This window comes from Acinonyx jubatus, chromosome C1 (genome assembly GCF_027475565.1).
Source record: "Acinonyx jubatus isolate Ajub_Pintada_27869175 chromosome C1, VMU_Ajub_asm_v1.0, whole genome shotgun sequence".
Lineage (NCBI taxonomy): Eukaryota > Metazoa > Chordata > Mammalia > Carnivora > Felidae > Acinonyx > Acinonyx jubatus.
This window is the reverse complement of record NC_069381.1, coordinates 99,046,475-99,175,167: the sequence shown is the minus strand read 5'-3', so window position 1 is coordinate 99,175,167 and position 128,693 is coordinate 99,046,475. Positions and strand designations below refer to the sequence as shown.

Sequence of the window (128,693 nt, the reverse complement as noted above, 5' to 3'; positions counted from 1 at the left end):
GGCCTTAGGGATAAAATTACTTGCCTACGAGAAATATATTACAGCTAACGTTTATTATGTATTTACTATGCTAAGCACTATATATATATTACCTTATTTTACCCTCACAACAATCCTATGGGGGGACTATTATTTGTATTACTGGTTCACAGATGAGGAAACTGAGAAGATTAATCACACATGTGATTCATGCCCAAAGTCATGCCCAAAGTCACACAGCTAGTAAGAAGCAAAGCAGGGTTTCCAACTGAGGTTGTTTGACTCAAGAACCATTTCTTTTAACTACCAAGCCCTGCTGCCTAATACTACAAGGCTGCTTATTTCTGCATTGGTTTAAAATATATATCATTTCCATTGCTGATTGCTCTTAATTTGGCAATAGCTAAAGAATACTGGCTACATGGTTCATGGGCTTAAGGGTTCATAAACAAACTCTTGCAGACTATCTGTTTTAAATGTCAAGAATTTTTACATAACTCAAATTATCTGTACTGTGAGCATGGGTTTTCTTATATTGACGTTCTTAGAATGAGACCCACCTGTTTTGGAAATAAGCGGTCCAGAAGATAGGAAAAATCATTTGTAACTAAGTGGAAAATTTCCCCATGGCTAAGAAGCTAAATTAAAAAAGGACTGATTAAGGAAAGTAAAGAGAGTACGATTAGTCCTTTTAGTGCAAACTCCTTGTTTGCCCAAGCCAAACAGTTGCCATTTCTGAACAGAAGTTAAACACCTGTTGCTTCAGAAAGGAAACTTTCAGACCTGGCTTTTCAGAGCTGTTGCTGATAAAGGTTGACCATGAAAATCTTCCAGAAATTGACATCTGGGCCCAAACATTTATCTTCCCTTCTGCTTATTTTCTTTATCTGTATGTGTGCTTTAGCTGGAAACATAGATTGTGACTCCAGCCCAGGACTCACTCCTCTCTTCATTTCTGGAAGAAGTGTTGGTTTGGGTGTGTCTGCTGTAGACAGTGAGGCCCCACCTTGGCCTGGTGAGCCTTCGTCTCTAGGGGGAGGAGGGACAAGGGCCGCTTCTCTGGTCCCTCTAGTCAAGGCTCCCAGTCACTTGGATTCTGTGGACCCTCTTTGAATCCCTGTTAGGTGGTGATTATTTAGAGAAAAACCATTTGCATAAGCCTGTTAATGTCCAGCCTCAGGTCAAGTGCTGCTGCTGGGCTGGATCTATCCTCTCAAAGGGCCATGTTGACCATGTTTTCATGTCATCTAGGGTTGGAGTGTTGGCTACATATACCTGCCTTGAGAGCAAACCATCTGACACAGAAATCTGACCATTCTCTTGCCTAAAGATGGTATCCCATCACCTGTAGCCCCAACAACCTCAGTAGATTTTGTTTTGAGTCTGGAGTGGCATCAGGATTCTGTATATTTTACACAACCTTCCTAAGTAGGGTGGCCAACTATCCTAGTTTACCTGGGACCAAGAGGCTTCCCAGGATGTGAGATTTTCAGTGATAAAATGTGTAAGTCCTGGGAAAATTGGGATGAGTTGGTCAGCCTATTTCTGGGCAATTATGATTTATAGCAGGGGTTGGCACAAATTGGCCCACTGCTTGTTTTGTAAATAAATGTTTATTGGAACACAGCCATGCCCACTTATTTACATATTATCTGTGTCTGCTTTTTATGCTATGGTAGCAGAACTGAATAGTTATGACAAAGACTACATGACCCACAAAAAGTAAAATATGTACTATTTGTCCCTTCTAGAGAAAGCATTTGCTGATTCCTGATTTATAGGATAAAATCCAATAACCCAATCCCCTCAACTGACTTTCTCCCCAGCCTCATCTTGACTCTTTCCTCCCTTACTGTGATGGCTCAAATTATACTATCTATAGCTCCAGAAAAGTACCACATGCTTTTTTATTTATTTCTATTCATTCACATACTACTTTCTATACTCTGAATGCCCTTCTTAATTAGCCAAGCCGTCTGATTTAGTCAAGCTAATTCCTTTTGGTTTGATAGGACACAGCTCGGGCAGAGCCTTCTCCAGGAAGTCTATCTTGACTCTCTCCCACCACCCCCAGGTTCACAGGCAGGTGGAGTCTCCTGTACATACTTCAACCATTGCTGATTTGCTTGTTGGTTGCTCCCATTGGGCTCTGAGATTCTTCAGGGAGAACACTATAGCACATTCAATTTATATTTCTATCCCTTCGTTTGACTCCTAACATGGAAGAAACCCAGTAAATGTTTGTTGAATTAGGAATCTATAAAACAGGGATAAGAATTTCCTAGAAAACTCATCTGTACATATGTCTTAGCTAGAAACTTAGATTGTGACTCCTGTCCAAGACTCAACCCTCTTCATTTCTAGAAGACACATTGGTTTTGGTGTGGTTGCCCTAGTCAGTGAGGTCCCACTTGGCCTGATGAGCCCTGGTTTGGGGAAGGTGGAGAAGGCACCTGGATAAAAGAATATTCCCTCCACTGTGGAAATACGTGGTAGGTATTAACCAGGAGAGACGGCTTTTGTGAGTGTATTTTTCTGTATCATAGTCAGAGTTGTGTCACAATAAAATCTGAGGGGAAATTTTTTGTTCTGGGAACAACTGTTGGGGGTTTTTTTAGAAAACTTAAGGAGAAATATGGGCATCCCCTTTTCTGTCCTGTATATTTTTTATTTTCCCCCAGGACTGCTTGTCACTAAATATACCAGATGTGATCATTTTTGGAATAAGCTAAGCTATAATATGTTTTATGGTTCTAAATTAATAAAATGGCTTTGGATTAGCAATGACATCCAAAAAGTACTTGAAGGCATGGTCATTTTTCCAAAAAAAAAATTATTTTTTTTTTCTTTTAAGAAGATATGGTGGTCTTTCTTTCTTTCTTTCTTTTATTCTTTCTTCATTTTCTTTATCTTTCTTTCTTCTTTCTTTCCTCCTTTTCTTTCTTTCTTCTTTCTTTTTTCTCTCTCTTTTTCTTTTTTTCTGTTGCTTTTATATTTCTGAAACTTTACTTTTTCAGATAAATGATTCTACTTCCAGAATTAGGAAAAGAATCCCAGTGCAGCTCAACTCGGAGTGCTAGGTCTTCATATGCCATGACCTTCCAGGAGAAACCAAGGAGACTCCTTGAGGTGCTGCTCTGTCAGTGAGCAGAGAGAAGCCTGGAAAGCTATAGGACCAGCCCTGAAGCAAGGGCCACTGGGAGTTATCACACAGATCAGCTGGTAGCACCAAAGGGAGAGATTCTAGCATGAGATGGGTTGGTAGACCTTGACCTCACTCTCTTCTGAGAAGTGGGTTTGGCAAGAGTTGGCAGTTAGTTAATGTTCAGGCTGCTGACTTTGCCCTCCGGACCTTTTGTTACCATAGATTTTGTGGGACAGACCTGCTCTCCCTCTCCATATGGCACAAACCTGTGATGAAGAAGAGGCCAGAATGTGGAAAGATCATAGCACTAGAGTTCTGGTCTGAGTGTGTCCCAAATGTCATATCCAGGGTGAGATTTTTACTGTCTCAACCCCTGATCCTTCTTCTGTAAAATAGATGTAATAATTTATACCTCAGAATGTTTAAGTGATATCACATTTAAAAGTTTTTAAAGTTCCTGGCACATGTCAGATGCCTTAAGGAGGCATCTGTCCTGGGTGAAGGATGCACAATTCTGGGCAGATGGACAGAGGTCACGTGTAGGTCCACCAAAGAGGTGGACCTCAGCCTCACACTTCCTTATTCCCAGAAACTCTCCAAAACCTAGGACTCAACTTCTTGTCCAGTGGCCCTTGTGGCCCAGCTGGAAGCCAGGAGTTAAGCAGACTTTGGAGACCACTGGATAGCTCTGGTTCTAGGCTAACCTGAAGGGTTGTTCTTCAGGGCTGTCTCCTCAGTCATCAGATCTCTTATACATGTCATACTCCCTGGAGGATCTCATTAGCTTCCAAAACTTCCAGTGTGCTTTATTATCTAAGCCTCTCTAAATCAGATCTCCAACTTGTCCTCTCTTCTAAGCCAGAGACAGATAGACCCACTATTTTCTGGAAAGCTTCACCGTACCATGGATATATGGGTACCCCAAACTCACATCCAAAACCTAAATCATGTTCTTCCTCCCTGACATTGACTCCTCCTCATATGTTCCCAGTCTGATGGTATCAGTGATGGTAAAGTTTCTGGAAATATAAAAGCAACAGAAAAAAAGAAAGAGAGAGAAAAAAAAGAAGAAAGAAAGAAAAGAAAGAAGAAAGAAAGAAAGAAAGAAAGAAAGAAAGAAAGAAAGACCACCATATCTGGGAACAGAAATGGTATCATCCTCCATTCTTTTCGTGAAGCAAGAAAATGTGGAGTCATCTGAAGCCTCCTCCCTCTCTGGTCCCCCTACATATCTAGTTAACCACTGAGTCATTTATTTAATCATTAATTCAACAAATAATTACTGGATGCTTGCTATTGTAAAGCACTACACTGTGTGCAGGACAAAAAGTAGTAAACAAAATAAGCATAACTTCCATCATTTCTGGGGAGACAGACATTAAATAAACATACAAATGAATTCACACGTATAAATTCTGCAGTTATGAAGGAAAAACATAAGGAAAACAATAGGTGGACCAAATTTAGATTGGGAGGTCAAGGAATGTGTACTAGTCAGAAATCTTTCAACTAGAAACCCAATTTGAGCTAGTTTAAGCAAAGAGAAGGAATTGATTGAAAAGATATTGAGGTAGTTCATCGAAGCACAGAAGAATGGACAATTCAGGTTTGGAGAAGTTGCCAAGGGTGGATAACGAGATCCAGAGACTGGCACACCATCTGAACTCTGCCTTTGTTCCTCTTCTCCATGTGTCTCTGAGTTTGGCCTCATTCTCTCCTACTCCAGAAAAGCTTTCTCCACGCATCAGAAAACATGATTCATAGCCAAGTATCTCTTTGACCCAAGGGCAACAGAGCCTTCCAGATAGGAAAATCTGAGGAGGGGACTTATATTGACCCAAGGAATGGAATACAATGAAGCTGGTCCAGCCAGGGTCAGTGCCTACCCCTGTCACGAGTGACAGCTGTTGCCAATAGATGAAGGGTAAGGTGAGGGGTGGTCATCAGAAGTCTTCTCTGAATAAATGTGATGTTGAAAGTGATATGAGACCTAACAGATAAATAATATTTAATTAGGTAATAAGTGAGGGAAGAACATTCTAAACAAAAGAAACATCACTCATTTATGTAGCAAATATATATCAACTATTTACACATTCCTGGACATGGGTATAAAACTGAGAACAAGAAAGCTACAGCCCCTGCCCTCCTGGAGTTTATAAGTGCTAAAGATCTTAGGGAGGAGAAACTGGCCTCTCGGAGGAGTACAAGAGTCCAGGTGACTAGAGGACGGGGAGTAAGGAGATGTCAATGAAGGGACACAAATGAGTAACATTATCTGAGTTATATTTTTAAAATATCCCTTTAACAGCTTTGTCCAAGGGGTTATAAAGAAACAAGAGTTCAAGGACCCCAGTTAGAAGACTACAGCTGTAAGTCAAGCAAGACCGCACATTAGCTTAGACTGAAAAGAGATGGAGAACAAAAGGAATGTGATGTCTGTGAGTTGGAATAAATGGTACCTGCGAATAGATGGGATGTGATGGGGGATGAAAGAAAGGGAGCATATAAGATGACTCCCAGATTTCTGTTTTTCTGTTCTGGGTGACTGATTGGCTAAAGGCACCATTTACTGAGATGGGGAGACTGCAGGTGGGTTACATTAGAGTAGGGAAAATGACACGTCTAGTTTTGAACAAAATAAGTTGAGATGCCTGTGTGACATCTAAGCATAATGTCAAGTCGTCGTGTGTGTGTGTGTGTGTGTGTGTGTGTGTGTGTGTCAAACAGATGGCATATGAAATGGATGACCTCAATTAAGAAGAGTGTAGAGTGAAAGAAAAGACCCAATATGAACCATGGGAGCTTCGACATGTAGAGGAAAAATAGATGTGAAGAAAAGAAAACCTGGGAAGAAGCAGTCAGAGACTCTAGGAGAGTGTGGTACCAAGGAGCCCAAAGAAGAGAAAGTTTCAAGTATAGAGGTGATCAGGGCACCTGGGTGGCTTAGTTGGTTGAGCATCTGACTCTTGATTTTGACTCAGGTCATGATCCCAGGGTTGTGGGATCAAACCCCATGTTGAGCTCAGTGCTGAGTGTGGAGCCTGCTTAAGATTCTCTCTCTCCCTCTGCCCCCCACTCTAAAAAATATAAAAAAATAGAATAAAAACACTTTTTAAAAAAGAACAGAGGTGATCAATGATGTCAATGCAACTGAGGTCAGATAAACTATCCTTTAAAAATGTCTTTTAAATATGGCAATATAGATGTCATTGGTGGCCTTAGCAAGAGCAGTTTCAGGAAGTAAAGTGTGGAGGTCGGAGGGAATGAATGGGACACTTTAAAATCAGGAATAAGACAAAGATGCCTGCTCACACTATATCAGTCCACTATTGTCTTGTAGTTCATAATCAGTGAAATAATACAAGAAAAATATATCGAAGGTATAAGAATTTTAAAGGAAGAAACAAATTAGCCCTCATTTGCAGGTGACATGATTGCCTATATGGACAACTGAAAATAATTTACTAATTACTGAGATGAAAATTTAGCAAGGTAGCTGGATATAAAATCAACATACAAAAGTCTATTTTTGCTACTCGATACACATAGGAATAATTTTTTTGAAATTAATATCTATAATGGCAACAAGAACAACAATCCATGTGATCACAATCATCTTCATTTTTACAAGCTGTTTCCACTATCTAGGATCCTCTTCTACCTTATATATTTGACAAATGTCTACTTATCCTTCAAAACCCTAGGCAGACCTGATCACCCCTCCTTTTCTCAGAATCATTCAGTATCTCTTATCGGCTGCTTCTGAATCTTCTGGTTGCTTCAATTCTTGTTTGGGACACAGTGCATTCTAATTATGTGTTTAAATGTCTACCTGAAGCTAGACTTCCAACAGCATAATTCATGTCTCGGGGAATGAGCAGTAGGAAGGTCAGCTGTGGAGTTTCTGAAAGGCATGAATAAGTTCTCAATAAACACTTTTGGATAATAGAGTACTCAGCGTTAGCCCAAGCCCACAATGGGGATCCTGAGCACATCATTTATTCTCTCCCTGTCCTTCTTCCATTATCCTGAGCCTGAGAATCTGAGGGTCTGGATGTCAGGAAGCCAGGCGTGAAAGTATTCCCAGGGTTAGAAGTCACAGGATATCTTGCTCCAAAGTGCCTCACTGCCTCTTTCATGCCAAAGAGACCGTGCAGAGAATGACCATCTTCTTCCCCAAAGGCTCTCTGGCCCTCACAGAGGACTCCTTCTTGAACGGACTGACCGAGGCAATGTTCCCAGATTAACTCTGTAAAGGAGAGGTTAGGGCTGGGAGGGAACTTAGAGCCAGAATCCCAGGCACTGCTGTCGGGTTAGCATAAATCAGAAATGCAGGGAAAGAAATCTCCAAGGCAGCAGCATTAAGCAGATGATGGGATATGATTTACTCGACAAAGAAATTTAATTTCCAGGTAAGTTTTCAGCAAACCCATGTATTTCATCAAGGCAGAGACACCTGTATACCTTCTAGTGTTTTTGCAGTATAAATTCTGAATTTATACAATGGCCTTGACTTTCACATTTGAGGACAGTTTATAATCTCTGTGAGGACAAGATGTGATTTATAAAATTATGCATTTATGCAGAGCTGTGCATATAATAGAGCCCGCTGAGGACAAATTGATGGATGAAATGAGGGAAGCAGAAGATGCATATAAGGTTTAAAAAGTTTATGCTTAAGCAAATGGAGAGAAGCTTCTTCCAGACATTTTTTATAGCATTTTCTGAATGTTTACTGAAAATCTAAATATATAAGGGGAATTTTGCTTAAAATGATCCTAATGAGGATCTCTCCACACTGGTTTTCTAGGGTTGGGACACGTTTGATAATGAGATGCTGAGCAGAACTGCTTTCCAGAGGGGTAACAAGATCTGTGTTTATAAAGCGAATATTCACTGAACATCAGCGTGTGCCAGGTTATTGTTCCAGGCATTGGAAATGAGCCATAGATAAGTCTTCAAGGGAACTATAATCTGATTGTGGAAATAAACATGCACAAAGATAAAACCAGAAATGGAATTAAAAAGAAACCAGAAGGGGCACCTGGGTGGCTCAGTTGGTTAAGCGCCTGACTTCAGCTCAGGTCATGATCTCATGGCTCATGAGTTCTAGCCCTGCATTGGGCTCTGTGCTGACCACTCAGAGCCTGGAGCCTGTTTCAGATTCTGTGTCTCCCTCTCTCTCTCTGCCCCTACCCCACTCGTGCTCTGTCTCTCTCTCTCTCAAAAATAAATAAAAACATTTAAAACCAATTAAAAAAAAAAAGAAAAGAAACTAGGAATGCTGAGTGAGAGCTGAGCTTGTCATGGGTTTCCAAAATGGTCCCATGTTTGGAAATATTGAAGAAGGGTCTAACTGGAGGGAAAGGAAAAGAACAGATGGAGAAGCCACCACTTTGTTGACTTTGTTGGTAGTTTTTGTTAAATTTTTATCAAATACATGGGTGTGGCTAAAAATAGTAAGGAGACATTCACCATGAGATGAAAAGCAGCACGCTTTCCACTTCTATTGACTCTCCCTAGGAATAACCAGTTTTAACTCTTCTAGCTGCTTGTTCTGGCTCTGGAATCTGCTTCTACCACTATTTCTTAATTTATAAATTCAGAATAGCATCCATTGACTTTTTGCTTTCCTAGGTAGGATTGAAGTCTCTAGTTCCACCTCGGCCTATCTACACACTGAAAATTTTAAGTGGCTCAAATCTTAAGTTCCTTCAATAAATATGCATGCCTTCATTTCTTTTCCATTGACCGCAGATAGTATTTTTCAATTCCCCACTGTTATGGACCCACAGTGTGTTCCTCCCAAATTAATATATTGAAGCCTTAACCCTCAGTGTGACTGTATTTGGAGACAGGGCCTTTAAGGAGATAATTGAGTTTAAGTGAGGTTATATAACAGTAGGCCCTAATCCAATATGACTGATATCCTTATAAGAAGAGGAAGAGATACCAGGAGTGCATGTGACCGGAGAGAAAAGCCAGTGTGAACATGGCAAGAAGATGGCCATCTGCATGCCCAGGAGAGGACTCACCAGAAACCACGGCTTCTAACACCTTGGTTTTGGACTTCCAGTCTCCAGAATTGTGAGAAATAAATTTCTGTTGCTTAAGCCATCCATTTTGTGGTACTTTGTTATGGCAGCCCATGCAGATGAATATACATACTTTACAAGATTAGGACCCTCTATCTGCCTTACAATAATCATATTTTTATTTTCCACGATGTCTTTCTTGTGTCCTGATTGTCCTTTTCTCATTTGGTCTTGATCTTGTCTGCAATATGTTTTTAAATGAGGATAATTATTCTAATACCAATTAGACCTTCTTTAATGATTGTTTTTCTCTCCAGCTATTTTCTCTGAAAAGCCTGTTTTTATTTGTTTATTTTTCACATCTCTCTAGCCTATTAGATGATTTCCACAAATGTCCGGAGACCTTTAACCCTATCCGGGAGAGACTACTGTATTGTGTCTAAAAAAGAATGTACAACTTTAATTAAAAAGTACTTTATTGCTAAAAAAAAAAAAAGCTAACCATCATCTGCGCTTTTAGTTTGAGTCGCAATCACTGATCACAGATTACAATAACAAATATAATAATAATGAAAATCTTGAAATAGCGCAAGAATTACCAAAATGTGACACGGGCACAAAGTGAGAAAATGTTATTGGAAAAATGGCTCCAATTGACTCACCACATAGGGTTGCGACAGACCTTCACTTTGTATAAACAATCTCTGCAAAGCGCACTGAAGCAAAGCACAGTAACATGAGGTAAGCCTGTATAGAAGGGTCTCCAAAACTCTACTGAGAAAGCAGCAATTTAGTTTTTTTTTCAATGGGCAAAAGGTTTGAACAGACACTTCATTAAAGAAAAATATATGGATGGTAAATGAGCACGTGGAAATATACTCAATAGCCCTAGTCATGAAGGAAAAGCCAATTAAAACCACAGTGAGGTACACAGAGTGTCTACAATGAAAAGTCTGAACACAGCATGTGCTGGCAAGGACACAGGGGGTTGGGACTCTCATATACTGTTGGTGAGGATGGGGAGTGGTACAACCACTTTGGAAGTTTATTAAAGAGGTAACTGTAACCTACCGTATGATCGGCCATTCCACTCCTACGCATTTGCCCTAGAGAAGGTCCATACAAACACTTGTACTTGGATGTTCACAGCAACTTTCTTTGTAATAACCTGAAGTAACCCCAAAGTGGGAACAACCTTGGCATATTCCAAAGATATAATACTCTTCAACAATAAAAGTGAATAAACTACTGAGCTACTCAACAATATGGATAAATGTTTAAATAATTATGGTGAGTGAAAGAAGCCAGATAGAAAAGGGTACATACTATGCGATTACATTTATAGAAAATTCTAGAAATGCAGAATAATCTCCACTGACATAAAGTAGATCAGTGTTTTGGGGGCTGGGAGAGGTAGGGTGGAAGGAGGGAGGGATTGCCAAGGGGCACAAGGACATTTGTGGGGGCGGGGGTAGATCTGTTCATTGTCTTTACCATGGTGATAGTTTCATGGCTGTGCACATGTGCTAGAACTTATCAAATATGTGTATCTTAGGTTATTATACCGTAAAAAACCATTAAAATAGTGTATATAAAATATATACCATACATATGATGATACATATTGTAAATATTGTAATATATAAATTACATACCATTTATGTCTTGAAATACAGGAAATAGAACAAAACAGCCTTGACAAACCCCCAGCATCTGTGGACACTGACTTTTAGAAAGAAGAGTAATATAAATGTTAAGTTAGATCACTTAAACCGTACAACATGAAAAGTGGAAGTGGAACACAGGTGCTCACAGTTTCCCCCTCCAACTCGCCATCTCTCTCCCCAGAGGCACTCGCTATGAACCAAGTCTAATGTTGGTCTATGGTATGACTTTTAATGCCTCTACTTACTGCTGAAAGTTTTTATCAAGTGGAAACAAGTCAAACACCCTTGGATAGCTTTTTAAGGAGACCATGCTACCCAAATCTTATCCAAACACAAATGTTCTAAATCATCCAATAAAATTATTGTTTATTAGACACGGAAGTAAAGGTTATTATAGCTCCTATATTAACTTTAAGTTGAATTTGTGCAGAATATACTACATCTTTAAATGTCATATATAAATAAATTTTATGAGATGTCAAGCATTCTACCCTCTACCCGCACAGAAATTTGTGCCCATTTTATAGATCTGAAAGCAGGGTTTCATTATATCATATAAATAAAGAAATATGGAATTATGGAGCTCAAAGATACTGTAATCACGCAGGTTTAGGCTGAAGGCAGGATGGGACACGGGAGAAGGACGCGGAGCCAGGGTGAGGTAGCTACAGGGTACCTTAGGCACAGGGATCATCCTCAAAGATGGAGGTGGGGAAGTCCAGAGAGGGTCCAATGAGAGCCCATGCCCTGTGCTCGCTCCAGCAGTGGTTCACTGAAGGGGAAAGGTGTGGGACTCAGGCATCCTGGTGGCAGTAGATCCCCAGGGTGAAGGAAAAGAAGCACTCTACATTATGGGTTGTCCTTTGTGTGCTAGCCGTCTTGCAGGCACTTCAGAGCGAGCCTGGGGGCAGCCATTATGGCCTCTGCTTTTATTGATGAGGAGACAGAGGCTCAAAGGCAAGAAATTACTTTTGAACAAGTCCAGCTCACGTGATTCCAACACCAGGCACTTGCTCTAGAGGTAGCAGATGGGAGGTGGCTGGCTGCCACAAGGAAGAGGCAGAGAGATAAAGGGGTACAGTGCTCATGTCAGGTGCTGCTGGGTCTGCTGGCCCAGTGGAGGTAGGTATGGGAGACATAATGGTGACGAACAGAAACCATGGTAATGAACCCAGATGCTGTTAAGTCTGGCCCACGGCGTTTATTCTGGGGAAGCTGGATAAGGAACGAGGGCAAGCAGGGTGAGACAAGCAGAGATGAAGCTTGTCCATCACATGATGGAACTGGGACCCTGGGTCCAACTTTCCTCTCCTCCACCTGGCACACACAACCTAAAAGGACACGCTGAATGAACAGAAGACAGCAACATATAGAGAAGCCTGTCAATGGAGATCTGCTGATGTAATGAATGGCTAGAGTCAACAATAATTTTTTTATTGCCCTTCTCAATGATCTGTTTGTTGGCCTATTTTTGGCAAGCCCATTTTTTTCTTGTGGCAAACCTGAGTGACTTTGCCATATCCATGGCTTCCAAGAACACTTTGGGCACAAAGACAAGGCCTGCCTTTACCTGTCCCCTGGGCCCTCTGTCCATGGCTTGGTTTCTGCAACATCCTTATGCCTCAGCATTAAGCTGAGCTCTTTCTCCTCCTAGAGAATAGAATATTCTTCCCAGTTCAAGGCCATGGGGAAGTGGCACAATCTTATTTCTCACTTCAGACCATGCCAGACTTTACAGATGGTCCCTTAGCTTGATGCTTCTTCTCCTCTTCTGCACCCTCTCTCCCTGCCCCCAGTTACCTTTCTGTCCTTGGCCCTTGAATTCAAGGCCTGTCAGGAATGGTTGGCACCTTCCAAAGAGACTGATGAGAGTTTAATGAAGGGACTAATTACAGAGGTCTGGCCAGCGTCACAGGCAATACCCAGGGACTAGAAGAAGCAAGGGCTGTTACCACCCTTTGGCCTGAAGGGGCAAGAAAAGGGAAGGGTATTTTGTCTGAGCCTGAGAATGCTGGAGACATGGACATGGGATGGGCTCACAGGACCTGTGACTATAGAGAAGAACATAGCATTGCCAGAATCACAGCAGAGCCAGTGGGGAACCCTAGCATCTGTAGCATTGAAAGCTCTGTCCTCATTTTTATCTTTTAATCTTCTGAAAGAACCAGGTTTCAGTCTTACTAATCTTTGTTGCTGTTGTTTTCACTCCTTATTTCGCCGACTTCTGCTCTGGCTTTTATTATTTCCTGCTATTTTATTTCTTCTTGGTTGGCTCTCTTGCTTCTTTGCAGATCTTTTTTTTTTTTATTTAAAAAAATTTTTTAATGTTTATTTATTTTTGAGAGAGACAGAGACAGAGTGTGAGCGGGGGAGGGGCAGAGAGAGAGGGAGACGCAGAATCCGAAGCAGGTTCCAGGCTCTGATTGTTTGCAGATCTTTTGAGTTGGTGGCCTAGCTCACTTCTTTTCAACCTTTCCTATATCCTGGATAAATGTATTTATAAAGTTCACACTCACCTTTATAATCCACCATGTCTTTATGTTTATTTTGTTCTAGTTACATTTTGATTTCTCTTATGCTTTAGTTTTTAACCTAACTGATGCTATTTAGTTTCAGACATACAGGTTTTTAAAAATGAAATCCTTTCATTATTAATTTCTAATTTTCTTTCATATGTTAGCCAACGTTGCATGATGTTGATTCTTGTGGCTAACTGAAGCTTCTTTAATGATTTAGTGCGGGGACAGTTTTGTGAATGCTCCATACTCGAAAAAAAAATGTACAAACTAAAAAAATGAATATATGTATATAAGTCTTTATTTATTATATCCCAGATGTTCTATATCCTGTGCATTTTACAATATTTATCTGTACTATCAGTTTCTCAGAAGGATGGGTTAAAAGTCTCCAACTACAATTTTTGGTTTATCCATTTCTCCCTGAAATTCTGGTAGTTTTTGTATCTTCAGGGTAAATTTTTAGGTGATTCTCACACACCACATACTTGATACTTGTCCTGCTGGTCTGCTCTTGCCCAGGAGATCCACAGGGTGTATTCACATATCCCTCCCTTCTTCAGGCTACCAAGCCTCCTTACCACAGTCTTCCAGGGCTGTGCCATCCGGTTTCTGCCTTTGTCTCTGGCCCCTTGTCCTGACACTCACCTCCTCACCTCCTCGACTCTAGCCACACAGACATTTTGACAGCTCCTGGAAATTCTAAGGTCCCTCCCACCCCAGCCGCAGCACTTGAATTTTCTGTGCCTGGCAAGCTCCTGTCCAGGCTCGTGGTTTAGCTGGGTCCTCTTGTCCTCCAGAATTCAGCTTAAATGTCACCTGTTCAGAGATGCCTTCCAGGATCAACCACTCTCTATTATAGCACCCACTCTTTCTTCGTTATATTAATCACACGCCACAGTTCTTGATTTTATGTTTTATTTTTGATCATCTATTTCTACCCCAGAAGGGAAGCTCCTTAAGGGCACATATTTTCATCTCTTTTGTCCACTGTTGTATCCCCAGTGCTGAGAACAATGCTGGCACATACCAGGCACTCAACAAAAATTGCCAAATAATTGGGGTGAATGACCATTTAGTGAATGAAAGGTTAAGGATCACTAAAACTTACCATGCTAGGAATATAGCTAGGTGCGATCTGTACATTTCACCCTTTATACCCTTCACAGTAACTCTAGAAGAATTAAGGAAACTTCTACAGCACACGGTGAGCCAAGAAGCAGAACCTGTTGGAGCCTGATGGCGTGGGGCCTCTTGATGCATCACTGCAGTAAAAGGGAGTGTGGCCATGACAACAGGAAGAGGAAAGAGCTGGTGCACTTGGCCCAGAAAGCCTCAGAAGGGAGAGCTGTGCCGTGCTGATGGCCATGGTTGCACCAGCAGGGAAAGCAGGTGGAGTGGAAGATGAGAGCTTTATTTTTGCCTTCATAGTTCTCCAACCTTCCAGCGGGTGGGGATGGGGACTCACATCTTCAGTGGAGGTTAGAGGTCAAAGACCAGAGTTCAAGAGTACAGAAGACCCAGGTTTGAAATCGGGGCTCCCGGCTGTTCTCAGGAGGGTCCCTACTCACTTACAGCCTCCGGCAAGTTCTTTATCTCTCTAAGCCTGAGCTCTTCACTGTAAAACAGGGATAACTATATCTACCCAACCGAAATCCCAGGGTCGTTGTGGGTCCCTAAGAAGGGGATGCGTGTGAAAGAACCAGAATTGGTGGCAGATTGCAGTGGATTCTCAATATGTATTCGCTTCAGGCATTCAAGTTTAAGAGGTGCTGCACAGATTTTGGACACTGTTTGGTGAAAATATCAGCTTGATTATGGAACTTTGGGGATTTTTATGAATTCAGGGCCATCTGTTTCCTTCTTACTGGTGTGGATTTGGTCCTTCTCCACTACACTGAGTAAGGATCTCTATGAATGATTATCACGTTTGAAGGATTTTTTATTTAATGAAGTGTAAGCTGACCTGGGACTTAGCTGTTAATGTTTCCAATTTTTTTTCCGATTGCTGTAAGAATTTTATAAGCAGTTTTACACTTATAATAATATTCCCTCTCTCTTTCTATAAGAACAGCCCAATACGTGATTCAAGCCTTGTGTTCATCTAAGCCTCGGTAAGGAGAAAAGGAGGGAGGGAGAGAGACAGAGGGAGAGAGAGGGAATATGATTGAGTCTCTGTGGAACTCCTGTAAGTAAGTGAAATTCCATTCATATCAGGTTGATTCCAAGCAAATTCTTAGGTTGTGCAGAAGACAAAGGACACACAATAGCTGTTTGTGCTGAGTCTCTGAGGGAATGCATTGACAGTCAGTTTGCTTTCAGGTTTGGGAGCATGTTAAGGCTACTATTAATACGGGTGGTCCCTGAAGCGTGAACGCTTGGTTTATAAACAACTCTTACATAAGAACAGACATAGCAACATCAAGATGTACTCTCATTGCCCTAGATGCTTCTGAACTACTGTCCCAGCTCCACTGGTTAGTCAGGTAGCCATTCAATACACATGCATCAAGAGCACCTCGTCCAGCTCCAGAGGCAGTGTGGGGCCGTGTCGGAGAAGGCGGGTTAAGGGGGGGCCGGTGGTTGGGGTTTAAATTTTGGCTGAGCAGCTGCGAGACCTTGGATAAGTGGCTCTCCAACAACCAACTGGAGATAACTCCCTTTTATCATAGTTCCACAAATAGTTGTGCTTCTTCCCCTGATACTTGAACTTTATACCTTCTGGAAATTAGGGATCTTGAAAATGATTGTAATTTCTTTCTTCCGGTTGGTTACAAAAAAGCTCAGAGCTAACTGTGCCTGTGGCTTCTCTCTGGTAAACAGAACTTCAAGGCAAGCATTTGGTTACCAATTTTGCTCTCTCTTGTTTTCTCCCTGCCTTGCCTGAATTTTCTTACAGCTCTTTCATTTTTGGCCTCCCTCTGATCTGTTTGCCCTGCCTCGCTGCAGTGAATTTTTCTGTCTAGCAGGACAACAGGTGGTTAAGAGAGAAAAGGCAAGTCCACCGTTACTGTGTTACCTTGGTGAGTTGCTCTGTTTCCTCATCCGAAAGAGCTTCTATAAGGATCAAAAGGTCCCAAGCAAGTATGTAGTGTTTAGATTAGTACCTGGCATTTAGTAAATGTTCACTAATTCTATTACCGGAACAATGTCACAATAGGGCAAGGGGCTTATGTTCTAGAACATTCTTTCCTTGAACGTAAGGTTGCGCTGGGGCATGCACCTGAGGAAGGAACAGGGGCCTGAAACTCCACTCTCCAAAACTAGGATAGAACTGCACCCACTCAGAGAAAGGGATTCCTTTAAAAAATAGGCCCTAGGCGACTCCCCTCTCCTGCTTCCTTATGAACTGAACATTCATGAGAGATTAGAACTGAAAAAATTGAGCAATATCTTCCATTTGGAAGAAGTTTAATCTAGCGTCAAAAGAAGTTTAATCAAAAGAAGTTCAATCTGGTGTCAACCGGTATCCAAACGGAACAGTTTCTTTCCAAAGTGTATTTCCCAGTGGTCTTGATCTCACTAACCCATGACTACACTGTAAGGTCCCATTTCCTTTAAAAACCAAGTTATAATAACTCAGAGCCCCCACCTGCCAAATTGGAGAAGTTTGGTTACTTGCCGAAGTTGCGCATGCGCGCGCGCGCACACACACGCACACACACACACACCTGTGCCCTAAACCCAACCTGGATCCTTCTGTTTGCTCACCTGCTGCCACCTACTGGAAGAGAAGGAACTCAGACATCACTGATAAGTCTGACCTCAGGACCACTGAGCTCTGAACCACCCTGTCCCCGCTCCGCTGCCTTTAACCTGCAGGTGCGTCTGAGAATGTGCCTAGATCTTGGCCAGTCTGCAGAGCTCTGGGCTGATTGAATTCCCAGTTCAGCTGTCCTCAGAACTCCGCTTATCTCTGCAGCTGCCCGTATAGGTTATGCCGCTTAGCCCAGTCTTGGTGTTCCTCAACTAGTGAGAGTAGACAGCTACAATGAGCATATGTAGCAGAAAAACTGCTTGAGCCCCCACAGTACAACCCTTAATGGCACATCCTTTAGTTCACCTACATAACCTTTCCCTCCCCTTCCAAGACGCTCTAGTTGGGCCAGGCTCAAAATACTAAAAGCTGTAATCATCAAGACAGTATGGTGCTGGCACAAGAACAGACACTCAGATCAATGGAACTGAATACAGAACCCAGAAATGGACCCAGAAACGTATGGCCAACTAATCTTTGACAAAGCAGGAAAGAATATCCAATGGAGTAAAGACAGTCTCTTCAAGTGGTGCTGGGAAAACTGGACAGCGACATGCACAAGAATGAACCTGGACCACTCTCTTACACCATATACAAAAATGAACTCAAAATGGATGAAAGACCTAAATGTAAGACAGGAAGCCATCAAAATCCTCGAGGAGAAAGCAGGCAAAAACCTCTTTGATCGTGGCCACAGCAACTTCTTACTCAACACGTCTCCAGAGGCAAGGGAAACAAAAACAAAAATGAACTACTGGGACCTCATCAAAATAAGAAGCTTCTGCACAGCGAAGGAAACAATCAGCAAAACTAAAAGGCAACCGATGGAATGGGAGAAGATATTTGCAAACGGCATATCAGGTAAAGGGTTAGTATTCAAAATCTATAAAGAACTTATCCAACTCAATACCCAAAAAACAAAGAAATGGGCAAAAGACATGAATAGACACTTCTCCAAAGAAGACATCCAGATGGTCAACCAACACATGAAAACATGCTCAACATCACTCACCATCATGGAAATACAAATCAAAACCACAATGAGATACCACCTCACACCTGTCAGAATGGCTAACATTAACAACTCAGGCAACGACAGATGTTAGCAAGGATGCGGAGAAAGAGGATCTCTTTTGCATTGTTGGTGGGAATGCAAACTGGTGCAGGCACTCGGGAAAACAGCATGGAGGTTCCTCAAAAAACTAAAAATAGAACTACTCTATGACCCAGCAATTGCACTACTGTTTATCCAAGGGATACAGGTATGCTGTTTTGAAGGGCACATGCACCCCCGTGTTTATAGCAGCACTATCGACAATAGCCAAAGTATGGAAAGAGCCTGAATGTCCATCGATGGATGAATGGATAAAGAAGATGTGGTATATATATATATATATATATATATATATATATATACACAAAGGAGTATTACTCGGCAATCAAAAAGAATGAAATCTTGCCATTTGCAACTATGTGGATAGAACTGGAGGGTATTATGCTAAGCGAAATTAGTCAGAGAAAGACAAATATCATATGACTTCACTCACGTGAGGACTTTAAGAGACAAAACAGATGAACACAAGGGAAGGGAAAAATAATATAAAAACAGGGAGGGGGACAAAACAGAAAAGACTCTTAAATATGGAGAACAAACAGAGGGTTGCTGGAGGGGTTGTGGGAGGGGGGATGGGCTAAATGGGGAAGGGGCATTAAGGAATCTACTCCTGAAATCATTGTTGCACTATATGCGAACTAATTTGGATGTAAATTTAAAAAAATTAAATTAAAAAAAAAGTGTTCCCATATCCCCTCCACACTGTGCCTAGACTTACTGTCCTTCCTTAGCCCTGTTTCTTCCCACCTCCTTCCTTTGTAGAGTGTTTCCTTGTGGGGTACCCTGCCCCCACCCGCCCAGCCCATTGCTTTTCCTGCGATCTGGCTTCAGCTACTAGCTACCCAGTTCATTACACAAGTCTTAATTATTTCTGAAAGTCGGAAAACAGGCTGTAACCCCAAGACCTTTTCTCCCAGGGCCCTGGCAAATTCCTGGATACAAATAGATACGTTGAGTCTCCAGTCGGTGCAGTAGCCAAAACCGCAGAGGCAAAGGACAGGTGCACCTCCCATCTCCCCGCATCTCAGCAGCAGACTGCCACCCAGCCAAGGGCCCTTTCACACCAATTTCCTGGGAAGACTCGCTCAACCCAACCACCATCATCCTTTCCGTGTCTACAAAAGCTCTCCGTGGGATCTTGCAAGATTCCCCAGTCTGGTCACCTTTCAGGTCTTCGGGCAGCAACCTTATCCGCTCATTAGGGACAGAACTCCAAGCAGGTTCCTTCTGAAGCTTCCCCACCCCCACCCCATACTGCCTGGGAATCTGTTGATCCACCCAGCAGGGGACAGGAACCAAAGACTGGACCCAGGAATCCCCGGCAGGAAATTAAGGCCATGGGCCTGTCCCACTCAGGAAGTAAAAAAAACGGACTCAGAAATGGGCTACCAAGGTGCAGTTATCGGATTTAGTGGATAAAAATGCAGGATGCCCAGTCGAATTTGAATTTCAGATAAACAACAACTATTTTTTAGCGCAAGCAGGACCTGGGCAATGCTGGAGCAGCCCCGTGTTTTGTCTGGCAAGCCCATCACGGGCTACTGTCAAGCCCACTTAGCCCTCACAGAAGCCACAGAACCACAGAATTGCCCCAGCCTGTTCAGGATTTATTTCACCGCCTGGGTGTCTGAGAGGTGGTCACGGGTCACACGTGGCCTCCGCGTTGGCTTTGTGGATGTAAACCACCCAGCTGGGAGGTAAACCAGAGTCAACAGCCCCAGGCTGCCGGAGAGAAGGAGGGTTTCCAGGAAGAGATTAGAGGGGAGGATGCGGGCTCCTCCTTTTAAGAGGAGGGCCCCGCCCAGTGTGTCTGCCTCTAGGCTCTGGGGCCTCCCCGCTGTTTTACTTGGAGGGAGGAGCAGGGAACCTGGGCCCGGAGGCATGTATGCTCCCTGGAAGGAATGGGATGCTTTTCTCCCTCAGACCAGCACTTTATAGTTTCAATCTGAATGTGTTTGTTCCCCCAGTGAAAGGAAAAGGAGGTGCAAGCTGGAGAGGAGGCGGCCAGACCAGGAGTCCAGGAGGCGGCTGTCCAAACAGGCCTTGGCTGGGGCTGCCTGGCGGGCGGCTCACTCGAAGCAGAGAGTGACCCAGAGCAGCCTCCCTGAGTCCTCGATAGGGCTCTGCGGGATTTCAGTGCTTCCAGACCTGAATGATCCAGAAAGGAATGATGATAAAAATTCCTTATGTTCCACAGCTTACAAAGCATTTTTCTAGGCATTCTCCCATTAGGCCCTTGCATCAGCTGCTTGAGGCAGGGAGGCCTGAGAAAGAAAGGGAGGCCGGAGACACAACTGCCCCGGAATTTACAAGACTGCTGAGGAACTCGAGCCGGACTCACTCGAGCCCAGGTGTCCAGAGATCATTCCAAGACTCGAGCCCAGGTGTCCAAGAGATCATTCCAACAGATGCCCTGTTGCTCCTTCCAGGTGGCTGGGGTGGCCACAAACCAACCCTGAGGGTGGTGACCGGATGTCTGGTTTGTTGCGGGACCAGCTGTTTCCCAGGATGTGAGACTTTCTGTGCTAACACCAGGACAGGCCTGGGCAAACTGGGACTGTGGTCACCCTACTGGGGAGCCTGCAGTGGCTCTCTCCCTGTGTCCCCTCCCACCTTGTCCGGAGGGAGGCCCCTTAAGCAAGCCTTAGCCCAGGAAAAGCAGGAGTTGGACAAAAGGTGGCAAGAGAGCGGGAGAAGGAGGGATTCGAGGGCCATGCAGTCTTACTTCTGTGTCTTCGCCCAGGCTGATCATTACACCTTGAGGCCAAGACTCTCCCCGCGGTGTCTCTTCTGTCCCTCACTCAGCTGTCCTGACGGGGTCTGTGATGCTACCTCCTTCATGAGCACCACTGATCTTCCAGAGATTGTGTTAGGTGCTCTGTGTGCTCCCAGTTCCCACAGAATTTCCTGGTGAGTTTGCTTGTGTGCTTGTCTGCTTCCTCCCTAGAAAGCAATTCTGTGGAGCCAGGGCCATATTCTAGGGATACAGTGATGCCCAGGACCTGCCCACATGCAGCATACAGTCTGGTGGGTGAGACAGATGTGAATCAAATCATCATACAAGTAAAAAGAAAGCAAAATCACAACTATGTTGGTAAACATTTGTTCTGAGTCCCATATAATAAGTACAGGAACAGTACCCGATGTTAGGAGAGCTTCTAATAGGGGGGTCAGAGAAGCAGGTGTGTTGGAGAAGCTTCCTTTGAGAAGGTGATTGTGGAATGGAGATTCTGACACCAAGAAGGCGTAGGGACAGGGACAAGACCCAGAAGGAGCTCCAAGAAGCAGCAGCAGCCTGTTCCTCATTGTAGGAGGGAAGACAACAGAGACGGGTGATTTTGTCCCCCAGGGGACATTTGGCCGCCAAGTCTTAGAATACTTTTCTTTCGTCACAAGTTAGGTTGAAGGTTGCTACAGGCATCTAGTAGGTAGAAATCAGAGACGTTGTTAACATTGTACAATGCACAGGACAGTCCCCCGCAACAGAGTCATCTGGCTCAAATGGCCAATGGTGCCCCTGTTGGTAGAGCAGAGGGGAAAGGCAGGTCTGGTGTGTGTGGAGGCTGGACCCTGTAGCTCTTGTAGGCATGGTGGCATGATCGGACCAACGTTTGGGAAAGATTAATTTAGCTGTAGTGTGGAGAACAGAACAGACGAGAGGGGGAGTGGAAAGACCGGATGTGGACAATTGTAGCAGTCCATTTGACAGATGACAGTGGCTTGGACCAGGACTTTGGTGATAAAGAGGGAGAGCATGGAATGGATTCCTCAACCACTGAGCAGATAATGTAACCGGCAGTGGGGGTGCAGGTTGGAGGAGAAGCGGACATCCAACCTGACTCCTGGTTTTCTGGCTTGAATACATGCACAGGGAGTAAAAATAGCTATTCTACATATTCTACGTGCTTCCGTTCATTCAATCCCCACAACTCTGAGGAAACTGAGGCACGGAGAATAGAATGGCGCACTCGGCTAAGGGGCTTGGCGAGCGCTCCCTCTGAGGTGGTTCACTCCGCGCTCAGTCACTCCTCTGTGCTGCCTCTCTGAACAATGGTGCTGTCCATCCACTGGGGAATGCGGTCAGAACGAGGCTTGGCCAGGGCACAAGAGCTCACATTGGGGCATGTTGAGTTTGAAGTCAAGTAAAGAGCTGCATGCAGTCTCCTCACAGTTGTGCCCCCGCAGCCTCGTCCTGCCTGTGTGACGTCGTAGAGGGGGGGACACAGGAACAGCCACTGAATGAGCCAGTGGCTTAATCAATTGGTTAAAAAGTAACATTTACTGAGCCTGCAATTTTCAAGGCAAGGCGGTTGGTGAGAGGTATATTGGGAAAGCTGAAACACAGACCTGGCCCCTGGGGGCTTCCGAGTCCCTGGAAAAACACTAGAATTCCAAGGAACTGGAATTCAGCCCTGCCCCAGACTTAAGCTCAGTCTTCTCTCTCCCCCGCCCTCACCTGTGGGTCTTAGGGGGCAAAATCAAGTGTCTGAACAAACCCTTTGGGCTCCCAGCGTCTGAGAAACCAGAATTCAGTTGTCCGGATGACTCTGGCCAATTAGCAACAAAGCAACAAATGAAAACAAAAGCAAGGCCAAGGTGGGTACGGGTGTGTGCGTGCAGGGCCACTCCCAGTCTGTGCTGTACCCGCCCAGACCTCCGGGGATGGCTCGCTATCCCAGACAGAAATCCTGCCGCTGCCTGCTTTCTGCTCAGGGAGAAATGAAATGAAGAACTCAGCCTGAGATACAGAAACGCCGCTCTTAAAAACCTCTGCCTAATTCTGTGTGGCCACCTGAGGGCATGAAGTTGGGTAATGGGCCCCCCTTTGCTACTCAGGCAGGCCCAGGCCTTAGCTGTTCTCTGCAATAATGAGAAATCTTAGCCTCTGGGTGGGGTTCAACTTGGGCAGGCTGTTTTCTTGTTTTATGGAAATACTACCCTCAGTCCCAGCTGCTTGATTTGCAGGGCCCGATGCAAAATGAAAACGCAGGGCTCTTGTTCAAAAATTATTAACAGTTTCAGAACGCAACGGCAGGGCGTAAAACCAATGAAGAGGCTCTTCGGAATATGCGTGGGGCCCCATGTACACGCTGAAAAGCCTTCAGAGCCTTGGGTGGTGGTGTGGGCGATACCAGAGAAGCAGGCCGAGAAGTGCCGTCCCCCACACCTTCCCTCTGTTGCCACCCTGCACTGGGGGGGGGGGGGGGGTTGGCGGGGGGGGGCGGGGGACACGAACGATGTTGCTGCTCGAGATTCCAGGAGGAGCAGACCAACCCAACGGCAAAGTCAACAGCAGGTGCAGCAGACGACCAGAGGAGCGACTTCTAGCAGATGACACAGGGGCAGAGTCCTTTTCTCTGCAGTAGATGAGAAGACGTGGCCACCAGAGAGAGGGAGACTGGTCCTACTCCGGTTTCCCAGCTGCCACCATCTCAACCCAATCAGGAACACCTGTCCACTCTCCTCTCCCATGCCGCAAGCTAACTGTTGGGACTTCCCTTCCCCAAAGTGTCGCCCTGTCCATTTTTCCTTCCTTATTTGATTAAACAAATACCTCTTGAAAGCCTACTCCCTGCCTGGCCCAGCACTCAGCCCTAGAGGTACAGTGGTATAGACCGATGTAGTCACACTGGTTAAAATACTGAAAGACATCTCTACCCGCTGGCCAATAGCTGCTACCCTAGGGGTCTTCTGTGGCTCCCCTCCCCCATCCTGGCCACACCAGGCCCTACCCCAGGCCCCCAGGACCTCCCATAGACCCAGCAACAAGACCTGCCTTTAAGCTATTTAGCAAACACTGGCTCTGATTGGTTGGAAAGGAAAGGCAGGTAAAGGGTAAGATAGCTCTGTGGGGGTTCAGGAAAGGCCTCTGGCAAAATGTGGGGTCAGAGCAGAGACCTGAGTGAAATCAGGGAATGATCTGTAAAGATCCAGGGAAAGCAGAAGGAACGGCCTGGAGGTGGGGTGACGTGCCAAGTTCAAGGACATGGAGGGGCTGGTTTGACCAGAGCCCGTTAGGAAGAGGTGAGGTGGAAGGGAAGCCAGGCAGCAAGTCCTGAGAGCCTGACACACCTCATAACCTGGAATTTGTGTTTCCTTCTGAGTGTGACGGGGAATGAGGGGAGGGTTTTGAGCAGAAGAGTGGCAAGCTGATTTACGTTTTGAAAAAGGCTCTATTTTTTAGAGCAGTTTGAGATTGACAACAACACCAGGAGGAAGATACAGAAGTTTCCCTTATTCCCTTACCCCTACACATCCACAGTCTCCCCCGCTCTCGCTCTCAATATCACTCATCAGAGGGGTCCTTTTGTTACCAAGGATAAATGTGTACTGACAATCACCGAAAGTCCATGGTTTCCCTTAGGGCTCACCCTGGCTATCGTAGATTCTATGGGTTTGAGCAAACGCATAAGGACATGTACCCATCAATATAGTATCATACAGAGTATTTTCACCGCCCTAAAAGTCGTCTGTGCTCTGCCTGTGCATCACCCTCCCCCCACCCCGCCCACTAATCTTTGTATTGTCTCCATAGTTTTGCCTTCTAGAATGTAATATAGTTGGAATCATTCAGCCTTGGAAGTAGTTTGGATTCTTTCGCTTAATAATATGCATTTAAGATTTCTCCACATCTTTTCGTGGCTTGATAATCCATTTCCATTTGGGGTTGAATGTGTCATTGTCTATACGCGCCACAGCTTACTTATCCGTCCACCTACTGAAGGACATCATTGTTGCTTCCAGGCATTGGCGGTCATGAATAAAGCTGCTACAAACATCCGTGTGCAAGTTTCTGTCTGTTATTTGCTTTCAACTCCTTTGGGCAAAAGCCAAAGAGTGCTGCTGCTAGATCATATGGTGAGGGTGTGTTTAGTTTTATAAGACACCACCAAACTGTCTTCCCAAGTAGCTGTACCAATTTGCATTCCCATCAGCAATGAATGAATTCCGACAGCAACGAGCGTTCTTGTTCCACATCCTTGCCAGCATGTGGTGTTGGCCGTCTTCCAGATTTCGGCCCTCCCAATATACGTGTGGTAGGTAGTATCTCATTATTGCTTTAATTTGTCATCTGCTTGTCTTCTTTCGTGACTGTCTGCTAAGGTCTTTGGCCCATTTTTAATCAGATTGTTTTCTTAGTGTTCAATTTGGAGAGTTTTTTTGTACGTTTCGGAGAGCAGTCTTTTATAAGATACATCCTTTGCGACTATTGTCTCCCAGTCTGTGGCATGTCTTCTAATTCTTTTGATATTCTTTTTCGTGGAGGGGTTTTTAACTTTAGCGTAGCAATTATTTGTCTCGTGGATGATGTCCTTTGTATTGTATCTAACAAGGCATCGTGATACCCGAGCTCAGCGAGGCTTCCTCCTAGCTTATCTTCTGGGAGTCTTTTAGTTTTTCATTTTGCATTTATGTCTATGACCCATTTTGAGCTAATTTTTGTGAAGGGTATAAGGCCTGCGTCTGGATTCACTTTCCACATGTGGATGTCCATTTGCTGGGGAGACTACCTTTGCTCCGTTGTATCGCCTTTCCTCCTTTGTCCTCACTTGCATTTTAACGGATCACTCTGGCTGTCAGGAGTGGAAGGACAAGAAACACTGAGGAGGACTGTACCTTGTCCAGTGACAAGTTCCTGACCCCGCGGGAGAAGTACTTTGGGGTTTCAGAAGGAGGGACGGTGTGCAATGATTTGGCTCTTGGCCCCAGGTCTCCCAGGCTGAGTCAGCTGTACCAAGTAGTTACTGCACGAACACTAAACTCCATCTAAGGAGGTGGTGGCAAAGTGGAAAGCGTATGGGCTTAGAAGCTTGCAACGTCAGATGCGCCTCACTTTTGATCCGTGCAACTCAGCTGGGTGACTTGGGCAACGTTACTAAGCTTCTCCGAGTCTCTGTTTCCCTTCCTGTGAAAACTGCCTAATGGTAATACCTGCTGTGCATTCATTATGTGCCGGGCACCGTTCTCGGTAACAGGTAACTCACTCGGGCCTCCCCATAACCTACAAGAGGTGCAATTATCACTTCTATTTTATAGAGAAGGAAACTGAGGCACCAGGTAAGTGATTTTCTCAAAGGCTTGCCCTTGAGTGGCAGGAGCTGGCATCTGAAGCCAGGTACTTGGCACGACACTCCTCATTCTACCCTGCCTCCCGCTTTGCAGAATCACTGGGAGGATTGGATAAGACAAGGCATCTAAGTTACCTGGCATAATCGTCCACACGTTAAGACCAAAGACACTTGTCTGATGCTTCACAGAGTAAAACAGGCAGACGATAGTTGGAAGCTGCGGGATCAGAGCCCTTCAGAGGGGGGTGTGCCCACAAAGATGGTTGAAATAGCACGTGTGTGACAGCAGAAACTGGAAACAATCGAACCGTCCATCCTTCAGGGAGCGGACTAACGCATTCTGGTTTATGTATCCAATGGTGTACAATACACAGTAAAAATGAATGAACTGGAACATAGATCTCAGAAACAAAGTTGGGTGGGGGAAGCACAAGGGGTAGGGTGGGAGGGGAGAAGCCAAGTCATACACGAATAATTTTTTTTAATGTTTATTTTTGAAAGAGAGAGAGAGAGAGACAGAGAGAGAAAGACAGAGCCTGAGAGGAGGAGGGACAGAGAGAGAAGGAGACGGAATCCAAAGCAGGCTCCAGGTTCTGAGCTGTCAGCGCAGGGCTCGAGTTCACGGACCGCAAGATCATGACCTGAGCCAAAGTTGGATGCGTAACTGACTGAGCCACCCAGGCGCCCCAAGTTATACATGAATATAGACAGTATGATACTATTTATAAAAATGTTAAAACATAAAAATGCCTATACTTTGTTTACAGATATATCTAATTTATATATATAAGAAGTACTACATGGGCAGGAAAGAGACACATCATGAGTGGACAGCCTATAGATGGACAGAAGGGGATGAGGAGAAGAAATGGAAAAACTTCTACTTTAGTTGTAACATTTTATTTAATTAAAAAAAATACCTGAGGCAAGTATGGCAAATGTTGGCACCTGTTAACACTGAGTGAGGGCACAGGGTTTCTACTTTGTAATAACAGCTAATGTTTGTTGGCCGCTTATATGTGCCAGACCTGTTGTCAGAGCTTTCCCGGTGTTGACTCAGTCCTTGAAGACAATCCTGCGAGGTCTATAATCTATATTCCTACAGATAAGGGCATGGAAACACAGAAAGGTTAAATAACTTGCTCAAGATGATACTGTCACCGGGCGTTAGAGCTGGATGGGACGCACGGGCAGGTGACCCGAATACAAAATCCACACTATCGTGGCCAATACAGACCGTGAACGCTAACACAGAAGACGACTGCGCCGGGCTCTGCTCCGGGACATTAGGAGTGCTAATGCATTTCGCCTTCACTGCTGCCTCACCAGGGGGTGTGACCGTCCCTGTGTCCCAGGAGGAAGCTGAGCTGCAGGGGGGGCAGCCTGCCGGACCTCACACAGACTGACCCCGAGCCCTCTCTCAACTGTCACTCAAAACCACCACTTGAACTTCTGTTCTATTATTCCTAGTATTTTGAAGCATGGGTGAAATACTTCATAATTTGAATGTTTTGGTTAGAATTAAAAATAAGGAGCATATAGAAGGGAGTTCATCACTAGTGTTGAATACTATGGAGAGAACGGAGACTTGGTGTGAACTGGAGGAACTTAGTGTGAACTTGGGGGGCTCTTTCCATTTGCCATTGGAGGTCAGCTGCCCCTCATCCCTGCTGCCATCATTCCTGGGCCTGTCTCCCCACTGGGTTGTAATCCACTGTTTCTGTCTGCCTGTCCCCTGTCATAGACTGCGCACAAATCTTTGAAGGTGAGTCGCTTTTGGATTCTCCTCTCTGCCCCCGAGAGCAATGCCTATTAAATAGCTGAGGTCAAATAATGACACTGGATGAATAGTGAGACCCAAGAAAAAAGCCAATTGCTTTCCGCCACTGCCTGCCCTACCCCGACCCACACAGGAGCTGGCAGCTGGGAGTCCTCACTGAGGAGAGATGAGACACCACAGCTCCAGTCTGACTGTAGCGTAGATGCAGGAGTCAAGACCCAGGACCATGGAGGAAGGGGACACAAACCAATAGGAGAAGGGTCCAGAGACGCAGGTGTTGGGGGGCCAGGTGCTGATCTGACAGGATCAGAGCTCCCAGGAGGGTGGATGTGAGGTACAGAGAGGTGGAACTTGCCTTACGAGGCAGTTGTCATACTGAATGAGCTTCCTGACCCCGCACAGGACAACAAGGACAGCACAGCATCGGTTAAAGACCAAGACACGAAGCGTGTGGACTTGGCTTTACGGAGCCTCCAAGAGCGCGTTCCCCCATCAGAAATGGACATCTGCCTTCTTTTGCGTGGGCAGATTTTTAAAAAACACATAGATACGAAGTGTTTTCTTTCAGCTTCCCAACTCAAATCTTTCGGCGATAAATCAGCTCTCAAAAAGGTACACCCACTTGGTTTGTGGAAGCAACGTCCGATGCGAAAATAGTCACCAGAATGAGAAACTGATTCGATTTCTCAGGAATGCAGACTATTTGGCTCTTTGCGCCTGAAACTCTTCATTCACTAGCTTGTGTCTGCTCATGGTTGGTTCGACCATTGCCTTTAACTCGGATTTTGCTTTACTGTCAGAGTTTAACACTTCCCAACTACTTACATGTGTCCTGTGATACAAGGAGATTGAAGAGGCCTAGAGGGAAAGGCGAAGGAGGAGGAAGCCAGACAGACCAGAAGGGCTCACTTTTCATGGACTGGACTCTGAGAAGCGTGCTGAGTGAGTGTATATGGAGCCCGTCTTGTTATGGATGCATAGACAGCTTACTCACTGGTTCCCGAGATTCCCGAGATTCCTCAAGGTGTTGTCAAAGTTTGGATGAGTTTACAGATTACAAAGCTATCTGACAAGTTAAAACAAAAGTCAGCCAGAGTCACACCCCAGGGCTTCAGGAACATGGCTCCTGGTGTTCTCAGCCATGAAAACTGCCCGCTGAGGCATGAATTCTGGACTTCCTGGGAGCAGAGGTAGAGGCCCATAATCCTAACCCTCCACCGTGGCATTCACCCCCAGAGAAACACAGTATGCTACAGGCAGGCCTCTCGTAAAGGGATAGTCCTCAGAAAAGGGAGGTCTTTTTAGTTCACGGCAGAGCTTCACATTCACTGTATTAATTAAGAAAAAAAGGAGCGCCTGGGTGGCTCAGTCGGTTGGGCATCCGACTTCGGCTCAGGTCATGATCGCCTGGTTCATGGGTTCGAGTCCCATGTCGGGCTCTGTGCTGCCGGCTTGGAGCCTGGAGCCTGCTTTGGATTCTGTGTCTCCCTCTCTCTCTACCCCTCCCCCACTCACTCTCTCTCTCTCTCTCTCTCTCTCTCAAAAATAAATAAAGTTTAAAAAATGAAGAAAAAAAAAAAGGTCAGGGTATCTTTAAGAAATTTTCTTCCCTTCAAGCTTCTAGACAAAAACAAAGCTCCAGGTTATCTTAGGTTCCTCTCTCTCCCTCACCTCCCACACCCAGTGGGCTGCCGGCCCCGTCTGCCCCGCCATCCAGCCCTTCCTCTCCTGCTGCTTTTCCTACTTAGCCTCCTCGCTGGCCTCCAGGCTTCCAGTCCGTCCTCCTCCATGGAGCAGCCGTGTTCCTGATGCACTCATCTGTGCCCAGTGCCTGGGGCCCTGGCGTGGTTCAGTAAATGTTCAGCCTCCGAATCTCTGATTTGTCTGCCATTTGGTTCAGAATTATTATACAGGTGCCCCTGAATTCTACACTTGAAGTCTGGACTTTTTTTTTTTTATTATTATTCCATTATTAGAATTTGAAAATAGTGGGCACACAATGTTACGCTAGTTTCGGGTCTACGACACAGTGATTCAGCTTCTCTGTTGAAGTCTGAACCCTGCTCCTCAGAGCTCTCAGGATTCTCACCCACCCAGCCTGCCTGTCGCTGCCAAAGCTCATGGAACTTCTTTCCGGGCCGTGCTTCCGGCGCTCTCCTGCTTCCTGTCCTTTGCTCATGCTGCGCTCTCTACTTGCAACGTCCTTTCCCCACAGTCTTATTCTGCAAGACTCATGCCCAGTGCCACCTCTGTCTTGAAGCCATGCCTGACCCTGTGCAGAGGGACACCGCCCTCTCCTTCCTCTGCGCTCACCGGACTTCTGCTCTCTTGTGTGGAACTTACTGTCAGTTCTGCGTATGTCGTCTTAGACTCTGCATAGCTGGGGGCAACATCAACGTCCTCAATGCAAAGTGCACATCACAATAACTGGCGCCTAGCAGCATTCAGTAAATGTTAGAGTCAGTCCTCCCTTCCCTGACAGCATTTTGTGAGATGAACCGCTAAAAATCTCTACGCTACAGCTCATTTTTTTGAGAAGCCCAAGGGACCCCACGGCATCTTCTCTCTGCTTGAGGGGAGACGGCATGAGGAAGCAGAACATGTCAGACCTGGGTCCGAGTCCGGGTTTACAGTACCGTATCACACCTTGGTGATTTTAGAAATTTCGCGTGGCTTTTTCATTTTTTTCATCATGAGCATAGATTTCTGCTCCACTCACTGCATTACAACTGTAGAAAATGAGTTTACGTAGCAGAGAGATGTCCAACTAGAAAGACTCAAATAAGTTAGAAGTTTCTTGTCCTTTCATGTAATGACCCATAGGTGGGCAGGTGGTTGAGGTAGAAGACTATTCTCTGAGGCTGGCCAGGGACTCAGTTTCCCTTGGTCTCATTGCTTAAACGTTGCCCAGATGAACTAATGCTTATGGGCCAGCCCCACAACCATGGCCATTTCCAGTTCCCAGGAAGGCAGAGCAGAGAGGAAACAGCTTGTCTAGGAAGGACTTGACCCCGAGGTTGCACGTAATACTTTCATTCAGATCCTGTCGACTAGCACAGAGTCTCACGGCCATGCCTAGCTGCAAGGGAAGCTGGGAAATGTCCGCCCATTCCGAGCACCTGATCTTCCCATTGTCCTCTTCAGGGACAGCTGGGAAGTCATGTACCTTGCTGAAATTCCGGGTGGGGAAGATTCTGTTACTAAAAGAAGGTGGAAAGCAAGGTTGAGGGCAGACAAGTCCTCTTTGCCACACCTATCTCACACAGTTTTGCAAAGATTATGCGCACAGGTTGGGAAAACACTCAACATGATGTGCAGCAAAATCGACATCGGTCCCTTCCAGTGTATCTCAGCATTCTCACTTGGCCCATGGCCTTCCACACAGCAAGCTCTTGCTAGATTTTTGACCAGTGAATGCTTAAATGAAGGGGCTCCTTTTGAAGGCCCACCATTTCTTTAAAAAAATTTTTTATGTTTATTTTATTTTTGAGACAGAGAGAGAGAGAGAGCAAGTGGTGGAGGGGCAGAGGGAGAAGGAGACACAGAATCTGAAGCAGGCTCCAGGCTCCGAGCTGTCAGCACAGAGCCTGACATGGGGCTCGAACTCATGAGCCATGAGATCATGACCTGAGCTGAAGCTGGACACTCAACTGATTGAGCCACCCAGGCGCCCCAGAAGGCACACCATTTCTAACTGGACAACCCCATTTGCAATTTGCTCATTAATCAATGTCGTATGGAAGCTTGCTGCTAAAATAGTTTACTGGGGATAAAAATGGATAAAGAGCTCTCTTTCTCCATCATCAATCTGCCAAATAACAGAATTATGCTGAGTGCCCCTAAGCCTTCAAAGTTCCCAAATGAGGAGGACTAACGTTATGAAGGACCGCGGCTTAGTGTATCCAGTGATTGCTGGATACGCTTGATGTGGATCCCTGCATGTCTCCAGAGAGTGGATAGCACAAGAGGTGATCCACACCAGCCCTTCACATTCTTTGGTTTGAACACTCATGCTTGGACTGTTTCCAGGGACATCAAGATGGAGAAGTGGATGGGCAGGAGAGTGGGGTCTGCTCTTCTGGGAGAAGCTGAACAGGACTGGGGAGTCCTGCTGGAGGTCACGGGAGCCTGTGCCTGGGAGAAAAGAACATGGAGAAAGGTCTGTTCCAGAGGGGGAGTGGGTGGCTCCCCCCGTCAAGAAACCTTGGGATTCTCTCCCCCACACTAAACACAGAACAGCCTTGAAATCAGCTGCCGTGAGTTTGAGCTTGTCGCTAGAACTGTGTGCTGCAGCCTGTGGCCTTCTGTGCAGGAACGTTCTTAGGAAGTGACTCAGCAACACACTCAGATGTCCAGGAACAGTCATTTAAAGCAATCCCAGGACTCTGGGAAACTGAGCAAGTGGACCTAAATAGAATAGTTTTCGATGGCTAGAGGGGACTCACTACTGCCTCTCTAGGCACCTGGTCTAGAGGAAGCCCTGGAAAGGGCGCAAACCCGCCTTGGAGAATACCCTAAGGCCCCAGGACAGCCTCCCCAGAGGGCAGAAGGCAGAGGGCAGAGGGCAGGGGCACCGGCTGCCTCCCCTGTGTCCCTTCCTCTGCTGTATCTTCTTGCTCCGCTCGGGACAACTTCCCGCTCCCTCCGCTTTGATTCCCGCAAAGTTGGTGTGCTAACCTCTTCTCTTGAAACCTCAGTTTTGTACACTAAGGTATTTTCTGAAATTGGACTGTGTGAACCAAACCTTTCACGATCTTCTCTTTGCTAGCTTTTCCTCTTCCAGCCTAATATCAAGACTCCTGGCAAGAAAACGATTTATATTCATAATTGTGTGTGTGTGTGTGTGTGTGTGTGTGTGATGTGTGTGTGTGTGTGTGTGAAGTGTGTGTGTAATTGTGTCTACAGATGTGTGTGTGTGTGTGCCCACATATATGTGTTTAGGGATTTCCCCAATACTGTTTTGGGGGTGCCTACTCTGCCCAGTATTGTTTCAGGTACAGAGATATAGTAACGAATAAAACAGACATGTGGTATGGACATATGCACCCACACGCCCGCTCACAGTGGCTGGCAAATGGGGATTACCCCCAAATGAGGTGCCCAGTAGAAATAAGGAGAACTAATATTTACTGAGGACCTATTATGTGCCAGGTGCCCTTCTAATTCCTAACAAGCCTGTAAGATATAAATGATTATTGCCTCCCGGTACAGACAGACAACTGAGGCAGAGAAAGGACACAGCCAGAAAGTAGTCGTTTGGCATGGAGACACCAGCCCCGAGCCTGAACTTCCTGACTCTTCCCCTTGAAAAGGAGCTCCCTTTGTGAGAATGCATGTATTATTCTAAGAAGATCAAGTTTCAAGGAAGAGTCTGGGGGAAAGAAACTTAGAGCTGGGTTAGCAACACAACCCCTGAGACTGTTTTGACGGCCTGCAACGTGATTTTCCTCTTCCAGTTTTGCTTTTATCTGACAGCAAGGAAGGGGCGAAAAAAGAAAGCCCTTTCCCGGATGCATGATAAACATATAGTTTTAAGTGTTCCTTGTTTCAAAAAAGAAAAGAAAAAAAAAGAAGCCAAGGCGAAGCAATCGCAACACATTTTTCCAGAGAGGCTCTGACAGATGATATAATTCTGGCTGATTCTCCAAAAGGTGAAGGCAAGAGGTGAAGAGAGGGACCAGAAAGAATACCTCTCCAGGGAGATCTGATTACTGGGTCCCCCCACCTCAACCCTCTGAGACCAACCAGGATAAATACAAGTTTCCTGTAAGGGTTTTGAGAATCAAGATGTCAAAAAACTCCAAAGGGCCTTAGTTGGAAAGTTTGACCTAAAAGTGATTCAAGGTGAATGATTTTTATTTATTTTTTTCAAAGTTTATTTATTTATCTTGAGGGAGAGAGGGTGTGAGCAGGGGAGGGACAGAGAGAGAGGAAGACAGAGAATCCCAAGCAGGCTTCCCGCTGTCAGTGCAGAGCCCAACATGGAGCTTGATCCCAAAAACCATTGGATTACCTGAGCCTGTAACAAGAGTCAGACGCCCAACCGACTGAGCCACCCAGGTACCCCCAAGGTGAATGGTTTTTATAACCAGCATATTTTAGTTACCATTTATAGAGGACCTAGTATGCGTAAGACAGCTTGCTAGATTTCTTACAGACATTGTCTCGTGTAGACTTAGAAATATGTAATCTATTTGAGCTTGAGAAAAAATGAACAACCGATTCAGCGTCGATTATAACTATTAGTGGTGAGTGAAAAATGAACTAAGCTCTACTTACCCAATGACTTAAATCCTGCTCTAAATGGAATATCAATTTTAGGGGCACCTGGGTTAAGCATCTAACTCTTGATTTCAGCTCAAGTCATGATCTCACGGTTCGTGAGATCTAGCCCCACGCCAGGCTCTGCAGTGACAGCGTGGAGCCTGCTTGGGATTCTGTCTCTCCCTCTCTCTCTGCCTCCCCTCCTGCTTGTACCTTCTCTTTCTCTCAAAATAAATAAACATTAAAAAAAACCAAATGGAATATAAATTTTAGACATTGTCACTGCCATGCTATTAACTTAAGGGTTTTGTTTTTTTTTTTTTTAAGCGTCAAAAGACATAAGTAGGCAGGAAAATTTCCTGTATTATTTCTCTCACTCATGCTCATGGCAGTTGTCATCATGAAAATACAGTCATTGCATATTTAGTGTGTGAAGGGGCAACAGGCCTGATACTAGAGATGCAAAAACAAAAGGAAACACGCGTTCTGTCCTTGGGGATCTTGACGTACTGTTTGGGACATGGAGCTTCCTTGTGGAAATGTACAGGGCAAGGCAGAGTATCTGTGCTTGGAGTCAAATGAGCAATACAGGTGCTGGGAGCTCACATTCAGAGAAGGGAGGGCTCTTCGGAAGCTAAGGATGCTGGGAAAAACCTCAGAGTCACACAAAGTAATGCTTTTCTCCTGAATTCTCTTCTCTGGATTTTAGAATCATCTCCTTGTTTTCTTTTCTCTCTAACCCTATCACCACCAGCTTCCTATCCAGAGGTCCATTGGTCTTGAACCTCTTCTAGAGCCTCCTGTTTTTGGCCAATGACATCTTTTTATCAGTCGGTCAACATACTCTTGAATGGGCCCTAGGTGTACAGAGAGTGGGACCCACAGCGGGGCAAGGGTTAATGAAGGAAGAGGATGATACACCCTCCTCCTCCCCTAAAACTGAAGCAGAGGCTGCCTATCTCGAAAGAACTGCCCTTTCTTTGGGTGCAGGCCCTGATAACAAGGCATATCGCCGTGTCTCCACCCTCCACAGGCCTGGTCTGTACCACACAATTCTGCCCCTGATATAGTCAGACAACAGTTCTGAGCTCGGCCAATTTCAGATTCTCCCCGAGACACGCTGAACTTCTGTTTGCTAATGCACATTAGTAACAGGATTCTAGGGGCGCCTGGGTGGCTCAGTCGGTTAAGCGTCCAACCTCCGCTCAGGTCATGATCTCCCGGTTCGTGGGTTCGAGCCCCATGTCGGTCTCTGTGCTGACAGCTCGGAGTCTGGAGCCTGCTTGAGGCTCTGTGTGTATGTCTCTCTCTCTGCCCCTCCCTCACTCACGCTCTGTCTCTCACTCTCAAAAATAAACATAAAAAAAATAATAACAGGATACTATAGAAGGGCTGCAAATGTCCGCCATTGAGGTCTTCAGTTTCTCCCCTTCCACAGGTGAGTTGTATATTCAACATTCACCATCTGGATGCCCCAGTGGTCTTCAATAAATGTCTGCCTCTCTTTATTTTTGCTGAAATCATCTAGAGTCGGTATCTGAGGTTTTCAAATAATAAGATTAAATAATTCATAAATGGGTTCTAGAGAGTATGTTGCAAATTTCAGACCTGCGAGGAAAATTTAATAGGTCATGTTGTTGAGATGGGAGTGAAGACAATAATACTCTTTATTCAGAGATAGGAAATTAGCAAGCTTGGTGAAAAGTGACAGGCAGTGTGTTTCTTGTGGTCACCTGGGACTTCACCAGTGCTAGAGTTTGAGGGGACCCAATAGTTGCCACCATAAAGCAGTTGAAAAGAAATGAGAAAGGCTGAGACCAGAGTCAAGTGGTTGCCTCTGAGTGCCTGGGGATAACCTGCGTAAGGGAACAGCAAACTCTGTCCCAGAAGTCTTCCTCATAGACATAAATTCAAAGTTAAGGTCTTAATATGATCCCACTAGCTACTAACTTGAGATCATTAAAAAAACAACTTCAGAAACTGATATTTCAGGCTATTGAACTATACCTGCACTTTCACTTACAAACTCACTAAGTTTCATATGTGTGTACAGCATGATCAGGAAAGAGTGACATCCTGGCCATGGAAATTAAGGGATGAGGGAGGAGCTGGAGGAAGCAGGGAATCAAAGCCTTCAAGCCCCTCCAAAACATTCCTCACTGCACCCCCAATCCCAGCAACCAGAGAAAACTAGCCATCCACCCTACTGGGTTCCACTCCTCAATACTGCCCACTCTATGGCCAGCATTTGAACTCAGCACAACCTGGAGTGGGTTATGCAGGACCATCATAGAGAAGAAAGAAGTCATACTCAAGGACTGGCTAAGGAATATCGTTAAGATGGGAGAAATTGTGTTAGCACAGACTTTGAGGATAGGGTGTGTTATTAGTGGTTTTGTTTGCTAAGTAATACATAGCCTGATGGATATCAGATGGGATCTCAATATGACACGAAGAGTAATGGCGATCACTCGGCTATCTAGACTGAGAACAATGGCTCCATGATATCATCTTGGATGCGGTAGCTGATATGACTTGGAATTGGAGCCCATTGCATATGTGGTTGTATGTGGGCACATCAGTCGTGCTGGGCAGGAGCATCTTAGACCTACGGGATGAAGCGTATGGGCTGTGCGTGTGTGTGTGTGTTTTATGCTAAGCAACTGAGGAGACTAATAGACACCATGTGGAGTAGCTGCCTGAGCCACAGCAGTGCCCCCTTCTCTGAGTACAGCCCTTGAAATGCAGGTGAGCCTTTGAAGTCTTTGTCTATTTTATTATGTGAACCTCTCCCCACCACCCCCACGACCACCACCCCCCCCCACCACAACTGAATGCACTAGGGTACCAACCGCGGGGCACGGGGAACAGTCTACCCTGGGTTCAGGCAATAAGGAAGTCTGCAGAGAATTTAAAAACAATAATAAAACCAAATAGAAATCAATCTGCTTTTTATTATCACCATGTGTCGGCAATTCTAAGCAATGTCAGTGATAAAGTACTCCTTCCTGAAAAAAATCTTTTGTTGGTCTGAGTCCTACACAATTGCTTATGGTTGCCTTCTAAGTCGTATGTATGTAAGCTTCAAATTAGCACATTTTCATTTCTTATCCTTTATAACTTGCATTCTACATGAGAGTTAACTTGGAGAACTCCCAGTTATGCAGCCAAGCCCTGGCACACGCAGACTCAGCCACACACATTCGTTCGGAGTAAATTCCTGACGATTTGGGTTCATTCAAGCTCACTTCATGGACCCAACCCCTGTTATCGTACATATTCCTGCATCCAAACAATAGATTCAAAACAAGCCACAATGAGAGAGCGATTACAAAAATGGAGAAATAGAACTCAAATGACTCCCATTCTGTCATTTTGTGAACACCAGGAGAAATGACGGAAGATACTGGCTTGCATTGACTGGAGGAATCAAAAGGACAGCATGTAATAACCTTGATCATTGTCACCAAGAACTGGACACTTGATCTAAAGCAAATAGTGTCAATGTTTGCTATGGTTCAGACATTAACTCTGATTTTTATAGAACAAAAACTTTGGAAGTTTTAACAAAAAATAATTGAGTTGTATAATGGATTTTCTACTTTACTAGAATATTGTCAACCATGTCAGCATTCGAAAGCTACTAGAATCAATGAGCAAGACACAGAGACATGAATGGTATTACCATTCCTAGAATTTATTGTGAAATGGGATTTTAATAAATTCTGCCAAACTTATCCTTATGTTTAAAACTTTTCCTAGTCATTAAAAAATTTTTTTTAATGTTTATTTATATTTTGAGAGAGAGAGAAAGACAGAATGTGAGTTAGGGGAGGGCAGAGAGACAGAGAGAGGGAGACACAGAATCCAAAGCAGGTTCCAGGCTCTGAGCTGTCAGCACAGAGCCCGACGTGGGGCTTGAACCCACGAGCTGAGAGATCATGACCTGAGCCGAAGTCAGATGCTCAACTGACTGAGCCACCCAGGCACCCCAAACTTTTCCTATTTATTTATATGTTACGTCACAGTAAGAAAATCCTGTAAAATTGATAAACAGTATTATTCAGTCAACCATGAGCAAAGACAGTTGGATAAATCTTATTAAATCGCCTATTGAATGTGAATATGCAAATATTAAGTTTGACCAAATAATTTGCAAAAAGTTACAACTTAAAAACAAAAACTGAAGTGATATTATTCATTACTGCGACAGACCAATATGCGAGTATAAACTTATTTTCCTTCTTTCCAAAAAATACATGAATGCAAAAAAGAGTTATTTCATGACTTTTTCCCTTCATTATACTGCAATAGTTATTTTATTTTGGATCTTACTTTTTAATTTACTTTTTACTGGTATGACTGTATATACAAAGTTTAATAGTGAACTTTTTCACTGCACTTCTTTCCTGGTGTTGTTTGTATTATTATTATCTGTATTTCATGATTGCTACTGAAAATAACTTCGTTGGGGGAGATGTTTAAAAATGGATGTCCCTGAGCCTGGGTGGCTCAGTCGGTTAAGCGTCCAACTTCGGCTCAGATCACGATCTCAGTTTGTGGGTTTGGGATCCGCCTCGGGCTCTGTGTTGACAGCTCGGAGCCTGGAGCCTGCTTCGGATTCTGTGTCTCCCTCGCTCTCTGCCCCTCCCCCGTTCATGCTCTGTCTCTCTCTCCTTCAAAAATAAATAAACATTAAAAACATTAAAAAAAATTTTTTTTGACGTTTATTTATTTTTGAGACAGAGAGACACAGAGAATGAACGGGGGAGGGGCAGAGAGCGAGGGAGACACAGAATCAGACTCCAGGCTCTGAGCCGTCAGCCCAGAGCCCAACGCGGGGCTCGAACTCACGAACCGTGAGATCATGACCTGAGCTGAAGTCGGACGCTTACCGACTGAGCCACCCAGGCGCCCCAAACCTTAATTCTTCTGATTTCATCCCACTGGACACGAGTTGAGCACCTGCCAAATGCCAGGCACTTTTGTAGGCTCTCTGGGGCGACAGGAGGGGATCATGAACAGGTCCTGCTTTTAATGGAGCTCCTGGCCTGGAAGGACTGAGAGACAAGTGCCCAAGGGATGACTCACCCAAGGTGAAACATTCGCAGGGGGAAGAGACCAGAAGTACTCTGTGCTTCGGGGAGCACTGGGAGAGAAGCAATGATTTCTGCCCACCCTAAGGGACAGGTGTAGGTGCAGCGAGGGTGACAAGTGAGCAAGGCATGAACGATGAGCGGTGTGTCCCGGAAGGGTCTGGGGAGGTAGGGACTCCGAGTAGAGGGACCCGAGCAAAGTATTAAGACGGCGGCATGAAGGCCAGGCTTTGGGTCATGGAGGCAGAGGCCGGGAGGGCAGGGACAGCTGGCTGCCGGGTGATTACCTCCAGTTTCCAGCTTGGTGAGAGCTGACCCTCCCCTGTGCCTTGAAACCAAGGAGCTGTGCAGACCTTACTGTTCTCTTGCTGTTTACCTTGGAGAGGCATTTCTGTCTTTGGGCCTTGAGCTGAAGTCGGACGCTTAACCGACTGAGCCACCCAGGCGCCCCTAAAAACATTTTTTTAATGAAAAAATGAATGTCCCTAATTGGTTGACCCAGGACACATATCTGACCCAAACTGGGGCCTCAGCTAGTCCTCCTGGCACGGAGACCCACAGGCCTGAGGGGCATGGATGTCTAGAGACGTCCGCATGGAGTTGGGTTAAGGGTGATACCATGGAGTCCAAGTGCATGAACTCCTGCCGTGAAGCCCTCCAGCTGCCCTGCTTCTGCCCTTCCCACCGCCCCCTTGGATCGTGAGAAACCCCAGAATCATTCCAGGAAACCTTCCCTGTGCCTACAGAGCCAGGACCAGTGTGTACCGCCAGGACAATCGTTCTTCCACAAGGGAGGGCCTAACGGTAGGGGAGGGAGGAAAGAAAAGACAGGAAAGACGCTGTCAGGCAAAATGTCTGAAAGGCGAGCACTCACCCTGCTCACTCTGCAAGAATAACCCCCAGAGACGGCTCTCATGACACCGTCGGGGGCGGGCGTGTGGGAGAGGGGTGAGGACAGGAATGGAGTTGACGCGGTGTCTGAGGAGGAGGCTGCCTGTTTCTGGGACAGCACCGCACCCTCCCTTCACCCTCAGGAAGCCCTCACCCCCACCCTTCCTCCAAATCATCCAAGTTATACCCTGCTGAAAGGTGACAGTGACCACCTAAACGTTTAAAGTCTCCAGGATTGCACCTTAGATAAGAGTCATGGACATTCTGCCCGGCATGCCCTCAGCGCCCCCAGGCAAGCCGAGAACATCCCGATTCTTGCATGACCCCATCTCCCTGGCCACGGCCTACTGACCCAGGGATGGGCCCTAGCTCCAGCCGAGCCAAAGAACTTCTTTCCTGGGAATTAAAAAAAATTTTTTTTAATCACATTTATTTATTTTTGATAGCACAAGTGGGGGAGGGGTAGAGAGCAAGGGAGACACAGAATCCGAAGCAGGCTCCGGGCCCTGAGCTGTCAGCACAGAGCCCGACACGGGACTTGAACCCATGAGCCAGGAGATCATGACCTGAGCGGAAGCCGAACGCTCAACCGACTGAGCCACCCAGGTGCCCCTTTCCTGGGAATTTTTAGCTCCAAATCAAGAAAGTCGAGGTCTGACACCCTGTCACAGCGGGAGGCTATTGCCACTTTTGTTTCCAGAACGCCAGACTGCAGCTGCAATGAGATGGGCAGAGATCAACAGGCAAAGGAATAGTAGAGAGTCAGGTGGCATCTGGGTCTCTTATTCTAGCCACATCCATGCCCCCCTCTAGTAGCTATGAATTCCCCTTTCTGCTGAGATGAGGTTTGGATATTGACTATCGAAATTACACAGGATATGTGAATCTCATACGAACTGGATTCTTCCTCTTCTTCTTCTTCTTCTTCTTCTTTTTTTTTTTTTGCAAACAAGAGCAAAATTGAGAGGTGGAAAAGCATGAGCAGGCCTCACACAAATCCACCTGCCACGTGTGACTTGTGCTTCCCGTCCCTGGCTGTGTCTTGTGTCACTGCACGCCTGAACTCACGGGGCAGCCAGAGGTGAGCGGGAGCCCCATGAGGCCAGCCTGGGGGACAGCTGTGGCCAGCTGCAGCTCCCCGTACCAGGTGTCATCCTTGGACTGGGGTTCAAGTGACCGGCCCCTCATATCTGAGGATCCCATATGCCTGCTGTTGCTCCCTGCTGGATTGCTTCTTTTTATTCTCGTGTGTCCTGGGGCTTATATCTCCCACAGAGGAGACCGTCCTCTCTTGATCTAGCAGAGGAAGGAGATGGGTCTCCAGCCAAGAAGGAAGGGATGATGTGCAGGCACTTTTTCATAGGCCATCGCATGGAATCCCGACCTTCACCACGTGAGTATGTGTGGTTATCTTCATTTTGCACGAGAGCCCAACCAAGGTGTTATTCCTCCCACCTGTCTTGCGTCTGCAAATAGCACACACCTCGGCAGTCGCTGTCTTCTCCCTTTCCTTTCCACCCCCCTCCCCCTTTTTTGGCCTTGTTTCCTAGACAAGAAGCAGCACGGATAGAAAGCCAGCTACTGCTGGTTCCTGAATACAAGACGCCAGGGAAGTCTCTATTTTCATACCAAACCTGGTTTCCTGGTGGGCACTCAAATTGTTGCCTGCTAAAATAGCAACCCTGGCAAAAATGTCTCCAATCTGCTTAGATGTGCATCAAATTAAGAGCCTGCCTTGCAGTTAAACCAACTGACCGTTTCTAATGAGCTGGAAACAAAACTCCCTTCAAAGCCACCAGCCGGTGGCCCAGAATCATCAGCACAACTAGAAACATGGGCCTCTAAGGCCGAGCCTCCTCCTATGTTTAGCTCGTTTCAGCCCTACCGTCTCCATCATTATTCCTTCCTCTCTCCCAGACCCTGCAGACCAGGACCACTGCCTTTATGCACACACACATGCATTCACTAACAGTGATAGACAGCAACCATTGGGCCTGGAGCCCGGGGACATGGTCCCTGCCCTCAGGGAGCCCCCCTCGAGCAAAGGAAGTGAACACAACTCTTGTTTCCTTTGCACTATCCATGCTGTCCCTCCACCCACCCCTGTGCTCTTTCCCAGTCAAGACCAGAGTCATAGGACCAGTTTCCACGGCCGCTAGCAATGTCACAAATTCAAATGCCTCCAAGGACCAGGCAGATAATAATAAAAATATTTGACATTTTCTCAAACATGACAGGCTGCCTCTACGCTTTCTGCTTTCTGTTCCATCAGCCTGCACACTTTTCCCTGCAGAGCTCCACATGGCTTACTATTTGCCTCCCTACAGTCTTTTCTGGAAGGTCATCTTCTCAGGGAGGCCTTCTGGGCTCTCCTTTTTAGATTGTACCCCAGGATTCTCCACCCCCTCCCTGCTTCATCTTTCCCTATAACGTGTACCACTATATTTATTATATAATCTACTCTTGTGTTTATTATCTATGTCACGTACAGGGCAGAGATTAGCCTGGCTTGTTCCCTGATATATCCCCCGTCCCTAATACAGTCTGGCCCATGGTGGGTGCCCAGTAAATATCCATCGTGTACCCAATGCTAGGCATTGTCCTAAACATTAAACACTCATTTAACACTCACGGCAAACCTCTGAGATTGGTACCATGTATGACAAAGGGGACGTTGATGACGCCCATTTTACCCACCAAGAAGCTGAAGAACAGACAGATGAAGTTCCACAGCTAGTAAGGGGCAGATCCAGAGCTCAGGCCCCGGCAGTGCAACCATAGCCATGTTCCTAACACATTCTACAACATGATGGGGCTGGTGGGAAGCATGACAACTAGGAAATACTTGCCCTGCCTAATAACACTCCTTTCTTTTTTTTTCTTTTCTTTCTTTTTTTTTCTTCTTCTTCTTTTTTTAATCCTGTCTGGACCAGAATAAGAGTTTGTTGGACACATTTAGCTCTCCGGTCACCAGTTAGAGGAGGCCTGGGCTTAAACTAGGAATTGTAGACAAAAATAGGTTTTTATTGGGTTAGGAGGGAATAGAGATTTAAAGAAAGATTATCTACACAAGCCTTGGGCATTGTAGAATCTTCAGGTGCCTTTTGCTAGTCTGCAGGTGCTTTGGTAAGAGGGTCCATGCTAGGGGAGGCTTCAGGGAATGCTGTTGGAACATCATGTCCTTGTGGCCTGGCTAGACTCTTCCTGGAGAGCTGATCTCAAGGGCCACCCAGATGACAGTCAGGGTGTTGACTGTCACAGGTTGGTCTCTGGGATAACAGCAGCTTCGCGGAGGAAGAACCCAGCCACAAAGCCACTGACATGTGTATTGTCACAGCACTGCCATGGCAATAAGGTGGCTCCCTCCATGTCCTTCTGGACTATTCAAAATAGTTTCTTTGGCAGGCGGGCAGTCTATGGTTAAGATACCAGAACACCCTGGCTTGCTTCAGACCCCAGCCATCTCACACTAGGGTTTCCGGTTCAAGGGATCCAGGGGTTAGAATGCCAGCCAAAGCCTTCAGAAATGCCTTCGCACAATAATCCTCAGAGGCCACAAGTATTCGTTGACTACCGTGGGCCACATTAATAACATGACCCAGATGGTAGGGAAGATAAAGGAGGACTTGTCCTCTGTGAGGCAGTTAACATCTAGTAATAACCAGCCCAACCTTTCCAGGCAACTACAAATGGCTGGAAGTTGCCCCGCCCTTAACACTCACTCAGCAAACGTTGGTCGAGCCCCAAGCAGTGCCAGCAATGTGCAGAGTGGTGCAGACAAGCATGAGACACGTATATTCCTAACTGTGAGATAAGCAACCTATCAGATGGGCAGCTGACGGGCTGGAAGAAGGCAGAGGAGGGCACCACACCCTGTCTGGGACGTGTTGTTTGCTGGCAGGAGAAAGAAGCAAATCAGAACCACGTGGGCCGGGTTGTGTTGGAGAAAGAGCTCTCCCGAGGGGCTGCCGGGTGGGCAGGTCAGAGAAGATGGTTCCTCGAAGGCCGGCAGGACCAGGAACCATCTCGGTGTACAGGTGGGAAGCGGCCTAGAACGCAAAAGCACTTGAGCAGACTCCGGTTCCATCCACTTGGGCTGAGGGAGTAGGAGGTATGCACGGGGAGAACGCGGTTTCCACAGCCTTTGATGTCACATCATTCCATGGAACAGAATTTGCCTTTGGCAAACTTTGTCTCACTGAGCCTCTGTAAGTGGATGCCACCAGCCTCTCTATGCATAGTAGTTAAGATCTTGCGTGGGCCCTAAAGTCAGACATACCTGGGTTTGGACTCCTGTTCTGCCACTTACTGGCTGTGCGGACCTCGCACAATTTACTGACTCTTCCAGGGTCTCTGTCTCCTTGTCAGTAAAATGGGGTAGTGTCTAACTCCGGGAATTACTGGAAGGATTGCATGAAAACAGGAAAGTATAAAAGTACACGTATTATATCAGCCCGGACTATTCAAGAGGATTTTCTGTTAAGAAAAGATAGGGCAAAGCCCTTTGCAAAGTATAAAGATCAATGCCAATTCGGTATTACAACTTTTGTTGCAGATCAGCTCCCCGAGGGGGAGATTTGTGTTTGTTTGGTCCACGGCTGCCCCTCCAGAGCCCAGGACGGTGCCTGGCCTATAGCAGGCGTTCAGTAATATTTGTGGCACAGACCGATGAATGGCGGCCCAGGAGGAAATATACAAACTGAGAGCCCAGCAGGCAGAAGTGAGCTCCCTCATCTGACTATAGGACTGGAAGCTGAGCGTCCACTGGAGCACCTCTCCCCTCGCAAGCCTACCAGTTCAAAGGCTGGAGGTGTAGCCCCGGCTGCCTCTCCGGAGCTCAGTCTCAACCCCCAGAAATCTCTCCAGCCCTGCAGGCTGGGCTGCACATGCACAGGCCCGCTGCATCCGAGCTGGTTGCAGTCACCACCTCCGGGCGGGGGCTATTTTGGATCTGAGGGTGTCAGGAGCATAAAAGGATCAGTCTTGGAAGTTGTGGCTGAGACACAACTCTCTCAGGCAGAGAGTGCTGGCTTCCCTCCCCGCGTCTAAACTGGAGCCTGAAATAGCTGTGAGGCTAAAGACAACCTCAGAATAGCTTTTGGCTTCACCACAATCTCAGGCTAGAGCACAACACATACCCAAGAAGGGCCAAATAGGCAGCTCGTGGCGTGGGAAAGTCCTTTGGGAGAGAAAAAATGAAAATCATGATACAAAATCCAGGCTTGTCCTTGTTTGGGGAAGAGTGACAGCATGTTCAGCAACTTCAATGGCACAGGCAGTGGTTGGTGACCAGTGTGGAGAGGTCACAGAGCCAGCAGGGCGGCTATAGCTGGGGGTGCTTTGCATTGGAGAGCCTTGGTGTGGGAGCTTCTGAATGTTCAGGAAGGTACTTTCAAAAGTATTCATCTCAGGGGTGCCTGGGTAGCTCAGTCAGTTGAACGTCTGACTCTTGGTTTTGGCTCAGGTCATGATCTCACAGTTTGTGGGATCGACCCCCACATTGGGCTCCATGCTGAGCATGGAGCTTGCTTGGGATCCTCTCTCTCCCTCTCCCTCTGCCCTCTCCCATTCTCTCTCTCTCTCTCTCTCCCCTATGGAATCCTATGGAGTTCTCTTCACAAGGCACTATCATTCCCATTTTACAGGTGAAGGAGTTGTGACTCACAGGCATTAAGAAATTTGGCTCAAGTAGTAAGTGGTAGAACTGGGATTTCAATGCTGGTCTGTGTGATTCTGGAGTTGCACAAGTAGGTAGGATTCTGACCTCTTCAAAGGGACAGAGTCATGAAGAAGACAGGTTTCCAGCTCTCAGGTGTTTGAGATCTGTCTCTGGAAGCCCTCTGGGAATGCTGGGGACACCCCCCGGGCCCCAGCCCATGCTTTAATATGGACAGAGATGGGGCTGGAGAATCCAGGGTCTCCCGGTGCAGCTGCCCCTCTCTAGGCTCCCTGGGAGGTGGGAAGTGCAGGGAGCTGGGGATCCAGAAGGAGAGCTGAGGAAGCCAGAGGGCCGCCCACCCGCTGCAGGGTGCCCATCACTTGCAGCTTCTGCTTTTGAGGCCCTTCCTTTCACTCTCAGTGGTCTGCCCCAGGAAGTGCCACATGCCCCCTTGAGGGTCTGAGACTCTTCCTCAAAGATAGATACTCTGCCATGTTTCAACACGAACCATGGTACCCTCCAGAGTGACTGCCAGAGGCAAGGGAGGAAGGATCACGTGAGAAAAAGAGCTCAGACTGAACCATGACCTAGGTTATCTCGGCTGCCGTTCCCATCCTGTTGCTCGAGACCCTCAACCAGCCAATGTGCTGACATCCACTGCTGCTGTCCTCTGTCCCCTTACCCCTCTCAGGCAGAGACCCTGCCTCTCTTGAACCAGGCTGGGAAGATGAAGACACTAGGGAAGATGTGGTGAAGGAGAGCACCACGAGAGGGCAGTGTAGAGCAACCCCCCAACCGGCCCATCTCACCAAGGACCTGTCCTTTTCTCAAAGCCAAGGACCAACAGTCACCAGTGGAACACATTCTAGGGGTCCGTGAGCTTGGCATGGAGAATCTTCACATTCCTTGTGTTCGTTGCTATGGTAAGTTAACGTACAAGCGTGTGTTCTGAATTATCCGATGCCACCTCATGGCTGCGCTTCAAGGCCGTCCTTGACACTTGGCAATAAGTAGCAATATGTTAACTGGCATAAACAAATGCGTGAAGGACAGAGGCATATGTAATATGGAAATGACATGCTTGTTCTACATGTAGCCCATGCGACGTCAACTGGTTTTGCATTTGTTCCAATAGAGCCAGCTGGTATGCAGTATATGGCAAAGCCAGGTGCCAAAGAACCTGAACCTTGGCTGTCATTTTACGAGAGGAAAGCAACCTTCAATAAAACCACCTCCTCCACTATGTTGGACTTTTTGATCTTGTTGCGCCCTTTATATGATATTTAATTGGCCTATTTACCTTCGGTTTAGGCTTGTATGATTTAGCAGTTTATACCCAGTTTCATACAAGCACATATTTAAGTAAAAAACTAATTTAAGTCAACACTGGTTGACCATGAACATTTTTTTTCCTCTTAACTGCCGTTACAAACACAAACTTCAGCCAGGGTGAGGCATCAGTGCTTGGAGTCAGGGAAGGCGGAATAGGAAGGCTGGGGTGTGAAGGACAAGGAAGTGTCCTCCTTAGAAGAGGTAGAGGCCAATCGTGGCAGAGGAAGACTCTTGGACTTGGAAGCAGAAAGAATGGGTTGCAGTCTGGGCTTGGCCACTCTGGGACCTCCTTGGCATGTGTCTACTTCTGAAGTTCTGGCTGCTGGGTGAGCTTCCGGTCCTCCAGCAACCCCTTAGCTGCTCCCCACAAGCTGGAGGGTCAGGGACTGCTGGGGGGCAGCAGGGGGAGCCAACGGGAAGTGGCTTTGGGCTACACAGATCTGCCTGACATGTATGACTGCTGGCCCCCAAGAGCCTCCCCCAAGTAAGCTGCCTACCACTTTGCAGTGAATCCATTAGTAGAGGTCAAGGGCAAATAAGCACCCGTCCATGGCAGGACCTTGCTGAAAAGAGCCCACGCTGGCTTGGACTGGCCTTTCCCATCAGCACCCCCAGGGTACACGGTCCATCAGACATTCTGGATTCCATAGACTTGGGTTAGGAATTGGACAACCTGTTTCTTTTCAAGGGTGGGAATAAAGCCAAGCCATCTGGCAAAGAAAATTCTGAAATCGCTGGGGCCTCATCTCTCTGGGACAAGGTCCCCTCTGCTGCCGGTAGGATGGGATTGTCCTTCCCTTCTCCAGGCTCGGGTTTATCATCAACATCAATAATAATCACCACTTAAAAATAGGCCTTTATAACTTATAAAAGCTCTTCACATGTATTATCTCATTTGGTAATCAGAATAAAGAGCTCCGGGAGAAAGATCCCAAGGCCCAGGAGTTAATAACTGCGTCTGAAAACACAGTTATAAAGTAGACACTGGAGACCAAAATCCGGATCTTTGGACCCAGGGCCCCCGTTCTTTCCACCACAAGTGCTGTTTTCACTTGCACAGTGTACAGGGGAATTGTGCAGCTGTCCCTGCCTTTGGGACACTTATGATCCCAGATGTTTGGGTATCAGCTTCCCAACTTAGCCGTAGGATACTGGGACACATCTTGGAGTTACCCAGAGCGGTCATGCATAAATGCCTGATGCGGTTTTGATCTAAGAGAATAAAGTTGGAGTGATTTGGGCACAAAGGCTTGCTGTCCCGTAGAAACATCCTCCTCTTGCTTGTCCCTGACCAAGTTCCTTGAACAGAGGACAAGGATCTTCATTCTACCACAGGGACTCAGTCCACAGGGCTGGGGGTAGGGGTGTTGCACATAAGACAGCGGGGACTAGAGGAGAGAGGAAGGGAGCAGACTGGTGCTCAGGTACTCAACTTTATCTCCTCTGCAGGTGCCTTGAATATGTGAAATACACATAACCTGAAGAACCAGACTGGATTGGCGATCCTTTAAAACTTTTTGTTTTAAAACAGAGAAGTCTCTTTTTAAAGTGCAGTTTCCCTGGGAAACCCAATACTTCATCATAACAAGCAGAGGTGCTCTTTACTAAAGAGGAAGGGAGGGCAGAGTCATATCCACAGTCCCCCAAGCCGCCGCCTCCTTTCGGGGCTCCTCATGGCACAGTTTGTGCACAGTTTGAGAATCACCTGACAGGATAGTTTGCCAGCCGGGCTCCAGGGACACTGAGGTGAACAGCACCCAGGCCCTCCCCGCCAGCACTGCATTCTCAGATCACTGCAACCCAGTGTGACATGGGCCAGGACAGGGGGTGCCTGGGTGCTATGGGACTAGAGGAGAGTGGCCCGCCCCAGCTGGAGACAGGGGGCCTGGGGCAGCGGACGCTTCCCAAGAAGGACTGGTGCTTATAGAACACTTCTGTAAAACAAAAATACAAAAGTTTTAAATAAATAAATAAAAAACCTGTTGGTGATTACAGATGCAAGCACATTCACAAAGTCACTGCCAAAACAGTTTGCATCTCTGGAGGGCAACCAGTATGCTAAGGGCTGGAGAAGTCAGGTCTATGTGGAGAGGCAGGGCTCCCTCCCGGCCCAGCCCAGGCTGTGTGCTTCTCCTGCGGAGCTGAATAGCCTCCAAGCTCCCCAAGCCCGAGCGGTGGCAGGCATGGCCCTCAGGACTCCCACAAATGTGCTAAGTGTCTGTGTGTGGAAGGGGCAGCAAAATATCCCTGAGCCACCCGAGACCAAAGCCCACTCCTGCCCTGCCCCTCGACCCCTTCGAGATGAGATTCAGCTTCCGTCCGACCGTAGATCTCCCCTCCTTCTGCCTCACTTCCTTTCCTCTCAGTCTGTCTTCCTGAGTCTCTATGTTTCTCTTTCCCTGCCCCCCTCTCTCCAGGATTGCTCCGAAATTTAGACTTTAAGGACATGGAGAAGCAGCCTAGTATATTATTAAGCACACCCCCCCCCCCCCCCGCAAAACCACCACCAACAAAAAAGGCAGTGTACGAAACAGTGGGTGCTGTATCATCCCATTTTTGTTTGTAAAATGACAGCACTGGGAGGGGCATCTCTTTCCTGCTTCAGTTCAGGAAACAAACAAACAAAAGGAGAAATGAAACCAAAGAGCAGCAGAGGCTGATCTCTGGGCATTTGGGGGCTGACGCTCGTTCAGGTAGGAACGTGAATGGGAGGAGGAGAGGAGGTCAGCCTGGAGTATTCTGTGGGATTCAGCAGGCGTTGAAGTCACACATCTTCCTGGGGCAGGCTCAGGGGGAGGTGGAGAGGGCTGGGGGTGCCCTCATCCATCCTCCTCCTTGGGAACAAACTAAGGTACTGGTTAACCCTTTATTACCTAGTGGATGGCAGCAGAAGGCAGGTGCAGACGGGGGCATCGAGGGGCTTAGAGTCTCTGTGAGGTCAGGAGAGTGGGTGGTGAGCTCCCTTCCTCCTCTGGAGTCTGGCTTAGCGTTCCAGTTCAGGCTTTCTACCTCGGTCCGTGGGTTCTGGAGGGATCCACGGATGGGCTCAGAGCAGGGAGCGGTGCATGCAGACTTTTTCTGGGATGATGGTCCGCACTTTTTGTGGCATTAAGGAGTGGTCCAAAGCCTCCAAGTTATTAAGAACCACCATTCCCAAAGTTGAAGGAACTGGAACGTTTTGTCTGTTGAAAGGTAGTCATGTGAAAGAAGGCAAAATGCTGCCTGGGTTCCCAGGAAGGAACCGGAACCGAGGGTGAAATTTCACAGGGGGTGGGGGAGGGGGCAATTTCAGCTCTCTGCAAGGACCAACTATTTGAGTGATGTGAAAATAAAATAGGCTGTCGCTCCCCAAGGGGAGTTCCTTGTCACCGAAGTATTCAGTGCTGGGGTGCAAGGTGGACCGAGGGCCTCACGCATCTGGTCCAGCTCTAAACTGGATGGACTGAAGGAAGGCTGGGGCTTGGATGCCCTCTCAGGAAAGAGGGGAGACAGATATCACACTGTATGTGAGGAGGACATCAGCAGGGCTGCAGAACCTCAGTGTGCCCCGTCTTCAAGAGCCTGGCGGGGGCTGGACCTGTGCGCTGCTCCCTGGGGGCTGCAGAATCTATCTGTGCTGGTTCTCTTTCAGGCAGCTTTCCTCAACTGTATTCTGTGTGTTATTATGGAAAATGCTAACGGGTTTTCTCCACCAGTTATTTTTGAAACACAGTAGAAACCTTGGTTTGCGAGCATAATTCGTTCCCGCAGCCTGCTCGTAATCCAAAGTACTTGTGTATCAAAGCGAGTTTCCCCGTAAGAAATAACGGAAACTCAAGGGGCGCCTGGCTGCCCCAGTGGTCAGCGTCTGACTTTGGCTCAGGTCGTGATTTCACCGTTTGTGGGTTCGAGCCCCGCATCGGACTCTGTGCTGACAACTCAGAGCCTGGAGCCTGCTTTGGATTCTGTGTCTCCCTCTCTCTCTGGCCCTCCCCTGCTCATGCTCTGTCTCTGTCTCTCTCTCTCTCAAAAATAAATAAACATTAAAAAAAATATAAGAAAAAGAACAGAAACTCAGATGATTCATTCCACAACCCAAATATATTCATATAAACATGATTGCAATACATAATATTGCAATATAATTCAAATAATAAAGAAAATACAAAATATAAAGAAAAACAAAGCAATTAACCCGCATTTACCTTTGAAAATCTTTGTGGCTGGGGTGAGGGAAACAAGAGAGAGGAGGGTTATTGTAACGGGCGACTTTCACTATCACTAAGGAATGTCAACTGCAGTACAGTATTAATAAACTCTTGTCATATACTGTATTTAATGTCACTGGCAATAAGGCAGCAGAGGAAAGGGTCTACATCTGCAGGCAGCCTGAACTAGAATGAAGCAAAGCATTCCTAAGCTCACTCTTGTGTGGAAAGGCAAAAGAGTGTCCATAGGTGCTTTGCAATGACAAAAAATACCCAAGTGCCAGTTGTGGGCACCTTGCAACGTTCTGAAAAATCACTCGCTTCTGCCAAACACCACAGCCTGAGACCGAGCATCCGAGCATGGAGACAATCACCCACAATACTGCAGAGAGAGAGAGAGAGAGAGAGAGAGAGAGAGAGAGAGAAGAACCATTGGCTCAGTTGTGATCATGATTCGGCATCACGTACTACTCATATTGCAAGACATCGCTCGTTTATCAAGTTAAAATTTATTAGACATGTTTGCTTGTCTTGCAAAACACTCACAGAACCAGTTATTTGACATGCAAGGTTTTACTGTATACGTTAGAAAGCCCTTAATCATGTTTACACAGTTATTTGTAAGTTAAATATTTTCAAGAAAGGTATGCTACAGGAGAGACACCACTCTCCTAGAAGACCTGATGCTGGGCTTTCCAGCAACGTGACGTACTGATCTGGCACTTGCTACCTCAGGTCATGTCGACAGCTGGCTTCCAGTCCGTGATTACTGACATAGATTATGTATCTTGACTTCAAATTTTACCACCTAGTTTCTACTTAGTTACCATTCACTGCAGACGTGTGGTTCTTATGGATCTGTGGCTTAAAGGAGGGAAATCTGACGTGAAAAGCAGTCATCTGGGTCTCAACCTGTCTGAATCAAACAAGATAATAGACATAATATCGCAAAGGGAAGGTGAATAGTCATGGTCCTCCATTTCTTTAAAAAAATAAAAAATGGAGGAGAGCCGTTGTGGATAAAACAATGGCTTTGGAGCAGCCTAATCAGAATGATCACAAAACCATCACACTTGGTTCAGAGGGACAAACATTACTTCTTATCCGGTTTTCCTTATTTGTGGAGTTGACACGCCCTCGCTGGCCACCTGGAGGTAGCCGGCAGATTTCCAATGGGCAGAATCCAGAATTGGCCATGGGTGCAGAACTCACCCCAGTCACTCTGCTTTGCTCTTTACCCCTCAAGAGCAGCCTGAGCGGGCCTTCCCAGCAGGGGACCTCCGAGAGGGTTCCAGTGTTCAAATCCATAACCCAGCCGTTCCTTCCTGACTCCCATTGGGCTGGGCCCATGTTGGAGAGAACCTATAACTAGGGGGCTGGAGCCTGGGCACGATGAGCTGTGTGGGGCGCCGGGGGGGCTTGGTCGGTTGAACGTCTGACTTTGGCTCAGGTCACGATCTCCCAGTTGGTGAGTTCGAGACCCGCTGACAGCTCTGAGCCTGGAGCTTGCTTCGGATTCTGTGTCTCCCTCTCTCTCTGCCCCTCCCCTGTTCACACTCCATGTCTCTCTGTATCTCAAAAATAAACATTAAAAAAAAAAAAAAAGAAAAAAGAGCTGTGGGTGTGGAACAGCAGGGGCCCCTGTGACAGGTGCCCACGCCAGCCAACTGCCCCTGCCTTTCCTGGGAAGGCCCTCCGACTAGATGCAGGGGTGGGTGCTGCTCCCGCGGGAAGGGGGACAGGCTCTTCTCTCTCTCTCTCTCTCTTTTTTTTTTTTGATAAAAACGTTTTGTTTATAATTTTTCTTTAAAAAATATATTTATTATTATTTTAAAATTTATTGAAATTGTAACTTCAATATTTAAATTTAGTTGAAATTTTAATATTAAAATTTATCGAAATGTGGTTAAGGCCCTTCTGAAAAGTGTACCCGAGAGTGCGGCAGGCCAGCCGGGGAGACGTGGGCCTGAAGAGGGAACCCAGGAGGGAGGCGAAGGCAGGGAGGAATCTTCAGCTTCCTCTTCTCGTCTTGGCAAGATCTTACAGCCTTCCAAACATCTCTGTTCCCTTGGAGGACCACAGCTGCTGAAGGGGAAACCTGGCCTAGGTCCTGGCACTGACCAACATCATTCGTCTCAGACCTCCTGGTCAGAGGATGCCTCGGCTTCATTGGTGCTTAATGATTCTGGAGTGGGGTGCGTGGGGCAGGCACCATGGTTACCTCGGATTTGCTGCTGAGCGTCAGGGCTCTCGGATGCCAGACCGAGGTCACACCGCTCCTAACAAGGCACATGAAGCATTTGAAATTGGACCTCATAACTCCAAAGTCTAACCTCTTTCCAATATTCAGGCCACCCTACCCACGCACACTCCACAGGAGCTCGATGTGCACCCTCTCTTCACGAAGGAGGCATGTTTGCAACGGCTTTGTCAATCCTCGTGTCCTATTGTGAGATGTGTCGATATGTCTGTGCAACAAATCACCTCAGGAAGCTCAGAGAGGCTAAATAACTGGGCCAGCGTCACACAGCAAAGCCGGGGTTTCATTCAAACGTGTTCACGTTCTCTCGACAATCCTGAAGAGTGTCCACAGCAGGGTAAAGGGTTTCACTAGCTTCTGCCTCTGTCTTGCTTTGTGTGACCCGGCTCTTTGGGGGAGAAGCATATTATTTCTGGAAGGCAAAAAGGAAAGGAAAGAAAGGGTGACATCTGGGAGGCTGAAAAAAGATCCCACCATGGTAAGGATGATCCTGACGCCTCACAAAGGTGGGCAAGTGTCTATTCCTGGATGCTCTGGGAAGGCATAGAAATGATTGTCCAGCAGTGTTTCGTAACAAAAATCTTGAAATACGAAATTTCCTTTTCTTAAGGAAATTCTTAATTTCTTAAATTAAAGGAGAATATAATATCCTTTAAGAAAAGGATAATACAAGCCTATTAGACCATTCAGCTTTATAAAGGAAGTGGGTAAGCAGCTACTTTTATTATTATTCTTTAAAAGTGGGAACCAAAAAAGCTTAAATAAAGCCAAAGTGATTCACTAAAGGAACTCCAAAGGGAGGTGACTCATGACATTATGTGCATGGCTGTGGGGTAACAGAAGCAGCACTGAATCTGGAATCCAAAGGTATGGGCTGTGTGATCTTGGGCAAGTCTCTTAGCCCCTCTGAGCTCCAAAGTCCTCCACCATAGACTGTGTCCTCTTCGGGGAGTGATGGTGATGAGCATATAACACCCTGATCGTTCCGTCCCCAGCCACCTTGAACACTTTTTTTCACACCACTCTCACAGGCCTGTGCGCATCGTGGTGCAATTTCCTGCTTACTTCGCCGAGTCTCCTGGTCATCCCCACCACCTGCCACATTGTGGTGCCAGTGAATGTTCGCCGAATGAGTGAATGAATGAATGGACAAATCTGAAAAGCAAAATGCAGGCTTTGGCATTATTGCTATTTTTTGAACACGTATCCACGTGAATCACATTGCAAAGAAAATCCTTTTTCAAGCTTCTGGTCATAGCCAGAAACCGAATATTATGCAACATTCAAGAGACGGTCAGAAATGACGCAAAGCATTGGATGCTCTTTGCCCCTAATGAGGTGAGTTTCTCCCCAAGCGTTTCCCCTATTAGACGGAGGTGCTCACTTCCCGGGGTACTCCAGACACTCCAGATGGATCCCAGAAGCATGGGCAGCTGAGACCCCGGGGCCCGCTGGGACCTTACCATCCCTACCTCTCCATTCTAGCTCACAGATGGGAAAACTGAAGCCCGGGGAATAGAAGTGCTTTGCTCTAGGCCCCCCGGAAACCTGGTCGGCAAGCCACAGCGGCAGCTCAGGTGCCTTCTGGTGCAGCCAGAACCCTCCTCTCACCCAGCCGGGCTCCTGACAGGGCACGAGGCAGGGAGCAGAGGCTCCAGAAGCCCCAGCTTGCCATGGAGCGTGGGTTTGGCTCCCAAATCAGGGGGTTTGTGCAGATGTCCAGTAGCAGGCCGAACTCAGATTAATTCCATAAACGTTTACTGAGCACCTATCATGTACCAAGCGCTGGGTTTTTAAGGTAAAATATGAGGGGTTCATAAATTCTGGTTTGAGCCAAGCCGCTTGGGATCGGACACCTCCTTTTGGGAGCGGGATCTGAGCAGTGCTTTCCTCCAGGCTGCACCCTATCTTGCCCGGTCCTCTTTCTGTCCTGGGGGCTTCCCACGCTGGTCTCCAGACCTCACACTTGTGGAGTCACTCTCCTCTCCCTGGGACTGCCCCCACTGTCCCTCCTCCCCTCCTGCTGTGACAGCAGTGTCCAGGCCTTTCTCCCCCACCACTCCCCCCGCCTAACTCCCCAGGGATGGTGGAGGAGGACAGCTGTGGAGAAGGTAATAACCCTGTGACCCTGGGGACAGAGCCAGCCCCTGCCCCTCCCTGCTGCCTGGCAGCTGCCCAGGACAGGAAGGTTCCCCCTTTACCCCAGCTGTTCTGTGGCCTTCGGGAGGCCGTGGGCCAGAGCCCAGAGGGAGCCAGGCACCCTATGCATCACTGCGCTCCAGGCAAAGACAATTTCCTAGGGAAGCCTGGGAAACAGAGCCAAACGAGCCCTGTGTCCAGACAGAGAACAAAATAGAAAATGCCAGGGGGGGAACTGGACGCAGGGGCAGGGTGGGGCAAGAGGAAGTGTCTGGAAACCTCTTCTCTGCCTGGTGGCTCCGAGTCTCCACATGGCCAGAGGCTGGAAGGAAGGCCCAGCTGGGACGGATGTGACCATCCAGTCTCCCCCCTGTGTCTAGGTGGGGAATCCAAGGCCCAGAGAGGGGAGGGAACTGCCCAAAGCTGCACAGCAGTTAGAGACAGGGCAGGACTGGATCCCCCGAGCCCAGTCTCTGGGCTGCGTGTTGGGGCCTGCGGTCCCAAGTGTCTGGGGATCACAATCTTCACCTCCCTTCAGTGCCCCCGTGGCTCACTTGGTTCTCCGTCCCTCGTGGAAAAGCAGCATTTCCGATGACCTTCTAGGAGTTTAAACCCAATTGGTCCTGATCCAAAAATGTGTCCAAACCCAATGTTTGGCTTCTGTTAGGAGGTTTATAACATGCAATTCCACAAACAGAGCAGCTACTGAACCCTAACCTTGGGTTCAGGCCCGCTTGACCTGGGAAGGACACAGGCAGGGATGTGATCAACGTCTGACAGTCCCAGGAGCACACTCCAGGCAGGGAACCCCAAGATGCACCCCGAATACGGGAGGCACTGAGTGACCAGGCAGCTTGTGGACAGTGACAGTGCCGTGCTGAGGGCCCTAATGAAGGCTGCCTACACCAGCTCTTTTCTGACGTGAGGACTTACTCTGGACCCTGATTTCGAGCCCCTCCCTGGCCCAGTGTGGTAACAGCCAGCCGGCCTGCTCTGAGGGGTTGCTGGCAATGAAAAGAACAAAGGAAGAGATAGAAAAACCTTTGGGTTTTCATTTCAGCTGCGCTATTCTTGAGCTGTGTGACCTTGGGCCAGTCCCGTTCCTTCTCTGGGCTTCCCTTTTCTCGTTTGTTAAATGAAAGTGTAGTCGAGATGAGCCCTCAGATCCTTCCAGTCCCAAGACTCTGACTCATATGAACTCAAGGAAGATCTGCCCATGCCCACCCAGCCCAGGACTTTCTTCTCGTGGGATTTCCTCACGTGAGCCCCTCACATGGTGCTGACCTCTGAGATCGTATTCACGGGAATCCTCGCCCAAATGTGGAGTTGAAGAATGACTACACTTTAGAGAACAGGAAAGCCATTCTGTACAGGGAATCTCCTTTCTTTTTACTTTCTCTCATCACATTCCCTGGGAACACGCAGCCCTCGGGGCACCATGCTAACCAGAATTAAACCAGCTTTCTCCGTGGGGTGAAAAATTAGTTTTTATTGCATCTCAATGGGTTCAGCAAACAAACCACGTGGTTCTTGGATGCTGAGGACATCCTATATCTAATTCTGGTGCGCTTTTCCCCTTGTTCTTATCACTGAAGCTCGTTTTGGTACCCAAAGTATAAACCTGCACTTTGATCCTGCAGATACGTTCTTGAGTTTAAAAGAAGCTGGGGCGGCGGGGGGTGGGGGTGGGGTGGGGGGGTTGCTCTTCTCTAGTTGTATACATGCTTTACTGCACTCATGTGCCTCTCACACTGTCCCTGGTCAGCTTTCCTTCTGCAGGGTGCAGCCTGCGTAACTGTCCATGGCAATCCTGGTCTTCAGGAGTGGCCCATCTTGTGCTTCCCTAAACAGAGGTCTAATTTCTCTTTTCTGCTGACTTCTCAGCCCTGACAGCTGAGATAGAAACCTTTAAGAGTTTAATTCCTTATATGAAGTCATTTGAGATGTCAGCATCCTCTCTTTCCAGCGTCTGAAGCAGAAGAGAAATGGTCTTGGCAAAGTGCAGCACTCAATCCACGCAGCTCTTTCTGGAAAGTCTGGCTGGCCTTATCTAGAGCTGAATGCACTCTCCCTTCTTTCCCTCTACCTCTATCCTGGGTACAAATTGCTCAGAGCCGAAAACCTCAGTGAAAGGGGCACCTGGGTGGCTCAGTCGGTTGAGCATCCAACTTTGGCTCAGGTCATGATCTCACGGTTCATGGGTTCGAGCCCCGCGTTGGGCTCTGCACTGACAGCTCAGAGCCTGGAGCCTGTTTCGGATTCTGTGTCTGCCTCTCTCTCTCTGCCCCTCCCCTGCTCGTGCTCTAAGTCTCTCAAAAATAAATAAACATTAAAAAAAAAATTTTTTTAAAGAAAACCTCAGTGACAAACTCAAGGCGTACTGTCACTTCTGCCCTATTCTACAGCAAAGTGCACCACAAGGAGTAGGCAAACACTGTGCATTTGGGGAAGCACTTCAAAGTTACATGGAAAAGGCTTGGCTGTGGGGTGGGGCGTAAAGAATTGGGATCATTGATGAAATGAGCCTACCACACCCCACCTTCTCCCACACTCTGTCCAGCCCTCAGATCCTCCTTCTGTGTCTTCTCTACTTGATCAGACCCCACCCCAAAATACGTGTAAAACTTTCCCATCTTAAGAAAAAAGTATTATGAAAGAAAGAATATAAAATATAGAGGTGTGTATAAAATAAGAAAAAGCATACAAAATACGGAACGATGTTGTCCATAACAATGAAACGGAAGCAATGCAAAATTCTTTTAGCTTTTTAAAATGTTTTTACTTATTTCTGAGACAGAGAGAGACAGAGCATGAGTAGGGGAGGGGCAGAGAGAGAGGGAGACACAGAATCCGAAGCGGACGCCAGGTTCCGAGCTGTCGGCACAGAGCCTGACACGGGGCTCGAACTCGCGGAGTGTGAGATCATGACCTGAGCCAAAGTCGGACGCTTAACCGACTGAGCCACCCAGGCGCCCCACACTTTAACAGAGGAAGAGTTTGGTGAAGGGCCACACAGGGTGGATGGAGGTGCATTATTCAGTCATTATAAATGATGGTTAGGAAGACTACTCAATAGGACGTGATAAAGCAAATTGAAAAATGACAATACAGACCACACACGCAAGCCTATTATAACCATGTTCACATAATAACCATAACATGCAAAACTGATAAAATCTGAATAAGATCTGTCGGTTGTGCCAATGTCAACTTCCTGGTTTTGATATTTCGCCACATTTATGTAAGACATTACTGTCGGGGGATACTGGTTGAAGAAAACATGAGAGCTCTCTGTTCCATTTTTGTCAAACTCCTGGGAGTTTCTAATTATTTCAAAATTTAAAAAAGCATAAAAGCCCCCAATCGTAGAAAGAAAAAGCCTGAAAAAGTTAAAATAGCTACAGTATGTGACAGAAACACGGGTGATTTTCTTCATCTTATTTTTTAATGAATGTTTCCATTTTTTAAGGTCAATGTGTCATTATGGGAAGGAAACACCCACTGTATTTTTAGGAAGGAAACGTTCAATTCCTTCAGCTGCTCCTGCTGTGGCTCTAATACCTACCTTAGCCATCAGCCTGCCGGACAGTGCACTCCCTGAGGGCAGGGCTGTGTTTTGATCACCCTCGGGCACCTCTTCTGCTCCCCTTCTGGTGCCCAGACTGGGCTTCATGCTAACTGACTCATAAATGCAACAAATAGGTATTGAACCCAAACTCCACTGGGTACTGGGGTACCATGTGCCACTTTTTTCAAGACGCACGGAAGAACACCTACCTTCAAAGGGCTCACAGTCTCCAGACAGGTGTGTGTTTAATGCAACACAGCAAAGCTCCACGTAGGGAAGGACAGAGGGTGGCAGGAACACAGAAAGGGAGGAGCCAGCTGTGCCCCCGATCACAGGGAGGGCTTCACCCAGGAGATAACGCTTGGGCTGGGCCAAGGGGTGAGGAGGAGGTGGTCAGGTGGCCAACTCAGAAGGGTATTTTCCAGATAAAGGATGACCTTGGACAAAGACGTGGAGAACAGCACAATGGTGCCTAGGGCATTCCGAACCCATCATTTGCATCCTGGGGATGTTTTCAAACTTTATTTATGGGACGCCTGGGTGGCTCAGTTGGTTAAGCATCTGACTCAGTTTGGGCTCAGGTCATGATCTCACTGTTCACGGGTTTGAGCCTCACAGTGGGCTCTGTGCTGACAGCACAGACCCTGCTTGGGATGCTCTCTCTCCTCTCTGTCTGCCCCTCCTCTCTCTCTCTCTCTCTCTCAAAATCAATAAATAAACATCTAAAACATTTTTTTAAAAAATATTTATTTATTTATATCAAAGTATAATTAACATGCAGTGTCACATTCATTTCATGTGTATAGCCTGTTGATTTGACAATTCTATACATGACTCAATGCTCACCATGGTAAGTGTTGTTAGCACCTGTCACCATACAACTTTATGACAATATTATTGACTACATGCCCCTATTGCAGTACTCTTCATCTCGATGTTTTCACTAGAAAAAAATTTTTTTAATTCTTTTTTTTTTAAAATGTTTATTCATTTTTGAGAGACAGAGACAGAGCATGAGTGGGGAATGGGTAGAGAGAAAGAGAGGGAGACACAGAACCCAAAGAAGCCTCCAGGCTCTGAGCCATCAGCACAGAGCCTGACGCGGGGCTCAAACCCGCAAACCGTGAGATCATGATCTGAGCCAAAGTCGGACGCTTAACTGACTGAGCCACCCAGGCGCCCCTTCACTAGAAATGTTTTTAATCAGAATTACATAAACACTAATGAATTTTTGTTAAGCAAATATGTCCCAGCATGAATTCTGTTGAACCAATTTTTCCTTTATCAATTTGTCTACACAATGCAATTAAATCCTTTCATTTTTTTTTAGTTTTATTTATTTATTTTGAGAGACAGAGAGAGAAAGAGAGAGATTGAGCGTGAGTGGAGTGGAGAGGAGCAGAGAGAGAGGGAGAGGGAGAGAATCCCAAGCAGGACTCGAACTCACAAACCATGAGATCATGACCTGAGCTGAAATCAAAGGTCGGATGCTTAACCACCTGAGCCACCCAGGCGCCCCTTGTTTCCTATTTTTCCTTATTTTTACATTCCCAGAATTGTTTTTGCCCATCTATTCTTTTTTTCTTTCCTTTGCTTTGCACAGCAAAGCTTTTATTCATTGGTCTCTTTCTTTTGTTCACCTCCTATTGTACTGATTAGAGCTTTTGCCATTAGGAGGTTATATGCCTTTATTCGTATCAACTTTGATTTCCCTAGGTCAAATTTTATATGAATTAATATGGTCTAGGGTCTCTTACTGTTTTTCTGATTGTTTGGTTAAAAAATAATTTTACCAAGTGTAAGTTTTGCTATTGTCGCTTTTATTTTGTTTTGATTTTTCTTCCAGAAATAGGCACAATGAATCGAATACACTGCCAAACACTTGCTTTTGTTTGAGATTATCCATGAGAAAACTGAGTGAATTTCGAAGCAAACAGAGAGATGGGTGGAGAGAGAAAAGGCACAAGACGCAAGTCTCCGAGAGGCAGAGACAGGCTGCGGACTTTCTACCCTACTACCTGCTAAACACAAATACAGGGAAGTGTCTCTCTGTCTCTTTTTGCTTGGACAACAAAACGCCCCACCTTTAAAGGAAGATGAGAAAATCCATGCTTATTACAAAGTGTCACTCACAAAGTTCAGCACATAACACAAAATTACTAGACATGTGAAGAGACAGAAAAATGCAACCTGTTGTCAAGAGGAAAAGTGGTCAGTAGTTCTCGATGGAAAATTTTAAATAGAAGAAAAAGACATCAGTTGTATATTTAGAAGGACCACCCAGGTCGCCAGTGACCGAAGGTCCATCGAGAAAGGACTGGCCGAGGAGGAGACAATGAGTCCTCTTAGCAGACTCTCCCACTGGCTGTAAAGGAAGGTGACAAACATGTAGACGAAGGTCCTGCAGATCGGTGAGTTTTGTGGTTATGCTAAGATCACAAATGACAAGGCTGGAAAAAATCTTAGTGCTCTGTCTACCCGTCTCATTATTTGTGGGGGAAGTCGGGACTCGGGGAAGATAAGTGATTTTTCTAAGATGAATCAGGATTAGAGCCCAAACCTCATAACTTTCCCGTGTCACATGGCCTCCCTGTGACTATCTTGTGCTCAAAGAGGGTCTCTGAGTGACTATGTGCGTTTTCACAGTGGGGAAGTCCTAGCCATAGTTTCTGAGACAACGTCAAAGGGTCATTTCTTCTTTTCTCTCCCACAGAGGACGAGGAGGTTTCCAGTAAAGCTGTCAGATAGTCACACAAAGTCATCACAAACCAGACTTAATGCCCAGTCACCTAGGCGGTTGAGATTTGAAGCTACCGAGATTAGATTTCTCGAAATATATGTGCTCATATTCACATTTGAATCTGTTTTGTTTTTGCCCAGAAGTAACACGATGTGGCCATGACTGTGGCTTTGATCCATGGTCGTGCCCAGTTAATATTATCCAGGAGAAAAGAAAACTACATTCCCTGAGCTGAGTTTGCACTTGCAAAGGAATGAATCATGTCTTCGCCCTGATTCTGGGAACAAATTTGAGGCATGAACAGATCAACAGTGGTTCTCTGGGTTTATCCCCCACAAAAGACAGCCACCCCCATCCCACCCAACCCATCCCTGGGCTACTCTTTTTTTTTTTTTTTTCCTACAGAAGGGACATGTTTGGGATGATGGCAGTGAAGACCAGGAGATGTGTTGTTACTAAACATTGAAGTGGAGATATCAAGAATATAGCTGGATGTCCAAGTCTGGACTTGAAGAGCAGGTCTGTGAATAGTCGGAAGGGTTCAGGAAGGCATAAACCCTTTGAATGATACCCGGGCCGGGTGGTATCATCACCATCCACGGAAGAGCAAGCTTGCACATCCATCTAGTAGGCTGTCTGTACCGTGTTCCACGGAGCTGCTTCCATCTGTTAAACACATCTCTCATCTTCCACTATTTGAGGCTGCCCTTGTCCAATCTCTCGGCAAGTGATTTCCAAGTACATGACATGCCTGACAATGAAATGGGCTCTTTCCTGTAGAAGTATGTTCCTCCTTAGTCGCCAGAGCTGGTGGAGCCTGGGCCCCACAACCAGGGGCTCTATCTACTTGGGTCTTTCTGCCCTTCCCAGAGGGCCTGCTGCTGGCTGGGACTTGGTGCTGGTGCTCAGGGCAGGGGTGCTAAGACAACCAGAGTAGCCCAGGTACAGGGTTGGCCATGACCCCTAAGCCCCCTCCCTACGCTAACAATGGATAAAATTCTCCCATTGGTTACAGAGGGAAAGAGGTTAAGCATCCACCACAGACCAGGTAGGTAGCGTCGATTTTATGTGGTCGTCTTCTTTAATCTTAACCACAGCCCTGTGAAGCAGGCAGCCTCACATCCGATGCTTTTACTAATCAGAAAACCCAGGCTCCAGAGATCAAGTCTTTGCCCAGGGTCACACAGCACGTGGATCATGTTCGGGTCCCTTTGACTTCAAAGGCCACACCCTTCCTGCCAGCCGTGCTGCCTCCAGAAGTACAAAGTGGGGACGCACACCTGGGGAAGCTTTGGGATCCTTGGGAACTTGTAACTGGGTGTATTCATGATATATACCTGGTGTAACGGAGGGGAGTCTGGGGGGGGAAAAACCCATGTGAATGAGAAGTAGCTGCTAACAGCTGTGTATTTCCAAGCCATATGTTGTGGGATATTCAAATCTTTACAAACCAACCATGGCAGAGAATTGGAAACCACAACACAAGGTGAGGGTACATCCACATGAGTGTGTGCTCCTCTCCGTTCAGGCATGGACGTGATCTCAGCGGGTGTGAGGATGGTCTCTTTCTCATACAAGGATGTGTATGTGTATGAAGAGATTGGAAAGTATGTTTCACCAGGTAAAGAGTTAGTTTCTTTCCTTTTCCAAAGCACGGAAGACAAAACAAGACAAAAAAGTTTCCTGCTTTTATTTATATGCTAGTCTTCAAAGATCTATGACTTGCAATATTAACTTTTCCTGCAACCTCAAACCATTTATTTAACCACTTAAGTCCACGAGTGGGCAATTCTGAGTTTTTAGGAACCAATCACAAGGAAGCATACATCATGACTTACTCAAATACTAACTAAACTCTTGCGACTCAGGTTCTCTGGAAATTCTTATCTAGGGGACCAGAGAAACCAGACCTGCCCAGTTGGCTCAGGGAGGAGTTGGGAGTGGCCACAAGTTGGTAGATTTCAAGCCAGAGGACCTTCTGCCTTCTCTATCTGCTTTTCATGGAACTACCAGAATTTAGCACGAACCAAGGGCAACCAGCTTATTTTTAGAAGTGCTTCAAGTTTTCAGCAGTGCGCACAAGCACGAAGAGAAGGGTTCACTGGCCCGGTCGAACTTGCCAGCACCCCCAGAGGGAACCAAGAGACTTGAAGTGTGGTGGGGAGAGGAAGGGCCACCTGTCGGGGCCGGCAGCCCGGGTAGAGGTTTCTGAGAAGGGCTGGACAGGAAGGCATCTGGCTGAGGATTTCCCCGTCCGACCCCTCAGCCACCTGCCCAGCAGCCTTCTGGCCTGTAGTGGGACTTCTCTGACTCCGCCAAGCAGGGAGGCATCTTGGCGGCCATCCACCCGAGCAGAGACACGGGCTTCCACAGTGTCCCCAGGATAAGCGCACACCACACATCCTTAGCACATGCCCCACTGCTTAGCCCACTGTAGGGACTCCCCAAACAGTGGTTGAATGAAGAAAGCATTTACCCTGCCCCCCTCCTTCCTGCTCTGCCCAAGATTTCCCCAGAGAACTCGAAAGGCAGTTGTCATTTTGTACCCGCCAAGCTGTCGAGCCATGCGGATTCTGGATGCCACTCAAGAGGGAAGCAGTGCCAGGCAGATTAAATTGAATTCAGCAAACAGTTGTTAGCATATACAGCACTGCGCATGTGGGACCAGGTAGCCAGGAAACACGCCTTCGTTGCAGAGATCCCAAGTCGGTGGCGCGTCCACAGCAGTCATCAATAATTGATCACAGCTTCTTTCCTGTAGGGCCAGAGGTGGCCTAAGGGTCGTCTCGGCAAAGCCGTCCAGGCAGTCACTAAATGGGACCAGACCTGGCGCTCAGAATGGAGCCTACTGCCATTCCAAGAGTGGGCCCGCGCCCGGCTGGGCTTCTGTATCAAGTTTGATAAGTAAAGCATGAACAGAAAGCTTTTGACCTCTGGAAGCCTAGAACTGGGGAAGAAATAAACACCTGGAAGATGAGGCGCCCCTTCCTTCCTCCCAGATGGGTCGTCGGTTGCATGATTTTGAGAACAAGATGCTTTTCGGCTCACGAAACCAAGAAACCTCAGTCGCGCCCACAGAACCACAGTAAACACTGATGCTCCAATCTAGGGTCTCCCCCTACCATGACCCAGCCCCTTCAAGGTGAGCTTTCTTCCTCATCACACCAGGACTCTGAGTCCCTTCTCTGGGGTCCCTGTCATTGTGGACTGCAGGTCGTTCCCCGGCCACCTTCGCCCCCACACCAGCGGACCCCAGCCCGCCTCGATGCCCATCCTCTCCCATCTCATCCTGGAAATGGCCTAGATGCTATGACTTTCAGGAAAGCCGCCGGACGTGAGATTTTTGGGAACTGCACTGGGTTGCTCCGGAGATTCTGTTCCACCATTCTCACAGGTAAAACTCAGCTTCCCCAGAGATTGTACCGGAAGCCCTCAGGTCTCTTCGGTTCCTGGAGTGTGTGTTTCAAGGCTCTGGGGCCATGTGAACAGCCAGCAGCCCTGGGGGGACACTTGCTCAGAGCGTCCTTCCAAGGGATCTTGCATCACCAGCAGGGAGCCCAGACCCCAGGTACAAGGTGGGAATCATGTGTCATCTTCATTCATGCTGTGACATCTCCACTGCCCCAGACACTGTCATCTTTGTCGTCATCCCCAAGCACACAGTCACCCCTTCCTGGGGCACGTGGCTTCCATTGAGCAGCAATGACACTCCAGTTGGGGAAGGAGGTTATCCACGAGCAGTGATATACAATCCCACAGCTCCTGTGCTCACAGCTGAATCAATGTACCGGCACGGACACTCCTAAGCCTACACAAGTTCTGGGAAACATATTAAAAAATAGCCAATAAAACTAGGATTTGAATCAAGTATCAGTTAAACGTACTTGTATAGTTGGCATTTCTTATATTTTCCTTAAAAAGCTACATTGAGTCTTTGGGGCCCAGGCAACAAGCAATTACTCGGTATGCGTTTCCACGTTTAAAAAAAATTTTTTAACGTTTATTTATTTTTGAGACAGAGGGAGACAGAGCATGAACGGGGGAGGGTCAGAGAGAGAGGGAGACACAGAATCTGAAGCAGGCTCCATCAGCACACAGCCCGACGCGGGGCTCGAACCCACAAATTGCGAGATCATGACCTCAGCCGAAGTCGGACGCTCAACCGACTGAGCCACCCAGGCGCCCCGCGTTTTCATGTTTTTTTTTTTTCAAAAAAAAAGCAGTAAGTTATTTCACATGTTAAATAAAGAGTACATTACAAATGTCAAGTTCTAAGCATGTGCCTTTAAAATAACCTTCTATTCCCCAGAGTTTGCGATCTGGATTTTTAAGGGTGATGTCACAGACTCTGCTCAGAGGGAAAACTGAAGAAACAAATGGAAATTTTGCATGGTTTTGTCCACATCTGTGTCAATTCACCAACTAACACAAAACATCAGCTACACGCCCTCCTTCTCCTAGGACAGAGCCTGGGCCATTTGGATCATGGAACACAATCAGCGAGCAGCCAGGTTCCCCCACCCGTGGGAAAATCAGATGTTTACATCATCTAGAAGAATCCCATCTCCCCCAGAGGGTCAATTCAGCCGTGCACGTATCTCCTACCAATGACCTTCAAAAGTCTGTTACTTGAGGTTCCTTTCCCTGCATTGATGACATCCTGCCTTGTCCCTGCCATCACATGGGCAATTCTCTGCCATATTTCAGGTCTCAGCTTCAAGGTCGCTTCTTCTGGAAGTCTTCCCCAGCTTCCAGCTCAGTCGCGTCTGTCCCTGCTTTATACCCCTAGCCATCTCTCATCACGTCGGGAGCCAGGGGTTCAACTGAGCTTCATGTTCTGTGCGGGCAAAAACTTGTCTGCCTGTCTCACCAAGACTTGGCCCACAAGACCCTGTCAACCACATGGCGCAGGTTCAAAAACATCCAGGGAATGAATGAATGAGTGAACGAACTAGGACTAGGCACTAGCCTCACTTTTCAGGCGTGAGGTTCTCCGAAGCCAGACCCATGGGGGCTCTTCTCAAACATGTCCTTCTCATGCAGATGCATTTTCTTTCCCCTACAGAACAAAAGCCAAGGAACACCAGCTCAGGTACACAGCCCTGGCATTCTTCTGGAACAGGGATGGGCAAACTACCCCTCAAGAAATCATTTCACTGAGCCATGCTCATCCCTTCACACATCTGTGACTCCTTGCACATCTCAGAGGTGAGGAGCTATAACAGCACCGATCGGGCCCGCAAAGCCTTGAATATTCACGAGCTGGCCCTTTGCAGACAGTGTGCTGAGCCTGGCTTTAGAACATCAGAGCAGAAGAGGATCAGAAGACACAGGTGGGGGAATGAACGGACAGCACAGGGGTGGGAATGTCAGAAGAGGTGTCTGGGCCCCCAAAGGAGCCTCTGAGCGCCCCCACTCCCACTCCCGGTGTTGAGAAGTGTGCAGGCTTCGGTGGTGGACAGCCTGGGATTCACAGCGTCATGGCTGAAGGCTGCACGATCTCAGCAGGTCGCCTCGCCACCCTGAGCTTCAGCTTCTACATCTTTCAAAGAGAAACCGCCTGTATCACAAGGTTTTCGTGAGACTCAGATGAAATGAGAAGGGGCAAGTGTCTGAGAGCTAATACAGGGCAGAGTTTGCAAGCAGACTTGTTCTAGATCCAGGTTCAAGTTCTGACCTGCCTTTTATAACTCTGGGGCCCCAGGAAGCACTCAGCCTCTGCGGACCTGTTTCCGTGCCTCTTCCGTGAGTCGGGCAGTGCTTCCCAGCAAGGCATCGCTACAAAGATTAAATGGCACCAGCACAGACCCTGGCAGTTGGGAGGTTCCCTCCGCTGTCAGGGTCAAGTTGTCGAGCACAGGTCCTAATGCAGGGCATGTGTGCCGTGACTCTGATGTCCTTGCATCCTTCCTCCTGCACATGGTCAGGACCTCATCCTCAGAATTCACAAGCCTATCCTGCTGACACCTTGGTGAATGACTCTAGACAGCTCAAGGGTCCTCTCTAGATCACTAAAACCTGGCTTATAAAATGATGGGGTTGGTCTGCTCATTTCTAAACTGTGCTGGTTTAGAGAACCTCCTAAAACGCTCAGCCTCCCTAGCTCTTCTCTTAGAGATTCTGGTTCCCGAGGCCTAGAATGGGACCCAGGTTGGAACCTGTCCTTTAAATGTGATTCTTGACTATAAGGTTCCTTGGGAAATACTGGGGTCCATGCACTCTAAGGTCCTTAAGGCTGAAAAACTCCTGTATGTTCAAGTTCTACAACCCTGGTGTGTGTGTGTGTGTGTGTGTGTGTGAAAGAGAGAGAGAAAGGGGGAGATGTGTCTTCGGGCTGATGAAACTGTTAGCCAGGCATTACATTTCAGAAAGATTTTAGGTTGTCAACTTTCGAGAATTAGTCAGCACATGACGTTTCCACGCCCGGGCCACCAGTATGCACATGTGACTGTTTGCCTCTGTCTTTCTGACTCACATCTGCTTTCCTCCAGAGACCTCTGGCCCTTCTGAGAACCAGCAAGGGACAAGAGCCTGTGGCTGGAGCATCCCTGCCAGTCATGCCCCAAAAATGCCCATTCAAGAGCTTCCAGAAAACTCACCACCCTCCCCGCCCCTCTCAGCACAGGCCAGGGCTCCAGAAGGCTAAGTTCGAGGGAGGTGCGCCTGAAGGCGGAGCCCCCAGAAGTAGGGCTGAGCCAGGGGCGAGAGGCAGAGCTGGTAGGGGTGGCGAGGAGAGTGGCTGTGCAGCCAGGGCCCAGTCCTGAACCTGCCACTTACAACTGCATGCCTGGGGGCAACTCACTTTACACGTCCAAGTCTCAGTTTCCGCCCCACCCCCCAAAAATGCTACACAGTGTTGTGAGGGTTAACTGAGATCATGGGTGAGCTCATTTTGTAAATGCTGAAGCTGCCCGGGTCACATGCCCCCTCCAACTCTGCACATCACCCTTTTCCAGTTCTCTTGAAAGTTGCACCTGTAATGTGCAACCCCAAGTTTCTAGTGACCAGGCCTCGGCTGTTGGGGTTTTTTTTTAGCTTCTTAGACTGTGGAGATGCAAATAGCTGTGCACCTGGAGAGTTGTTTAAATTATTCTCCCTTCCCGAGCCTTACTTTCTAGGTCCGGGGGAGAGTGTGACATCCCCAGGGTGCAGGTTGGGCTGACACAGGCTTGGGCTGTGTGGAGACAGGGAGGCCCCGGAAGGTGAGAGAAGAGAATGCCCTGGAGACTCAGAGGGTGACAAAGTGCCCCTGGGCTCAGGGACATGGGGAAGGACTTCCCGGAACATTGTGTGTGTTCAGAGATTTCTGTGCATTTGTGTTTGTAATTGCAAATGTGCATTGTATGCATTGTGTGTGTGTGTGTGTGTGTGTGTGGCCTGTGTATGCACCGAGCCTGAGCCTGTTCACGTGACCATGTAGAGCTCTTCTCCAGAAGTAGACTCACTACTGGTCTAACCATGATGTCAGACTCAGACTCACAACTCACTGAATTGAAGCCCAAACACTAAAAGCGTAAGGCCACGGTTTTGGTTCTGACTGTCCCCCAGCTCCTGTCCAGCAGGTCACAGCTGGGGGCTGTCCATCAGGTTGGACACTCCACACCTCTGCCATGGCCCTCAGCCTCCTCCCACCCCACCTACCACCCACACGATTGTCCAGTGAATCCGAGCAGACCCTAGAGTTAGAGTCAAAGATTGCCAGGCCGAAACAGGTCTCGGAGGTACAGTCCTCCTTCCAGACTAAAGGCGAGGAAGCTCTGAAGCCCAGAGAGGTCAATTGGCCAGTCCAACCAAGTTCACGCAGCCAGTTGTTGATATCCATTTCTCATTTATTCATGGACAAACATTCACTGAGTTCCTATTGGGTGCCTGGAACTGGACTGGACACTGGAGAAGAGAACCAGGGAGCATAACTTAGGTCAGGGATCAGAGCCGGCTTTAGGAAGTGACATTTAAGCTACCACTTAGCTGAAGAGTGGGTGAGGCAGAGACCGCCAGGTGATGGATGCATGGGAAACTCCATGTGGATGAGCCCCGAGCTTGAATGGGGCTTTGAAGGAACTTTGAATGTTCAAGGCTGTGAAAGGCACTCACCGAGGATGGGGAGATAGACACAAACTCACACAAGGACTTCGGATGCTATCCCACATGAGGAGGAGACATTTCAGCTGGGGTGGGGGGTGAAACATTCTTAAAAGGCAATTTGTGGAGAATAGGCTGGCAGGAGCAGAAGCCTAGAGTCAGGTTCTGAGATGTTCTCCACCGCTTTGTCACTGGCACCATATCATTTAAAGGTCATCATACAACCTTATGAGGTGGCCAATTTTATTCCCGTTTTTGTCCCTGTTCCCCTGGGGTTGTGGCCCGGGAGGAAACAAGGCTCAGAGAGGCTGAAGCTTGCCTAGATGCCACTCACTTGGTGAGCCATAGAGGTAGCTCGCTAAGTTCCCGCTCTTGCCTACTAAGTTTTCCTGACCTTTCTTGGAAAAAAAAAATCAGCCACCCTTGGTGGTCATTGCCTCCCACTTATTCTTCAGCCCCCCTGCAATAGGGCTTTGTCCCCCTCTGTCCCTGCACCTGCCTCTGCAGTCACAGTGATGTGCTATGTCCATTCCCCAGTCCGTGCCAACCTCTGATGCTGCCCACCAGCCCTACCTTGACTGCAGGGACATCACACTCTCCTGGTTCCCCGCCTGCATCTCTGCTGCTTCTTCTCACACTTGCCCGCTGTATCCTCCTTTGCTAGCTCTCTGTGGGTGGATCCTCCTCGAGGAATCTGTCTCAGGCCAATTCTTGCTCACTTGGGTGCTTTGAATACACAGCAGAGGCTCGAGTTACGCCCCCTCACCGACTTCCAATTGTCTATCCCTAGCCCTCACCCCGGTCTTGGGCACCGAAACTAGACTGGCAATTACCAGCATCATCTCCTCGAAAGCAGCAAGACCAGAGTCCCTAAGCCTTCTACCATGATTCTTCTGGTAATGACACCGGTATCTACCCAATCTCCTGCTACAGAAACTTATTTTTTCCACCTCTGACACCATTATTCCTACATCCAATGAGTCATTAAGTCCTCCCATATTAGCTTCAAAATCCTAATCCAGTCTTTCTTTCCCATCCCTGTGTTCACAACTCTGATCTGTGTCTTCATCAACCACCTTGGCAAGGTATACAGGGCACCAAGGGTGAAACAAGGGTGAAGGGGCCTATGCCTTTCATCATGGCTTAAAACAGCAAGCTTCAACCCAGCTCATAGGCATCCAGCCTCTTCCAGAAATAGGATGCCATCCCAGTGCAAGAGTGGATAAGAGAAGGCCAGCCTTCCTTCCTTGGCCAGCTACGGTGTGTGGGTATGGTGCAAGTCTAACCTGGGGAGGGCTCCCTGACCTCTCTTGCACTCAATATGGCACTTCCCTCTGCCTAGGGAACCACCAGTGCCTGCTCATCCCCCACCATGTATACACACAATTCACTACTGCTTAGTGGGTACACAGATTCTAAGATGGTTCCCAATGGCCCTTGCCCCCTGGTATTCACACCCTTGTTTATTCCTCTTTCTTTAGTGTGGACAGGACCTGTGACTTGCTTATAACCGACAGAATACTGCAAAAGGTGATGGCATGTCACTTCTGTGATTAGATCACATAAACACACAACTTTGATCTTGCTAGAAGACTCATTCTGTTGCCTTCTTGGCTTGCATGCTTCCATGAAGCAAGTGGTGATTATGGAGGGCTTCATGTCCAAGAAACTGAGGGTGTTCCCTGGGTGACAGGCAGTAGGGAACTGAAGCATGCAGTCCAACCATCTGCAAGGAACAGGATTCTATCAGCAACAACATATGTGAACTTGGAAGTGGATTCTTCCCCAGTCGAGCCTCAGATAAGACCCCAGCCCTGGCCAACACCTTGACTACAGCCTTGTAAGAGACTCTGAAGCAGAGAACCCAACTAAGCCATGCTCTCATCCCTGCCTCAGAAACTATGAGATACTGTGTTTGTTTCAAGGTGCTAAGTTTGCACTAATTTAATACATGGCAATAGGAAACGAATACATTTACAGTGTCTTTTCTTATTTGAACAAAAGGAGGTGAGTTCTTTCTGCTGTAAGCAGGCATGTATGACAAACATAGAGGTGCCCCAAACCCACTGGATTAGCCTATCTTATTGGCCTGTCCTGTATGTCTTCTCCCACACCAACTTTTCTATTATTCCCTGAACCTATACTTTCTTTGTTTAGAGTATTTGCCCCTTTTCTTTTTTTTAAATTTTTTTTAACATTTATTCATTTTTGAAAGACAGAGAGAGACAGAGCACAAACAGGGGAGGGCTAGAGAGAGAGGGAGACACAGAATCCAAAGCAGGCTCCAGGCTCTGAGCTGTCAGCACAGAGCCCGATGCGGGGCTCGAAATCACAGACCACGAGATCATGACCTGAGCCGAAGTTAGATGCTTAGCCAACTGAGCCACCCAGGTGCCCCATTGCCCCCTTTTCTTGACCTGCAAACTCCCTTTTATCATCCTGGACTGGCTGAGATGATACCTCCTCCAGGAATCCCTCCGAAATTAGCCCCTGAGGTTGGATTCACAGCTCACTGTGTGTTCCTTTACCCTGCACCACCTACAATGGCCTGTGGCCACCTGCACTCAGGTCTCACCACTCAGTGCCCCAGATCTCATCTTATTTTCCATCTTATACCCAGGGCCTATTAGGTCATGGGGATACAATAAATGTGTGCTGAATGTGTGAATAGTTGAGCCTAGCACAACTCCTCCACCAGGAACACCACAGCCAGTGAGGGAACTCTGTAACCATCTTGAATGGAAGACAAAGCCTTGCTGTCACCACACTGGCCTACTTTAAGGGTGTTAACAAATGCTATTATGATATTTATGTAAGTGGGGAGTAGATATGTTGTGCTCAGAAGCAGGGGAGTAGATATGTTGTGCTCAGAAGCAGGATGGTTTTGGATACTCAAGCTAACCTCTAGTAGAACAAAGGGTGGGGACAGGGAGTAGTGGAGAGAGCAAGGAGCCAGCAAGATAGCGGGAACTGGGGACCAGCAGTGACACCAACCATGAGAAATCCCCAATACGAGGAAGGCCAAGAACAGAATGCCTGATGGCTTACTTTGAAGTTGTTGGCATTGCTGTCAGAGTTGCCAGATTTAGAAAAAAAATGGGGACGTACAATGAAAAAATTATTGTTTATCTAAAATTCAAATTTAACTGGGTGTCCTGGGCATTATCGGGGTTTGTATCTGCTGTGACAAAAATCCCTCCTCCTATACATTTTCAGTCAAGTCTACAGTTAACTCTGTGCCTCATATGATTTTGGGGGGTTTATGGAATTATATAAGAGGAAGAGTTTGGGCTCTGGAGCCACTGGGGCAAAGAACAGGAACAGCACAGAGATAAAATGAATAGATTCAGTGGAATCAGCAGTTGAGAGTCAGAGGTGACCACAAAGGGTAAGCTTGGGAAAATCTTAGGAAAGGCTTAGAACTTTTGAAAGGTGGAGTGAGGGCTTGAAGCAAGCTTATCCTTTCAAATGCAAGGAGGGAGAAACCAGATGACATGTGGTTGACACATAGAACACCTGTAGAGCTCTGAATAGAGTCCGAGGAACTGTGTTCTCTCCTCATCCATCCCTCACCTTTACTGGGAGAATTTTGGATGCAGGATCCACAACAAAGCGGCAAAGTTCTTCACCTGAGGGTCAGGGAGACGCAGAGGTGTGGTGGAGGGAGAGGCACCCTGATAGCCTTAGAGAGGAGTTGGAAAGGGCCGAGATTGTCTTTGGCAACATACACAGTGGGAGAGGGGCTGGGTTTTCACCAAGTTCATCAGGAACCCTGATGTGAAGAATGTGTGGGGAGGGGTTACTACTCAGCACCCTGCTCCCAGCTGCGAGATAGATCTTGGGGGGCAGCGTGACCCCCAGAAGCCTGGCTGGGCTGCCCCAGCAGTGTCCAGTGGGGCCTGGCCGGCTGCCCATTTCAGTAGGGACTGCTAACCCCCAGAACAGCCCTCTCTGCACCCCAGCACTGCAGTTTTGAGGCCTTGTAGCTCTTCTAGGGCTAAAGCCCATTGGGAACCAGCCTGTGTGGTTCCACACGAATCTACTCTACCCACAGTGGACATCCCATTTTTCTCTAAACACACCAGCAATATTCATACCTCGTGCCTTTGTACATGGTATTAAGACAACATAGTGTTAAGACAAGACCACATATATTTTAATCCTCCTCCCTTTGAAAGGTGAGCCTGATTCCCCTCCCCGAGTGTGGGCTGGACTTTGCGACCCGCTTCCAACAGGTGGAATAATGTAGAGGTGACAATGTGTGACTTCAGGGATGAGGTCCTAAAAGGCACCGAGGCTCCCTGCTTGTTCTCTCTCATCACTTACTCTGCAAAGCCAGCTGACATGTCACCGAGACACTCAAGACTCTCCCTACATGTGAGGAAGTGAGGCCTCCGGCCAACAGCCATCAAGGGACAAAGGCCTCTGCCAGCTGCCACGTGGGAGAGTCCCCAACCCTGACGAAGCCTCCAGGTGCCTGCAGACCCAGACAGCATCTTGACAGCAGACTCAGGGGAGCCCTCGGGCCACATCCACCCAACTAAGCTGTTCCTAAATTCCTGGCCCGCGGAAGTGTGGGACAGCAAACGTTGTTTCAAGTGGCTAGGTTTCAGGGTACTGTGTTAGGTAGCAGTAGGTAACTGCACACACACTCTTGCTTAGACCCAAGTAACCCTCCTTCTCTGCCCGGCAAACCTTTCATCATCCTTCCAAATGCCATGCCAATGCCACTCTCTCTGCATCACCATCTGCTGGGCTCGGGGTCCGGTCAACTGAATTAATCCCGTACAGTAATCCTGTACTGAATTATTGCTTGCTGTCTCCCTCTCCTTGGAATCGGAGCCCCTTGAGGGATTATTCATCATGCCTGGCACAATGATAACGTTCAGTTAATACTTCCTTAGCCACTTGATTTAATCAATCAACACAGAGCGAGGCTACATAACATGGTGTCCTCCTCGTCTTTTTTAATTTTTTAAAATTGATGAGAACATTTTATTGGAGAAATTGTGCTGATTTGTGAGACTGCCTGGTAATGGACTGTGTTGCTAATATCTTTCTGTGGCTCAAGTGCTCCAGAGCCACACATGTTTAGTGGTTACCATACTGGAAAGTGCCAAGATAGAAATTTTCATTATTGCTGTAAGTGCTGTCGGACAGAACTGATTTAGAAAACTTTTGAGATATATTAACAATGGTAGAGGTCAGGAGGGTCTAGGCTGACACAGTGGCAATGAGATGAAGGTCCAGGATCTCTCTGAGACACTTAATGTCATGCAGAGCGATGAGGGGGGATGCATTCAGGATACCTTCTAGGTTTCTCCCTACGGTAAAATGGGTGGGTGATGGATGGAAGCATTGTAGGCACAGAAGAAGGAGCAGGATTTGGGAAAAGGGGATAGAATCAGATTTGGACCCAGAGAGTAAGAGATAAGGCTGGGACAGGCCAGTGATGTCTGGGAGGCTGCGGGGTCTCAGAATGTGATGGGGGAGTCTGTGTGAAGACAAGAGCACCAAGGGAGGGGCAGGAGCTATGGTAGGCACTGGAGCCACGCGCCAGGGTGAGGGTGCTCGGGGCAAGCAGGCAGCATGAGATGGTCAGGGGCAACATCAGGGCCTGGGGAGCACTGGCATTTAGGGCAGGGTTTTCAAACTGTGGGTGGGTCATGAACTAGAAGAGATCTCCTCTAGCATTCAAAATAGTATCAAAAATATTAACATGCCATGCATACGATTTAGGTAAAGATCTTTCCCTTGAAACTTTTGTTATGACGATGTCTATACATCCATCATTATCTATCATCTATTTATCTATCTATCTATCTATCTATCATCTATCATCTATCTGTACCTATATATATTTATGCACTTGATTGCAAGCTAAAACATATTTCTGGGTTGTGGTCCAATTAGTTTGAATGTCACAGGTTTTATAAAATGAACACCACAGACTGCAACATGGGACACGGGAACTGGGACGGTGTCCTTTTTCTCAGCCCCACCTGAAATCCCGGCATACGGTAGACACTCAGTAAAGACCTATTGCACGAAGGAATGTAGCTAGAGGGTAAGAGGAGAGACAAATAACCCAGTGTCAGATGTCAGGGATTTGGCAATATTGAGAGCATGTGTGGCCTTATCTCTGCAATTTCTGTGCATTGGCGGAGCAGAAGCCAGCCTGCTGGAGTAAATGGTAGTTGAGGAAGCAGAGATGAGGCAAACGACCTTGGAAATTGAAAGGCATTTGTTTTGTTTGTTTTGTATTGAAGACATGAAAGTTCAATATGTGCCCAGAAAAGACTGTATGGGAAAAGCATGCTCTAGAAACTGTTGTTGGACAACAAAACCACTGGCCATATGTGACTATTTAAATTAAAATCAAGTAAATTAAAAATGCAACTCCTTGGGGCACCTGGGTGGCTCAGTCAGTTAAGCGTCTGACTCAGGTCACGATCTCACGAGTTTGTGAGTTCGAGTCCCGCGTCAGGCTCTATGCTAACAGCTCAGAACCTGGAGCCTGCTTTGGATTCTCTCTCTCTCTCTCTCTCTCTCTCTCTTTCTGCCCCTCCCCCACTCATGCTCTGTCTCTCTCTCTCAAAAATAAACAGCAAAAAAAAAAACCCAAAATTTTTTAATGCCCTTAATCTCAGGAGACTAAGTAGCTAAGTGGTTGGTGTGCTAAGTGGCTAATCAAGTGCTAAATGGCTACCATGTTGCACAGAGCTGAATAGAACATGTTGATCATCGCAGAAAGGTCTACTGGACAGTGTCACTCTAGAAAAAAAAGTCTTAATTCATCATGTCTATGCTGGCTTCAATAAAACAAGTCCAGGTTAAACCAGTGCACAGTGCTCCCAACCTCCTTCTACCCCAAACATTCTCCAAACCCAGCAGGAAACCTTTGGGAGATTATGTTACAACCTGTACATGATGGACTCACATTTGATCTCAGCGGGTGAGAGTTAACCCTGGGAGAGGTCAGTGGGGACATCAGGGAGGGTGCTGGACCTCAGGAGGTGGTCTAGGGACTGTGTGGGCATTCTATGCATTCGTGATGCTTTCTCACCAAATCCAGCAAAGGTTTGTGACTACTAGAACAGCTCGTGCTTGCCCAGAACTGAAGGCACAGAGAAAGGGGCTGACCAATGGTAGGTGTGGGAACAGTGCTGGACAGGAAAGGTGGAGCATCCAAGGTAGGGCAGACAGAAGGTAGTGGGTAAAATAGGGCCATTACATCAAAATCCCAGTTCTACAAAATTCAAGTGACTGGTAGAGAACCAATAAATGATGGGTATAATTTCTATGTGTAAGTTTCATGGTATCTATATGGCGCCTTAATAACAAAAAGCAATGTGGTAGAAGACTGAGATGTTATTATCTATCAGAGCCAGCCACTTAGCCTCTGTTACTAAGGCTCTCACCAACTTGCCGAAATGAGAAAGTCCCTTCTGGAAATTTAAAAATATAATGTTCAATTTAATGGAAAAATCTCTCTCTTTTTTGAAATCGCTTGCTCTCCAAGATGCATTCATTTCTCTGTTCAATGAAAAGGGAGCTATTCCTCACAGAAACGTATTTCCTTCTCTTTTCTTCCATCCACATTAGCGATTTGTGAGCCCTGTGTTAAACTTATCATCTCTTCTGCGATAAGACAGGAATTTGGAGCAGGCTCTGGAACCATTTCTGAACCACAGTTTCTGATGAGGCAACCAAAGCTCAAAAAAGTTAATAGACTCACTCCAGGACCTGAACATGACATATTCAAAATCCCCTGCAAATAAAAATATTCCACTCAATGACAGGTGAACCTTAAAACATCCTGTTAAATGAAAGAAGGATGGTCTAAAAGAATGGAATTATGGCAAAATAAGATAAAAACAGAGAGGGAAGCAAACCATAAGAGACTCTTAAATACAGAAAACAAACTGAGGGCTGCTGGAGGGGCGGTGGGTGGGGGGATGGGCTAAATGGGTGATGGGCATTAAGGAGGGCAGTTGCTGGGATGAGCACTGGGTGTCACATGTAAGCGATGAATCGTTGGGTTCTACACGTGAAGCCAAGACTGTACTGTATGTTAACAGTAATAATAAATTAAAATTAAATAAATTAAATAAAATAATAAAATAAATAAATATTAAATATTAACATAAATTATATAAATATAATAAATATATATTTATATATAATATATATCATAAATATAATAATATTTATTAACATTATTAATAAATAAATAAATATAAAATAAATAATAAATATATAATAAGTAAATATGATAAATATAATATAAATTAATATAAATATTAAATAAAATATTAAATAAAATAAATAAAAATAAATTAAAATTAAAATAAAAAAAGAAATTTTGAATTCATTTCTAACAAGTTCAAAACGGGCAAAACTAAACTACAGCCCTTAGAGGTCCACACACAGGTGATAACACTACAAGGAAAGCTGGGGGCGGGGAGGAGGGGGGGAAGATTCACAAAGGTCAGGAGAGCAGCACCCTTGGGGAGGAGGGAGGTAACACAATGCAGGGCTCTGGAGGGACTTCTAAGGGATCAACAAGGTTTTGTTCGTTACACCGGGCGGTAGTTACACAAACATATAAAAGCGAAGTGCAAATCTTCTCATTTCATTGGTTCAAAAATGACTGTTTAAAGAGCTCACTCATCTGGCCTCACTAGTACAGAATCCATGGGAGTTCACCTGATTCTTCCGAGAATTGAACTTTTAGACTGTGGGGTGAGAGGTGCTCTGCCCCCCGAAGTGAGTGGGGCACACGGGATGTTGGGGGGGCGCCTGCTGCTTCTGGAGGTGCCCCACTTCACCTTCCTCTGAGCTTCTAAGGGTTTCGAGGTGTGGTCCTTGGGGCCCTGTGGAAGTGGGTCAAGGGCTTGCTGAGGGGGTGATAAGTGACCGAGTGGGACTCCAGGCCCCTGTGGTGGCCACAGCGTCACTGCTCTGCCTCCAGACACCGTTCACAGTGGACGTCCACAGGAGAGCTCGTTTAAAGAATGGCTTCTGATGCTAAAAGAAAAAGGAAGTAAATTCCTGGAGCACCAATTCTTCCTTAAGCAATATAGAAACACAGAAATACTAAAATTAATATTTTCTTTAAATGTTTACTTATTTGGGGGGGGAGGGACAGAGAGAGAGGGAGACACAGAATCTTTTTCTTGTTTTAAATATAATTTATTGTCAAATTGGCTAACATACAATGTGTCAAGTGTGCTCTTGGTTTTTGGGGTAGATTCCCGTGGTTCATCGTGTACATACAACACCCAGTGCTCATCCCAACAAGTGGGGAGACACAGAATCCGAAGCAGGCTCCAGGCTCTGAGCTGTCAGCACAGAGCCTGACACAGGGCTTGAACCCATGAGCCGTGAGATCATGACCCAAGCCAAAGTCGGAGGCTTAACTGACTGAGCCACCCAGGCGCCCCATAAAATTACTGGTGTTTTGTTTTGTTTTGTTTTGTTTTGTTTTGTTTTGTTTTGTTTTCATTCTCTCTTCCAGACTATTCACTAAGACAATTTCCATCAGGCCTCCCTCCAGACCCAGGGCCCTGAGATCCTGAGTTCTTCGCCCTGACTTCCCATCTCACTCCTTCCAACGACATCCTTCCTGACTGCTGCAAAAAAGCTGCTTGCTTTGGGGGCCCGAGGGCCAATTCCAGCCATCCTGGGTCACCTGGTAGTCTTTTCTGGGGGAGGTGTGGCCTCTAGAAGGCGGCTTTCCCCAGGCTATACTGGACAGGATGTACAGCTGGGCCGCAGGAGAAAGGAGTCCGGGAACAGTTGTAGCCATCTAAGTCTGGAATCCCCAGGGCTAAGGCATGTACTGTTAGGTCGGCTGTCCCTGTTCTAGATTTGTCAGCTGCTGGGCTTCTCGGAGCCTCTGGCTCAGGACCTCTGGCCTCCTCTCTGACCTGCTGGCTTCCAGAGCTGCTGACATAGGAGTCCTTCACTGTGCAGGCTGCCCGATCCCTGCTAGAGCGAGCTGGACACAGTGAGAACCGGTCACATGACTGCCCAGAGCCCAACAACAGAGAGCTGAGGCCCGGGGAGCCAGGACAGAAGGGGCTGTGCTCAGAAGGGCAGCCCAGTAGGGTGGGAACGTGGGAGCTTACAGGACACACCAGCACCAGCCCAGCCGCTCCCCATTCGGAGAATAAACTCTCTCCAGAGAAACTTGCCCGTTGTGGCTCGCACACTAAATTCAAAGTCATAGACAGGATGTATTATATAACCAAAGGCAACTGTTCCTCTTGGCGTCACTCCAGAATTTCATTATTAAAAACAGCTAAGACCATTTACTGAGTTATTACTACATTCCAGACATTCTGCTAAGCACTTTATGTACATATCTGGGTCAATCTAAGTCAATCCTACCTGCCGCTGAAGTATTTTTACCAACTGTTGAGAAAACGAGCACACGGGGAGGTTTGGTAGCTGGCAGCATTACCCGGTCGACACAGGTGAACCCAGGTCTGGATGGCTTCATCCAGTCCACAGAAGTAGCCACAGCAATCACGCTTGCTTCTTGCATGGGGCAAGCCCACCATGACCGCTGCCTGTGCATCTCAGTATCCTCCTCCGCCGTGCCATACTTTCCCCCCAGTGACATGGCTTCCAGCGTCCCGCTCTCCCCATAAACATCCGTCTCCCCAGCCTTCATTTTCTAGGGGCTACCTCCATAGCTTGATGTGAACAAGCATAGCTCATTTCTGTGCAGCCTCCCACGAATACAAATGCTGCCAATGCGGGGTCCCCAGTGAGCCCCCAAGGAACCCAACTTTGGGGGACCCCAGGTCAGTTCTCAGACTTGTAGCACTTTCCATAGGTGTGTCTACACTGATGGCTACATTCCAACACTTGATGATCTTAGTAATACCGCCAAGTTACCAAGAACTGATAAAATTACACTCGGTAATCTGTGTGTCTTAGACAAATATTTAATCTCCCTCTGTGTGTTTTCTTACCCACAAAATGGTGATAATGCTTGTATATACATCACAGCATTGTGAAGATTAAATTAATACATGCAAAGCACTTAAAATTGTGCCAAACTCATTTAGTGTTATTATTATCATTATTGGTGTCGTCAGTGTATCACTCTTACTGAGGCAGGAAAGTATGCAATGACTATTTAAAAAATGTTTATTTATTCTAAGAAGAGAGAGAGAGAGAGAGAGAGTGGGTGAGGGGCAGAGAGAGAGAGAGAGAGAGAGAGAATCCCAAGCAGGCTAAGTGCTGTCAGCACAGAGCCTGAACGGGACTCGATACCACGAACCCTAGGATCGGAACCTAAGCCTAAATCAAGAGTCAGGTGCTTAACTTACTGAGCCACCCAGTCACCCCTGCAATGACTTTTAGAGATAATTCTGTCAAGAAGGTAAAAGTTTTGAAGACTAGAGTTAGTCTTTGGATATGTAAGAGAGAAATTGGCCCAGTGACTCCCATTGCCTGAGATGAGGGACAGCCTAGAGACAGCACCATAAGGCCACCAGAGATAAGAGATAAAGGACTGGGGAGTCATGCAGTTCGCTTGATTGCTCTCAAACTGCCAAAATAGATTCCCTAATTAGTAATACACCTTCTTCCAGTGTCTGAAAGAGATTGAATGACAGTTAGATGAAGCTTTTTAATCAGAAAAACTGCACTGATATTGTGACCTCTTTTTCCAATAATTTCATTGTGCCCTGCCTCCTCCCCTTTGCTACACTTTCCAAAGACAGATCTGGCCTTCCAACCTTTGGGAGAGATCAGGCATGGCCTCCACTGCCGATTCACTGACTCTATCGTTCGAGGTCCCATTCTAGGGGCAGGGGTAGGGAGATGACATGGCCTGCTGGCTGGCTCCATCAAAGCTGGACCCAACCACAGACAGAAGAGTTGTGCATGATAGTATTTGTATCCGACCACACTGCTGTGGAATCTACCTATTCTGAACGTGACAGGAATAAAGGTTTTTTGAAATTAATAATTGGTTTGATTCAAAAGACATCTTTGGACTTCCACTTCCAGGCAAGAGGAAATAAAAAGGACCATCTTTGCCCTCTTGGCTGAAAAATGTAAAACCGGACAAAATATGTTAAAGACACTGGACATCAGGCAATGAAAGGCAGTATGATTCCTAAGAGATGGGAAACAAAGGAATCGAGCCCTCTGGCTGTCTCAGCCCACTGGCAGGAGAGTTTCCACGCTGCCAGTCAGGAAGGAGGAGGCCAAAGGGAGCTGAGTTTTGGAGATGGGGCCAGGAATCTGGGGGAATGCCAGGCAGAGCACCAGAAAGGAGAGAGCTGCGTAGGGAGGGAGCTCCAGAGACCTGCAGAGGGTCCCCCTCAGTTTTCAGCTGAGCACTGAGCAGTGCATACATGTGGGGAAACTACTCTGGGCTGGGGAAGAACCACCCAAAAGGATCGGAGGGAAGAGCTCCCTTGCTCTACAGAGCCAGGAATTGTTCCTAGTCCACCAGCCAGCGTGTAAAACCTTGTCATTCGGGGGGCATTGGATGGACAACTGACATCAGTGATAGAATTGGCAGACAAGAATATTTGAAAAGTTATGATACTCTCAGAATTGCTAAAGCCCAAAGCACTGACAACCCCAAAGGCTATTGAAGACGTGAAGCAACGGGAGCTCTCACTCACTGCTGGTGACAATGCCCTGTGGCACAGCCACTCTGGGAGACAGCCTGGCCGTTGACTACAAAACGAAGCCTATTTGCACAATGTGATCCAATAACATGTTTGTTAAAACCCACCGAATGTATACTACAAAGAGTGAGCCTTAATGAGAACAATGGACTTCAGTTAACAATACAATGCATCAATACCGGCTCATCAAATGTTAACGAGTGTTCCACACTAATGGAAGATGGCAATTCATAATTGGGAAATAGTGTGGGGGTGGGCAAAGAAGGGAGAGGGGGTGAACAGGAACTCGGTACCTTCTGCATAATTTTTCTATAAACCTAAAACCTAAAACTGCTGTAAAAAAAAAAAGTCTTGTAATTAAAAAAAACCTAGATAAAGAACAAAACTCTAGGGGTGTATGGGTGGCTCAGTCAGTTAAGCGTCCGACTTCAGCTCAGGTCATGATCTCACGGTTTGTGAGTTTGGGCACCGCACTGGGCTCTGTGCTGACAGCTCAGAGCCTGGAGCCTGCTTCAGATTGTGTCTCCCTCTCTCTCTGCCCCCCACCCCCCCTCTCAAAAATGAATAAACGTTTTTAAAAAAGAACAAAACTCTATTATAACTCTATTCCAATTCTCAAAAAGACAGAGGAAAGATTGACTACATTAAGTAAAGAAGCAGAAGATACAATAAGAACTGAACTTCTAGAAATGACAACTACAATGTGAGAAATAAAAAACAACCTGGATGGGGATGGGTAGGAGAGGGGAGGTTTACGCTCTGCAGAATGTGGGTTGGAAAGGCTCCGGATTTGGGGATATCAGCAATTGCTAAGGGGATAGTTGAGACGTGATTCTGAAAGTGCAGATTAAGTGAAAGTCCACACATCTTGCTGTGAGCCAAGCTCGTGCCTCCAGATCTCAGCATGGCTGAAAGATTCATCTTGGGAAAACTGGCCCACCCTGGAGAACATACCTCCAGATATCCACAGCGGGCATGACAGACTGAGCATCTGTCTATTCCCCTTCCAGAGACAGCTAGGAGACCATAAGGAAGCCTTGTGCATCGGGTAGAGCTTCTCCTTCCGGTCTAAGTGACTCACTCATTCCAAAATGAGAATGGACAGCCGAAGGTCATCTGCCTTCTGAAAACAGCCTCAAAAGCGAAAGATGGGATAAGACACATAAACACAGAAAAGGAACTTGGAGAAAGGAGGGTACAAGGACCATGAGAAAATATCAGCAAAACTTCCTAGTGCTATTCTTAGAGTGACAGAAGACATCACATCTGTGACATAGCAGTAGGAAGCTCTTTAACTTCCTGAGGTTGGTTACACTTGAGGTGGGGCTGAGGGGGTACCAAGAGTTTGGGGTTGGCTTGGGCGAGGCAGAGAAGAAAGCTGAATTGGAAGGATGGAGTGAGAATATTCTAGGAGATAAAATGCAGTGACTGATGAAAATAAACAAATGTGCCACATGCCCATGAGTCTACGGAATGAACTCTAGAACGTTCTTTGTGATGACACTCACGTTTGTAAAGGGCTCTGTAACCGTTCTGTGCCCGCACGTTCAGGCCCACACCCTCTTGCCGTGTGTTTTCTGGACCACTGCTGCAGCCTCCCTGTGGGTTTCCCCCCATTTCCCATCTCAGCTCTGTGCCTCCATCCACCACACAGTGGCCACAGCAATCTTTCTCACACTCAAACCTGATTGTGTCACTCACCTGCTCAGCAGCTTTCAAAGGCTTTCCATTGCCTCCCCATTCCGAGTGTGTGAAGCTGAATGGACCCATCCTGCAAGGCCCAGCTTCGGGGCACCTCTGTTGAGGGGCTTTTCTCAGTCATTCCCTTCTGTTGAGACCCTAGTATTGTCTCCTCTGGAAATTGCCCCTCCATTTCAGGATGTGACACTTGTGTGTTTTTACACGGTGTTTCCAAGAGTCCATGAGCCCCTCACAGGCAGGGACTGCTTCTCACCCATCTGAATCCTCAATGCCCAGCACAGTACCCGGCATGTGGTAAGCACTCCTCACTCAGTCACTGGATAGAATTGACCTCTTTCTCCCTCATGAGAAGGTTGGGCTCAGAGAAAAGCCCCAGGTACACTCATTACCAGCATGAGTAAGGGTCCTACATCATGTCAGCCCTTCTCGGACTCCTTCGCAGCTTTTCACAAAGGTCCTTGTGGCTTTAGGCTCAGTGTGGAACTGTGGGCTAAGGCCCCTAAAGATGGGCTAGTCCAATGTCTGCATTTTGCAGATGAGGAAACTGAGGCCTAGTGAGGGCCAGTGTCTTGCCCGAAGCTCCGTGAGCTCACACACCAGAACAGGACGTGGTCTCCTGGCCTCTAGGCCAATGTCCCACCAGCTCTCACCCCATGTGTAAGGTGACTGGTGAGAAACTGGTGGCTGTTTTCCAGCTAAAGTGAGTGCCTCACCCCATCTTCCCTTCTCACCACTGTGGACGTGTTAGTGGAGGCCCCCAGGGACAGGGCAAATAGGAGGCAGACTTGGAAAGGGATTGGAGAATAGGCGAACTTGACCAGAGCAGGGCGTCCATCTGAGGAGAGGGGGATGTGCAGACCACCGGGAACCTGCTACCACTGTGATCTGTCCTGGGCTCGTGAATGCCACAGCCAGTAGCGTCCAGCAACGATGCAGGTGTGTGTCACCTCAACAGACGGGTCCTCGCTGGGAACTCTCTCAGCAGATATGAAAGCTGAAAGAGGAGATCCTGGAAAAAGCAAAGCAGGGCATCTGTCCCTGGATTCTGTGACCCCCAACCCAGGAAGGGTCAAGAGGTCAAGGAGGTGGCCTTGAGGGAGTAGTGACAGCAACTGTGGGCCCCGCCAGTGAAGGCTGAGATGCGAGGCAGCTTCTAGAAGCCAGAGCAGGGCGCTGGCCAGCTGTCTAGGGGACCATCGGGAGCCAGTCCTCTGTCCATTGTTGGAGTTTAGAATTCTTTCTATATGTATTTTCCTTTTGTTCTCCCTTAACATTTAGTAAAATGTCCTTTTGAAGCATCCAGCTTGTCTTGACTGGCTTCGGGGCACCAGGGACATTTGGTGGTGTCTCTGCAGGAAAGAGTGGCTTCCTGAGCGGAAGTAGCAGTGTCCTGAGGACAGAGGCTCCCGAGGGGCCGGAAGAGCTGCTAGACCACCTACCCTTCCCACCAGAGGATTCTCCTTCCACAGTTAAACCTCCAAGACTGGGATTTCATCACGGGAAGTGAAAATCTCTTACCACCACCCGCGGAGTGGAGTTCTTGGGCTCAGTTGTGTTCTAGAAACCACAAATCCTCTTAATTCTATTCCTATTCGGCACACGGTTCCTCTCCAGGCACATGAGTTTTCAAGATCTGAAGTAAAAATGCTATGTGTTAACAATAGTCAGCTAAAACCACAAAAACAAAACTGTCTTTCCACACCCTGGCCTAATAGTCTAAGGAAATGACAGGCAGATTGGTCTCTCTTATTGAATCTGTGTGGGCAGGCCTTTAAAAAACTCCAAACTAATTCTAAGTGTGGGCATCTAGCTTGTTGGTCTGATGTTTCTGGTTGCCTTGTTTTCTTGTTGAGAACTGTGACAGGGGACCCCATCTTCAAGAATTTTCTGTCCCTGGGGAGGTCATCTTCTGAGCCTAGGATCCTGCCGTCCCTGATCCTGTGGTATATCTCCTCCTTAACCCTTATGCAGTGGTATCCAAACTCCAGAGCACACGGGAAAAATCTGAGAACAGTTCCCTGGCCCTTTCCCAGACCTACTGAATCAGAATCTTGGGATGGCATCCTGGGAGTCTGAATGTTTGACTAGCACCCCAGGTGACCTTAACCAGGCAAACTGAGTACCCAAATGATGACCACTACTTTACTGAAGAATTGTCCTGGTTAAACACACACACACACACACACACACACACACACACAGGCTATCATTTATTAACCATCTCCTTAGTGCTAGGATCTTTTCACTAACTTTATCTGCTGCAGTCCTTATACTAACTGTAGCAGGTTACCATCCCCATTTTTATAGTCGAGGAAACAGAGAGGTTAAGCAAGTTATCAAAGGTCACAGAGTTGGGAAATGACCATGCAAAGTCCGTCTGGCTCCTCAGCCCTCACTCGGGTCTCATTCTCACTGCCGGCTCCCTCCTGAATGGAAAAGTCAGACACCCAGGAGGAACCAAGCACACAGGGAGTGCACCCAGGTTCCCAGCCTTTTCTGGGAACACAGGAGAAATTGTGACCCTGAGAGGGAGAGGCGCTTCCCCAGCTGGCTGAGAGGTACAGTGGAAGGTGGGCCGAGAGGACCATCTGGGGCCTCACTGCCGTCACGCCCACGTGGCTAGAACCTCCAGGCCCAACTTCACAGTTGGGGTGACAGCAGGTCATGCTAGCAGGTGCAATAGGCGACCAAACCAGAGACCGGGATGGGAAGGAGTGGAGGGAGCTGGCATGAGGCTGATAATACACAGGTAACAAGACTGGCAGTCTGCAGCCCCACCTGTTTGAAAGACACGGTTGGGGGAGGGGCAGAAAAAGAGGACGAGGGTTACGCTGCAAAGCAGCCTTCGTCTACAACAAGGGCCAGCAAACTACAGCCAGTGGGTCAAATCTCTTTGCCTGTTTTCATAAAGCCAACACACAAGAGTGGATTATGCACTTAAAATGGCTGGGGAAAAATTGGGGCGCCTGGGTGGCTCAGTCAGTTGAGCGTCCGACTTCGGCTCAGGTCATGATATCGTGGTCTGTGAGTTCGAGCCCGCGTCGGGCTCTGTGCTGACAGCTCGGAGCCTGCTTCGGATTCTGTGTCTCCCTCTCTCTCTGCTCCTCCCCTGCTCGTGCTCTGTCTCTCTCTCAAAAATAAATAAACATTAAAAAAGTTTTTTTAAACGGGGAAAAAATCAACCTAATAATATTGCATGCTACATCGAAAGTATATGAAATGCAAGTTTCAGTGTTTATAAAGTTTCATTGGAACACGGTATTAAGTCTTGCTGTTTTTGTGATAACAGCAGAGTTAAATAGTTGTGACTGGGACTGTATAGCCTGCAAAGGCTGAATTATGACCTATTTGACCCTTTACAGAAAGATTGCTGACAGTTGAGCTAGAAAAACCCTCATAATGCCCTCAATAAGTAATTTCTCTAGTTGGTTTCCACCACAGTGAGATCAGAAACCTGCCCAAGCTGATGTCAAATGGCTGTGCAGCATCCCTCCACCTCTTTCCCCACAGGTCCTGGCTGCTGACTTTGCCAGAAGTCACCAAATGCACTTCGGGTCGGGGAGGCCTCTAGCAGAGAAAACTCAGCTGTGCTAGAGAACGTGAGCATGCGCAATCCCAGCTTCTGCCAGCCCTGTTTCTGCCAGTTCCCCAGAGCTGCTTGGTCCTGGGTCTGGGGGAGCAGGCCCCTGGTGCGGGATGGGGGTGGGCTAGCCCTCAGGGCTCAGGCAGCGGAGGAACATCTGAAACAGCAGCTTTGGAGAGAGAGGAAACGCCCCCTCCATGCAAAGTCCTCTTTGTTTATCATCACCATTATTAGAAATGTGCACATCCCAGCAAAACCGGCGGGTCACACATTTACAAAAGAGCCTACCACACGGGAGCAAGAGGGTTCTGGGCCTTTTCAGCATATGTAGGTTCTAATTCCTAGTACAGGGAAGTTGTTCAGTGAAAGAACAAAATGACTTCATTGTATAGTGAGTTCACTACAGTTCTCCAAAACAGCGTCTTTTGAAAACTCCCTGTCCAACCCCAGCCCAGCGGTGAGGGAAGTGCTTCTGGAGTTCTGGGGAACTCCGTGAGCCGGAAACACCTCGGGAGAGAGGCTAGCTGGTTGTCTAGTGGGAATTATGATGATATTGCAACCCACGGGCCAATGGGCAATGGGGCGGCCTGCCAGCACAGAGCACTGTCCGGTGCCCCAGGCTCCCAGCCCAGTAGCTGGGCATGGTCCACACCGTCTTGGCTGCAGGTGTAAAAATGGTTCAGCCCGGGCTGATAGACCACTCTGTGGCTGTGTGGGCTGTGGAATGTCACTGGACCTTTCTGAGACATGGGGGTGTATGTGTCCCTTTGAAACAGCAGACCTGTATCCCGTGGATAAATGCCTAGTCGTGCAATTGCTGGGTCGTAGGGTAGTTCTATTTTTAGTTTTTTGAGGAAACTCCATACTGTTTTCCGGAGTGGCTGCACCAGCCTGCATTCCCAAGTGCTGTATTTTTTTTAATGTTTATTTATTTTGAGAGAGAGAGAGAGAGAGAGAGAGGGAGAGAACAAGTGGGGGAGGGGCAGAGAGAAAGGGAGAGAGGATTCCAAGCAGGCTCTGAGCTGTCAGTGCAGAGCCCCACACGAGGCTCAGGCTCATGAACCGAGAGATCATGACCTGAGCCCAAATTAAGAGTCAGACGCTTAACTGACTGAGCCAACCAGGTGCCCTTTTTATGTTGGTGCTTTAAACACCACTTAGTTTCTCTTAGTTCCCCAGGCAAACTGTAAACTCCTGGAGGGCAGAGGATGTCTCGAGGAATTGATATGGTCTCTGAGCACTGCTGCTGGGCTTGGGGCTTTATGTCAAGGGCCTCGTTTCAATAATTCTTAGCAATGCAAAGTCAGCATCGCCATCACCTGTGTCTCTCTATGAGGACAGCCGGACTTGTGGCGGTTTATGGGAGCACTGGGCAGCACGAGGCATGTGCTGGGTCCAGACCTCTGGGTGCAAAGCCCCTGGTCTTCTGTCCCCCAGCCCTTCTGCCTCTCTGGGGTTCCTCACCTCACTTCCCTGGCGCCCTGCTGGGTACAGAACTGGCTTCAGGCAAGAGTCTGGAAACAAAACCCACGGGCTGTGGGGCTGAGAACGGTGACAGTGAGCCCCTGGTTTGACATTCCCCCAAATAGGGGCTGTGTCTGGTTCAGTGGCAGCCAAAATCCAAAAGACAAAGAAAGAATCATTTTCCTTTCAGTAGTATCTGAAGTAGGATGGAAAATAAGGCTGCCGAAAAGCCGCTTCTGCTCCTGGTGCCAGAGAGAGAGAGGGGGGCTCTGCTCCCCTCCCGTCCCTGTGCTGATCACGTGACAGCCAAGGAAACTGATCCTTCACCAGCAGAGGGACAGGAGGCACGAGGACAATCAGATACATGGGGCCGACCTAATGGGAGGGAAGGACCACAGAGGGCCATTTTACAAGGGAGCCTGGAAGGGCAGAGGGGAGAGCGAGGCAGAGAAACAAGGGGCTAGCCTGGCCCTTCCTAGCCGCCCAATGCTGCTTCGTCCAGCCTCTGGCTAACCTGAGCCAATGTCAAGATTCTTTTTTCTTTTTTTTTCTTTTTGAAAACGTCTTTGCCCAGCTGTAGTGTTTACTTAAGGATAAGATGACCCAACTTCCACTATATTTAGCGCATGAAAATCTACAGGTGTTTGACTCCAGGAACTGCTTCAGGTTTTGCTATTAGTTTTCGGAGTCCCTTCCCTGCTCGGTTTTCATTGTCCCAGAGCTCTGGGTGAGCTGGTTTCCTGACGTCTGCGCAATCCTCCCGTACTCCCCGACCCTCGTGCCTCCAGTTTGCAGGTAGTTAAATACCCCTCTACTAGGTAACTTCTTGTTTAAGAGGAAAAGAGATGTTTCCATTTCAATTCTAACTTGAAAATCTTCTGCCAAGCCACAATCCAATATAGGCACCCTATTTTAGCTTAGTCAGTTGGCTTAATTTTTCTTTTCCACTAATCCATCTTTTTTGGCCCCCATTTAATATGCTGCTTGCCAACCACGGACCCTGCAGGGGAGTCATGCCCCTCAAAAGCTCCTGTTGGAAAGCACACTTGCCCCTGTCTCTTCCATGTGCTGTCCTGAAAAATACAGGTTGAAAGAATAGCATGTCGTAGAAGGACTAAAAGCTTGTGCCCTGAAGTCAGACACCCCGTGGCCCGGCCCTGGCTCTGCCAGCCATGTGACGTGTTGCTTTCCCCTGTAAACATAACTGTCGCATCTCGGGGCACAGCACTCAGCGCTCTGTGATATTCCCTAAACGTGTTAGCGAGCCTGCAGCACGTCACTCGCCAACCTGAGTCACAAAGCGAGGCCTGCAGGCGACTCAACGCGTCTTCGGCCCTTGAGAGGGGACCGGTGTCATGGTGCACACCTGCACGGTGACGTGTGGCTTATGGAGTGCCAGCAGGGTTTATGGCGGTGGGAAGAGTGGGGCCTTGGAGTCAGGTGTTCGTGCACAGGCTGTGCCCATCTCAGGGTAAGTAACCCCGGGCAACTCCACAGTGTTTGGAGCTTCCACCCTCTTGTCTAAAGCAGAGATGCTGCTACCCACCCCCCAGGGTCCCCAGGTCCACAAGCTGACATTTTTGTAACGTGTACTTGCTAAATCCTAACTAAAGCCAAATGTGAGCGACTGTCACTCAGTTTCCCGTGGCTTTACTTGCCAACACACCCCCCGGAGCAAAGGCTCCCACGCTACCCAGGTTGAGTGGACTTGGAGGCTTCAGGAGAATCAGAACCAAGTTGCTGCTGAGCTGTCACCATCTATCCCTCACACACACTCCAGCCTCGGACTCCTCCTTCCCAGCGGGAACATCTGAAAGAAGGCGGGTGACTCACTTCTCCTGCCTTCCCCTAGGACCACTTCTGTTTTATCTTTATTATTATTTTTAGATGTTTATTTATTTCAAGAGAGCACAAGCAGGGGGAGGGACAGAGAGAGAGAGGGAGAGAGAGAATCCCAAGCAGGCTCCATGCTGTCAGCGCAGAGCCTGACGTGGGGCTCGAACTCATGAACTGTGAGATCATGACTGGAATAAGAGTCGGACACTTAACTGACTGAGCCGCGCCCACTAGGACCACTTTTAAGAAACTTCCTACAGTAAAAAGCAGCCCGAGGGTTGACTTGCGTTGATGAAAAAGCCCTGGGGTCAGTAGACCTGTGGTGCAGTCACGGCCACAACAGGTGGCAGATAGCTGTGAGCTAGGTGAGGGATTACCTGCGTAGGCATGAAACCAAGCCTCCTGTTGTGCCCGCCCTCCCTGTCTTTTTGGAAGCAATCACAGAAATGTGCTCGAGAGGGATGCCAGTCAAGCAGCCAAGAGAAGTGTGGCCCATCTGCTAGGCCAGCACATTCTTCTGGATAGCATTTACCCCCGGACCAGGGACACAGCCCCTGTAGTGCAGAAGCAAGCATGGGGCCCGGAGGCAAGAAGCCAGCGCTGGGCCTGGCTCTGCTGTATCGTCAGGGCAGGAGCGTCCCCACCTCACCCTCCGCCCTCAGCTTTGGGGCAGGGCTGGGTGGTGGACCAGGCCCTCACCATGGGGCCATCTAGCTTCTGACCGGGCCCCAGACCCGGCTCCACCCCTCCCTTGCCTCTCAATTCTCCCTGCCTTCAGGTGCACAGGGAACCGAAGGCCTCGGGAAAGAAGGAAGTCGCAGGCCCGGGTAAGGGAGGAGAGGGCGTGTCGCACCAAAGCTTTGGCCTTTGCTTCTCCCAAAGGTTGTCTGGTTCTCAAAGTGCCTCCTAGCATCTTCCAACAGATAGTAATCCCAAATTACAGCCAGGTGTGTTATTAGCCCACCCAACTCACTACTAGCGGTGGAGAAAAAACTCCCCACTAGTTGAAAAAATCCTTCCAGAATCCTGGGTGTTCGAGGTAGCAAGGGAAGCAGCACTCCAGCGCCGAGCTATTAACATTCGGAGGCCACACGAGAGAAGTTCTACTAAAGCCCCAGAAGGGAAGATCTGTGGGGGCGCGAGGGGGGTGGGCAGGTAGGAAGGACACGGCAGAGGGGAAGGTTGCGGCCGTAAGTATTGACCTTGCTCAGGAGGTCCAGAGCCTGCGATCAATAGTGTTGCAGCGTCCAGGACATGACGGCTTATTCCAGGGAACTGACCACCACCGCTTCCCACACAAGGTGCTCTGTGTGTAAATATTGGTCCGGACAATGCCTTGGACTGCCGTGTTTTCTGGCACTAGAAGGAGGCATTACAACACATCCAGGTTAATATCCAGGACTCAGCCGTGTCGCTGCTAGTGGCCCAAGTCCAAGTCCTCCAGGGATGAAGACACCGGGTTCAACATTTGAGGCACCAGACCTCTGGCCAGCTGTGTGGGTGGCTGTCGGGGGGGGGGGGTGTGGGGGGAATGAAACACACAGGTGTTGACCACATCTGCGGAGGCGGGGTGGAGCCTCGAGGATGTGCTAACAGAAACAGCAGGTGGGGGAAGCCGGAGGTGTGACCGCCCAGGGGGGCCCTGGAGAGGCCCACTGCATGGCAGGGCTGCATGGGCAGAGCTGTGTGCCTGGAGTCTGAAAGAAGGCCCCCTAGTAGAGGAGGTGAGGGACTGGGAAGGCAGGCTGGGGCCGTACACAACTCCTCATGTTTTTAAGCCTGACATTGGCCCTTGCAGGGTAGGGTCTTAAGCGGGTTTGAACGTAGGGGAGGGGCACAGGCACACCTGTTTTAGAAAGAGCCCTTGGGTGAGTGAAGAAACACAGAAGGGAGACAAGCGACAAGACATATGAAATGGCCCAGGCAAAGGCTCAAGGCACTTCTGCCACAAAGGCAGAAGTCGAGGGACATTTCAGAAGGAACACACGGCGTGGAGGAGGAGGGAAAGGATCCCGGAGTTGGCTCTTCGGCAAAGCTAAGATGGAAAAGTATTGCTCTCAATGCTTGTGATGGTGTGGGGAGAAGAGACAAAGTCCCTCCAACCTTCCTGAGCAGTTCTAGATCCAGAGTGTAGCCTGTGCGAGCAGGTGGAGAGGACACACTGATGGTGTGGGCTGGCAGTGGGGTTTCAGGGGAGAAAGACCACCGAGCATGCACTCCAGACAAGTGACGGGGAAGGACCTCACACCCCTCGGACCCCAGAGAATGCTTATCCTCAGACCGAGAGGTTTGATGAGGAGGGGTGCATGAAGAGAGTTGAAGACAAGGTTGGGGAAGGATGTTACACAAAGGTGGATGTTTTCTGAGGACAGTTACAAAGACCATGGGAGTTACATTCAGCACAGAAGAGAGGTCATGGCAGGGGCAGGGCTGGGGGTGCACGGGTTATAAACTGGCTCAGAAGATTCAGGAAGCTGGTTACCAGGCAAGGTCTACAGTACATCCTCCAAACACCTACCACTTGAACACCACTGTTCACTTCTGTACTTTTAAAAAAAAAAAACAAAACAAAACCTGAAGAAACCATGGTGGCCATTGTATATAGTATAGCTGAAGTCATTTTGGTTCCCTTATTTGGTTTGGGGTCAAGGTCAAGCTCAAGAGAACCTAGCCTTTAACACTGAATCAAACAAGATGCCAGTAAAGGCAGATTCCAGGACCAAATCACCGAATGTAGGCATTAGCGGAGAAGCTAGGGTAACGAAGCTCAGATTACTCAGGTACCTTGGAGGAGAGCCCCAGGATTAAGGGACTTATGGCCCCAAGGTGAGCACATACCTCTTCCGGAGAGAAAGCCTCATCTTTCAGAGAAGTATCTAAGGCTGGGAATGTTCATAACTGCCCCACCCCCTGCCATCACACAACACGTTTCCTGAAATCTTTAGTAGGTTCACTCACCGTGGAGGAGACACAAAGAAATGAGCACGACAAGGTTTTGGGGTTTTTTAAATATATCTTTATTTCTCAAACTCAAAGCTTTAATTCATTAACTTCTAATACAGTTTGCATTGACAAGTGATTTCACCTTCATCACATAAGGAGGTCAGTGACCATCACACCAAAGAGGAAACCTCACGCATCTTAGGCATCACTGAAGAATGAACATTTCGAAGGCTTTGCAAATGCAGAATAACAAAAAGCTTCCAATTCAGTCTAATGAGTATCTTACTTTTCATCTATATCAATTTGGAAATTACTAGCTAAAAACTCTTAATTTTCCTGAAGCAGCTATTTTTTTAATCCATCAAAAAAAAAAAAAAAAAAAAAAGACCAGATGTCTTCAGTTTTAAAACGCCCACCTATCCATCTTATTTAATGACTTCCTCTTTAATGGATGGTCTTCTCACCTCCCTATACAAACACACATGACAGTTTTGTACCAACTCGCACCAGCCCAGGCAAACCTCCAAGCATTTTCTTTAGCTTACGCTTAAACTATTTTTGAAAAAGTGATAGGTAAACAAGATTTAGAACTCACAAAAACAAAACAAAAACAAAAAAAAACCCACAAAAAAAAAAACACACACACAAAACATTTTCTTTCCTGGTCCTCACCTTGGGGAGTCTCCACAAATAACTTGGCAAAGTTGCCAGGTTTAAAATACATCCTCCCTATGTACCTCCCTTGGTCCTCTGAATGGAATTGACTGAACTGGAATAGGTTCCAAAACCAGCTGTGACATTCTGGTCTCTGCCAGATTAAGGATCCGAATCTACCCCTGGCAAATGGAAGTTCTTGACTACGGAGAAGCCAACCGAAGGGTTCTCCCTGGTATACAGCCCCAGTCGGACACCCAGGAAATAATGGCCCCGGTGAGCGACAGGCTCTCTCCCCACACAGGGATAGCTATTAACACATTTGAGCCCAGATTCTAGCTGCGTCATAAAACAAGGCACCAGTACCAGGAAGTTAACTAGAAAGGAGGTGTTCCTACAGTTAGGAAGCTGCTCTTCAGCGGCACCATTTCTCAAAGTCACCAAAGCAGTGCGAGTTAAAACCCTCACCTACCATGCAGGTAAGCAGCTAGTGCTCGCACGGACGTGGAAGGACAAGCAGATTCAGGGCATCAGCGATGGGACTGTTAATGTGTCACCCCAAAAAGCGGGTTCACACACAGCTCACAGTGACTCAAGTCCCCAAGGGGAAAAAAAAAATCAAACTGGGTGGTGTGGGGGCGCTTGACCGCCAAACCACATCTGTGAGCACACAGCAGGGACCCAGCGTCTTTCCTACCCGAATCCCCCCCTCCACCCCCCTGCCCCACACGCTGCCAGGTGCTCCCGAGTGTGGGCCAGGATACAGCCCACATGCGGTTAGCAGGGACCCTGATTTGAAGGTGTTAGTGACGGAGAGTTTAGTTTCAGAGTTGAAGTTGAGTGAGGAATCGTGTCTTCTTGCCAAAGTAAAATTTGAGGGTGAGACTGAAGCGCCAGGCCAGGAATTCAGACTGGGCCTTTCTGCCAACACAAGGGGAAATGGTACTGTTTTAATCTCGCTGCTGCTCAAACGGATTCCAAGCAGCAGGCCAGGAAAACAAGCTGCGTACTTGCAGAAAGCATCAGAGAACTCTGTGGAGTCCTGAAGCAAAAAGGGATTGCTTAGATTTATATTAGAATTTGTACTTGAACTTTAGTGCCCTTAGCCACTGCCAAGTTTCATGTTACTCAACACACAAAAGAGAGGAACCACTGGTCTCAGTACCAGCTCAGGGTACCTGGTGCTTGTGTGAGCAGTGTGAAAGGCAGGTTTCAGCTGGACTTTCCAAACACCTGAAATTCAAGGTTACCTGGTCTATTCTGAGGCTGGCAAAGCTTGTAGAACAGGTAGAGACACCACCGGACCAGGGCGGGGTTTTAAAAGTGCAGCTTTGGTCAGTGCGGCTTTTTACCCCGATGGTTCTAGAACATGTGTCTCCTTTCAAACTTCAAGACAGCTGGGCTGACCAAAAACTTCAGGTAAGCAGACTGTACCAAAGAGAGTCATCGTGCAATGGTAGTAAAGAACTGGGGCAGGGGGTGGGGGGCGCAAACCTGGAAATTTCTAGCAATTTCTGTGCTTCCCTCCCTCCTCAGAGGAGGACTAGTACCGGATAGCAAAAAAATAGAAGCAGAAAGAACTCCAAGGGCAAACTGGAAATTTAATTACTTGATGTGGTTCTCTGATCCTATCTTCATCTGGAGCCTCGTCACCCTGATCGTCAAGCCTTCTAGTAGAGCAGCACTGACTTCTGTTAGCAAGTGCTTACGTTCATGGCTCCATCACATCTCAAAGCTCTGGTTAAACATATCTGTCACTTTTGTGCAAAGATGTTGCCATCCAACCACAATGGCAGCCTTTCAATGTCACAGAGGAACATGTAGTTTTCAAAGTTGGGATTCAGTCCTCATTGCCCCCCTTTCAACCCTGAAGCATGCTGGGCCCCCCCTCAGTGTAGAACCTGGCCTGGACTCAAAGCCAGTGAAGTCAAATGTGACTGCGATTCACAGGGCAACAGGAGCTGGTTGCAGGAGCTGGTTGCCCACAGAAGTGGCTTCTATTCACCTAGTGTAGGACAACATGGATACCAGCTAAGCCTCGGGGTTCAGTCATGACCAATCTGCTTTAAGAGGACCAAGATCTCACATTCCAAAAAAAAAAAAAAAAAACACCCTGAAAATACCATCTTCAGAAAAAGGTAAATCACTCGGTTTCTGCTAAGCCGTAAGGTAACTTCACTGCCTAAAGCAAGGAATAAAGGAAAGCAATCACTCAGGGCTGGGGAATTCTATGGCCACGGAAGAAAGGAAAAATCAGGAGTGTGGATTTGATGAAGTCACTCTATAAACCAAGCTGGCTGGTGCTACTGAGTTCCTTTGCCCTTAGTGCCCTAGAGTGATGCTTTCTAAGAGATCCCACAGAAGTTTCAAAACTCACAATCTACTGGGAGGGCAGCAGCCCAGAACGCCCCCATTCACTGAGCTTGCTTTAGACTGGAGATTAACACTGTTTTCCTTCTAAAGTGCAGACAAGAAACAAGTACGGTCAAATCTACCAGAATAAGGAAGACATTCTTCATGTACTCCATTCTTCCCAGAACACACCAGAATTAATCACGCCGCGCACACAAGGCCCGAGTGAGCGCGAAGCCTCTACCTCACGCACACCACAGGGGCGGCAGGTTCAATTCCAAAGCAGTTTTCAGCCAAAGAACTCTGCCCACCACAGCAGGTCGTCCCACAGATCATTCAGCCCTGTTGAAATTCCTGAATTCATTTGCTGTCCAAAAAAAGTCCGGGGAGGGAAATCGCTATTTTTTGAGTAAAGAACAAAAACAAACAAAAAGTAATCAGCCAAGGTACTCGAGAAAAACAGCTGGTCATACTCGGAATGTGACCAAAATGGGTTTCCAATTAAAACATGGGAAGACCCTCGCGTCAGTTACTGCAAGGACTCTGGACAATCCTTCGTCTTAGGAAGAGCAAAACTAAAGTGATAAGCTGCTGGGGGCGGGCGGGGGGCGGGGGGCGGGAGGAAGTGTCATTCAATAAGAATTCCTTAAAGAAAAAAAAAAGAAAAAGAACATTCATGTTTCCTATTTACAATCAGCCCCTCCCCACCCCCACCACAATTCTGCTTTTAACATTATGTTCCACATTTTATTTTGTTTTCAAGTTACATTTCAAGCAAAGGTCTTTTTTCTCCCCCCCTTCAGCAATATCTCACAAATCCTCGTGAGAGCACAACATCTAAACCATAAACCACTTTCAACCAGATCTCAATTCTCCAGCTACCGGCTTTGGTTTATTGATGAGAAGAAATCCTCAGCTCTGCTAACAGGGAATAAACATACGCAATTCAGTCTCCCGAACAGAAAAATGCAGTCACGAGACCACTCTCATGTCCACCATTTTCTGCCTGGCTAAAATTGGTACAAGAAAATAGACTATCACCACAACTTTCACCTAACAGCTGAGAACCCCAAGTGAGAGCCAACAGAGCCAACCGTAGGCCCGAGTGAGAAACACCGCCCAGGAACTTTCCCAGATTCCATTAGCGCACAGAGCTCCAAATGTCCCCGCGCGGATGTTTGAGACGTGACATGTTAGTGTCTCTCTCGGAAAGATGTGGATGGGTCCTACTTCCTATAGCGTTTTCCAAAGTGGCACTGGAATGATGGGGTCCCTTCAGGGTTGGCTCATGATATACTGTAGACCCATTCCAATGGGTGCACAAAGAACAAAATAAGCAGAATCAGAGCTGAGTTCCCCTTTAAAAGCCAAACACCTACATCTAGAAGGAGGCTCCCCTACCTGAGAGCCCTTGCCCTATTGCGGTCCCCGCTGTGGAAACCCTCAGGTCTCAGGGTTAGTTACAGGGTAGCCAGGTAGGGTACGGCTGGCTGTAGGTAACTGGGGGGTGGGCAACGTAGTAGTTGTTGAAGTTGCCGTCGCTGACGTACGGAGCTGGCTGGTAGTAGCAGGTGACGTTGGTGGCGTTGGGGATGATGTTTTGTTCTGCAAGCACGCGCAAGGCCAGGAGGGAGATGAGGTTCAGGGTCTGCCTCCGCTCGTGCCCCATGAGGCACACGGTGCTCTCGTTCACCACCCTGCGAAGGATCATGAGGTAGTCGTACTTGCTCCTCTCTTCCTCGGCAAAGTGGTTTTGAAGGTAGGTCTCCAGCTTCCTTTGCTGTTCGAGGATGTCCGGGAAGTCGATGAAAAACCTGGAGCACATGTAACGCTCTAGAGTTTTGATCTCCTCCTGGTCCGTGGGCCTGAAGTCCCGCACCAGGAGGTTGCTGTACTTGAGCAGCCCCCCGCCCCGGATCTCTTCGGGGTTCTTGGTGGCGATCAGTCTGTTCTGCAGGTGGTCGAAGGCTTCCTCAAAGTCCCCGTACACGCTCTCCCCGATCACCGTGGGGTGGAGGTGCTCAGAGATGGGGCTAGTGGAGCAGTCGTAGAAAAAGAGCAACGAATCCAAGATGATCTGAAAAGAGTCCACGCTAAACTCGAACTGGCGCCGGATGGAGTCGACAAATTTCAGCTCCACGTTCCTCCCGTTCTTGTTGGAGAGGGAAATCAGGCTCCAGCGGTCCGTGTCCGTGCAGACCTTCACCAGTTTCTGGACGTAGGCCTCCTTCAGGGTGACCGGGCTGATCTTGAGCTTGTTCACACCCTCCGGCAGGAAGTTCAGGAGGGAGCACAGCACCACATCTCTGACCAGCTGAAACTCCGCCTCTGTGGGAAGAGCCACATGAAAGATGAGGTCCAGGTCTTTGCAACCCAGGCCGTTGTCTTTGACCAAGACGTGGCCAGCCGCAGAGCCGTTCAGCCGGACGTCCTGCACTTTGATGCCCGCCTCCTCCAGCCGGCTGCGCACGGTCTGGACGATGTCCTTCAGAGTTATCTCCAAGGTCGGAAAGTTGCCTCGTCCGTGGATGGGTACGACCTCGGTCAGGACCTCATGCAGACGGCTGACCTGATCCCAGCTGAGCACGCTGGAGGACAGGCAGTCCCTGGTATTGCTGTTCTCCTCTGCCATCTCGGGGGGTGTTCTTGCAGGGAAACTGCAAAGTGAGGGGGTGAGAAGCAGAGTTAGGAGTCACTCTTACGCGGCCCAGCACCTCGAGGGACTCAGAGAAAGGGCTGGTTGATCTCTGAACGCCGTCCCGCGTGGCAGCGACAATCAGCACCCACTGCTGGGTGTTGCTGATATTCTGGAGAAGTATGTGGGAGTGGTGCCTGTGCGGAGAGAGGACAGAACACACCTAAACCTACCCTCTCCCAAATCTGAGGACCTCAGGACTCTGTCTGATGTGGGGCTGGCTGGTGTGTCTGTGAGAGGGTGGCGTGTGCGAAGGCAAGTGGACAAACTCGTTAAACAAAGCGACCTAAACACAGCATGACTCAGTAGAGGGCCTACAGGATTTGCTACTCTTCCTTTTTTTTTTTTTTTATTTTAATAGAATTACCTCTCCTCTTGAACTGGCTGCTAAATAAGCTACAACCCCCACACCTCGAACACAAGACCCCGCAGAGAACGACCTCCTGCACTCCGTGAGGAGGTGAAGATTCCCCTCTGGGCTGCCTGCACACCAAGGAAAGGAAGTTGGATCAGTCCTGCCGGAACCACGGACATAGACACCTCGTGAGCAAGAATCCCATGTCCTTTTCACTTCCGGGAGTGGCCTGCCCTAGAGTTAAGCACCTCGGTTATCCAGAGTAGGACACCAAGGAGCTGCCTGAATGACAAAATTCTTGGCGACAAAGGCTGGGGTCAGCGTGGTGAAGGAACAGCTCTGCCAGCTAAGAGGCCCTCTGCGCGAGGTGGGAAAACTTCCTCGGGGCAGTGTGATCTGACTGGATGTTGAAATCGAGTACCTCAGAGCTACCCAAGGAGAATGAAGTTAGCTCTCAGTCCTAGGAGAAAAACATCCTGCGTCACGCGTCACTTGTTAGAACCGCAGTTACCAAAGTAATCTCCGACTAAGTGATACGTTTCAGAAAATGAAACACAACAGATCTCTGGAAATCCTGATATGTAAAAACAAACACTGCCGTATTAGAAAGTCAAGGTGCTTGGGGATCCACATGGGTCAAATGTTAGCTAGACAGACGTAAGAGCAGAAACAAAATGTCAAGGTGCTATCCTTGGACTTCAGTGAGAGCGCAGAGTCTTCCTGCCCCCTTCACCTTCCTGACTGGCGAGGCACACGTAAAACCCATCCCAACAACTGCTACAGTTTTTTATGGTTTGGAAACCGCTGTCTTTGCGTGCACACCCACCATACATGGTCCTGAGGTTCCAACGTGGATTTTTAGCCTTGCGCTGGTGCCAGGAATCCTCGCCTTAATCGCTCAGGTCAGTGGGATGGTTGTCACTCACCGTTGGGCGGGGGGGGGGGGGGGGGGGGGGCACCACTGGACACACCGAGACCGGCTTTCCAGGAGCTGGCCACGAAGAAGGTGGGTGCAAACACAAGATAGCAATATAGAGCCATATGCGCTAGAAAGAAAATGGAACATACAGGTAGAAGAAAGAAGTGTCCCTTGATTGGGGAGGACAAGAAGGCCACAGAAGAGTTCCCTGATGGGGAGGGGACCTAAGTTGACAGAAAGGCAACATGGGCTCTGGGCTGGGGATTTAGGGGCGGAAGGTGGCATGCAGCCAAGACCTAGCAAGTTGTCCAGTCTGGCCATCATGCACCACTCAAGCCACAGCACAGGCTCCCTTCACTACTTAGGTTAAGGGGCCGAATCTGCTTGGCTCGCAACAGGAGGGGCAGTCACATGATCCAAGCAGGCTCTAGGAAGTCCAATCTAGGGATGAGCACTCTTGTGCTTGCCACAGGAGAATACTTGCCAGTGGGCAGACAAAAGTTTCCCTTCAAACCTGTCTGGACAGCATTAAAAAGCCCTCGACTACCTAGATCATTCTACCAAAGCACTCCTAGGTTAAGGATAACAAAAATTTGTGATGAAACACTGAATGTTTATTGTGGCTAGCACTTGGCTTCAAGTCAGATTTGGGGCGTCTTTTTAATGTGCTCTCTGTACGTTTGGTTCTTTGTGGCCCCTCAGTGATCAGCATTGGTGACCAGTACGCTGCGCCTAACAACATAGGGTGCTGACCAGTTCAATCCAAATGGCCATGGAAAGGTCTGGCGCTAGCTTTGTTTTGAGACACCGCTAAGCCACCTGTGATTCGGTGACACAGATTTCCGTCGGCTGTACTGACCTACCTATGAAAACACACTTTGCTCTACCTTGTGCATTACCTGTTATTGTGCTTCTGAGTCTCGTGTTTACAATGCAAGGTAGGAGAAGTCACAGTGACAGAGGAGTCGCAGTTGAATCAGTACTTGGAAGAGAAGGAAAAATTTATTGTGATACCTCTAGGAAGAGCCTCAATGTTGCAGAGGAAAATAACTATAGGAATGACTTTTAACTCATACTTTTTTTTTTTTTTTCTTTAAAGGAGTTGTGGGGGAAAAATTTTTTCTAAATTAAAGGCAGGACTATTGCGACCTTTAGAACAGTGGTCCTACAGGAGGAACATCTAAATCCAGTGAGAATCTGATGGAAGCCATCATTCCTCTTCCAGGAAGGGACTGGGGAGGGAAGGGGATGACATATACAGGAGACTTTTCATGTATTTTTAAATCTTTAAACTTGATTCAAAGTTAGAATCTGTTTTAGATTGAAAATTTGTAAGGTTCATATGGGAGGAGGGGCATGAATGGCCAGAAAAGTTATGAGAAACAAGAATGATGTACATATTAGCCCCATAAGAGATATTATGAAGCCACAGTAATTGAAACAATGTGGTATTGGTACAAAAAGACAAACTGATGGAACAGAATTTTTAAAATCTAGAAATAAAATCCAACACATAAAGGGATTTGGCATATGATACAGGAGAGAGAAAACGTAGAGAGAAATAGTAGAGAGCAAAAGTCTAGACATGTGATACTTATCTAGATTAAAAAAAGAAAATAAAGTGGCTCCTCGTCTTGTGCCAAACTAAGATCTGGATGGATGAATTAGACTTAAGCACAAGAGGACGAAACTTTACGGGTTCTAGGGAAACATGGAATTTACATACACGTACATAGAGTAGGCAGTCCTTTCTAAGTCACATAAAATCTCAAAGTCACAAAAGTCTGATACACACAAAAAAACACCTACATGGTAAAAGCACCACAAAGACGTCATACGAGCACGCTAGGAAAATATTTGCATGATGAGGCAAAGTGCTCGTTTCATCAATGAAGGATGAGCTCCTACAAATCAGGAAGACTGGCACCCCAATGGAAGAAGGGGCGAAGGGCACGAACTCAGATGCCTGACACAGTCACCCTCACGTTAAGGGATGGGTATGCTAAAACTTCAGTGTATCATCCTTCCCCATCAGGTTAGCAGGGATCAAGCAGCAGATACCTTTGGGCACCCTGCCCATGAGTTCTCTCTGAAGAACAGTGTGGATGTCCTGTTTTAAGTGGACGTATTCTCCATACCAATTCTACTTCTAGGTCCTTTTGATCTTATCCTGTGGGTATACTTGCGAGGGTGAACAAGGATGCTGGAGAATTATTTATGAAGGTACAGAGTCCTCAGCAGAAGGTTAAATGACTTAGTCCATGTATACAATAGCATACACTTAGATGGCAGTTGTCCAAAGAACGGCTCAATCTGTATGAATGTGAAATTCTAGTTGAGACTTATTCAGAGAAAACCAACGCTGTGTGTGTAAAAGCACAAGCCCATGCATGTACAATCATACAGACCTCTGGAAGGAAACACAAGTAGTTCAACCTGCCTCTGGACTGGGAGACGGGACGAAGAAAACTTACTTTATCCTTTTTGAATTTAGAACCTTCCCACGTATTAATTGAGAATTGTTAAAATCTCATGAGCCATTTCCTAAAATCTTTCCCCCATGAGCCTGCTCACTCCCCTGCTGCCTGACTCCTTCCATCCCTTTCCTATCACTTCCCGCGTCTCTATGTCCACATGCCCCAATCAAATACACATAGAAACTTCCCCTCTGAGCCTTAAATGTTGATCTCTAGGTGCGAGCTGGGGAGGAGGGACTGGTTTTCTCCTAGAATGGCTTTTAGTCAAGTTTCTCTTTCCCTACTGTTCAAAAGAAGATGTCCATTGTTTGTCAAAAATCCTCCAGACTTCCAAAATAATGGATAAGCCACCTCACCTAGTTTGTAATCCAAAGTGTTCTTCGTAGTTTTGTAAGAATTGCTATTTCACATTTCAGACGTAGTATAGCGACCCTGATGATGCTGTTACGTTGACTGCTGGCTACCACGGGAAGACCCCTACTACATGCAATCAACACTTCTCCAGGCCTCTAAGAGGTCGTGGTTGGCATCTTCTATGTCAGCTTCTTCTGACACACATGTGAACAGTGGAGTTAACTTTCAGGAAAAAGTAGCCCCTATAGAAGCATGTTGTGGAACTGGCGAGTGACAAATCTATGGTGTAGCTCTTAGTTCTTCCAGTGTTCATGACTCAGAAACAGAGGAGCTCAAGCGAGCGAAGGCTCTAATTTGGGCTGGATTCATATTTGGTACTTAGCTCATTAGAAGAGCCCCAAATTATAAGTTATTGGTGATTATTACAAAGGAACCCTTTGTTTTCTCTCAACCATCCAAGCAATTTCAAATATCAAAAGTATATTTTTTAGTTACTCCAACGAACACTGGTATTACTAGAATAAATCCTCCAACTTTCAGGCCCTGAGGGCTTAGATAACGCACCAGAGCTTAGTGCAACAGTTTGAGTTTTAATTAACCACTTGAAATCAACCCTGATATTGTGAAACACACATTCCCAATTCATGAAAGGCCCAGGTTCAAGGCCAATTCTGTTCAGCAGAATTAGCAGAATAATGACTAGGAAAAAAAAAATCAGTGTGAAGACTGGTAAATTCAAACTAAAGTGTATGATTTTCCTCTTACTGCCTGAGAAGCAGATTTATTGTATTTTTGCACAGTAGAAACTGGGCAAGGTGGGAACCAGGATTTCTCACTGATTTGGAAATTCAGGCATCTTTTTACAGGTGAGGATGGCCAATTGCCTCCTCAGTTCAAAGTACTTAATCTTCTGGAAAGTGGGACTCGTGATGCCCACCTACCTCAGGTGCCCTGAATTCCCTTCTCTTCTCTCATCTGGCTGCAGTGGACAGGTGGAACATGAACACTGGAAGAAAGCACGTTTGCAGAAATGACAGCAAAAGGTGAGAGGAAAAGACCGACTAAGCCCAAAGAAGATTATACCAAGTTCATGTCTAATTTACCCATGTTTCCCATGGCCTGGGACAGAGGCCCTCAAAGGGAGGTTGATCTGAAAACTTATGATTAGGCCTTAATTGAAAAGAAAACAGGAGAGAGAGAGAGAGAGAGAGAGAGAGAGAGAGAGGGAGAAAGCTAGCTGTTTCTAGTCCTGCTTTATAGCTTATCTGGATCCCAGAAACAAGAGCGATGGAGACTGAAAGCATGGGGAGGACTCAAGAGCACAAGCAGGACAGATGGGCAGACAGGTTGGAGAAGAGCATGTGTAACACTTCTGGGTCTTATGGTCAAGGGCTTACAAATCATCACTGAGTCCTATTTATGCCTGGTGTTAGGCACAGACACCGTCCGGAGAGTTCTCGGTACATGTGGAGATGTACATCTACAAAGTTAAGGACAGTGTGTAGTTAAGTCTTGGTCTACGATACTTAACACGAAAGCTCTAGAAGGTATGGTCCCAAAGGTTTCATGGAAATGCTGAGGTGTGAACGGAGGCTCTCAGCTATGGCAGACCTCCCATCCACTTCAGAGAGAGCTGAGCAACGCCCTCTTCCTCTGACCCTGCTGGGGTGTAAGGATACGAAGGGACCTCAAACACATTTCAACATTCCTTTGATGACAACATTTCCTTTCACTGTTACTGGATGTTACCTCCAAAGCCTGGACCTTCCTAGTAATGCTTTCCAGCTCCAGGTCAGAGACCCAACCATGGGCAATGGACCAAGCCTGGTGACAGACTACCGGAGGTGTGTGTGCAGAACAAAGACACCTGCTGTCCCCAGCTCCTGGCTGAGAGGGGACCCATGCACCCGCGGCAGGCCTCTTCCCCCTCCAATGTCCAACAGAGGACACGAAGGAAAAAGAAACTGCATCACTGCATATAAAAACCTGCAGTTTAAGCGGAAGTGAAAAAGGATGCAAGACACAACATCATATTCTGTCTCACCAATTCTTTCAGCAACCTGAGTGAATGAGAACCACAACTCTGGTCCTCTTTTCCCTTATAAAACAAAGGTGCAGATGTGCATGCAAAACCAAGTGTGCTCAGTACCACTTCACACCCACTCCCAGTTAACCCTCACAAGCACTCTGAGGAAGCCACCAATGTCCCTTGCGTGCAAATTAAGGAACAAGGGTTAGAAAAGATTCAGTGAATGGACTCCAGATCCTCAACTCCAGAGCTAAGGTTTGAACTCCTGGAACCGGCAACGGCTCCCACCAAGCTCGCCCGGCTGCTGGCAGGGTGGGAGGTGGGGACAGGGCAGCAGGCTCATGCTACAAGCCCACGGATGCACTGGGATGACCAGTTCTTGCTCCCCTACAGCGATCGCTTCTAAAAGAGAGACCGTATTGATCCTATCCAAAAAAGGACCGTGACACCTTATGTCCACCACATACGCTGAAAAGAGCAAAGCTTGCATCAATCACCCTTTATTGCCTGTTTTAGAGCAGACTGCAGTTGAGCAAAGGACAGGAGTCGGTGTTCATCTTCAAGGACGCCAAGGTGGTTTAGAAGTGCCCTTCAGAGAGGCACCAGAGAAGGTGATTCATTGGCCACAGTGTGGGGAATCGGATTTCTCAACGAGGACACGCATCAGCTGTTTCATAATAGAAACATCTTACCAGTCCTACACACTCAGAAACCACTTACCACTTCCTCAGAAGCTCCTAGCCGGGACTAGCAGGTGCACAGCCCTCCAGGGCCTCTTCATGTAGAGAGGGCCACAGCCTGGAGACACCAAATGTGACCAGATGGTGAGCCAGGTGCCCTAACATGAACCACCAAACCCTATCTGATCCAGCTTTATCTGGATCAAATCATCTGACACGTACACCGAGGCTACAAGGGAGATACTATTATCCCTACTTTGCAGGTGAGGGGACTGGGGAACAAAGAGGTTACACAAAGTGTGAACTGTCCACGGATGCCCTGCCGGGAAGTGGCACAAAAGCCACTGAGAGGTTTCCTAGGAGGTGGATGGTTTTGGCGCACGTCTTGGGACTGGGGTAGGGCCCTGAAGATAAGCTAGTTGCTCAGGTAGTTGTAGAAAGTAGACGGCAGCAAGAAGAAGGCAAGAGGGGAAAGGTACAAAGGTCTTTTTATAGGATGGTGGGAAGGAAGCTGGCTAGATGTGCTGAGGCCCCCGAGTGAGGCAGGCCAGATGGCAGGTACCGGAAGCAGAGGCAGAAACACTCAGAGCGTGAGTTACCTAACAGCTGTCAGTACAGAGACCCTCTCCCTCAAGATCACCCTGGATTCGGGGAGGCATGCAGCCTGGCTGGAGCCACCAGAATTGAAGGTAATTATGGATAGAAACGGTAATCATGGCGCTCAGGTTTGTTTCAAAGGAGCAATGGCTGTGAGGTGAAGGCCTGGTTCCGTACGTTGAGGGGGCTCCCCGATGCCAGCCAGGCCACGAGGCTGTGGCTCGCAGAGGGCTCAGGGACAGCTGCAGGACGCGCTCTGCTGGCTAGAAGGTCAGCAGTGTCGATCTACTGATAAAGCCACAGAACAGGACACTCTGAAGACAAGAGGGCCATTTTCTCAGATCCCAGGAACTGACAACCCAACTGGAGCTGCAGAGAGAAGGTAGGTAAGTTCGCAAGAAGTGACCGGAACCCCTCGGGCTACCTGGGGAAGTAGAGCTGGAACAGAACTGAACACAAAACAGCCTGGAACAGACTAACGAACACACACGTGCTGAAACTGAGCCTGCACACCTGCTACTTTTCCCAACCGCACAGAGTTTGGCCCTTGAGGTTCCTATGCCCTCGAGAAAAAAGCTGGGCACTCTGCATGACCGTGGACTTGATAAACACAGCAGATCAGCGGGCAGAAAGGGAAAAAACCAGGGCCAAAGTAGATTCTTTTTTCTGAAGAGAAATCCTCCCTTAATCCTTGAATGTCTCGTGAAGGCCAGGAGTTACCAAGGCCCAGGGGGCAGCCCGAGGAAGCCCCTGTCTGCCAGCCGCCAGCCCCTCACCACCAGGGAGGGGGCCATGTTCTGACCCCTCTGCCCCAAACACAATGTTACAGACAACCGAGAGGCACATCAGTGCTTAATGTAAACGTACACGAAGTAAGACTTCACATTAGTAGGCTGCCCAAAGCAGGAGAACCATATAATGCCTTGTTTATTAAAAGGACAATAAAATATATTGTGTTAGCTTTTTCTAAGAAGTTATTTTTACAGCTGCCCACTCAAAACACCCACAAACAAACAACCGCCGTGCCACAGAACTGTGCCCAGAGAAGACGTTTCTAAGTCGGTGACACAGCCCATCGTGCAGATGGTCTGTTCTCACTCTTAGCTTGGTCACATTCAGCCGGGCGTCTCAATCTATTTTCTCAGGGTTATCAGCACCCTCTCAGCCATTCAACACCGTCGTGTACTACAGCCAAAAAATTTGGCATGATTCCCATGGCAACAGGGGTGCTGCCTGAGCTGAAGGAAATGGGGTGTCCTGGACGGGAGCAGAAGCGGGCCACAGACCCCAGTGACCCCAGCTTTGCTCCAAGCTTTGAGTTTGGGGGTTGGGGGAGGCCCTCACAAGTTCCTCCCATCTCTGCCAGCATACGGTCCTAGAGGGTATCAGAGATCGGGCTCTGTCCACAGACACCCGCCCTCAGAAGACTCCACGCGGAAGGCACTAGCCCGTCTTTCAAAATAGGATGCGTAAGCAAGTGTGGCTGGAGAGATAACTCTGGGAGAACTCACGCTGTGGCTGCAAAACAGAGCAAGATGGAATCAAAACATGGGCCCAGACAGTTGGGACACCACAGTTGGGAGTGCTTGAAGGAATACCCCGAAGGCATCACAGGTGTAAACATTCACAAGGACAGAACACAGACATCTTTACGTGGAAGCTGAGCATAGGAGTCATGATTTTTCCAAGGTGTCAGCAATAATACACCCTACGCACACCACTTGAACTGGAAATAATCCCTGTTCAGCTTGGCGCCCCACTTCCTCCTACCAATTGCCTCTTTCTAAATCAGAGAGGCTACTGGTCTGACTCATTTAAAGAGATCTCCAGAGCTGGCCCCACCATTTTAGAGATTGACTATACTGAGAAAATAGAAGGACTCCTTGGAGGCTGTTTACCATGAGAATGAGCAAGTTTACATACAGTCCACAGGGTCCAAGGGCTGCTGGCCTCTGGGGTCTATGAAGGGTTGCATCCCACCTGACTCTCCAGCTTAGAACTTTGAACAGTTGTCAGGTTTCCAGAAGGAGGGCCTCAGTTTGCTGTCCCGTCACTAGCAGCATCCCTGAGCCTTATCAGGAAAGGGACAAGCTCGAGTGTAGCACTTATCATACTATAGACACATACACACACCCCATTCACATATGTCTAAGTGTGAGCTGGCTTCCATGCCTGTGAGGATACTAATTATGCACAATCCATCCAGGTTTCGGTCTTGCACAGACCCGTCCCTGTAGCAGACACCTGACCTCCAGGTCTGAGCACAGCAGCAGCCTGAGTGTAACATCACCAGGCTCAAGGGTCCCTCTGGCCTTAAAAATGTGTGAAGAATGGAAATTTAGGTGGATGGGCAGCATGGGGGATGGAGGGATGCATTAAAGTGAAGGAGAAGACCATGGGGTGGTACCTATTCCTGTACCAACTGCACCTGAGGCAGCCAAGCCACCTTGAATTTGGTATCCCTACATGTGTGGAGCTTTGCACGCCATGAATACGGCCCAGTAGGATGGTTAAGCTAGCATTTACCGAGTCATGTGTTGGTGTCATTTGGCAACTCAGACACCCCTTGCTTGAAAGTTACTTCCTCTTGCATTTTCAAATTTTGGTCACTGATAAATCTTAATTGTTGATAAACGGGTGGAGTCCTGGTCCCCTGCCAGTGTCAGATTTCCTCTGCAGTTCTTTGAAATTCTATTTCCTTGTAATTATTCTCCTAGAAACCACCAAAAAATGGAAGAATGAGCACTGGGCTAGAAATCAAATATCCTGTGTTTTAGTCTCAGGACTGACTCCCAGGGTAAATGGGTAGCAGTAAGTTGGCCACGATGACTGCATTTCCCTTCGTTCTTCCCAGTATCTGAGGGCTTACTGTGTTCCAATCGCCGTTCCAGGAGTTTACGATCAGTTCGTTGGTAAGCAAGAGACAAAGACCCCTGCCCTTGTGGTGCTCACAGCCTAGCTCACACTCTTCTTCCATAACTTGCTGTTGCTACCTCTTGGCTCCCACTCATGCAGAATCTGAATTTGAGAGGGAGACACTGGACAGCTGGTGTGGACCCATGCTGCTCAATACCGTATCCACAAGCCTCATGTGGCCCTTGAGCACTTGAAATGGGACAAGTCCACTTTGAGACATGCTGGGAATCTAAAATACACCCTGGGTTTCAAGGACTCAGTATGAGGAAAAAAAAAAAAAGTAAAATCTCATTTATATTCTTTATGTTGATTACATATGGAGATGTCACCATTTGCCATGACATCTCCATGGCATTACAAGATCACAAATAACATCGTGGCTTGGACCCATCTTAAGGACATGGGGGGGGCCTCTTTAACCCATGATGGGTAAAATTATTAAAACTCTTTTCACCTATTTTAGCTTTTTGAGGACTTCTAAAAACTTAACTGTGGCTCTCCTATTTCTACTGGACGGCACTGGTCTACCACCCTCATACAACGAAGAAACGGAGGCCTGAAGCAGGAAAGGCGCAGCCAGGACCCAAACTTGAGCACTGTCACAAGTCAATGCAGCCTCAGAGGCCGGGGGGAGGGAAGACTAAAGAGCACGAGAGGCCTGGGCACCGGAGACCGCAGCAGCGCTCGCTCCCAGCCTGGGGACAAGTGGCCACCAGTGCCTGGACACGTGGCAGGTGCTCACTTAGTGTCCACTTCGTGTCTCCCCCTGCCTCTGCACTCTTCCCACCGCAGCCACCTTACAGTTACTCCACGTGAAGGCCACAACTGGCCGAGACCACGCACGGTCAGCCGGCTGCGATGCCCACCTCCCCACCACGAGCACCGGTCAGGTATGTGTTTGGGGGTGGGGTGTAGACAGCCAGGCAAGGTGGAGGATTACCCTTTCTCCCACTCTCGCAAGGGCTAAGCCAGAGGAGAGAGACGTATGGCAACGTGAGGGGGTGGGAGCGGTTCGAGATTCATGGAGAGTTTTCTTCTCAAAATGGGTCCTCCGAGAGTGAATAGGGAGACAGTTACGGACTTTGTGTGTTCATCCGGTAAAGCACAGAAGAGGCGAGTAATGAGATATGAGGACCCTCAGGCGGGGTAACATCAGAGCCTCTCAGAAGGGTCTAAAGCTGGCTAAAAATGTAGTTTGGTGAGACTGAGTTGTTCAAGCAGCTGAGTATGAATTCTGTGAGGCAAGGTAGGGCAGTTAGGAAGACTCATCCAAGGGAAGTGGAGACTAGACGGAAGGTCAGCAGGGTACAGGTCCTGAAAAGGAACTCAGCATCCAGAGGGATGGGCAGTTCCTGGGAGTCCTTCAGGTGGCGTTTGAGGGGCCTGGGATGTGCGACTGGCCAGAGAGGCTCACTACTGCTCTCACGGAGTCGCTGTCTACAGGGCCCCGAACCAGGTCAGTGACGGCAGTGGGAAACAAAAAGTTAAAAAGATAAAAGGTCAGCAGAACTAGCAGCCTAGTGAACTGGAGAGAGAAAGGCTGAGCGAGCCATGTGAGGCTGGGGTTGGGGTGGATGGGTAGGAGGGGAAGTGCCGGGAGAGAGCAGGTCTGGAGCTCAGCTTAAGGGATTTCAGCTGCTGGCCAATTGGTAGTCCCTGCCCTTCAGCTCCAAGCCCGGCCAACTGAGGCCACCATTCAGAAAAAGGCCCAGACGCCACCCGGCACTTTAGGCTGGAAGCATCCAACCCAAAAAGCTTCCGGCACCTTAACCCACCAAAAGGATATCTACCTAAAGTGCACTTCCCTCTCTGAGAGCAATGGCAGCTGAATGCTAGCAGAGCACTGTATCCAATTAACAGGAGCACTGTCTATGCACCAGGCCTGGCTCTAGGTGCTAGGGATTCAGCAGTGAGCACAGACCCCCGCCTTCCTGGGGCTCACAAGCCAGCGGCAAAGACAATCGAGCAAAAACCAAGTGCCCAGACCTTCTGAAGCCAAACCAGCTCCTCCTGCATTCTCCAGAGCACCTCCCCAGGCCCTTTCACCTATCGCTGCCTTGGCCCCTGCAGCACCTGGCATACACTGCGGCCTGGGGAGCGTTTAACTACTTACTGGCTCAATCACTGTTATCCAAGAAATAAACACTTGATGCAGTTCGGGGACCGAGACTCTGCAAGGCTCTACGACTAAAACATAGGCTACACGGAGTTACTTAAAATCAGCAAGTGTATCTTCATATTAGCTCTTTCCTGTTATTCCAAAAAGTTCTGCAAACAGTTCTAGGAGAGGCTACAGGGGCCAGCTGTACAAAATCCACTGATTCTAAACAATTCCTGAGGCTTTTTCTTACATAGCTGGGTTACACAAAGATGCTTCCTCTAAACCATTTAGATTCCAAATAAGAGCCTCCTTATCATACATGCAGTAAAAGGATAAAAAGGCTTGAGACCAGAAGTCTTAGAAGCATCACAGGAGATCAGCACTACCGCTGTATCTGTTTTCTTCAAACACATGAACATTTCTTTAGACACAGAGGTGGCTGCTTCATCATAATATAGCTTATGCCAACTTGGAAGGCTACAGTCAAAACACCAAGATGGCAGAACACATTTTTCTATACTGTCTTGTGTATTTCAGTGACATCACAAAAAAGCAACGAACCTTATCTAACCAAAGTAATGTTTTATCCCAAGTAACACCTTGGACTCCATATTACTTCCCTTGAACCCCTAAACACACACACACACACACACACACACACACACACACACCTGTTGTGAGACCAAGAAACCCAACACAACAAGTTTAACTTAACTCATCAAACTAGTCTTGGGCTTCCACAACATCTCCTGGTAACACAATAAAGGTTTACCACATCCATTCGGAGCCCTTGGCTGGTCATTCTTTGGTGACTGGCCCCCCGCGCCAACATGTCCAAGATGAAGGCAAGGTACCACTTACTTGAGCAGTTTTAAAAAATCATGTCGTTTTCTAACTTTGTATCAAATGTGTCTGATTGCAGGCACTGGAAGAACAAGGGCACCCCAGTCCACGCTAAGTTATCTTCATTGCTAGGCGGTTCTCTGGGCTTTCAGAAGTACGAGGACTTCTCTGTTCTTTGATGGGTAGTGCGAGATGTGCACAATTTGCCCTGGCCTTGAACCCTGAGGGATGGAGGCCAAGTGGGGCCTATTGGGAAAAGCAGGGGTGAGGGGTGCTGTAACTCAGGAGGGGATTTCGTGAGCTACTTGTACTCACAGTACAGCTGAGGAAACCAAGGAGGGAGAACCACGGGTGCTCAACTAAATCACACTCATTCTGACAAACGGGCAAGATCCAAGTCGTTCCCCTCAGAGGTACCCCAACTTAATCTCTGGATACAAGGTAGGTATTGTGGAAGACACTCAACACAGAGTGCTGCTGTCGGCTCTGTGTATACCCTGTTCTGAAACTAGGGACCTTTGTTTTGGGTAACGATTGAGAGGCCTCCTGGCGGAGAAAAAAAACTTTGTTTTTTTGTTTGTTTGTTTTTAATGTTCATGCTATGTTATGGGGCTCTCCCTACAGCTACCTGAACCACTGTATACAATCTACCAAAACCTTCTTTCTAAAAACTCCTTATTGAGATGAGAATAAACGAACTCTAAAGATATGCATATACCTTAAGACACAAGGTTTCAGTTATCTCAAGTAAAAGCTTGACTCCAGAGATATTAAGGTTTCCATCTTCACAAACAAGAATGTCAAAGGACAGAACCCCTGCTGGTACAGCTCAGACCGCCTCCCTGAAAGCGAAGAGAAAAGTCAGCATTCTCCAGTCCACACCGCACCCCCTTCAATGGCAGGGTCTCACGTGTGGGTCTCACCCCCTCAAAAATACCTTTGGGGATTTAAGACACAGCACAATTCTTGGTAAGCGCTCCTACCTCACCCCGCCCCCACCCGCAGCGCCCCAGGCTGCCTGGCTTGCTTCCTTGCCGGCTTCTTTGCCAAGTTACTCCCGTGGAAAGGTTAGTGTAGCCAACAATGGCCACTATCATCACCCCACCCCCTTGGAGGGCAGCTGGGCCAAGCCAGGAGTCTACTTTAGAAGGATTTAATAATCTTCTTTTTTTTCCTGAGGAGGTTCAGGTTCCTAACCCACCACCAAATAGCCCGAATATCAACCGTCACAATACAAATGATTACAACAGTCTGCATAAACGCTGACTGCAGTTAAGTGCACTTTAAAGCACTCCATTGCTTGCATGCTATAACTCCATAAAAAAAATTAAAAAAAAAAGTTTAAAAACGCAGCAGGTCGCCACCTAAGACAAGGGCTTTGCCGGCCGTGCAGAAACCTTCCTCCAGACAAAAAAAAAGGGGGGGGGGGAGGGGACACAGCTGATCCCTCCTCCGGGGTCCAGCCTTATCGGTTGGTTCTAGCGAGGATGGGTGAGCCGGCGAGTCCTCCAGGGAAACTTCCCAGGCTCTTCTCCGGGAAGTTCTCCCTCCCTGCGAGGTAGCGCGGTTTTGTTTTCTCTCCCACCTGCGTTCTGTGTTTAGGCGTACAGCCTCCCAACCCACAGCGGTCGAGTTCACAACCCTCCTCTGACTCTCCTCCCACCTCTGCGATCTAGGGCAGCCTCCCGCGGCGGCCGCACCGCTGGCCAGCCGAGTCAACTCACTGTCAGGCTTTCAGTCTACACGGGTAAGCAAGTTTCATTCCTAAAAGGGGAGGGACCAGGCAGGGCACAGACCCCGTATTCCCGAGAAGTTTCCAGGAGAAGCGCAGCGCAGAAGTCACTCGCTTGGACCACTTTGCGGCTCACGGTGTCCGCAGCCTAGTGTGAGTCCACGGAAAGTTAGGGATCTCTGCCCTGGTCTCAAACCCCCGGGCTTGGCGCCGAGCCGGGGCAGCGCCCCTCCCCTCGCCGGCCGGAGACGAGCCCCTGACCGCTGCGTCTCCAACTGCGCCTCCCAAAACCGCCGCGTTCGAATTCGCGCTCGGCCGGCCGGCGGCGGCGTGAGTGCCCGCGGGAGCGCAGGCGGGGCGGGGGCGGCGGGGGCGCCGTCGGGCCGGGACGGAGCTGCAGGGCCCCATCGCCCGCTCTTCGGCCGCCCCGCCCGCGGGACGCGCGGAGCAGGAACTCGCCGAAGTTTGCCAAGCCCCAGCCGAAGTCTCTGGAAAGTTGTAGCTCCCTCTCGGGGCGTCTCGACTGGTCCTCACGGGGCCGGGGGGCGGGGGAGGTGTGTTGTCGCAGGAGCTGGAGGGGCCCGGCACCTGTCTGCACCTCCCCTCCGGCTCCCGCGCCCCCACCAGGCTCTGGGAAGCCTTGAGAGCTCCGCTCGGCTGGGACAGACCCCCCCCGAAGGCGGAGCGCGCGGTTCTCTGGGGCCGCCCCTTCCTCGCACCTTCAGGGGAGGGGGCCGGGGACTCACCTGGGCGGCGGAAGAGGAGACGACAGAGGTAGGTCCTTGGCGAGGGCAGCCCCCAGCAGGAGCGGCGCGGTCACTACAGCCCCCAAGCAGCGGCACCGAGTGAGCGGTCTTGCCGCCGCCCCCTCCGTTCTTATACGGCCTGACCACGCCCCCGCGGGCTACCCCCGCCCCCACCCCCGCCCCTAAGCCTGCCCTCCCGGGGGAGCGAGGGGCGGGGAGGGGCGGAGCCGAGCCCACGGGGTCCTTCCGCCTGGACGCTGACGGCGAGGGCAGGGCGAAAGCTGCCCTCTGATTGGCTCCTCGGGTGAATGGTTGCCGGGAGACCAGTAAATCTTCGGCGGCGGGAAGGGGCGGGGTGCTGAAGGAGGTAGCACTGCGCAGGCGCAACACAGGGCGGCCGGGTTGACGCCCCCTTAACTTCGGAGTTACCGAGACTCTCTTTCTACTTTCCACCATGCTCTTTGCTGCTCCTGCTACCATAGAACTCTTCCTCCCAGGCTTTTCCCATCTCCGTCCTGCTCCCACTCCCTCTCAGGCCTCTTTCAAGGCCTCTTTTTCTCTTGCTTTTCTGAGGATTTTCGCGTTGGTTCTGTCTCTCTCCAGGAGTGGGGAGTGAAACTCCTACGCCTACCTCTGGAGTGTGTTTTGAAGTGGAAAAAAAAACATAGCGTTTCTGGGCCGGGGGAGCAGCTTCCCTTTGCCCCGAGCAAATTGCCTGGAGGCCATGGGGGGGGAAGGGCTGGCGCCATTGGTTCTCTGGCTTAGTTACCACCTGTGCGCGGTTAGTGGGCCTGCGGGCCTCGAGGAATTGGTCGCGAAGCCTGGCAACCGCGACAGCTTGGGCCCTGCTCGAAATGCCTTGTATGTTATATAACATTGCAAGCAGGGCTTGGACACCATCCACTCGTTCCGTAGCCAGCGGTGTAGAGTCCAGCTTCTAAATTCAGAGCAGTCTGGGTTGGGATCTGCACTCACCACCTATATCTGTAAGGCTTTTGGCAACAAAGTTAACCAACCCTCCATTAATCTGTTTCTTCACCTGTATGACGGGACTAACAGCTTTCTGAGTTTACTTAAGTATTAAAGAAGAACATAGAAACCAGTTAGTGGCAGCCTCTGTTGTAAAGCGTGTGGTAGATGTTGTTTATATCAAACAGCACCTCATGTTGTTTGTCAATAAACATTTATTGAGCTTGTACTCGTCTTCTACTGAGTGGTGGAGAAAAAGATTACTTCCCAGATGCAGTATTTCCCTATCCCTCCCCTTCCATCCCTACCTGAAATATCAACGTCTCCCAATATCTCAAGAGCACTCGAATGGGGGGAGGGGAGGTCTCCTGCAATGTTAATACGATAGAGTATCAGTATGCATGCTTTTAGGGACAGTCACAGTGACTCCATTGTTGGACATGAAATCCGGATATATGGTCTGATTTTTTTTTTTTCACTTTTCGAGGTATAAAAATTCAGTATCGTGCACAAAGCTGGTGTGTACACAATGATGAATTTCTACATATGTGTTCTCTCATGGGGCTACCAACCAGATCAAGATGTAGAATATCTCCAGCTTTCTAGTGACCCTTCCCATTCAGTGTCCCACGAGAGGTAACACTATTGTAACCTCTATCACCATAGATTAGTTTTCCAGTGTTTGAACTTGATGTGGAGGAATTACATGTATGCGCATTTTTGTGTCTGGCTTCTTTCACTCAGCAGTGTGTAATATTCGGCCATTTAAAAACTTTTTTTTTAATTGTTTTTTTCAACGTTTATTTATTTTTGGGACAGAGAGAGACAGAGCATGAACGGGGGAGGGGCAGAGAGAGAGGGAGACACAGAATCGGAAACAGGCTCCAGGCTCTGAGCCATCAGCCCAGAGCCTGACGTGGGGCTCGAACTCACGGACCGCGAGATCGTGACCTGGCTGAAGTCGGATGCTTAACCGACTGCGCCACCCAGGCGCCCCTAAAAACTTTTTTTAATGTTTATTTACTTTTGAGAGAAAGAGAGACAGAGCACGAGTGGGGGAAGGGCAGAGAGAGAGAGAGAGAGGGAGACACAGAATCCGAAGCAGGCTCCAGGCTCTGAGCTGTCAGCACAGAGCCTGACGTGAGGCTTGAATGCACGAACTGCAAGATCATGACCTGAGCTGAAGTCAGATGCTTAACCGGCTGAGCCCCCCAGGCGCCCCGTGTAATAGTCATCCATTTTGTTGCATGTGACTATGATTTGTTCTTTTCCATTGCTGTATATTACTTACTTATATAAATATTCAGTGATTTATATACTCATTCTCCTGGTGGATGTTTGGGTTGCATCACGTTTTTGTGTATCATGAATGAAGTTGCTACAAACTATCACGTTTTTCTAGCTTCCTTGAGATATAGTTGACAAAGAAGAATTGTATATATTTAAAGTGAATTACATGATGTTTTGATATACATATACATTGTGATATGGTTACCATAACCAACCTAATTAACACAGCCATCACTTCACCTAGTTACTTTGTGTATGTGTGTGTGTGTGTGTGTGTGTGTGTGTAGTGAGAGTGCTTAAAATCAACTCTCTTTGCAAATTTCAAGCACATAATATAGTATTATTAATTATAGTCACCATGCTGTACCTTGGATCCTCGGAACTTATCCATCCAGCATAACTGAAACTTTGTACCGTCGGGCCTACATATACATGCCTTTTATGTTGGATTTATATTCAGGATTGGAATTGCAAAATCACAGAATATATACATGTTAAGCTTTAAATATACTGCCAAATAGTTTCCTGAAGTGATATAATAATTTGCATTCCAACCAGTGATAAGACACTGTCAGTTGCCCTCCACATCTTTGCCAGTGTTGGTATCGTCAGTCTCTTCAATTCAAAAAAGCGGGTGTGTATTTCATTGTGATTTAAGTACACATTTATCTGATGATTAGTGATGTTGAGCAACTTTTTATGTGCTTACTGGCCATGTGATACCCTTTCAGTGAAGTGTCTGTCCAAGTCTTTTGCCTATTTGTAAAGAGTTGTCTATCTTAGTGATCTGTAAGAGTTCTTTACGTATTCTGGGTGAGTCCTTTACCCAATATATGCATTACACATATCTTCTCTCAGTCTGTGACTTTCTTTTCATTCTCTGAATGTTATCTTTTGACAAACAGAAATTCTTCAGATTAAAGAAGTCTACTTCATTCATCTTATTTTTTTATGACTAGAGCTTTCTATGTCCTGTTTAACAAACCTTTATCTGGTACAAGGCCATAAGTATCATCGCCTTTATTTTCTTCTAGGAATTGGATTGCTTTAACCTTCACATTTAGGTCTATGATTCATCTCAAATTAATTTTTGTGCAGTTTGGGATCAAGATTTATCGTCCTTTTTGGCTACCCAATTAGATCAGCACCAATGGCAAGTAGTTTTGTTGAATGAATGAATGAATGGATGAATGAATGAATGAATATTGGTTGAATGAAAAATTCAGAGAACAAAGCAGCCAGTTGCTTAAAAATCTAAAATGTTCAGAAAAACCCAAGCACATGATCACAATAAACTCAATGCAAAATTTTATATTACATTGACTCTTGGACTGTTTCTATTTTTTCAGTACCTTGCGGATACCATTAACACAAGTAGCCTCAAGGTAAAACACAGTTCAGAAATTCTTACTTAGAATTTGATCTGGCATGGTTTGGTTTTGCCTTTGTTTAAGTAAAATCTTGTTCAGCTTCCTGACCGTTAGGTAACTTTGACCATTAGGGAGGAGGGGGAGAACCAAGAGCCAGAAAAGAAATTAATTATTCATGTAGATGTATATATGTTTCCTTGGGCCCCTTTTTATTCTTGGGGCATTACTTGACTTTCCTAGAATTTTGTTTCTGATTGTGTTTGTTTGTTTGTCTATGTTGTTTTATAAAATACACATTGTTCTTTCTACCTCATAAAACTGTGGCATCCTAGAGCCGGAAGGACTCTCAGGACGTCATTGTCCGTTGGACACAGAACCAGATATTGAAACTGTCTTTTCAAGATTATTGGAGCCTCCTTGCCAAATTCCAGCTCCTGCTGGAACACATCCAATCAAAATAGTTTAACGACCTTTGCATTTTGAGCGGTTCACTTATCTGTACCCGGGAAAACTGAGGAAAGAAAACCCAGAGAGAGGAAGTAGTCTTTAAAATGCAGGTGTTTCTCACTTACGGCCATGACCCTGAAAATGTTTTATGTCTCAATAGAATCTTATTTTAAATATTTAGGGAAGCAAAGAAACTCCATTATCAATTATTTTTGTAGGGCAAAAACCTCACTTCTGTTTAGTGCCCAGATATCCTCATTTATTAGTTTCTTGAGTCTTAAGTTTTTGTATTACCTTATCTCAAGGTGGACCACCATGATAAACACTTACCAAAATACCCTCCTCTAAATATCTTTCTTATGATGATTTTTAAGTGAGGTTTCAATTGTGTACACTGACGTATAGAGAAGCACACAAATCACAAAAGCACGACTCAATACATTTGTACAAACTGACCAACCCTGTGTCACCAGCATGTAGATCAAGAAGCAGAGGAGCACCACAGCACTGTGGCCCTGTTTCAAAACCACCATGGTGGCACTGTCTGCATCCTAGTGAGTGTCTGGTGGGGCCAAGGCGTGACTTGGCTTTCCACCTCCCACCCAGAACTCTTGCCAGTAAATCTCTCTCTCTTCTCAGGCTCCTTCAGGCCAATAATTTTTCTTGGGTGTTGCAGAAAGAGAACTTGGCTAGGAGTAAGAAGGTGTGCATTTTATTTAGAGCAAAGCACGGGAGGAATGGACCTACGACTAGTCAGATGTGTTGGGGCAGGAAGGAGGGAACCGGCTGCATCTTTGGGCAGTGTTCTAATGGCAGGCCCAAGCATATCATGGCCTTGGAGGCCCTGGGGAGCCAAGGCAGCACGAAAAGAGTAAGATAGGGACCCAGAAAGGGGGAGAGGGTGATGGCGGCACTTCCGGAGAAAGGAAGACGCCAAATATGAGTAGTACCAGCTCATCTCTCTGAGCTAGTGTCTCTAGATACCCTTCCTGCCCACCTTCCTGACGGTGTTCACTGAGCAAAGGATATAGGAGTTAGTCAGATGGCTCATATCCCTGACAGATGGCTCAACCTCTCTGAGTCTTAGCTTCTAAATCCAAAAATGGGAAGGGTAATTAACTCTCTGCTTTGTGGAGGTATGCCCCAATCAGATGAGGGAGTGAATGCATGTGAAAGCAGCTGTCCCCTCTTTTTTAAATCTTTTTTTTTTTTTTTTGAGGAAGAGAGAGAGAACGCACATGTGAGGGAGAGGGACAGAGGGGGAGAGAGATAGAGTACACACACATGAGGGAGAGGGACAGAGGGAGAGAGAGAGAGAGAGAAAGAGAGAGAGAATCCCAAGCAGGCTCCATGTTCAGAGCCCAACACGGGGCTTGATCCCACAACCCTGAGATCATGACCTGAACCAAAATCAAGAGTCAGGCGCTCAACTGACTGAGCCACCCAGGAGCCCCAAAAGCAGTTGCTCCTTTACAATATTTCTCTCTTTGTCAACCGTGGGCTCTTTCTCTTTTTTTTTACTGTCAGGATGGCTTGGCAAGCAAGTCTGATGAGGGGGATAAATTCTCAACACCTTATTGTGGCTACCTTCACTTCTGGAGCCACAGATTTCTTATCCCCCTTCAGGGAAAAGGGATTCCATGAAAGTGTAAATTGTTAGCTGATCATTTCATATCTCCTGACCAACCGTGTCCACTCTGAACCTGACTTGCATTTAGATCCTGAATGTCTCTCTCGCCACCTGTTGTAATGCCTGAAACTCCTGGCACTGAAGTCCATGCCTATTGGGAAAGAGACTCCGATCATTCCCACATAGTTTGCCAGAAGAAGACGCTGCCCACCTGCTAGGAATGGCCAACTCACCTGCCAGCTGTGATTCTCAGTGTTCAAACATTGGTCTCCCAGTGCTCACAGCAGCCTGGATTTGGAGTTGCAAGCATTCAAAAATGACTCTGGAAGACATAAGCAAAATGAAATTTACTGGGAAGATACTGGGGAGCCCATAGCATCCGTAGGCTGGCTGGAGAGTTTGGCCAATGAGCTCTGCTAGCAGGAACAAGGCTCAAAGATCATACTGCAGAACTGGTCCAGGGAAGATGCCATGACGTCCTGACAGACATGTCTCATGCGGCCACTACTGCCTTTGCAAACTGGACCACCACTGTGGCCGCCACCCATTGGCAACTGGAATCTTTGTGTCTCTGTTTCTTCCTACCACTAGCTTCTGATTCAAAATCTGGGTGGGAGCATCCGATAGGCAGAGCCCAGATGGTGTGCCCCAGCCCTGGTTGCAAAGATGGCTCAGAAACAGATTATGTGATATTTTCAGCTTTAACTCTAGACAGTCGGCTCTACCTCTTAACCCAGGGGATTCTCCAAACAGAGGCAGGCTGTTCAGACGCTAGATGGCCAGAACACGTACCTTTTTCTTTCAGCCTTTACAGCCATCTCTTATGAGCATTGCTTGAGTGAATCAGCACCCTTTGATCCATCTAGCTCGGGGACACAGACAAGTCTACAAATTGGAGGACCAAGAAATGGATTCTTGAGAAGCTTCAAGGATGGAGGCCATCCAGTTCACGCTACCCTGCCAATATTCTCTGGTCCTGGCCAGGTGACGCTTTTCCTCTTCAAAATTCTTAGAATAGGCCCTGAGTGGATGTTTGGTGTGAGAGTGAAAAGAAAAGAAAAAAAAAAGAAAGAGGTCTTGGGTAACACACGCCCCCACCCCCACCCCACTCCCCACCAAGTCTCGGTTTGTATTCCTGGCTCTGCGTTGTATTAGCCACCACTCTAAGCCTGAGTTTACCTGTCTGTAAAAATAAATAAATAAATAAATAAATAAATAAATAAATAAATAAATAAATAAAAGGACTTACCTGCAACGCCTACGGCTCCAGCAGTGACATGAAGGAGGTAACGAGCGTGCGGTGGGCCTGCCCAGCACATCATGGGGTTGGCTGCATATAATGACAGTGTCCCAGAGCTGGCGCTTGTGTAACAGGCGGATTTACCGAGAGGGGACGACTGTTTGCTCAGCAGCCTAGAAGTCTATAATTAGACTGTCACAACATCAGCAAAAGTACAGGATCAATGTAATCAGAGAAGAAATGGAAAAGAACACAGCATCAGTCAAAGCCTCCAGTGGGTCCCCGTGGTTTCCGGAGCACTAATCGCCCAGGCAGATTCAATGTCCCGCTTGTGGGTTTCCTCCTGGTGATGACCAGGTTGGTTTGGGCCTCCGCTGACTCCCCCTGTGAGCCACCCACCCTCCCCCTCCTCCCTTCCTCTGCTCACTGAGTGTTCGGGATGAGAGTCCAAAGGACTTGTACCCAAAACTTAGTGGCCAAGGCTCTTCCATTCCTCACAATGTGTATGCGTGCTGGAGTAGAGGAGAGCCAGCTTCTTTAAGATGAGATTCCTGGGACCCATCTTGGCCCTGTTGGGGCCCTATTCCAATGCCTTGGAATCTGCATTTAGCATGTGAGGAGATGATGCTGTGCACGCTGAAGCTTGAAGGCCACCGGGCTGAACTATCCTCCTGTGCCCTTGCTTCTACTACACACCTGGCATGGCCATAGCAGTCAGGACGGCAGCAAGATCCAGGCAGCCAAGGTCAAAGGGCCACCTCAAAGCCAAGGAATGAGAATGGGCCTCTTATTTTCTTTTTAATCACATTAAGAATTCCAAGCTGCAGACATGTTTATCTCATTAATCCCCATGACACCTGATCTAGGGGTAATGGCCAGTGTCTTTAGTTTCCCTCAACCAAAGTGGATCGGGGCCCAGATCTACCCCCAAAGGACGTGGATCCAATGGCTTGAATCCTCTTAGAAACAACTGGATTTCAAAAACCTGTGATCCTTTATTTCTTACATGGGTTTTTAACATAAATAATTCATATTGCATTGTATAAAAATCGGAAAATGTAGAGAAGCAGAAGGAAGAGATACATCACTGCTAAGCACACAACAACATTCCCGTTAACACTTCCTTCCATCCGAGTGTGTGTGCACGTGTGTGCGCTAACACACACATAGGCAGCTAGGAAGGGGCTGCCTGATGGGAGCCGTAGCCTCTAGGTGAACGGTGACCTGGAGCCGGAGGAAAAACACGTGGCTTCTCATTCCCCGTGCTCTCTGATCTCCTTGCCTGTGTCCCCCTGTGGCCAAGCTCAAGCAGAAGGCAGGTAGGTGCAGTCCCCAGAGGTCAGCCTCCCTGAGACACAGAGTGGGGAGTTGGAAGGGAGCAGAGAGGGTCTAGATGGGCGAATGGAGGCTGCCCAGTGTGCTTTCCTATGTGCATTGATGAGTGCAATGGATGGTTTTCAATTTCTAGAGCTCCAGATCTAGAAAACGCAGTGTTCTGTGTTAATTCTCTCCTTGACCACAGCGAAGGGGTGAGCTGTTATTTTGTGGTGTTGCCCTCAACACACTGAGTTGGGAGCCCTGGCTATGAGCTCTGACTTCTCTGCTCCTTTGAGGCAGAGCCAGACCTTCAGTTATTCGGTCAATGTGGCCTCCTTCCTGATGTAAGACACGGTGCTGGGCACCAGGGAGGAGTCCAGAGGACTGGACTCCGGGAGCTCAAAGCCTCACGGGGGCTGAGGGGCACACACCAGTATCCATAGACCAGGCAGAGAGGCAAGCCCCATGCAGAAGACACAAAGATCTACATTAATAATAGTGACTTAGAAGCTCAAATTTTAGACCAATAGTGATTGCTGTTTATTAATAATAGATAGTATTTACTATATACTGGTGCTGTTCTAAGTTCCTTATGGCATTTATATTATTTAATCTTCCAGCAGCCCCATGAGGTAAATTGTATTATGATCCTCCTTTTGTAGCTGAAGAAACTGAGGCATGAGGATAAGCTTGAATGTGAACCCAGACAGTCTGATTCGAAGGCACGTTTTCTCAAAATCTACGTTCGACTACAATGAGTCTGGGATCAAAACTACTTGACTAATAGGGAGCACCTGGCTGGCTCAGTTGGTTGGGTGTCTGACTCTTGATTTTGGCTCAGGTCATGATTGCAGGTTTCATGGGATCAAGCCCCGTGTCAGGATCTGTGTTGTCAGCATGGAGCCTGCTTGAGATTCTCTGTCTCTCTCTCCTGTCTCTCTGTCCCTCCCCCATTTGCACTCTCTCCCAAAATAAATAAACTTAAAAAAAAACCTTAAAATAAAACTGCTTTAATAATAATTCTAAGTCATTTTTTGCCTCTTGAATTCTCATTCTCTCAGCAATGCACACTGGAGTCTCCAGAGGCTGTATGACACTTCATGACATTGGTCTGAGGCTAATGGAATGTGTGCTGTGTGTTTTAAAACTTCCTTAGCTTGGGGGCACCTGGGTGGCTCAGTCAGTGAAGCATCCAACTCGATTTAGGCTCAGGTCATGGTCAAAGGGTTCATGAACTTGACCCCAGTGGTTGGCTCTGTGCTGACAGCGCAAAGCCTGCTTGGGATTCTCTATCTCCCTCTCTCTCTCTGCCCCTCCCCTGCTTGCATGCTCGCTCGCTCTCTCTCTCTCAAAAAAGAAATAAATAAACATTAAAACTTCCTCAGTTTGAGTGTCTCATATAGTAAATACCCATAGAAATAATTCACATAAACAAAAGTTCTTTGGTGTTCTCAAGGGGGTCCTACGGGGTCCTGTGAAGGGGTCTTGAGACAAAAAGTTTGAGAACCACCGCGAACCACTGGGTTCAGAGAAAGGGATCCCATTGGATTACTGGATAAAATTTATCACCACTAGTTTTCTTGCCTAAATCATAAGACGGTGTAAGGCAGATTCTACAAAAGAGAAGAGTAGAGCCCAAAGGAACCCAGAGAAGTCATCTGGTCCGTTTTCTTGGCTTTGGGGAGGACTGTGGGCTTCCCTGCCTCTGGCCACCTTATGGACCTGCTTATGGCCAGGGTGGCCCTGCTCATCTTATCCAGAAGCCCTGGGCCAAGTCTGTAGTAGGTCAGGGTTCAAATTCTCCAGGGATTTGAGAGTACCCAGTTTAAAGATGGCCCTCGTAATATATGTCATCTCATTTGTGAGAAAGAGTAGAAGTGATTTTCGGAGAATAGTACAGTTTTAATTATCTGACAAGATTTATAAAACATGATTGCAGTATGCCCTTTTTTGGTCTATGAAATGGGAGGTAATAGTAATTGCTTTTTAATTAATGGACATTGGGAATTGTAGCAAATGAATTTTAGCCAGTCATGGGGAAAGACTAAAACCTAACACTAGGGAATAGTATAAAATCCTTGATATTCCTTACTTAAAAGTGAGAAAAAAAAATCACTCAGCCATTAAAAAGGATTGAGATCTTGCACTTGTGACAACATGGATGGGCCTAGAGGCTATTATGCCGAGTGAAATAAGTCAGACTGAGATAAATATCCTATTTCTCTTATATGTGAAATCTAAAAAGAATAAAATAAAACAAATGAATAAACAAACAAATGGGAGAAACAGAGCCATAAATACAGAGAACAAACTGATGGCTGCGAGAGGATAGGGTACTGGGATTGGGCAAAATGGGTGACGTGTAGCAGAAAATACAGGTTTCCAGTGATGGAATAGATAAATCACAAGGCTAAAAAGTACAGCACTGAGAATACAGCCAATGGGATTGTAATCGCATTGTGTGGTGACAGACGGTAGCCACATTTGTGAACACACCAGACTTGTGGAATCCCTATGTTGTACACCTGAAATGTAACACTGTGTGTCCGCTATAATTAAAAAAATAATTGTTTTAAAAAGTGAAAAGAAAATAGGAAATGTATGTAGTGAGAATTCTAGGCTGGTGCCCACTATCCATTTCTCCTTCCCTGACTGGGGAGCGGCCATGATGCTTGAGGAGAGTTGATGTGGGCACCCCCAGTATCCTAACGGTGGTCCCAAGCCATCAGTTGACTTCCATCCCCTTGCCCTGGGATCATTCAGGGATGAGAAGTTATCTCGTGCCTGTGTTCAGTGGTTGGAGGGAGGGAAGTGGTGAACATTCACCTCTTGTCTGGGCAGGACGATGTGTAGATGTGAGTTGCGGAATGGGTGCCATTGTTTGCTGTCTTGAGAGAAGGCGACATGTAATGAGACCTACTCACCGGCAAGAGTGGGACCAAAAACTCCAGGACAGCTATGTCAGAAAGCCACACTGCCACCAAACATTTCTCTTCAGTGGCCCACAATTCCCTGTGCGTTAGCTAATTGAACTGTATTTTCTGATACTTAGCAACCAAGAGCGTCTGACATGGTAATTAACTGTTCTTTCCACCTCAGACACTGTCACACAGAGAAAAGGACCGTCATGTCGACCAAACAAAAACTGTCAAGTCTGGCAATTTAAGGACGACCCTGATTGCACATCACCCTCCGTCAGGCTGAACTTCCAAATGACATCTCCCTTCATTGTCCCAAAGTCCCCTTGTTCCTCCTTCCACATAGGCAGTTCTCATACTACCGTTGCTTTTCTTTACAAATAAAACCGTCCTTCCCTGATTTACTGTGTAGTGACCAAGCATCAGAAGTTGTAGCCTTAGCAATGCCCGGGGGGCTCAGTCAGTTAAGCATCTGACTCTTGGTTTCAGCTCAGGTCATGGTTTCACAGTTCGTGAGTTCAAGCCCTGCATTGGGCTTTGTGTTGATAGCACAGAGCCTGCTTGGGATTCTCTCTCCCTCTCTCTCTGCCCCTTCCTGGCTCTCAATCTCTCTCTCTCTCTCTCTCTCTCAAAAAATAAATAAACATTAAAAAAAGTAATTTTAGCCTTAGCAACCAACCAAAGTTTCTCAAGTGTCAAGGAAAACAGAGGCCTAGGAGGGGAGCACAACACATACCATGATGATAGTTAAGCCAGCTCGACTGCCAGTTCCCTGCAGCAGGACAAAAGCAATGGCGTTGAAGGGCATGGTTCACATGGTGGTTGGAAGGATGGGCTTCCAGATCAGAGCTGTGTTCAAGTCCCAGCTCTGCCTCTTTCTTTCTTCTTTCTTTCTTTCTTTCTTTCTTTCTTTCTTTCTTTCTTTCTTTCTTTCTTTCTTTCTTTCTTCTTTAATGTTTCTTTGTTTTTGAGAGAGAGAGAGAGACAGCATGAGCTGGGGAGGGGCGGAGAGAGGGAGATGCAGCATCTGAAGCAGGCTCCAGGCTCTGAGCTGTCAGTGCAAAGCCCAACACAGGCCTCGAACCCACGAACTGTGAGATCATGACCTGAGCCACAGCTGGACACTCAACCACCTAAGCCACCCAGGCATCCCTGCCTGTTTCTCTGAAAGCATCATTTGACCTTGCTAAATCTCAGTTGCCTTATCTTAATAAGATGGTGATAATAAGAGAACCTCTCTCATCAGGGCGTCATGAGGATTAAATGAGTTAATTCATGTTCACTCATGAGTATGTAAGGCAAACAGGAAGTTTTCAAAAAATGTTATCTAGAGACAGTCCCAAGAGACTTCCCCTCCCTGGGACTCAGTGTCCTCTCCCGACAAGGGATGGGGAATGTTCTAGAAGATCTCCAGGGTCCCTTTTAGCCTGACGTGCCCAGAGCCCATTTGTGCAGTGTCCTCAGAAGCGTTGCAGGGGCTGTTTGTCCCCAGGGCCCTCAGGGAGGACACCAACGTCTGTTTTGTTTGTTTGTTGTTGTTATTGTTGTTGTTTTCAGAAACTGTAGCAGGGAAACACAAGGCCAGTCCAT

General features: G+C 47.6%; 1 protein-coding gene across 8 annotated transcripts; it reads right to left on the bottom strand.

Annotated features, from left to right (window-relative positions):
- Nucleotides 1-69,633: 69,633 nt before the first annotated feature.
- Nucleotides 69,634-116,154, bottom strand: TENT5C (terminal nucleotidyltransferase 5C). 8 transcript variants are annotated; one of them, XR_008295188.1, is made up of 4 exons: nucleotides 115,923-116,154; nucleotides 114,163-114,286; nucleotides 86,165-86,279; nucleotides 69,634-72,009 (listed from the first exon to the last, which is right to left on the bottom strand). XR_008295188.1 is itself a non-coding variant. In XM_053214672.1 (4 exons), the coding sequence occupies exon 4, from the start codon at nucleotides 100,108-100,110 to the stop codon at nucleotides 98,935-98,937; it is 1,176 nt and encodes a 391-aa protein (XP_053070647.1). In that variant the 5' UTR covers nucleotides 100,111-100,135; nucleotides 105,220-105,284; nucleotides 114,163-114,286; nucleotides 115,923-116,082; the 3' UTR covers nucleotides 96,708-98,934. The 8 variants fall into 8 exon arrangements, 5 of the variants coding, with proteins under 5 accessions (XP_053070647.1, XP_026914069.1, XP_053070646.1 ...); XM_053214672.1 differs by lacking the exons at nucleotides 69,634-72,009; nucleotides 86,165-86,279 and adding exons at nucleotides 96,708-100,135; nucleotides 105,220-105,284 and having other exon boundaries at nucleotides 115,923-116,082; XM_027058268.2 differs by lacking the exons at nucleotides 69,634-72,009; nucleotides 86,165-86,279 and adding an exon at nucleotides 96,708-100,135 and having other exon boundaries at nucleotides 115,923-116,082.
- Nucleotides 116,155-128,693: the final 12,539 nt, after the last annotated feature.

Bases quoted from the DNA above. Each gene is read 5' to 3' on its own strand.
- TENT5C (XM_053214672.1), bottom strand. From the start codon at position 100,110: ATGGCAGAGGAGAACAGCAATACCAGGGACTGCCTGTCCTCCAGCGTG.